Source organism: Vigna unguiculata, chromosome 3, assembly GCF_037176805.1.
Source record: "Vigna unguiculata cultivar grain cowpea cultivar isolate G323 ecotype 2 chromosome 3, ASM3717680v1, whole genome shotgun sequence".
Lineage (NCBI taxonomy): Eukaryota > Viridiplantae > Streptophyta > Magnoliopsida > Fabales > Fabaceae > Vigna > Vigna unguiculata.
Window position 1 is genome coordinate 69,270,775 of NC_140794.1, and position 131,513 is coordinate 69,402,287.

Sequence of the window (131,513 nt, forward strand, 5' to 3'; positions counted from 1 at the left end):
AAATCACTATAGATGAAGGTAGAAGAATATGACATGATATCCTGTCCTGGTCACTCTGTCCCTTATGAATGAGAAAAAATTTCTTAATAAAAGAGAGAGAATTTTGCAAGAAGACCATACCTCAACCTCATTGATTTTTATATACAATCCTGAAAGCCCTTCAATTCATTGAAGATGGTGCCCTCCACATATTAAAGAAAAAAATAAAAAAGCAACCAAACTCCAGTTTAGGCCGTTATCCGCAGATTGCTTACAGAGTTTTGCAAATTGACATTCTTTTCTGTTTCTCTCTGTGGTATGTATACTTCTGAGAGTTTCTGCCCCAACCGTTAGAATAGAATAGATGAGTAGGTGAAGTTAACTAAAGTCTAAAAGTGTTGCAGATGCAGAATACTCTCACTGACTAACACCAGGCTTCAGATTTTTCTGCCTCATCTGCAGTTCCTGACACATGTAACACAAACCGAACAGCATGAAAATTTGGTAACCCTTGTTGGAAGATAATCTTGTAACTCATACGGATATACGATACTGTGCATACAGTTTTTGTACCAAGGTATAAAATAATAGAAGAGAAACAAGGGAGCTGAAATTGGGAAAGTGGTACTTATAATTAGTATTAATTTTGTTAAAACGTTGACTCGTGTCATGATAATCCTTGCATGACTTCATCCCTAGCTAATATCTTTAAATTTGTGGCATAGAAAGACTAAAAAAAACTGTAAAAAGTAGAATGGAGCCAATAGCATATGTTTTGGGTACTGAATACTGAAGCAACCCCACACAAGTTGATAATAATAGCAAATGAAGAAAGAAGCAGCAGCACGGCAGAAAATGCACTGAGCATGCATAAACATACATGATTACCTTGGCGGTTGGGTCTTGGCTAGAGAAAGGATAGTGGTAAAGCATGTTTATGCAATGTTTGGAAGTTGGGAATTAAGTGTTAGGTGAGCCAACATTAATGATTAGAGCTTTTATACAGTGCTCTCAAAAGTGTAGTAAATCCAAAACAGATATGCACTAATACACACCCCATTGCCAATCTCTTTAGAAGATACACTTTTGATTAATTCCATGTATATAAAGATACGTGGCTTTGTTCAGACAATGATATGAAAATCGGAGAGAAAGTGATGCACCGAGCTAAAAACTATTGTTACCAAAAGCTTCCTAACCGAAGGCAAATAATTTCTTGTGTGGCTACTTTCTTAAGTCACTTTCGTCGTGTCTCAAGAGAATTTTCATATATTAACTGATGTACTCTTTTTCTTTCTTTCTTTCTTTTTTTTTCAGTTTAAACTTAGCATAGGCCAGAGTGGTCCACTGCTATGGTCATCTCAATTATCTTATTCCCCACTAAGCATATAGGAATCAAGAAAGGTGGAAGCCAACCTTTTCTCCTTTCTTCAATTTGTTTCTCTTTTATTCTCAATTTTGGCCAGGAATCACTGAGATAGTACACTATAGCTTTATTAAAAAAAGCTCAGCAGCAGTTTTAGTCTTTTTAATCCTTTAAATTTCAATTGCACACAAATCAAGTTCTTCTAGTTTTCTTTCATTTAATAATGAACAAAATTACATAATGACAAACTAAGCATGACATAGTAGTGAGTAAATACAATGTAGCAGTTGAAAAGCACATCTTCAAACTTCAATGATTTAAAAAGAAAAGCCTTTCCCTTTTGAGCAAATTAAGAAGTCATTTATAATTAATGCGCTAGATGTAAGATGAAACCGGTTAGGATTGAGAGAATGACATAATTGTAAATGAAAGAAGAAAACTTGAGAGATTCAAACACCACAATTAGAAGATGAGATAAAAATTGAATAATCTTGAGGGATTAAAAATAAGGCAGTGGAAATCTAAAATTAATTTTGATAAAGGATGTGTTATTAGAGCTAGGCTCTCCCTCCCCACTGTAGCATGGTCTGTGCTTTGACAGACAAATGGTGGTAAAGCAAAAAGTAAAAACCAGTGTTTGTGGCATGGCACTTATTGCCTTCACCCACACAGAAAATGAAAAACCAACCATTCTTGTTTTTTCTTCCATTTAAGATGCATAGCACCTTTTCCATATAGGCAATTCCCACAGATCCCAATTCCATGAACACTACAATTCAGAAATGTGTGTGTGTGTGTGTGCATGGTTAAAACCAGCTATATGCTGAAGCAATGTGATCTATTTTTATGTTCTTTGATGGCATTCAATTAGGTGTTTAGCCAATTATGTGGACATTCTCTTCTTCTGGAATTGACAAACTCTCTGCCAGTTACCCACTGTCACCCCCACTAGAAGGTTTATATCATTTACTTTTGTCACTTTTCTTTTGGAATTTTTTAAGCACAAGTTCCTTTTTCATAAAATTCTATTATCCTCTGACAAAAGTATTCTTCATCTTTAAAACAAAAACGAAAAAGCAACTTTCAGCTTTTAATTGGTTAAGGAGTGAGAAGTCAAAACCTTAATGCTTTTATAACAAAATAATAACTTTCACTGTGTCACACATATTTATCTCTCTATAGTTCATATCAGAACAAAAAAAAAGACTATAGAATTTGGAAGAGAAAAGCAAGAAGAGAACATACCTGTTGCTATATTATTGGTGCAACTGATTTAATCTTAGGAAGCAGAAAAAGCTTTAGTACTGAAAAGGCTGCATGGTTTAGAAGTAGGTGTAGTGTAGAAATTGAAGAAATTATGTGAAACAGCATGAGTAACGAAACTGAAGGAAGCAGCAGCATAGATATGAAGATGAGAAGCTGTAAGATGAGTGCTTTAGTAGTAGTGTTATGCAAGTAATCCTCAGAGAGAGAAAGAGGGAGAGAGAGAGTGAGGAATAGGGTGTGTCTGTAACATATGCTTCGGTTAGAAACAGCCAGGGAGACACCAACTAAAGAAAAATGAGTACCACAATGTCTCCTAAGCAAGGAGAGAGAAGGAGTGGTTCGTTGGGATTAGTCAACATGGTAATGTATCAAAAGCATGCCATGATAAATCCATTGAATAGTAAATAGAATGGAATAGAAGAGAGGGAAAAGAAGACATGGGAAAAAAAATGAAAAGAAAAGGAGGAAGCAGTGTCTTTTCCTTCTTCACCCAACAGCTTCAAAATTGGTGCTCAGTGATTGAATTACAAAAAGCATGCATTGCAAGTGGGCTATGACTTTGGAGTGCTCCTATATACTTATTCAAAAGAAGCTTGTGTGGGGCCAATTCTCTGCATAGATAAAAGATCCTCTCTGCATTCCTCATCATGCTTCCCCCCACTAAACCTCACAAGGATATTCTTATGCTTTTTTTTAAAAGGGTATCTCAAACTTCTTCAAAAATACTGATATCAGTTTAAAAATCTGATTTTTTTCTTTTTAACTGCATGTATATATAAACTGAACTCCTGATTCAACACCTAAAGTTTAGTTATTTATCATACCATGTTATATATATATATATATATATATATATATATATATATATATATATATATATATATATAAATAAATATATTTGAATATGTTGTATGTATCTGAGTGGAATGGATTATCTGCATGTGAGCCACGTGTCCTGCCCTATGCCGTTGGTTATATCTTGGTGATGGGATTGGTCTGACTTGAGTGTTGGTTGTTTTGGAGGCCAAACACAGACAAACACTTCTCTTTATCCTGCGTGTCACCTTCCATTTTGCTTAATACTTCATGCGTGTGCCCTTCTTCTCTATGATCCTGTTCATTCACTCGTGCGTTAACCCTTTGGGGGACCCACATGATTCTCTGTCACCCATCCACTCTATCCTTTCGCTTCAACCCAACATCTCTTAACTATTGATTTAATACCCTCAAAGAATAAGCTGCTACCAAGATAAAAACAATGGATTTGGTATTGGTGTCGATCTTAGAGACCTACAACCAGATGAACATAACATCTATATCTGTGTAAATAAGCTCAAAGCAAAGCAAAGCAATTTCCTCAATGGTCCTACACAAATGATGCCTTGACAAGGAGATGACGATGGCCATCATGAGCATCATCATCTCAATAACATGATCATGATCATACACACCTTTATCATCATTTTCTTAATTAGATTTTGTATTTGTTTTGATCATTAAAGCTAATCTTTGAAAAAGGTGAAAAAAAGATGAAGCCGACCATGTGCCTTTACGTGAAGATAATCGTCTCCTCATCACAGTCTGATGCCAATACATTTTGTTCATTCTGTGTGCAGCAGTGAACTTTTGCTCCTTAACCTTGTATTTCCCCTAGCTAGCATCATCATAAAAAGGTTATATCAGATGAAACTTTATCAATATATTTTACTTTTATATATATATATATATATATGGATTAATGTTTGAGTCATGCTGTGGATATACTTTGCATTGCTTTTAATTAAATTTCAAAGGGATGAAAGAAACTGTGCAACTTTTTGATGTAAAACTCACTCACACTTTTTCAAGTTAATACTCTATCGACTAGCTGTCTCACATTATTCACTTTTTTCTTGGTTAGATTTCTTAATTCATGCCGGGAAGATCTTCCAACCCGCAGGTTTTCAATTCGTTGATTACCTTATCATGTCTTTCGGAAAGGGAAACTTCCAACTTTTTGTTACATCAACTCATGCCATGCTCTAGTTAAATATATCAAGATACAGATCAGGAATAATTAATTAACATTTCATTTCTAATGAAACTGGAAACCAAAACCAGCAATGAAACATATTTATGATAAATGTTAATATATATATTTCTCAAAAATAAAAAAGAATGTACAGAAAAGATTCCGATTAAGATTGTGCAGGTATATTTGGAAGTGACTTATAGAAAGAAGGTAGAAGTTATTGAAGTAGGGCAAAGGAAATGACTGGGCACCATTATTTCTTAACATGTTGCTAATATAAAAGGTAACAGGTCACTGCACCTAACTTACTTTTTTTGAAGATACCAGAGGCTCTCTAACCCACCAATACCGTTGTTTTCAAATTGGAGTAAAACTTGGAATCGTAAAGATGCAATGGTGAAGATGTTATTTAGACGTAAATTATTGGGTTTGATAAGAATGAAGAGAGAAGTGTGTTTTTATCGTAAGAAGGAAAAATATTGTTGTAAAAGCAGTTAATCGGTTATGATTATGTCTGGTTTAGTGAAGTGGGAGTTGAAAACTTGAGATTTAAGAAAGCAGGCCTTGACGTATGAATCATGGTGATGTGTCGCTTTTGAGGAATTTGAAGACATGGAACGGAACACAAATTGGTGTAGACATGATGAATAATTGTGTGAGTATTTGTGAACGAATCGAATGGTACTTGGTAATGAGTGTGGGTTGGAAATGGTTGCTGGAAAATGGGCGTAGTCAATTCACACTCTATCACATTGGACCTACTAATACTACCCAGTTAGGGTTCCCAAATAAATTTACTACATTTTCCTTCTATTGTTTGACTAATGGCCTTCATTCAATGCTTTGGTCCTCTCTGGTTCCCTTGTCCAAGAATCTTATTGCAAATCCTGCGTTTACAACTTTGTCAGATATTGTGTATTATTTTGCAAACAAGGACAAAATTATATTTCATATCATATACTTATTCCCTTGCCTTCCTATTTATATAAAGTTAAGCACGTTTTGTTCTTGGTTTCAAATCACTTTTCGTGACATCCATTCCCATGTATTTCAACACACTCTCAGCCATCTATGATCAATCATAAGTGCTTTCATAGACAAAAATAAATAGAAATATTGATGTAGTTCTTTGCAGAGTTGAGGTATTGTTTATTTTGGAAAGTGTTTTTTTTTATATTTTATTATACACATGTTATAGTTATTAAGAGACTGTGATTCTATATATATGACATTATAGTATTATATATATAAGACATTTGATATCGCTTTTAACCCAAAACCTTAAGATAATGAGTTATGTTATTGGTCTTTCATTTTATATAATGTTTAACTTTGTTTTTTTTACCTAATGTAAAACTTTAACTCACATTTGTATATTATTCTCGACAAGTTCTATCATGATTTTGTCATTCAAAGACACCTCAAAAAGGAAAAGAGAGGGTATTTAAACTCCTACTCTAAACTTTAACTTCTAAACGACGTAGAACTATTGGGTAGTAACATAAAGTTGGTTTTTTGTTATAGCTAGCTTATTATTTTAAATATTAATTAAATATTTTTTAACAAAAATAAAAATTACAATAAATAAAACAATATTATAATATCTAATTTTGAAAAATATACATTTCCTTTTTTATTGTAAAATATAAAAAAATATAATAATATAAATATCAAATAATATTTGAATAAATATAAAATAATTATATAAAAAGAATAAAAATATTAAATGTATCTTAAAAGTAAATTAGAAAACAATAACAAATGAAAAGTATTACAAGTTTATTATATTATATAATAAATTAAAAGTGTTTTAATTTAAAACAGACAAGACGAATATATAAATTTTATAATCTTAACAGATAAAATTAGTCTCACAAATCTCTACATTTTAATTATTTAATTTGTTAAAGCATAACTTATCATATCATATAATATTCCAAATTATTTAATTATTATCTAAAACTTCTTCATCAAAACACATAATATTAATATGTATTTATTTATTCAATTTTGTAATAAAGTATTATGATTGATTAATTATATATATATATATATATATATATATATATATATATATATATATATATATATATATATATATATATTATTTTAATTCTTTGTGCTTCTTGTTGGGAGCTCATGTGATAATAGTGAGACAGTGGAATATCCTGAATCGTACCATAGACATCCCTAAAGTTAAAAAATAAAATATTTGTTTAGTAATTTTCACACTATTTAAGATCAATTTGTGTAATTTTAGAAGAAAGAAGCTAAATTTACATAATGTGACAGGTAACACGTACCATTAATATTTTGCTAAAAGAAAATGTCTATATAATTATATAGAATTGGTCTAATTATTAAAATGAAAGATAATAGGATATGTTTACATGATATATAACCATCTTTTATTAAATAATTTAGTTTGTTTTAATGTTAATATTTTATTATTAAAAAGAGTAAGTTATTTTCTAATATGAAATGTTCTTTTAAAAAGGCTCCCTTTTAACATTTGTGGAATTATCTTTTATTTTTGATCCAGGTATTAAAAAAAGTGTCAATAACATGAAAACATAAGTTTCTCTACTTTTTTTTTTATTTCCAGTGCAGTGACTATTCTACAAATTACTTATACAATACATACAAAATTATCTCTAATGACAATTATTTTCTTACAGAAAATATTCTTAATGGGTATAATAAATAACAAATTATTATGGTAGATTTGAATGATTTTAATTTTAATTTAAAAAAGTAAATATGACTAATTATTTTTTGTCACTAAATTTGGTAATTATTTCACGTATTTCCTTATATTATATTATGACTTTATAAATCAAATACTTCATTGATAAGTATTGATAAAATATCTTAAAGTATCAGATACGATACGTGTCAGACACTAATACTTTATCCAAATTGAAGTATTAGTGCATCATAGCTTGTCAATAAAAGATAATAGATATTATAGTAATTTTGGTAATATCTTATTTTCTTATTATGTAATAGATTAGTCAATATACAATTTTTTTTTGTTTTTTTCCTTTTATAATTAGTCAGTACACAATTAATTTTCTAATAAAAAGGTTTACCAGATTATTTTTTTCAATAAACAAGTTTAATCGGTATTTAGAATGGAAAAATGTATGGCCTATTAGTTCAGTTGATTAGAGCGTCGTGCTAATAATGCGAAAGTCACAGGTTCGAAGATAATAAAGTAAAAAAATATAAATTATTGTCTAATGTTAGTTACCAATTTATAAATCAATTCATAATAGAAACTATTTTAATTATCAATTTAGAGACTAATTATAATTTTTTTGAATTATTTTAGTTGTCAATAATTTGTAGTTTTTAAATTGGTACCTAAATTGGACATTATACAGTGACTAATTATCTTTTGTCACTAAACTTGATCATTATTCAAAGATTTTCTTGTAGTATACTACGACTTTATAAATTAGATACTTTATTGATAAGTATCGTAAAATATCCTAAAGTATCAGATACGGATACGTGAGTTAAGTTAAATTATCAATGCATTATAGTTTAAGATCAATTTCAATAAATTAAAAAATAGTTTTATTTTATTTTATTTAATTCCAACCAATTGTATGATATTAAAAAAAATAACTTTAATATATTTTTGAAACCGTTTTAATTCAAACATAATGTGTTTAAATCAGTTTTATCATGGTGATCAAATAACAGATAAAATTACTTTATTTTTATTCAACTGTAAATATATATATATATATATATACATTTATATATATATATATATATTTATATTATAAAGATATTTCTCCCTGATATTTATTCAAATTAAAAACATGCATGTATTTTCTTTAACTCAACATGATTGTACTTTGTAGTTAAGAAAATGAATAACATGTAGCTTGAACCTATCATTATATATTCTCATTGACAATGCATGCAAATATTATAAAACCAAAATTACATAACACATTGCATCCTGTCTAAATAAATGCCAATGAAGATTACTGTATTCTAAGTTCTGAGATAAAAATATAATTAAATAAATAAAAATTGCATAAAAATGTTTTGATTTAGGAATGGATTCCTTATCTGATTATGAACAGTATGATTGTGCATTTGACTTTGCTTTTCTCAATAAGTTTTTCAATAAAAGAACAGAAAATAACACAACTGAAAACAACATAGTTCAGGATTCAGTAGTTGCAAGTAATGAATCTGGTAGCAATACATTAAATGTAGTGAAAGATTTTGAGCATGATCCTAAGGGTGAAACACCAAGATGGATTAGAAGAAGAAGGTTTAAAAAGGGTACTGAAGAGTATATTACATGGAGAAGAGAAATTAGGCTCAAAAATAGAATTTCAGCTAGAAAATCTATTGAAAAGAAACAGGTTTGTGCAAAAACTCACCCAATCCTAAAACAAAAGATCATTTTTATATTATTGTCAAACTTTTATTTATATATATATATATATATATATATATATATATATATTAAAGCACCAAAATTACATATATTTAGAATACTGAAAGATCATTTTATTAATTTAAAAATATAATAACTAAAATATAATTTAATTGAGAGGACAGAAATTAAACTTACATCTTTAACTAAACAAGACACATCCCACAAAATAAGAATTTGTGTATTTTCAAATGCATTAAAACATCAATTAATGACTTTTTCTAAGAAATTTTAACCTTTTATAGTTTTGAGAAATACTTTTGATAATGCAGGCTCATATCCGTGAGCTTGAAGAAAAAATGGTAAAGCTAAAGAGAGAAATAGAATTGAGGAAAAAAGTTATACAGGTGATCATTGTTTCTAGTCCTTTTTATATATAGTTTTTTTGTTACCAATTTTAAATATAAAGTTATTCATGAGGAAAAAAGATATTTTTAAGTGATACAAAATATTCACAAAAGTCTTACTGAACTAAAATTGAATTAATCAAATGTTCAGTTAGTGTTTGGATATCACTTTCTCTTTTCCAAAATGTGTCAACTTTTTTGTTGTCCACCTAAATATATGGTAAGTTTAGTTAAAAAATGGAAAGACCAGTGATGAAGATATGATTAATATGGGACTTTTGAAAAATAGGAAAGAATAAAAAGAGAGAAAGAAATTTTAAAAATGGTGAATTTATTGGACCTTTTTTCACCTATTTTTATTTATTTGTTTATCGTCTATTATCTATTTATATTAACCAAATATCTTTCAACTTCTATTTTATTTATTATTTATTTTTATACTATCAATTTATTTTCATCCTACCTACTTCTCTCTTATCCACCGAACAAAATGATAATGATTTATAGCTTTGGATTTATTAGCATCACTCATAGCTTCAATTTATTTTACTATTTGTATATTATGTGTGTTTATATGTTTTAGTTAAAGTTGTTAGAGTTTTAAAGTACTTTATTTTCAAAAATATTTTTTTTACTCATTAAATTTCGTTATATCGTGGTTTGAAATTTGTAGAAGTATTTCCAATTTTTAATCTAAACATAATTTTAATCGATTGAGATTCATGGTTGCAGATCAAATAAATTTAACTCAATTTTTAATCTAAACATTATTAAAAACATTTTCTTCATATATAATAATTTACACTATAATATACGTGTATATGTACATTATTTTTCTCTTTTGACATTATTTTGTCGAAAGATATTTTATGCCTTTATTTGATTTCAATTTTCACTCTTTTTTTTTTTTTTATAGATTTTTTCAAATTCTAAACCTGCCGGAAAGTTGAGCAGACTGAGAAGGGTTTTTTCTGCATCTGATTTCTATTCTCCAACTCAGGTGGAATACTAAGTAGTTTTAATACAAATTTGCTTCTAAGATAAAAAGTTTATGTGCACATAACCCTTAATTATTTCAAACTTACTTTTAATTACCAAAATCAATTCTATAAACATTCACCCACCAAACATACACAAATTGTCACCATGATTCTATTGGATCTTGCAGGTTGACACTGAACATGGAAACACAACTTGGGAGAACCACTTGAGGTGGATAGTTACTTATTCCAACCATGAAATACTTTTTTAGTATCTCCTCAATTTTCATATACATCATTCATATTTACACTTAAATAAGATTTTTATCATATATCACCTATTTTTAATTTGAGACGAGACAGTAAAAAATTAAAATTATCTTAGGCACATAAATCAAATAGAAAATTCATGAAGCATGCAGTAAATGATTTTGTTCATTAAAGGACTAATAGAAAGTTGCATGAATATGCAGTTACTGTTGCCAAGGTTGAGACTGATTGTGATGCTTATTGCTATGTCTTTGTTACATAGTCTTTTACTTGGTCCTGAGCAAGAAAATTTACGCCACACAGAAGTACATACTTATTCTCTGTGTTCTATAACAAAATTTGCAAGGCATGGTTAAGAAAAACACATTTTTTCTAAGCTGATGCGCGTGATTCATAATTGCGACTGTGTTTCTGAAAACAGTTTACTAGGGAAAGTGAAAAAAAATATATACTCGAGCACCAGAATATTATAGCAGTCAAACTATTTCTTACAATCACTGACTAATTATTTTGTCACCTATACTTTGGAAGCAAACAACAGTAACCATGACACATGATAGATGCCAAGTTATCATCTAAATAGTGACATTTCACAGCAAACCAAATTTTGAACTGTTGTCACCTATACTTTGGAAGCAAACAACAGTAACCATGACACATGATAGATGCCAAGTTATCATCTAAATAGTGACATTTCACAGCAAACCAAATTTTGAACTGGTAGCAACCGCTGATGCAATCTGAGTATGTTTCGCAGAGTCTAATTAGCCATTTCCGACAAACCAGTTAGTAATATCTCCCAACAGTAGTCTGGTATGAAGAACAAATTTTGGTAGCAAATCAGCATCATTTTCTAAAGCCATCATATATCCTAGTTCAAGCCGAAGAATGGAGAAATATTTTTTCTGAAAGGAGCGTGTAGTCTGATAGTTTGGTTTTATTAATTGGTGAAACACTGGGCAATCCGAAGTTTTGTTGAATGATATTCAAGGTTATTATTATTCCAAGAAAATCATAGAATGTGCGGAGGAACTGTTTTTTCTTGGAAGAAATGTTAAGGATTGCCCAGAATCATATATACAAGAATCTATATTGTAATGGTGCTGTGAGAATATCAGTTACCTTTCCTAATTGTAAGAGGTTAAATTCCATGTGAAGATTCATTCGTTATTTAGCCAAAAACTCCTTCTCAACTAGACTGAATGTCACCTTTATGCGTTCTTGCAGATTTTTTAGGATGTTCTTTGAAATCCTTTTCTGATGTTTTGTACTTTTCAGCCATTCAGTTCCAAACAATACCTGTACTTTACATGCCTTTGGAGTCAATTCCTCAATTTGATAGCGAATGTGCAACTGTAGAGCATTGTTAGAAGACAAAAACAGTGAGAAGACAAAAACATCATAGAAAGTTGAAGAAGCTAAATCTGGCTTGCTTACATTGAAATAATCACCAAGGGGAACTCCATGGAAGTTCATAACCTCTTGCAACAGCCAACCCTTTCCTCCTTCCAAAGTAGATTTCTGCTGAGTGCTCGTTACTTCAACTCTATAACGTGAAATACGCTTCTCAAACTTATAATACACTGCCCTCTCATATACATCATTGTTTTCAGATACCCAAGGGGTATAAGAATAATTAGCACAGCCAGATTTTTCCATGAACATTCGGTCCAACTCACCCCCACTAAATAGCTCCATCAGAAAACTGGCCTAAATTAATTAAAAAATAAGAAACTGTAATGAAACACAAGCATTGGTTAAGTTGTACAAAAAAGTGAATAATGAACCAATAATTTTTTGAGGGGAAGAGAGAGATTACAGGAACAGAAAGTGCACCAGAATGAGCCTCGGACATGCTGACATCACCAAGACCGATGAATGACCCATTCTCATCATTTCTAAGGCTTTTAGTTTCAGATTCTTCTTCTACTAACTGAACCTTCTGCTCAGGACTCAAGGATCTGGCCTTCCAGAGAGCCATGATAGTCCTATACCAGCACAGAACAGTTTTTAAAGTTCTAAAATAGGATATCTTTTATAATATAGTTTGTCACCATTAATTTCACAGCTAATTTCTTGAAATCATCTATTGACAAGTTGGATGACCACGCCTCCTAAAACATGGGCCTTTTTTCAGGTGGTCAAAAAAATGTAGTTGGAACAGTGGCTAGTTGGAAAACAACTACATTAGTCTACAAAAATATAATCAAACACAATTGGAAGATAATATTATCAGATATCTAATACAACAAATAACTACGGAACCATAGCTTGATCAACATCAAACAAAAAACACAAATTAGCATACTTTTCCTTCATCATCCATTAGCAACTTGATATTGTATGACTGGTTAATCAAAGAAATGCAGACACTTTAAGAAAATCACTTCCGCACTTTACTTTTCTAGTTCCACACTTTGTTAAGAAAATCAATCTAGTTACCAACTAAAGTAGGGCAATGCAATTTACAACAAATGAAAAACAATAGAAGTTAAGGGGGTTTTTCAGAGCATCAGGATAGGAATTGATCAAAAGAATTGCAACTGTGAATTGTTGATATTGATATTTTTAATGTCTAACATAAATTCACGATCAAAATTGTTGAATTTAAAGGGGGTGAGGAGACAAACGGAACCAAATGTTTTAAGAGGAAATTCAGAATAAAAATGCTTTCTTATTCTAGAGTTTATATACATATATTCATGTGGCATTCATACATACAGGCTCTTAACAGACTTAGTAGACACTATTTCCTATGATAACATTCATTCAGCCTAGCTTCCTAAATACTAATTGTCATGAGCACTAAATTCATTTTATCATATGATATACTATTTCTTATATGCCTTAAATCAAGGTCAAAACTCAAAGTGATACTGGTGTCGTTGTAGACCTAAAAGTAAGCAGGGTTGGTAAAACAAAATTATAGTAGTTGCAGTGGTGTTGCAGATAAGCATATAGAAGATGCAAGCTTGTACAATAAAATAAAATATCCCCAGTCTACCTGTTTGCAACATTGAAAGACACAAAGGATTGGAACCGGAACTTCAGTCTGCCATCTTCATCTTGTGTTTTTGCACCATGCTTTGCATCCACACCTCTTCCTGGCCAAAGAGTTACGACAATTATTGGACTTCCCATCGATGAAAATGTAGGAGGAATAACCTGAATGTCTTCAATGTCCTCCCAGAGCAAGAAGAATTTTGTCTTGTGTCCAAACAAATTTGCATGGAAACCAATTATTCTTGCTGAAACAAACAGTCGACCCTGAAGAAAACAAACAATTGACAACAACATAGTGAGATAATACGAAAGAAAACACGAGTCCATTAAAATAAAAATAGAATTTACAATGTCTTTCAACACCACATTACAAACCAACCACACCTGTAGGGGCATTTTTCTTTTCAAATGACAGGTGAAGTCATTGATGAGAAATTCCTCAGGTGGAAGCCCAAAGAGTTTCTGAAAGGCTGAATTTGTTTGAGGAGACCGCAAATTAATCTACAATTTTGTAAATAGGAAAAGAAAAAAAGGGTAGAAAAGGGTGATAAAACAGAAGTGCAAAATAATTAATAAGAAAAACAAACGCCTGACAACATAGAAGGATCCTTACCTTCTTCCCCACCTCTTTCTCCATTTTACTTATATAGTGTTTTACAACATCCCCGCGTCTAGTGTTGTTCAAGAAAATTCTTAAGTGCAATTTAGACTGACTTGCCTGAGCCAACTTTCCTTCAAGGGAAACCCATATATCAGCAAGATCTGAGATGTTTGTTTTAAGAAAATTGATTTCAACATGTCCTAGAGATGTAACTTCATCAAAAGGTCCATCAAAATCATAAACATCCACATCCAGCACGGAAGGAGGATCATCCATTGCATCAAATTCAAATATTTCTGCAAAGACAGACAATTATTTTAACAAAGAATACTTAATCATATAATAACCTAAACCACATGTAGACGAAAATTAGACTCTTATGTTAGATCACTGGAGGTGCACATTAATGATAAACTATCAGATGTCAATATATTCACCATTCCATAAAGGACTAGATTTCTTGAACTTGATTGAGCTGGTTCTTGTTTTTCCGTTGCAAGTAAACACCACATATGGATCACAAAATGCCTTGGATTCAGCAGTAGCTAAATTGCTTCCTTCTATTATGGCCACAGTTAGCATCCATCCTTCTCCATTTGCTTTAATGCCATGATCACTACCTAATATTGTAGTACCCCATAAAAACTATATCAGGAAAGGCATATAACCACCAAAGAAAGTAAACAAGGGCTAATAATCAAGAAAGAAGGGAGAATAAATCCCTGGCCACCCCGTGAAAAGAATAAGCATGTCAGGTGTCAGAAAAAGCAAAAAGTTCAACGAATGAAATTTCCAGGTCCATACTACATTAGCATTTGTCAAGCTCATACTGTTTCCTCCATACAAATAAAAAAGATACAAGTTCAACGATAAAAAAGAGAGGCTGAAATATGTGTTTAATTATTAATATCTATAAAATGAGTGTTTCAATTTTGATGCTTGTAAAAAGAAATATATGTTTTTCATCTCATAAAATTCAAAATCATTGCTTTGTTTAGCCTTGGTATTGATTCGAATTATTCATCATTAGATGCAATAACTAACATTGTCAGAGACGTTGAGTGCACAGAGATGTCTAGGATGTCTACCTTAGTCCTACTATTTTGATTAATAATACTTTATATAACTCGGAACTTTATAAAACAAACACTCTTAAGAAAATCCAGAGCAGTGTCTGAGCAAAACATGAAATACATTCTTCACCTTTAGGTTTGACTCTTTCTGGCAAGAAAGCTCATTTTCAATAATAAGTACAAGGCTTTCAATTCTGTACGTATCAATTATTTATTTGATTGTGGACAGAGTATTAATTTGGCTATTTTAACCAGTAATCTACTGTTTTGCATCTATTATTGGAGTAAAAGTTCCCTAACACATTTCAGTTTATGGTTTTCCCAAAATGCCGCGTAGGAGGTAGAAATTTCTTCTGAGCTAAGTATATATTACTCTTTGCTGCAATTCGGCTTGCCATTCTTTCCCTGTTTTTCTTAGGACCACATGTTGTTTCCCACCTTGGAATTTTGTTTTTCTATCTTAAGGCACTATTCTTTGACCAACATAAAAAAAAAAAAAAAATTCATTTGCGCATATATACACCCAATCTGATGGGTGTTTAAAATCAAGCAAATTCTCAAGTTAAAGGATCATTAAAAAAGTGAAGGAAATAAAGGGATTACCCTTTCGTGCTCTGGCTTGCACGAAGCGTGAGATTAGACCGATTACTTTTTCACCTTGAAGAACCAAGATAACACATACAACAAATTCCCCAATAGAATCTGGTAGGTCAAGCCAAACAAATTCAAGCCCATGAATTAGCCTAGGAGATGCCAGCCACATATGCGCAAACACGGACATGACCATTAAGAATACTAAGAAGACTTGGAAGTTAGCTAAATACTGCAGTGCCAGCCTCCAGTCTGACTGAGGTTCTGGTCGTAATGTTGCCAAAGCCTGTTCCTTACTAGAACCAAGGTCCTTTGAGACAACAGCCTTTACAGTCTGACATAACAAAATAGCATACTGATCAAAGCTTTCCCTCATACCTTGCCGAGCTCCGCTTTCTATCATTCCTTTCATCATGGTGCTCTGTACAAAGTTCATTCGCCAAGATATCACCAGACGTGAACACTGTTCCCCTGATGGCAACTCCGGTCCAGTTGTGATTACATAAAGTAATTCTACCTTAAAGGTGCTTCCGTACATAACATCTGGAGTGCTGACAATGCAGAAAACGGCAAAGTTCTTCCCATCAGCCTTTAAATATGTCTGGTCCTCGTAGCCTTTCACAGCCTTGATTAATTTAGTGGGTGCCTTTAGGTAAGAAAGCGATCTTTTTGGGGTCTCCCCACAATTCTCAATCTTCCAAGGACCAACTTGCAGTTCTGTAGTACCCTGTATCTCTGCCAGTGTCTTGGGAAAAGTAGAATCAGGTGAAAATAGTAATGTATTCAAGTCTCCTGGTGCAACTATGTATAATTGATCAATAAGAACTCCTCCTGATAAATTGGTAGGAATTTCACTTCCTTGATCTGCAGACTGTATTTTTTTCATAATTTCTTCGAAAGTCTCAACTGGGGGTTGATCCTCTTCAATCTTGATTTCACCACCAACTTCAACTTTGCCTATTTCGGATTGGTCTGAGTCAATACTTCTGCTGGGTGACATTGAAGCCACATCAGTGCCTTTGTTAAAAATTTGAGCAATTCGGCCAGCAAACGATTTTTGATGCAGACAAGTTTTGTCCTCCTTAGAACTGGAAGATGCGGTTTCTTCCCTTACAGGAGAAGACAAGTTTGAAAAGCTGGCAGAAGACAATGAAGGAGAATTGGTCATTGCATCAGGACATTTTCTTGGAGGTACCAACTGATCACCGATGTCATTAGACTCCCCAGATCCATTTTGGGAAATGAATATACTCAAATGAATCTCACCTGTCCAGAAAATGAAAGCAATTGTCACAATTTAAGTTCAATAGCATGATCCTCGTACGAGCACAATATTTTCCAAAAGGACTTTGATGCAGATGACCCTTGAAACTCGACAAAATGCCATTTACATTCCGAGATCAGTCGTCTACATTAGCATGAAAGCAATATAACAACAGCAGGAAATCATGAATTTCACATAATAAAACAAACAACCAAGCAAACTGAGAAGGGTGGGGGATGTAAAAAAAATGCCCTAAACAATTGGATAAGGTTGAGGGGAGTTCAGTTGAACAGTACAATATACCAAATGGCTTGTTCTTGCACTTCTTGTTTTTGGATTTCAATGAATACCAAGCAGTGCCAAGGGATTTAATTTCCTCTTCAAAAACAAGTGAGATAGGCACCTTAAGCCGTCCCACGTAGTCATAATTAAAGAACTTGTCCTCATCCATCACAGAGACAATAAGCGAATCTTTAAGGTCGTCGACCCAAAATGTAAATTGTTCATCCCACATTGGGTTCAAACTTTTCACCACTTTGGTCTTGAACTTCTGTTTCCCCAACTGTAACCGCACGTACAGATCATTCAACCCATTGGCATCCGTCAATGCCAAGTTTTTTGCCTCAATCACACGAACCACGAGTTTCATTTTGTTCTTATACCAACAATCTTTGGGCAAAAAAGTCAACTTTTTTCTTTCAGCAGACCGCGACCCAGAAAATCCTTTCAAAAGGGAAATGCAGTGCATGCAGAAGGAGAAGGTTATTCATAATCAAGCACCAAAAGCAACAAATTGGATTGGAAAACCCCAGAACCGAATTGATCAAACGCATGACCAGCGGGAAAATCAACCCAACAATCTGACAGAAACATGTATAAACAATATTGATTCTGCCAGGGAAAAAAGAAAAAGACAACTCAGAATTCACAATCCAATCCAATTCAATCTTTTCGTGACATGCTCATTGCTGACGGTTTGTAAAAATGAAAATAAGTGCAGAAAGTCTGGGCCATCACCCGTCAGCATGGCAAGAAAAAAAATGTAAATGGAAAAAAAGATGAGAATTTTAAGAGCGGGTGATCCGAGAGACAAACCCTAAAAAGACACAAACGAATTGAAGGGTCAGAAATGAATGGAAAATTTGAATATCAAAATTAGAAAAGGAGGGAGACGCGGAATGGTGGGTTGAGAAGTTAATAACAGACACTCTCTCCCTTTCCCCTTTTCCTGTGTTTTTCTTGCTTTCCCATTTTATACAGATGCTATTTCTTTGACCTTGCAATCATCAAAACTACTATGTTATCTCATTGCTATGCTATGTACCAACATCTCATTTTTTTTGTTTTTCTTCCACTTCATTCTCTTAATATATGCTAAACAAAGAAATCCTATGCAGCAAAATACTATCTCTTTTTTCTTTACCTTAGTTGCATACTGAAAGTGGTCGTCAAAGAACAGATAATTCAGAAAAAAGGCAAAAGAGAATTCAACAGAATCTCGTGGTTATGAGATTGAGGGTGGATACCTATGCCATCTCACCCTTTCCTTACCTTTCCTTAGAAACGACATTTTCAAAGTAACAACAACTTGTTTTCTCTACAGCCATATAAAATAGTAAAATAGCCGTTACTTTACATGGGCCAATAAAACAAAACAAGATTTTAATTAAAGTAATAATTTAGTATTTAGTAAGCTGATTAACTATTTTATTACATTACATTTTTTTTATTAGTTGTCTGTAACTTTTAAAAATTACTTTTAGATCATTTTGATTTAGATTAAAAATAATCTTAGTCTCCAAATTTGAATATAAAATTTAAATTTCTCTTTATCTCAAACTTTAATATTTCAAAGTTTATAAATAAAAAAATTTAACTATATTTATTTATTTTTAATTCAAGATAATGATATTTGTTGAATCATAAAATTGAAATAAATCTTTCAATACTTTTTTCTTAAAACCACTCTTTCAATACTTTTTCTTAAAAATGTTTTAGGTTAAAAATTATTATGATATACTAGTGTAAACACAGGCGCTATCGCGCCTGCGTGTACACATTTTTCGAATTATATTTATAATTGATGATATTGTAATGTTATTAAGTTAATGAACAAAATAAAAGTATATTTATAAAAATTAAAGTGAAATGTATGGAGAAAATATGAAAAAAATAATTGTTGATGAATAGTATGAGAAAAAAGAAAAAGGAGATAAATAAATAGTTTTATAAAAACTTGTAAAATTAACCGTTAATTTTTAAAAATTTAATAAATAATTAAATTGTAAAGGGTAAAATTGGAATTATGAAATGTGGACACAAAAGAGGGAATCCCCTTTATATATAGTTATAGATAAATTTAGTTTTTAGATTTAACTTTAATTTAGTTTTTGTTTAGTTTTTATGTAGTATTTTTTTTACTTCCTTTTCTCCAAATTTAAAATCACTTTTTTAATATTCATTCTATGATATATAAATAAGATTTATCTTAAAATTTTAATGTTTTAAAAACATGTTATTTCTGTACATTATACTGCAAATAATAAAAATGTATTTCACAAAACAAACTATAAATTAACCTATAATTGATATATCAATTAATGGTTGTTATGATCAAGTTTACAAGTTTTAAATTCACAAGTTAGGTTATTACATCAATAGGTATTCTGAACATAATTTTATAAAATTAATAAGATAAGTAATAGGCGAATTGAACCTATAACTTCTCTTACACTCTTTTTCAATTTTTGTTATTAATTTTATAATTTCTAAATATTAGTAGACACTAGATTATTTAACTAATTTATGATTATGAACTAATTTAATATTTAAAAGTATTTGGTAAAGTATCTCAAAAGAAAAATTACGTTAATGTATGTTTTAATAAACTAACTTACTAACAAATAATTATTAGTAGTTAATTAGGTCTCTCTCGTCAAATTAACAAATAAGTAATTAGTAGTTAATATTGTATTTTTTAGATAAAAATATATTATAATATAATAATTATAAATTTTTCAAAAATAATTAAATTCTTAAACTTTTTAGTATTTATACTTATTCTATAAAAGTGCATAATTTGTTTCTATCTTCGCAAGTCTTATGTGAATGAGTTGATCTAATGAGTATAAATCATTTTTTTTTTACTTTAAACAATTGTTTCATTTGATTTGTTATTTTATAATTTTCATTGTGTATAATTTTTATTAACATCATGAAATATTAGTTACTGTATAAATAATTATTTTTTCTTTAAACAATTGTTACATTAGATTTCTTTTCGTTTTTATAATTTTCACTGCATATAACTTTTGTATAGCATGTAATGAAATATTAGTTACTTCAGTTATAAAATAAGATCTTTCTAATTTGAACTGCATAAAACTTGAGCTTGAGAAGTAACTCAACATATACTAAAAATTGTGTAAGAATTAATTATCGTTTTTAGTTGTTCAAACGTAAAATAAATAAACGATTTCTATATTTTAAAGCTTTTATTTGAAATAATTTCAAAAGACTTTTTTGTTAAGGCGTGAAATGATTTCAATATTTCAAATAAAAAGTGAAATAGTTTAATTCAATAGGGACATTTTATTTATTTATATCCGGTGCTGTTATTATGCATTTTTTAATATATACGTGTTGTTATATTAATAAATTAATAAATGATGATAATATAATATTATTAAGTTAATATATAAAATAAAATTATATTTATAAAGTTAAAAAAAATTATATCAGAAAAAATAACATTTTGATAAATAAAACAACAAAAATAAATAATTTTATAAAAAATTTATAAAAATAACAATCAATTTTTAAAAATTTAATAAATAATTATATTTTAAAAAATAAAATTAATATTTTAAAATATAAATACAAAAAATCTCTTTATATATATATACATATATATATATATATATGAATAATTTAACTGAGTGAAGGTCAATAAATTATATTTTAATATAATATAAAAGTATTATTGATATAATTTTTAAAATATAAGCATCTTATGTTAAAACAAGTCAAAAAATTTTAAATAAAAAATTTATTTAAAAAAAATTAATAATTTAAAAATTTATTTATTAATTTTCAGTAATAATTATAAAACAATTAAAAGAATCACATGATACATACAGCACTCAGTTATCTCAAATGGGACCCCATAAAACCATACCAAAGGATGACATAAACTAAAGAATCTTCACCAACATCAGAAGCATTGAGGTGTGTGTTACTGGGCAAGGAACCCTATTTCTAAATTTAATCCCAACATAAACCCCTTCTCCCTCAAATCTCTGGTTTTACATTTTGTTTCAACCCTGTCATCATCTTGGAACCTTCCAAAACCCAACCCTCTTTACTACCAATGAGGCTTTAGGTGTCAATCTCCTGCTGGCTAAGTGGTTGACATAAATACTAGGATGGTACATGTTTAAATTTAAAATAAATCAAGATACAATGCTTTTAAAAATCAAAACATTAATTTTCATGAAAATACTGAACTAGTACTGTTTTTGAAAATTTCTATCTGCAAAAGAAATTACAATTCCATGGGCGGTAACAATTTTCCTTTAGACCATTGCTAAAGACGAATGACAAAGAAAAAAGGAAGAAAAAACAGTAAACTGCTTCAAATATGCAAACAAGGATAACTAGAATTAAGTATTAACCTGAGTTATGCAACTGCACATGACAAAGCTAAATAAGCACTTTATACCACTTCAATGATCTATATATATGAAAGCTAAGCTAATTATCATTATCATTTGATAACTGATAAAGTCTTGCACTAGTTCTGTATAATCATATACCATCGTCGAAAGGTATGCCTAAGGCGCTGAAAAAGGGACGAAAAAAATGTCAACTCATTCTTGACACCTTAGCACTATCGGGTTTCCAAACATAGAATTACTATCAAGGATTTTTATATATATGATTCTATGATAACATTTGTGATCATCCAATCCAGGTATTCCAATTCCTAATATCAATTTAATATGATAAAATATCCAATTTAGACATATTGCACGAAACTTCATACAACTTCTACCATTTACTCATCAGATTTATAATGAAGACAGACCGTGTGTACCTTAAGAAATGCCAGTGTAATGCCTATCAGACTGAGACAAAACGTGCTGATAGCTAAAATGGACTGACATTTGTATATCATTTTACATGTTAAATTTAATATGATAAAGTATCAAATATAGACATATTGCATTAAACTTCATACAACTTGCTTCCACCATTTTCTCACCAGCTTTATATTCAAGACAGACTATATAACCTAAGAAATGTCTGTGTACATGCCTAACTGACCGAGACAAAAAGTTGCTGATAGCTAAAGTATACTGGTATTGTAAAACATTTTACATGTTAATGAGTTAAAAAATTTCGGATGAGTTACTCTACGAGGTGCGCTGGAACAAGACTGCAGCAGTCATGCATAAGCTGAGATAATGGCACCAACAATAGAACTGAAACTAACCCAAACTGTAGCAACAGTTGACAAATGTTAGTATCCATTCAATCTTCACTTTGACATCAGCTGAACAAATGTGCAGAAACTGTTTTAAGTCTTAAGGAAAAACAAAAACATTATTCAAACAACTGACGGCCTGGATAAATCAAGAAACACAATCAGAAAATGCAACCACTGTAGCATAAGAAAGCAAATATCAAGTCAGATGACAAATTTAATTAAATATCCTTATCTAAAAACTATCAATCCTGTTAGAAATAATTTATAAGCAGAATAGTAGTAGCTCTAGCTAAACAGAATACAAGCAAGGACAGCGATACCAGAATAGAAGGACTGCTGTAAACAAATTTTATACAGGATCATATAACCATAATAAGCAGATAATGCTGCTAATATCTCACTGCAAAATGTTCATTACCCCAACCAGAAAATTTCACATTACCTGCAATGTTGATGTCTTCTAAAGAAATGGCTACCTCAAAAAAAAAATTCTCTAATGCGCAAAAACAGTGTCATTTCGTCTAGGTGGTCTGTCAGGAATCGATCCTGGCTTGAATTTCGAAGCTTCGTGCCTTGCCAATTCAGGTGGAACAGGACTGTTACTTTGAACGAGCATCTGCTTGAGGTCATAAAATACATCACTGTCCTGAAGAGTCAAGAATGTCGTAGCCACACCCGTCTTTCCTGCACGACCAGTACGCCCAATACGGTGAGTGTATGTTTCAATATTCCCAGGCATATCATAGTTGATAACATGAGCGACATCAGGTATGTCAATCCCACGTCCGGCAACATCAGTGGCAACAAGAACATTGTATCTCTTGGTCCTAAACCCTTCAAGACTAATCTCTCTCTGCTCCTGCGACTTCCCTCCATGCAAAGTGGTCACGCGATACCCTTCCTTATCCAAATTCTTGGCAACCATATCCGCATTCTTCTTGGTGTTGACAAACACGATCGCAGTCTTGTCGTTAAGCTCGTCAAGCAATCTCTGAAGCTTGTAAAATTTCTCAGACTCCTTCATCATGATCACATGCTGGCTGATCAAGTCGGTTGCCTTTCCAGCAGTGCCGATGGTGACCACAACAGGGTTCCTCAAATACTTCCTAGCAAGCCTCTCCACAGCAGGGGGCATGGTGGCGCTGAACATATAAGTGGTCCGGTAAATCTTCTTCTCATCAAGCTCCTCATCTTCATTCTCCGGTTTGAGATTGCTGGAAGGCATGGCATCAAGCACACCCATCACCTGGGGCTCAAACCCCATGTCAATCATGCGATCGGCCTCATCAAGAACAACATAATTGCACTGATTGAGAACAGCATAGCGCCGCTCCAAGCAATCAATCAAACGTCCAGGAGTGGCAATGACAATCTCACAGCCCTGTCTGATCTTAAACCCTTGCTCCTCAATGGACTGTCCACCAACAATGGACACCACCTTGATGCCCAAATACTGCGCAAACTTCACAGTCTCATCCTCAATCTGCTGCGCGAGCTCGCGAGTGGGGGCCATGACAACAGCATAGGGACCCTCAGCCTCGTTGTCCTCACTCATGGGAGGAAGCCTGGTGATGTAGCTCAACATGGGAAGCACAAACGCCGCGGTTTTTCCGGAACCAGTCTCAGCAATGCCAATGACATCACGCTGCTGCAAGCCAAGGGGAATGGCTGCCATCTGAATAGGAGAAGGGGTTTTATAGCCAGCCTTCTCCACAGCTTTCAAGAGCTCCTGGCTCAACTTGCTCTCGATCCAGCTCCTCATGGGGCGAGGAATCTTCGAACCCTTATAGGAGATGTTGTAGTCCTCTCTGAAGATGCGCCAATCCCTCTCAGTCATCTCTTCGAGCTTCTTCTCGCTCCAGTGGCGGTCCACGCGCATGTCGAAGGTGTCGTAGAGATCGGCGGCGGCCTCCTTGCGGCGCTGGGCGTCAGCCTCCTCGGGCTTCTCCTCGAGGCCGTCCTTCTTGCGGATTTGCTCGCGCATCTCCTTCTCGTTCTTGGCGGCGAGCTTCTTCTGCTCACGGCGATCCATTCCGGCGCGGAAGCCGCGCCCGAAGAGGAGCTGAGCCTCGTGGGGGTTCTGGTAAAGAGAGTTCATGTCGCGCGAGGTGTCCTCCGTGTTCTCCCAGTCGAAGGAGAACCGGAACTTCTCGCTGGGCTTGATCACGCGCTTCTTGGGCTTCTTTGAGCCCAGGTACTGCTCCTTGATGGACTCAAGTTCCTTCTCGCGCTCGCGCTCCGCGAGTTTCTCCAAGCGAGCTCGCTCGCGTGCCCGGGTCTCCTCTTCACGCTCCCTCTCTCTGTTGCGGCGTTCGGCCTCGCGGTCCCGGTCACGTGCCCTCTCGCGCTCCGCGAGTTTCTCCGACCGAGCTCGCTCACGGGCCCGGTTATCCTCTTCGCGCTCCCTATCTCTGTTGCGGCGTTCGGGTTCGCGGTCCCGGTCCCGGTCACGTGCCCTATCGCGGTCTCTGTCCCTGTCTCTGTCGCGGTCGCGCTCCCTGTTGTCGCGGTCTCTGTCCCTTTCTCTGTCTCTGTCTCTATCGCGGTCGGAGGAGGGTTTGGGATCGGAGGAGTGGTTGTGGGAAAGGAGCTGCTCCTGGCGGCGCTTCTGCTCCGCGACTTCTTCCTGGCGACGTTGGAGGGCCAATTGCTCGCGTTGGGCTTTGGTTAGGAACGTTGGCTTCACCGTTGAGGGGTTCGTGACGTCGTCGTTTAGGCGCTTCATGATGGCAATGGTTCTGAAATAGTGATGGAGATAGAGAAAGAGAGTGAAAGAGAGAGAGATCGCTTGGGTAATTGCAGGAGGGGAGGGGTGAGGAGTGAGGGCACAAACAGCAAAACCAAACCACCTCGGATCGGATTCCAGACACTTCTTCTGTGGATCCTCCCCTATTTTTCTCCTCCTCTTTTCTTTAGCTTCCACACCACAATACCTTTATTTTTATTTATTATTTCTCTTTTCAAAATTCAGGGAAGAAGACCAGGCCCAATTTTCTTCCATATTTGGGCTACCCAAGGCCCAACCTATTTATATTTCAAAATTCATTTCCGTACTTATATTTTTTTTCTTGTGATAAAGATCACTTTCTTTTCTTTTTCATTACTTTAGTTTTTTATTGACAGAAAAAATAAGTGAAAAAATCATTTCTTCTTTTAAAAAAATCTTTGTAGTTATTTTTCCTTTTTTTTAAAAGGTGTCATTGTTTTTTGGTTCAAATAAGAAAGATTTTTTTTTTCCTTAGTCAAATTTAAGCTATTGGCTATTATGTGTTCTCTTCTCTTTATTTCCCATGAAAGTATCTTATACATGACATTGGGGAGTTTCAGATATTGGTAAGGATCAAATTTTTGGACGAAATTCAGATATGACGTTAAACAACAAAAGCCTAATATTGGGGAGTTTCAGATGTTTTTTTACCTATTTTAATATTTACAATTAACGTGGACTATAGTGGAACCAAAATTATAGAATTCACAATGGCTAGAAAGTGAATTAACCAAAAAGACTATATATTAATAAAAAAAAAACTTAAAACGTATATAGAAGATAAAAGATATATAAGTCCTCATTATAATTTATTCATTTTTGTTATCATATTAAGACTCATACTTCTAATTCTTAAATTCTTAGCTGTACTCGTAAATCATGATATGCTTTGTTAAATACGTTGTGGAGATTATACCAATAGCTCTTCCGCTATATTCTTAGTTTATGTTAATTGGGGCTTTGCCCTTTGTTCTCAAAAAAGAAAACATTAAAACATAAAAATCCAACGGAAGTACTTCATACATCAACTTCAAGTAAATAAAACAATCCAACATCCATGAACTACTCTGAGTATATATGTATAGCAAAATTTTTGCATGCACATCTATCATTCCTCATGCGTGTATATGATTATATATTGTTAACTACACAAATTTTATATTCATATATTGATATATCGACGGAAGCAAGATCATTCCTAACTACTTAAATAACCATATCCAACTCAACATAAAAAGCTTAAGTGGGAAAAATTCACGGAATTCATTTATTGAAGTTCCATTGTCGGTGGAGGAGCGTGGTGAGGTGCACTCACTCATCTGGTCTATCACTTCTATTCCTTCGCATATGATTTTTACATCACAACTTTCCTGTGCGTAATTTAGTACCTTGCCCGCTATGCCACTATTCCTTCCAGATACACATTTTCTACCAATCCAAATAATCAAACAATCACAAAATGCTGTTAATTCATATGAATTTAGTTAATTAGACACGGTACCTTAAATTAGATCCAGAAATTCCGACAACCAGTCTTCTTATGTTAAGATTTCGAACATGGTCCATGATAGCTTTAGCAACATCGTCTCCCTCAATCAGCATCATCTCCACCTTAACCTGTGTAGTACATAACAGCATCATCAAAGTGTAAGAAACCATGTTTTGTGTTACGTTTTTCCAAGCAAAGGATTCATTTATTTACCTTAGAATGAACGCAGAGGTCAATGAACTTTTGAAGGAGCAATTTCCTCTTGGCTCTCTCTTGTGCCAAGTGCATGTTAGTATACTCTTCATTAACTTGACTCCTTGGAATTTTTCCTACTGTTGTTAAACAAGATATCTGGTTATAAAGTTACAAAGCAACAAATCATAACAACTCTTGGAATTCACGCGTAAACCCTTGTTATACGGGGAAAGGGACTTATTTGACTATATGAACACGTAGCATGGAAAAAAGAGGAGGTAGAGACTTAATTACATGGACTTGGAATGAGCTTGACTTGAGGGAAAACGTGTAGAAGACGAACGACGGTGGCAGAGGGTGTCACGGCGTGCTTCAAGGCCCATGAAAGAGCTTCCATGCTTGGACTCGAATGTTCATCGTTGTTGCTTACTGCTACATAAACAACATCATCGTCGTCTTCATCATCGTCGTATTCATCATCGTTATCATTGCAGTTGTGGATATCAAGAGAAAACACAGTGCTCTCGCAGTCTTCTCTTATGGTATCCAAAACCAAAGGCTCCTTCAGATTGATCTCAAACAGCTCCTCCGAAAAATCTGAATCTTCGATCTCGCTGCGGCTGAGACTGCAATCTATGACTTGGTTTCTCTTGAGCCCTAAAAAACGACGTCTGAAGCAACCGGAGCTTTCTTCTTCCTGCTCCCTTTCCCATGACCTTCCTGAACCCATCATCCTCACCTCTCTCCAATTTCTCAACTAATTGCTTTGGTTTGTGATGATGGATTAATTAATATATAGTTGACTATATATATAATTAATTTGGACAAATATAATGAAAGAGATATAGGCCAAATTTTTATTTCACAAAATAAAGTACACGTGGCTATGATGTAACATGTAGGACACATTTCTTTGTTCAATTAAGACTTAGGAGAAAAATATATTTTGATAAAGTTTTTATTGATAAATAATTATTTTTGATAAAAAAAATTAAAACTTTATTATTTTATTTTTTTAACTTTCATAAAAAAAGGAAAAAATTATTCTACTTAATAATTTTTTCAACCAAATATTTGTCAAAATATTATTTTTATTACTTGAATGTTATAGGAGGTTTCAACGATATCAGAAGAGCTCATAGTTTGAGATTCTTACTTTCTCCTCACATCTTCGTAGACTAATTTTTTTATTTAATAGTTCACTTTAAATTTATTATATTAATTTAATATTTTATTATTAAGCATAGATGTCGAAGTACTTATTATGAACAAGATAAAATGAAATTTACAACAAATATTAATAATTAAGTTTGTTATTTTTAAATCTCTAATAAATTTAGAATTTTTTTTTTAATAAATTTCTAGTAAATTTTTGTGTAAGTACTCAATATAAATTTATAATTTTATAATTATACAATTTTCTATTTTTATTATTTTAATTAAAAATTGTATAAATACAAAATTATGGTTTTATTATTTGAAGAAAAATTAAAAATATATCATAATTTTATAAAAATTTTCATGCATAAAAATATCATATAATTAATAAAATTTTCAATAAAATTAATAAATTATCTTTTATATCCATAAAAATTATAACTTTCAATAGTACTTTTATTTAACAAAATAATTTTTTAGTTGTAATGGATTAAAACTTTTATTTTAACTATAAATTTTAATTGTATGATTCGGTTCTAATACGAATTTCTTATAACCAATAAAATATAGACAAATCTAAATATATATTTTAAAAATCATTAAAAGCCGTATCACTCGAATAACACTCGATTAACAAAAGAAGTTAACAATAACGAAGCAAAAATTCATTCGAAAGAATTAAATTTTTTAATCATTCAATAAACCATAAAAATTTAATAAGAACTCAATTAAAAAATCTCAAATCTATTACAAACTTCAAACATAATTAAGTCACTAAAAATTATATGAAAACATTATATATACTATCTTTAAATGTCAATTCATCTTTTTGAAATAAATAAATACCAAATTTACAAGTCTTAATTCAAAGTTCTTTAACTTCAAAGTTTAAACACTAATTAACCATAAGTTTGAATAAGAAATTTAATAAGTTATACCCCATTTCATTTTGTTAAACAATTTACATTTATTCAAATTTATTTTTTTTAAATAAAATATTCCAATTATTATAAAAGATAAAAAATATTTAATTATCAAACAAATTATTAATAATTAAAATATATTAATATTGATGATTTTTTAATTGATTTCAAAGGATATTAATCTTTGGTCAAAATATATCAAATTTTTGTCAGTTATCTCGATTACTTGATGTTAATTAATATTGATTGAAAATTTTCAATTTAGAACAAAATATTCAGTTCATATATACCAAAAAATAATCTCTTTTGTATTTACCAGTAAAAACGTAATGTGTTATTTTTTTATGATAAAAAAAATTATTAATATTATAATTATAAAAAAAATGTAAATAATTTTTACAATTTTAATATAAAAATGTCAAACAAAAAATATCAATCGTAAGAAACAAATATTTAAAGAATAAAATTGAAAAAAAATAATTATTTTAATTTAAAAAATATATATTTAAAGAATAAAAATAACAAACAAATGTGTACTCCAAAATAGAAAACCCTCTTATATAATAATATAGATAGTGTAAATATTGTAGAATATAATAATTAGTTATTATATTATTTATTTAATTCGTTACGTCTTTATTATATTACTTTATTTATTTTATTAGACAATATTACTAAATAGATTCTTTATATTAGTCTAAAATACATCTTTTACATTGATTTATTTGTTGGATTAAATTAAATAACATATAATGTAATTACTATTTTATTTACAGTTTAAATATTTAAGGAAAAAATGTAATCATTTTAAAAAAATCACATTAATCATATAATTGAGAAAAATATTGGTATAATCACATTAATCATATAATTGAGATAAATCACATTTTAGTCATTAATCACGTAAAAATGACTAAAATGATACTTTTATATGCATAGTACCAATTATATCGATGTAAAAGTTAATATATAAAAAATGTTGCATTTACTTTTATTTTCTTTTTTGTTATTAAGAGATAAACACATTAACATTCTTCCATTCATAACTTATTAAATTAGGGATGGTTGGCAATGGTGTGGGACAGATATAGGTATCATGATGTTATCTTTATCCTCGTAATTAAAATTTATTCTCATTCCATCTTTAAAAATATAATATATATATATATATATATATATATATATATATAATATACATATAATATATATACATAATAATATAACATATATACGTATAATATAATATACATATAATATATATAATATTTATTATATGCCTGTATATATTTCGTTAGGCAATATACAAAATAGACATTATATTATTAAAAAACATATTATATAAATATTATTTTTTTAATTGGTTGATTAATAATAATTTACGAGAAAATAAAATATAATGAATGAACTAATTTGGGTTATTTTGTTAAGAAATTAATATTAGAATAAGTTAAAGAGTTGATTGGAATTTATCAAATTAAATTTGTTTGAGTAATTTACATGATACACAATCTTAAAGAACTCAATTCTAATATATTTTATATATTATTTTATATCGTTATCCTTTTGATTTTATCTTTATATTTTTTTCTAATATTTCTCATATTTTTTATTTTTTATATTTTATTTTTTCTTATTTAAAGGAAATGTATTCGATCCAAGTAAACCATCACTCCCCTTCAAGAGTTTCATTGTAAACTCAACTATCTCCTTCCAAGAGTTCCATTGAACACACAATCATTTACCTATAGAAATTTATTCATTTCTATAAACAATGGAGGTAGAAACTACAATTTTTCAAAGATCATCACCAACTACTTGTAAGTATTGGATGAGTGGTGATTGTTCAAAAGGTGGAGAATGTCCAAATTTGCATTGGTGGGTTGACACCAACAACTTTAAAGTGAGTTCTCTTAATTTTTTTAGCCTTTTTTTCCATTAATATGGCAATGCATATCAATTATATAAACTTTTTCTATACTTTTTTTTTATGCTTAATTATTTTTTGAGCTCATGTGAGAACATTCAATTGAGTCCTTAATTAAATTTTATGATTGATTAAATCTTCGATATTTTAAGATTTTTCAATCGAGTCCCTGCAGTTAAATATTTTTATTAATGTTATTATGTGACAGTTATTTTGTAATATCATCCTCTTTAAATATTGTCTCATGTGGCCACATGATATTTTTTAGATAGATCATGGCGATATCTTTTCCAAATATTTACTATATTTAACAAAAATTGTTTTTACTTTAATTAACATTATAAATTTCAAAATAAAAAAAATTAAATTATAAAAACATGAAATATATAACTATAAATTATAAAAAACTCAAAATTAAAAAAATTACAATTTGATAATTTTGTATTTTCATAATTTCACAATTTTATAATTTCATAGTTTTATAATTATATATTTTATAATTTCTTAATTTTGAAATTATATATTTTTATAACTTTGTAATTTGTTCATTTTGTAATTTCATATATTATAGTTTTTTAATTTTAAAATCTTGTATTTCATAATTTTATAATTACATATTTTATATTTTTATAATTTCAATTTTTTAAATTTTTAAATTTTAATTAAATTTAAAAAAAAATTCGTTAAATACAGTAAATATTTGAGAAAGATCTTGTCATGATCTTTTGTAATAAAATATTATGGGACGACATTCAAGAAGTGACAATGCAAGATAATTGTCACATCACAAAGTTAACAAACAGTTTACTGTTGAGACTCAATTGAAATGTTCTCAAATTTTAAGGACTCAAGAAATCACACAAATTTATTATGGACTCAATTCAAAGTTTTTAAATTTATCATGTCTCAAAACATAATTAATATTTTTTTTATAAAAAAAAACATATTACATCAAGAAAACGATTAGATTTAAGATTAATTACTTGTGTGTTCACAAATTTTGACGATGATGTTTATATGATAATATTAACAAATAAATGAGAGTTTTTATTTTTTACATTTTCTTCAAATTGTAAATTAAATGATGTATTCATTAATAATAATTAAGCACTTTGAAGTTTAAATTGTGGTAATTTTTAATTGTGTCCTCCATGTGTTGCCCCATTTTTTTCGTGAAGAAAACATTGGTTTGAAACATGCTTCTCTTATCATTTTTCATTAATATAAAATTATTTTCTATTATTATAATAATAATTATTACTACTATTTTATTTTTATTTTTAGTGATATGATAAAAATTTGTATGTTTATTTATTTTTTACACTATTATATTTTATAATTTACTCATCAACTTTTATAAATAATTTTTGTTTTCAGAGAGGTAATTCAAGTGTTGCAAGATTAGTTTGTTGGATTCCACCTCCAAAGGGTTTTATAAAGGTTAATTGTGATGGAGCTTACACGTATGATGGAAAAAAAGCGGCTGCAGGAGGTGTTATTAGAGATTCAGAGGGTGAATTTCTTTTTGCCTTCTCTAGTGTTTTAAGGGTCGACTCAGCAGCAGAGGCCGAACTATTTGCCATTAAGTTAGGAATGGAAATAGCTATATCAATGGGATACAATAATATTGTTGTTGAGAGTGATTCTCTAACGGCTGTACAACTTATTAACCGGGGAGTCCTTCAACAAAGACATCCACTTTATGCTTTAGTCTCTTCAATAATTCAGATGGGTGCAAAGGTGGATTACATTAGTTGGAATCAAGTGTTTAGAGAAACCAACTCTGTAGCAGATAGTCTTGCCAAGTATGGACTATCATTATCTTCGAACTCACCTGTAATTCTTTTTAAGTTTCCTCCCACTTTTCTTCTCTTTTCCTTATGTATGGATAAAATTGGAAAAATGTACTCTTGTTGAATGCATTTTTTTCATGAATAAAAGAAATTATTTTAATTTCTCTTACATAAAAAAATGTGTAGACCATGAAAGAGAATATTCTTTACATAATAGTATCAATTGTATGGAAGTATAAATTATAAATAATTATTTTAATTTTAAAAAACAATTAAATTTAAATAAATATTGATTTAAAATGATAAAATAATAAAATAGTTATTTTAATTTTAAAAATAATTAAATTTAAATTAATAGTCATTTAATGGATAAAAATAGAAATGTAATTATTTTTATTTAAAATAACGTTTATTTACAACCTAAAAGAAAATGTGTACACAATATAAATCCCTCTATATATAAGTACAAATATTAATTACAACAACAATTTTAATTAATAAAATAAAATAAATAAATCATATTAACACCAATAAAAAAACACTAGTCATCATAAATATCCCAATGATAATACATTGATTTTAGTAAAGTTGATGATATTCTAAACAAAATTAAGTTAAAGGTATAATACAAAGATAAGACATGTCAATTAAAAATACGAAGAATTTTAAATCCTTATTTTTATAAATCTAGTATGTTATGGTGCAAACCACCTAACTACTCCAATGTTGTTTTCTTGTCTCCATAAAGATTGGATGCACCGTGTTATATTATCCATTCTCTTACATACCTTTGATATAAATTTAAAGTACCAATCGAGTGTGTGATAAAATTATTGACACAAATAATAATTTTATAGTTATTAACTTTCTATATCTCTAGAGTAGTATATAATCATTGACTTTGGTGTCAATTGGTTTTGCTTTAACATTGTAATGACCTATCCCTATTAATATATCAATGACCAATTTAGATACTAATTCTTTGATAGCAAAAACCTTGGTAGTTAATGTTAGTGGCCAGTTTAGAGTCTAATTAGTTACTAATTATAATTTTTATTCATAATAATAACCATTTTAGAGACTAATAATTTTTAGTTTATAAATTAGCCTCTAAAATTGATTGCTATTTAAGGATTTTCTTGTAGTGATACTTGCATCGATTGTTGATTAGTTACGAGATATTGCATCTTCATTGGCAATTCTTTGGTTTCTTAAAAAACTAAGAAACAACACGAGGTATCTAGATCTTCTTTCAAAGTCGAGTATAGAACACGAACCTTCACTACATGTGAGTTACAATAACTCATCCCTTTACTATTTGATCTAAGAAGTCCATGTTCAAACTAACATTTATGCTTTGTTCACATTCGAGGATGAATTTGGGAGAGAGTAAATGTAAGGATGTGAGGGGATAAAGAGGGAATGTAGTGTTGTTTACTCTGAGGAAATTAGAGGTGAAGGTGAGAAAATTTGTGAAAGTTTGTGAAAAAATTGATGGATGTGATGAATAAAAGAAGTTATAATAGATCGATAAAATTAAAAGATTACGCATTTGGTCTTGTGGTTAAAAGTAATATAAAATAAAGAATTGTTAGACTAAAGTTAATTTAAAAGAAGATGTTATCCTAAAATCTCCTCGTCATAGTACAAATACTTATTTCAAAAATCATGGCTACTATTCAATAATAAATATGTGAAAGTAAACAAAAGGGTCACTCACAAACCACTCTCCTTAAATAGTAAAATCCTCTATGTGAACAAATTGTGGAAGTATTCCTTTGAGATGATATATTTGAATTAGAGTGAGAGGATGAATTTGAACAGATTTGGAGATAAAATTTGTATTTTTTCTTTTGAAAAAATTGAAAATGAAAGTGAGAGAATTTGAGAGTCAATTTGTAAATCATTTAATTGATTATAATAAAAATTATTTTTTTAATTATTATTATGATTAATATTATATATATATATATATATATATATATATATATATATATATATATATATATATATATATATATATATATATATATATATATATATATATATATATATATATATATATATATATAAAAGAATCAGTTACCTAATTGGTTTCCTCCCATTTTAATAAATACATATCAATGCCATGGACAAAAATATAAATACCCACAAATATTCTCAAGATATTACAAGGTATATCATAAATCTCTTCTTTCAAATCAACTCAACTCAATGCATAAGAACAAAATCCACACCTGCAAATCAATCTCACCAAATCCATGCATACAATATATCAACTCAATCGAACACAGACTTTAGTATTCAATGAGCAAAGCATTAGGAAATTAATTCCCATCTCCTCCTTAAGAAAGCTCAATGATTGGTATCCCTTTCTTCTTCAGCTTAATCAGTTTAATGTCTTCTAGATAGTCTTACCAGTATATTTTTAGCAATATTTCTCTATTTCTTTATTTGTTTTTTGTTATTTCTCTTGTCCTTGCTAGTACTTATCTTGTATATATTATTCACGTATTGGATAATCAATACTATTATATTATCGTTTAATTTTATCTTTACATCTTTGTCTTTTTCTCTTTTAACGTTTATGCACCAAAAAGAGAAGTTGGGTTTGCAGTTGCACACCTATTACAAGGGTCTTATTAATTTCTTGAACACATTTTGTGAAGAGAGCTTTCTACTTCATCTTCCAGCAATTTCATATTATTGGCTTCCACTAGTGTTTATATTAACTTAGCATATTATAAACCTTCTTCAATGTGACGTGATTAGCTTAGCAAAACTTATAAGCAATGAAATCAACCAAAAGTTGATCTCAAACATCACATTATGGACCCATTTTCAGGATTCCAAAACGTGAGAACCTAATAAACACATCTGTGCGGAAATTTCTGAAGTTGTTTGAGATGAATTCGTCAATGTTGACTTGGTCGTTTCTAAATTATTAGAGTTGACTATTAAAGTCGTGTATATTCATGCGTATGTTGTGTTAAATACACAGGTGAGAAGCATGAAGGAATATGCCTTTTGTGGTGAGGTAACCAAGAACCTCAAATAAAGTCAAATCAAATGCTTGTTTCATATTATGTGGATTCATTCGCTATCATATACGTGACACTAAACAATATTTTAACAATAATAGAAATTTCCGTTCATCTTCTCACAAACTGGGATCACAGAATGAACTACAAAGTAATTGAATGATTCAAAGTAATGAAACAGGGTAATCATTTGAACTTGGGTATGAAACAAATGCATGAAACTGAATCATGATTATCTTCTTTGTTTTGGGTAGTCATGGAAGTATGGTTAGGGGGTGAAATCATCATCTGCTCATTTACTTCCTTCCCTTCACATATAATTCTCACCTTGCAACTTTCTGGTGAATTCCGCAGTATCTCATCAGCAACACTGTTATTCCCTTTCCTTGATTTTGATTTTCTGTTGGTCCAAATCAAATAATGCTGAAATATTAACCAATAATTAGCATGCATATGGTTTAATAATTAGTGGTGTACCTTAGATGGAATTTGTTGGCTCCAATGACTAGAGTTTTTATCTGAAGAATCGGAATGAGGTCGAGGATAGGCTTTGCAACTGTGTCACTTTCAATCAGGATGGTGTCTACCTTAACCTGTTCTGGAGAATTTGTTCATTTGTCTCTTGTTTTCATTGGAATTTTGAATCAGGATTTGGTTCCATTGGATTTAATTATAGAATTATAGTACCTTGGAAGAAGAGCATGATTGTAGGAACTTCTGAAGGAGCTCTCTCCTTTTGCTTCTTTCTTGCTCAACATAACTCTCCACCTGCTCAACACTCACTTCATTCCTTGGAACCATTCCTATTCCCACTGTCATCACAATCACATTCACACAAACAAAAACATTGAGAGGGCTATAAAATAGACGGAGAAAGCAATAAAGAGAGAGATGGGACTTACGTGGATTTGGAATGTGTTTGATCTGAGGAAACACATGAATGAGATAAATGGTGGTAGATTGAGTAACCATGTTGTTAAGTGTCCATGAGAGAGCGTGCATGCTTGTGTTGCTCTTACCCACTGCAACGTAAACACAGTCTTGTTCTTCTTTGTCTTCTTCTTCTTTCTTCTGAAGAGTGGGTTTGTGGTCCTCTTCCTCCTCTATCTCACACACGCTGCTGCTGCTTCTGTAGCAGTAGTTTTCTGGGTACTCCATCTCCATCAACCACACACCTTTACTGGGATCGTGTAATTTAACATCCCCATGTGTTAATAATATATAATAATTGAAGGACAAGTCAGTGGTTGGGTTTGGAACAAGAGTAATAATTATCACATGGTTCAATTGTTAAGGTAATAAACAGCGTACAAAAATAATATATGACAGTTTTATTCCAGTATGAAAGAGATTGCTTATGTTTTGTTTTTGTTTAAATAAATCTATCTTAAACCTAAACAAATCCCATGGAAACATATGTTATATATGCAAGACAAACTATTTCCATGCATTTAACAATTTAACAATAACATTGTAGGTTTGAAGGGATGTTAGTATATGTTTATGTTTTAGACTGTGCACCAGAATCTTTATAGAAACGAAGAGATAGATTAGGTAGGTGATTTGTACCCAACATACTAAATTTATAAAAGTAAGGATTGTTGTTGTTATAATTAATATTTGTACAAGGAATTTATTTTATGCACACATTTTCTTTTAGGTTGTAAATAAATGTTATTTTAAATTAAAACAATTACATTTTTACTTTTACCGTTTAAATGATTGTTAATTTAAATTTCATTAATTTTTAAAATAAAATTACTGTGTTATTATTTTATCCTTTTAAATCAATATTTATTTAAGGCTTAAACACATTTTTGGTCCTCATTTTCGTTTTTCGTTATTTGTTGCGGATGATCCTCATTTTGGCAGAATGTTTAAAATGGTCTTCATTTTTACTGAATGTTTAAAATGGTCTTCATTCTCGCAATTCGTGTTTTATTTGGTCCTTTTTCTGTAACGTCGTTTAAATCATTAACGGAACATTTTACAAGTGACACAGTTTGTATTAAGGTGTGTTACGTGTACTTTATATAAATGTTGATGAGTAGATTATAAAATATAATAGTGTAAAAAACAAAATAAACATATAAATTTTTAACATAACACTAAAATAAAAATAAAATAATAATACTAATAACATGGTAGTAATAATAATAATTATAATAATAGAAAATAATTTTATATTAATGAAAAATTATAAGAGAATCATGCTGAAAGCATTGCCTTCTTCATTATAAAAATGGGGCATCATACTAAGGATACAATTAAAAATTACTACAATTCAAACTTCAAAGTGCTTATTTGTTATTAATGAATACATCATTTGATTTGTAATTTGAAGAAAATGAAAAAAAAAAATTGTGTCTCACTCGAGTTCTTAAAATTTAAAAACTTTTCAATAGAGTCCCAAAAATAAAATGTTGATGTTAATTTTGTAATGTGACAATTGTTTTGTATTATCACTCCCTTGAATGTCATCACATAATATAATATATTTTTTGAAAGAGATCGCAATGACGAACTCTTTTTCAAATATTTACTATATTTAACAAAAAAATATTTTTAAATTTAATTAAAATTAAAAAATTAAAAAAAATACAAAAATACAAAATTATAAAATATATGAAATATGTAATTATTAAATTATAAAATACAAATTAATAAAATAAAAAGACTAAAAAATAAAAATTACAAAATATATAATTTCATAATTAAGAAATTATAAAATATATAATTATATAAGGTGTAATTACTGATTTAGTCTCCTAATTTTTTGGTTTAGTTCAATTTGGTACCCATATTCAAATCACCACACCTAAATATTCAAATTATTTTATTTTTTTACAAGTGTAAAAAATTATAAAGGTAAAAATGTAAAAAATAAAATAATTTGAGTATTTAGGTGAAGTGATTTGATGTATATATTAAAAAAAATTATTGTAACATGTATATATAAGTTGTAATTAAGTTTATTTACTAATTTGGTCTCAAGTTGAAAAAGACAAAATTAAATCATTTTAAATAATAAGGTTACTAAATTGAACCAAAAATTAAAAATAGAGGACTAAATTGAAAACAAGTTTTATCACTGCCACATGTCATGATTGTAAATTATCACGTGACACGACAATAATCTGACACGTGACATATTATAATTTTTAGAGAAAAAAAATACAAATTAAAAGCATGAAGTATGATGCCAACATTTTATGCAATGTGTTTGTATTTAAAAGGATTCAATTTGATCATCTTCGTTACAAATAAATCATGGGACCAACCAAGTAATTAAGGTAATTCTACTGTCAATCTAGCTCAAGTTAGAGAGCTCTCGCTCAGGCGACAGGAGCCTCTCGTTCAAACTAAAAGTTCTCGCTTCGAGATTGCAAACAGGGAGCATTGTAGGTTTTTGCGAATTCTCGCTTAAGCGAGATTACTCATTGCTCAAAGCAAAAGCTCGTCGAGGGTGACTCGCTTGGACGAAAACAACAGGATCTCTCCTACTCACGCATGCAAACCAGAAAATCAACACAAATCACAACCAACCTCATTCTTATACAATCACAGTCATCAGACATGCATCTTAAACATAAAACAGAGCCAAAACATACAAGATACTTCAAGAAAACGTGAAAACTCTAGCTTCTCTTACTTGGATAGATGCTAGCCAATCAACACATACACTCCAAGAAGAGCACCACAACTCACAAGACGAACTAAAGAGTTGTAAAGTACGAACATAAGGGCGAGAATAAGTCTCTAGAAACAAACCCAAGACAGAACCAAGGCAGCTGAGCTGGAAAAGGAAAAAAACGAAAGGTCGAACTTAACTTACATGGAAGAAGCACGTTCTGCTAGTTTGGGGAGGAAGAAGCTTATGTCCTAGCTAGAGATGGCAAATAAACCCGTGTCCGTGGGTATCACTCGAACCCGTCCCCGTTTTGACGGAGAATCCCCGCTTTGACTGAGTATGGGTATGGGTATGGGTAATACCCGAAATTTTCAACTGGGGATGGGGATGGGGATGGGGATATATATATACCCGCCCAAATACCCGTCCCCGCTTAAATTACTAAACTATTTATAATTTATTAAATAATCTAAAAAATATATATAAATAAATAATATATTTACACATAAAATATAATATAATATAATATAATATAGTATATATACATATAAATAAAATATACTTTTATATATATATATATATATATATATATATATATATATATATATATATATATATATATATATATATATATATATATATATATATATTTACACATATACATGTAATATAATATAATATAATATAATATACATATAATATATATACATAATAATATAATATAATATATATAATATATACGTATAAAACAAATTAATCATTTAACTAGTGAGATCTTTTATAAACAAATTTATAACATTACAAATTTATAAAAATTTAAAAGAAATATATATATATATATATATATATATATATATATATATATATATATATATATATATATAAAAGCATAAAATATCTACGCATATACATATAATATATATACATAATAATATAATATATATTATTATATTTATATTATTATATAATATAATATAATATATACTTAAAATAAATATATATCTATAAATATATATATATATATATATATATTATATATATATATATATATATATAAACATAAGATATCCACACATATAATATATATACATAGTAATAATAATATAATATATAATATAATATAATATATATAAATAATTATATATATATATATAAACATAAGATATCCACACATATAATATATATACATAGTAATATAATATATAATATAATATAATATAATATAATATAATATATATATATATATATAACATATTTCTCATTCTCTTTGTTTTTTGTTATACACTTTGTTTACTCTCTCAATTGTCTGGTTTGTTTTTCAAGATTTAATTTTGAAGGTAATTTTTCTTCTTCTTATTACATAATTTTTACTCTCTGTACATGGTTATGTTCAAATAGGTGTTCCTCAATTTCATTCTATGAAATAATTTTTAGGTTACACATTTGATTATCTTTATTTATTTATTTATTTTCATGAAAATGTTTGACTCTTATTTTGTAGCTCTTCTTTTTGTTACTTTGGTTATACACTTTTTTACTCTCTTTTAATTGTTTGGCTTGTTCTTTAAGGTTTAAGCAGATTTTCAAGGTACTTTTCCTTTTATCATAATCTTAATTATACATTTTTTTTCCTTTATGTTATGTTCAAATGGATATTCTCAAATTTGGGTCACACATTTAATTATCTTTACACCTTTATGATAATGAATCTGATGAAGAAGGTACATTATATTCTAGTAATTAAAATTTTCAATTTCAATTATTATATCATATCTAATTTTTCATTTTTTTTCTATGTGTAGGTGGATCGAATGCAAATGAAACCACTGATCATTTGTAAAATTAATAAATATTTTGGTTATTATAAAATTTTAGTAATGTGTAATTTTTTAGCTTTTATATAATTATTTGAATTTTATTTAGTTATTTGATACTTTAATTTGAGATTTATACTATTATAATATTTTTCTTAATATTTGACATCATGAAAATCAAAAAGAGTATGTTATTTTAATATTGAATATTTTGATAGTATCATGATTCCGTTGGTGTGATTTTTAAATTTTTTTATAAAAAATATTTAATTGATATATGGAACAATAAAAAAATGGGTATGGGTATGGGTATAAGAAAATACCCGTTACCCGGTGGGGATGGGGATGGGTCAAAAGTTGTATACCCGTTGGGTTTGGGGATGGGGATGAGGATGAATTTTTATTATGGGGATGGGGATGGGATCATGATATCCGTACCCGCCCCGCCCCGTTGCCATCCCTAGTCCTAGCAAAGCTTTTGCTTCAGAACTATAAGTGAGAGGGAAAACTGTTTTTGAAAAAATGAGACTGAATGAGAGTGAGTGACTAGGAAGGATTCTGGAGTACTAAGGTGGACTAACTATAGCAGTGGCGGATCTTGGCCAAAATTTCTGGGGGAGCCAAAATAATATACTCAACTTATATATTTAAGATTTTTGTCACTAATTCAGGAAAAATTAATACATAATTTAATATAGCTATAATTATAACAGAAAATACATATATCTAAATAATATTGTCATCATTTGTTTTTTCATATTCTTGAACTTATCAAATAATTGAATCATAACTACATTTTTTAGCTTTTTTTTTTCAATGTAAATAACCATATTATCTGCAAAATATTGATTTTCCATTTTACTAATATGCATATATCGATTCAAAAGTCATCACAAGATTTTGTTCTCATCTTCACTTCTTTTTTATCAATTTTAAAAAAATAAATTTATTCTTTAATTCTTTTTATCAATATACCTGTCCATAAAACAAATTTAAGACTAAAAAAATAATTTATTATAATTTAATCAAAAATTGAGAGATATAATTACTAAAAGTAATTATGATAATCAAGTTACACTTAAAAATCCTCTATAAAAAATCACATAATACATTATTTGCTATTCTCTTTTCATAAAAAATGAATATACAAAAGGGTAATGAGACAAAAAAAAATAGGGCTAAATATTAAACAAATATTGCACGAGTGAGACAAGAGAAATTTTTTTTCCTTTAAGAATAAGAGAAGATATGAAAAAGATGAGGACAAAAATAATGAGTTTCTGTTTAATTTTTCTTTTCAATAACAAAAGAAATAAGGTAAAAGTAAGAAAGGAATACAACATATAAAAAAACATAAAAAATAATGTGAAAAAAAAATAAAAAATGATCTTAACAATTTTTTTCTTTATTATATTTAATTTTATATTGTACTATTTATTAAAATTAAATGATTTACTTTATAAAAAAAATACCTAATTTATTTTTTATTAATTTTTAGTATATTACTATCTAATTTAAAATATACACATAATTTAAAAAAAATTAAAAATATATAATTTAAATTTTTTTAAATACATAAAACTTGAACAAAAAATTTAAAAAGTTGGGAGACCGTGGCCCTGCACGCTCTTATGTGGCTCCGCCAGTGGACTATGGGACCTTAATTATTAAAGTTGAGTTCATTTATTTAAAATAAAAATTGGTCTTACTGTACGTATTTTAATTTCTTATTTAAACTTTTCTATTTTTTTTATTTTAAAAATATAAATACATATATATAATTAAAACATGAGAATGCATAATTATCTTCGTTTCACAACTAAAAAAAAAGATTAGCTTGCAAAAAATGGATGAGTTAATAGTCTAACATATATACAGTGGGGTTGGTGGATCAACTACTACTTTTATAACCTCTTTTTTGCTGTTATAAATGAGTGCAGAAAACCAATAATATATATCACACCTATAAATTTTCAAGCTAATTTTAATTCTCAAACATCTCATCATAAATCTCCTCATAGATAAAATAAACTATCTTCATTCATTTTGTTTCAATAAAATATTAATAATAACTAATACATCATATATCATAATTACTTAAAGATAAATAAATTACCAATGGGTTGACGACCCATCCATCGTTCTATCTTCAGTTTGCATTTATAATACTACGAACACAAAGACGTGACAGTAATTGTATATTTATATTTTTTAATTTTCAAGAAAGTTAAGATCAACAATAAATATATAATTTTTAAAATAATTATTAAAATAATGTGGACACAAAGAAATTCTTTTATTGTTATAGATTATGATTTGTTGGTTTTATCGTTTATGTTATTTATTTTTTTCCGCTTTTATTGAAAACCCTAAAACATTGCCTTTACACTTAAATTTATGCATTCTTTTTCTTTACAACATAGATCGTATTTAAATAATTAAACTAAACAAATAAGAAGACGGTAGAAGAATATTAAATTACTAAAATTTTAATATATAAGACAATAAAATGTAATATACGGTTTAGGAATGGATTGACCATCGAAAATATAGATAAAAAAATCAAAGATGAAAGTAATTATATAAATTAAAAAATATTAGAAAATTATATATCTCCTAAACACTGCGCCAATATCCCTTCAGCATTTCACATTGCTTTTATCTTTTATTCTAATGTCATTAGTTACTGTACCTTAAATATTTCACTTTGGACAACGATGAAACTCTTGCAGTGATCTATTTACATAAATTTTCAAAGTTGTTGTGCGATCATTAATTAATTTTTAGTTTTAACTGATCAAGTTCATAAGTAACATCTATTTAAAACATACTAAATATGAATATAATTTAATTACTATAGTGTTAATTGTACACTAAAAAAGAAAAATTTTAATCAAATTAATGTGCAGTTGCAATTGAGGTTGCTGAACAAAAAGTAAGTTAAAATCTTCGTTGATTCATATTTTGGTTCAAAAATTTTAAATAGGTCATAAGATATTTTTTAGTCTCAATTAGGTTCATATTTTTTTAAATGTGTAACAATTATGTTCATTCCGTTAATATGGTGTTAAATGTGTTAATGTTGTACCATGTGTCAGTTCCTTTTTTTTTTAATTTTCTTAATTTTTTATAGAAAATTATTCATGCTATATGTCACATCAATATTGTGCCACATGCCAAGTCAATAAGGTGACAGGTGTCAAGTCATGGTCTGAATCTTAATTTGGTCCATATATTTGTTAGTTTGATTATTTTTCAGTCCATTTTTTTTAAAATTTTTAATTTCATCATCTCCAAATTGATACCAAATTTAACTTTTATATAAATTTTATAATGACATTTTTATTAAACATTTTAATAATATTAAGTTTATTTAAATTTATATTTTACATTAAACTTTACTTATATTTTGTTTTAAAATTTTAAAATATTTATTTTAACTTGTTACAAAATTGTTTTAAATAATTTATATACAAATGTTAGAGTTGATTTAAAAATAACAATTTTATAAATTTAAATATACAATTTTTTTAAAAATTTGTAAAATGTTAAAATAAATATATTTAATTTTTTTAAATGGACTGAAATGTAATTAAAATAACAAATATATGGACCAATTTGAGATTTAGACAATGACTTGACACGTGTCACCTTACTGACTTGACACGTAGCACAATATTGACGTGACATGTGGCATGAATGATTTTCAAAAAAAAGTTAAGAAATTTAATTTTTTTTTTAAATTAAAAAAGTTTAAAAAAAATTCAAAAAAATGAACATGACACATCCTTAACACTGTTAATACCATATTAACAGAATGAACCTAATTGTTAAAATATGGACCTAATTGAAATTAAAAAAATCTTAGAACCTATTTGAGATTTTTGAAAAAAACGTGGATTAAAGGAATATTTTAACCTAAAAAGTATATTCTATATAAAACTATAAATGAAAGTAATAGTTGGTATAAAATAAAATATTTTGCATCTTCTCATGTGTAATTTTCTATAGAGGCATGTTACATGACATGGGTTTTGCTGTATAGTTTTTCTTGCATCAGTTTGTTGAATGATGAATCAAGTTGTGCATAACTAATTGGAAAAAGCTATGAAAAGTCAAAACGTAATGCATTCAAATTCCTCCATCGTTCATTCTAAATTCTCATCCACACCTATTTCCTTCTATCATTCCTTTCCATTACAAAATAATAACACTCTCAACTAATTCCACACTAAAAAAGTCTATGGTCGTACTCCTTGTATTGTACCTTACACCAACAAAATTAAAATAACAAGAAAATAAAAAAACAACATGAAAATAAAATGTTGTTCGGTTAAAAATTACCTATATTAATTTACACCGAATATAATTTACATGTGTCCAAATCCTCTGTTATTTGACTTCCTTTTTCTCTGACTCAGTCGTCATGGCACTGCTGTTTCAACACATCGTATATAACACGACCTCATTCAACATATTAATAATATCAAGTAATTCTATAAAACGTGGAGCTATATTATTAAATTTGTAATTGGTAATAAATGGCAAGCATTTCTTTGAACATCATTAAAATAGTACAAAAGCTGACCACGTTATCGTGTGGTAGAGCCATAGGTAGCCACAACTTGAAAAAGACCCGGCGATGATAACGATATAGAAAGATCGTATCTTGAGTACTAAATTTTTATAATTTGTAATGATATTTTTTAATTGATTTTGAAATATTGAAAATGAGAAATTAAAAAATAAAAATTTATTTAAAAAATGATACATAAAATTATGAAAGAAAATTGTTAAAATTTAATAATTAAAAAATCATTTTCCTAAAGATTAGAATATTGTGCGTGTTCTTTAGTTTGAGATTCTGAAGTTTCACATAAAATGAAATTTCACATAGAATATAAATGAGAAAAATAATATTATTTAAAGTAAAGATTCATAAATTTATTATTTTTAAATTTTAGATCAAGAATGATATCAATACTTTATATGATTAAATTAAAATTTTTATTGATATTGTGTTCTTTGATAAATCTTTTCCACCTGTAAGAAAGAGATAGAGAAAAACCAATGTGTTTGATTTTTATTTATCTTTACATGAAAGATGATTTATAAAGAAAGCATTATCTTTGGCGACCAAAAAAGAGAGTTTTCCGTAAAAATAAAGGCAGTGTTATGGTGTAGAGCTATCTAATAACTTTTTTTCTTTTTTAGGGGCATGCTTTCTATAACCCTTTTTCTTTTGTTTTCTTTTTCGCACCTTGTGTGTGTTGTTAACTTCACAATCGTGCACTGAAGCAGTTGTTGGGGCCTCGTCATGCAATCGCTTCTTCTTTACTACCCATTGTTGGAGCCATGTCCACCAACCATCCAATTTTTCTGCTATTTTTTATCTCCTGAAAATGACGTCTTAAATCTTTAAATTCAATATAAAAATAATACTTTAAAAGACTTCAACATCAGAAAAAAAGTAAATGACAATAAGTTCATAACTAACAATCAAATATATATATATTTTAAAGATTTGTTTTTAAATACTGTTTAAATTTTAAAAAATAAAGTATAAAAATACTTGTGAATATCATGTTGTTCTTAAATATAAAAGAATCTTGTGTAGATAGATGGTTAATAAATAAATGAGATGAATTATTTCAAATAAAGCAGGTAGTTATCTTACCCAACCTAATCTGTTGCTATTATTAAATAAAGGAGGTTAAGATTTAAAAGGTTAAATAATAATCAGTTTCATGTTGGATCAAAAAGTTAAATGTTAATCATAATATTGAAATACTGAGATTAAAATCTGACGGTTGGAAACAGATCGCGTTGCATTGACTCGTCAATAATCACAGAAGAGTTATTATTATAACTAACTAACTAATATAAAAACGTTTTACCAAAAACAGACAAATGGCATAAAAAAATAATAAATAGTTTTACTGTTTGAAAAGTGTAAGTTTGGTATCTCCTCTTTCAAATTCTCATCAAATCCTGAACTGTGAAGCTTCCATTTTTACCTTTTTCATTTTAATTTATAATAAAGCACTCCTTTTCTTTTACCAAATAATATTGTTTTGCTATCTGATATGCTAATAAAAAATAAAAACCGATGGAATTTAATTTAATATAAATAATAAATAAGAGAAAGAAAATTTAGAAGGAGGGAGTGGAATTTTTTGTAGTTGGGAAGAACTTCTTGATGATAGGCCCGTCTTTGTTGAATACTCTTAGTTCTTCGTCTTCTTTGTTGAATATTTATATGGTTGAACCTTCTCTTTCTTCATCTTCCTTTTGCTTGAAGGTGTGTGTGTATTCTGTTGTATTGTAGTAAAACTAGAAAGAAAGAAAGAAAAGTGAAGTTCAGAGTTGCAGAACAACAACACCAAGAAATGGGGGTTGGTTCCCAGGATGCCATTAAGCAGTTCCAGGCATTCATTGAACAAGGTCTCTCTCTCTTTCTTTCTCTCTCTGTACTCTTAATCTTTTCTCTTTTTACTGTTTTTTCTCACTTTTTTTTTGTTTCTTGTTTTGAATTTCCAACAATGGTAGTTGAGGAGCCTTTGCGAGGAACGTTTCAGGTTAGCATTTTCGTTGATCTCATTACATCTCGTCTCAAACACGTTTCAATCTCTCTCCTGCATTTCACCGCTTTGATCTGCGTCAATTCCCTTCTATTCTTCTATTATTTGGTTCGTGTATGTGAGGGTAGGTAGGGTTATGGCTTGGGATGCCTTGTCGGGAACCTCCAATGTGTTCCTCTCACGTTTCAATGGCCTTTTTTGGTACTGTGGCCGTTGAAATAACCTTCAACTTTCTCCTGACTTCTGTTTCTGAACCTTTGACTCATTTTATGGACTCCGCACTTCTAATGTTTCGGGATTTTTACACGTAGTGTCTCCCATGGAGATCTGATTTTATTTCTTTTTATCAAATTGCTTGAACTGTATAATCTTTCTTGAGTTTCACGCTTTCACCTATTTTGTAAACTAGCATCTCAGCACAATCGTGGTGATAAGTTCTTTCTGTTTCTGGGAATGCTACTAAATTTAATCACTAAAGATAATTGTTCGACCGTTTATATGAGGCTTGATGAAAACTATGGAGTTTTTGGTAATCAGTTAAGAGTAGTTAACTACAAAAGTTAATAAATGTTCTTCCCTAAACTCTAAATACTTAATTTATGTCGCATTCTGTTTCCCTAAAACTGATATCTTTTTTCTCCTTCGGCTTCAATTGGCAGAATGTTCATCAAGGATATGTCACCGAAACTTTAATGCGGTTTCTTAAAGCAAGGGACTGGGATCCTTCTAAGGCCTATAAAATGGTAAAGTGGCCTTTTTTGTTGGATTTTGCTCGCGAATATTTCACTGTTGCAACGTAATGTAACTGACGTCTGTATTATGTTTCAGTTGGTTGACTGTTTAAATTGGAGAGTGCAAAATGAGATTGACCATATATTATCTGTGAGTTTTTATTATACCCATCCTTTGCAAGATTTCTTTGTCAATACATTTTTTTATGTTTGGTTCTTGTCTATAATCTAAGAGAGTTGCACCTTTTGAGATTTGTTATTTTAAAAATAATGGCAACATATTGTATCTTATCAAATATGTCTGTTTGGTGATCTGTTTTTCAGAAACCAATTGTTCCTGCTGATTTATATAGAGCAGTGCGTGATTCACAGCTCATAGGTTTGTCTGGTTACTCCAAAGAGGTGCTCATTCTCAGACATAGTATTCTCCTCATTCCATTTCATTGTAGTTGTGCATGATAAGAATTTGTTTATCAGGAAATGCAACTGCATTTTTAATTATATTGCTTAGAATGATAGCGCTTAGATGCTTTTTTTCCTTTTTATCTTTTTATATTTTTAAGTCTATTCTTCTTGTTCTGTCATCCTTCCAGGGTCTGCCTGTCTTTGCAATCGGTGCTGGGCTTAGCACATTTGACAAAGCATCTGTAAGTTTAATTATTGGAAAAAAAGGAAAAAGGAATGTTGTCTCTTTGGATCACCATCTGTCTCTTTTTCTTAAAGCTATGTACTCTGACATCCTTCTTACATTTTTGTTTGTTTTTATGATTGCAGGTCCATTATTACGTGCAGTCTCACATTCAAATTAATGAATATCGTGACCGTATAATATTGGTGAGTATTAGCCTTTAGAGTCTTCTTCATCGATTGAACGTTTTTGTTCATTTATTTTGACACCTATATATCTGTAGCCTTCTGCATCAAAGAAGCATAAGCGGACTATTACCACTTGTATAAAGGTTTTGGACATGACCGGTCTGAAGTTATCAGCCTTGAATCAGATTAAGGTACTTTTTAATTCATTGTGCTATTTGATCCAGAAGCATTGTCATTCCTATGATTAATTCATGAAACCAAACTTAAAAGCGGAAGATGTTCAGTTCTTTCCCATCTGCTTCATATATATTCTATATCATTAACTTGCTCCTACTGATGCAGTTGTTAACTATTATATCCTCCATTGATGACCTGAATTACCCTGAGAAGACAAATACTTATTACATTACAAATGCTCCATACATATTTTCAGCTTGTTGGAAGGTGAGATTTTCTGCCATAAAATAAAGATATTGTATGACATATTTATTTAATATAGCAGTTTCTGTTGAGTTCGTATTGAGACCTCAGCATGATGTTTAAACACTCAGCATTAGCAGGTTGTGAAACCACTTTTACAAGAGAGGACAAGAAGAAAAGTACAGGTTTTACCTGGTTGTGGTCGAGATGAGCTGTTGAATGTAAGTTCTTTTGTTTGGTTCAGTCCTCATTTCTTTGAACAAGATTGCTGGAGTGCATATGCCCATCAACTTAAATTATGCCATGATGAAGAAAAAAAAAGGCCAATTATCATTATAGCAATCGTGGTAGCTAGCATATATTCTAGAACAACTAATTTAATAAGAGGGAGAGTTGCAAAAGTAGACAATGGCTTTTCTTTTTAAAGGTAACACTAATCAAATGTAATACACAATTACGGACAGAAAAAATGCATTAGGAAAAAAACCCAGGTGGTTGTTTATCAGACAAGAGACCCATCTACAAAGAACATTAGCAGAACAGCGCAGATATGCCATGTAGGCATATTTTTGCTGTGCCATAAACTTATTTTTGAAATTCTGGCATTTCTTTCTACCACATGCATGCACTTTTCATTGCAGAAAACCCCTACCCTCCTTACATATTTCAAACTTCCTTCCAATCTCTTGAAACACCAACAGCAATTAAAAAATATAGAAATAAATTCATTGCACATGCAGAATTGGAAGTCATAGCAGAAAATTAGGGAAGAATTCTGTATTAGTCTCAATTTGTCTGTCTTTATATAAATCAATCTCTCTAAGAAATAATATTTTATAGTAAGATTTTTTAACACGATCTACGCTTTGATTTAAATTTACAAGCATTATTTGCATAATATCTGTTATACTTCAATTGATGGATTTAATAAAAATCATTTTCTTTATGAGTAACCACTTTTATTATGTTCGTGATTTTGAAATTTGAAGGCTTACTCTTTTTACTTTGTATTAATGAATTTAAAACTAATTAAATTTGGTGTGCAGGTCATGGATTACTCGTCGCTACCTCATTTTTGCAGAAGAGAAGGCTCCGGATCATCCAGACATTCAGAAACTGGAAGTGAAAATTGCTATTCTTTGGATCATCCCTTCCATCAAGAGCTCTACAACCACATCAAGCAGCAAGCCAGACTCCGTGAAGCTGTTGAACCCATCAAACACGGCTCGTTTCATGTGGATTTTCCAGAACCTCCTGATGATGAAGTAGAGATTGCCAAGAATATAGAGTCAGAGTTACACATGTTTGAGAACGGCAATGGTGTCTAATACGTCAATACTTTCTTTTAGATTACTGTTGAGACCTCTAAATCAGAGATCTTTTGCCTGTACAACAAATGTAGAAGTACTCCACATCAGAATTACTTCTATCAGGAATCGGCCTACTTAGCATTGTTTACGTATGTTTAGAGAAATTAAGTGGTAGTTGATTAAATGCTAATCCCAGCTTTACATCGTGTCATAGTACAAGAGATCAATATCAGATGTAATATTTTATCCTCATGTTTCTTTTAAATTTATGGCCTTCATATTTTTTATTTTATTTTTCTTTCCCAGCTCAAATATACAATACTAATTCATAATCAAAGCATTATTGAGCGGCATAAGTGAAACACCGTATGATTTATGTCCCGCACTTCAAAACGTTGTCCAGCTTTGCATTATTATGCATAAAGAAAAGCTTCTTAGTTTTTCCTTGGAATGTATAGGAGCCACAAAGCTGTTTATTAAGGGCCCTAAGGACCAGAAAAATAAAACAGTAAGAAATTGCATTTGCACATCCAATTTCTCTTCGGAAGATGGAGACATCTACGCAGTTTCCGGCGTACTGAATAGTTGATAATACATAAGTGATGGCCCATCTTCCGAGATATAACTAGAAAGGCAACACAATAACGAAGTTACTTCCTTTCCCATCTACTTGTCCAAGATTTTGACTTCTATTCTGTGGTCAAAGAGACTGGTGTTAAAGAATGCTCCAATTTCTGAGAAGCATCATCGGATACAACTTTTTGTTGTTGTTGTTGTTGTTGACGCGATCTCTTCAGTTCAGTCTCAATTGCCACCTTAGATGATTCTGCCAACTCTGCACTCCACAGGGCCGCCTCTGTAGCAGCCTTTGTGTCTTCAATGGCTTTTACATTAGTTTCCACCTTTCTGTCCACTTCATTCTTTCTTGCATAGATTTGGTGAAGCTCTTCCATCGCATTTTCCTCTTTCTTTTCAACCAAAGCCTCACACTCCTTGGCCTTTGTTCTCATTGCCTCAAACTCTTCATTTGGAATCTTGATCTTACCACTGAATTTTGAGCTCGGAACTTTACTAACTTCAGATAAAATCTTGATCTCCTTAACGGCTCTTTGTTGTGCAGCTTTTGCCTCTCTAGCCTCCACCAGAACTAGCTCAAGTCTTTGCTCTGCTTCTTCAGCCACTGCCCGGGACTTTTCAGCTTCTACCTTCAGCTCTTGAGCTTTTCTCCTCATCTCTTCAGCTTCTCTTCTTGCACCTTCCGTCTCCGATTGTAGCTTCTGAATTTTCTTACTCTGTACATAGAAGATATCAGCTTCTAACTCCTCTACAGTGCTTGGTGCAGGTTTTGCCTCTCCCATTCTCCCTTGCAGTTCATCAGTGAGGTTTGCAGCGAGAACTCCCGCTGCATGTTCCTTCTCCTTCACTCCATCTTGTTCACTCCTCACTTGCTTCAATTCCATTCTGAGGAAAAACACCAGTTTGTTAAGGGAGTTCTTTTCTTCGGCAATGTCCTGGAGTGTCTTTGTGGCTTCTTTGAGCTCTGAAGTCAGAAGCCTCACAGAGTCCATCTTAGCAGCATGCAGCTTCTTAATATGTTCTTGAAGAGCCTCAATCTCAGCACTCGTTTCAGCAAGTTTGGCATCTAGATTTTCCACAAGTTCTGGATCATATTCTTTCTTCAAGGACTCCAAATTCTTTTGTACTTCTTCCTTCGCATTTGTGTAGTAACTCATAAGTTGGGCTTCCCTTTCTTCATGGGATTGTTCAGCCGCCAATTTCAATTGTTCAATCGACGCTTTCATGGTCGCAATTTCATTCGAGAGTTCACTGATTCTTTCTGAGTTTAATTTTGCCGAACGTTGAGCCTCTCCTGCTGCTTGCAACGCTGCCAGCTTTGCCCCCATAACCGCATCAAAATCCTGCTTTATCTTTGTGAGTTCTTGCTTGGAAGAATCCAATTCATTTATAGTGGTGATGTACTCCTTTCTTGCATGATCTAGTTCTCTTTTCCAGGCTTCATATCCCACGGCTTTTAGAGATAGCGTCTTCTCAAATCGCTTGGTCTGGCTTTTCACGGCTTCAGCAGCTTCCATTGCAGATTGCTTGGATTCTCTTACGTAGGCAAGCCTGGTTGTCAAAATCTGAAGTATCTCCTTGGCGCTCTCAAGATCAGAAAGTGCTTTGGCTTTCACGGCTTCAGCATTATCCACATGTTTCTTCACCTTGTCTAGTTCCTTCTGGGCCAAGATAAGCTGCGTCTCCTTTTCAAACACATTCTGCAAATTTTCAACAAAAAACATGAAAACCATTTTCTCCGACAAACATGCAAACATGTCTCATGCAATGCAATGCAATTCCATTGACATCTTATTTTCCTACGATCGAAGATATAAAAAATTAACGTTGGATTGGATGCATACCTCCGATGATCTTCTCTTGATAGAAAATCTGTCCCTTGGAATGGCTACCTCACCGAATAAACTAACAGCAGCTTTCACAGATTGGAATGGTGCCCGTGTGTCGATTTCTCCAACCTCTCCCCTTGGAGAATTCACCTTCTTGACGCCAGTCATTTTCTTTAGATCGTTTCTGCAACACAGATTGCAATGAGATCGAATTTGTATGCTAAACCGAATAAAAATTATATCTTTTTTCTGATACAAAAACGGGGAGGAATTTTTGTTACGTGACAGAAAGAAAGATGAAGCAAGAGGAGCCCCTGTGTGTTTATGAGTGGATCAGGTAGAAGTCATATAACAATAATGTTTGAAAGGAAAGGTGTTGGAACTCAGAAGAACCCTAATGAAACCAAAGGTTCCCTGAGTCCAACTTTTTCCATTTCAAAAAGTGTGGCCCTTTGAAAACAACATCCGGGATAATGGTCGGTTAAATCTGCTGGATTTAGAATCAGTTTCGCTATTTTAGGTAGAGACAGAGAAGTTTCTGGTGGGGCTCACAGCATACACCATTCGAATTACCAACCAAACATACAAAAAGGACTTTTTCCTCTGTAACATTATTCGATCATGTTTTCTTAGATGTTCGTTAGTTAGTTATTGCTGCCTCTGTATGTATCTCACATTCTAGGATTTTCTTCAACAGTAGTAAATGTTATCAACCACTTATATAGTATTTTTGCACCAGTTTTTCTCTTTAAGAAAAAATTAAAATCAAATTAACTTGTATAAATTGATTTGTGAAAATTATTTCGTATAATTTCTTTAAATCATTTTAATATTTTTGGAAATTTTGCTCAAATAGATCCTTCTGTTAAAGGAAGGTTTGGTCGTGGTTGAAGACGTCAAAGTTTTGTTAGTAGTTTATCTTATTTTCATCTCATCTTATTTCATTTGGTAAAAGTATTTATTCATTTACTCTTATAAATGTTAATTAAATAACTTTATAAAAAATAAAACCACAACAAGAGAAACATATAATTCAATTCAATTTTTTTTCAATGTCAAAAATTTATAATTATATAGTGTCTCAAATAACAATTGTACACAAGGTCAAATAATTACATCAAAAAATAAAAATGATCAATTACACTCTAAAAATAATTTACAGGATCAAATAAAAGTTAATACAAGTTTTTTTTATCTAATAAACTAAAGATATTTAGGAATTTAAAAGGGAAACACATAAAAAACTGTATTCGATCAATACAAGAATTGTTAACAAAGATTAATACAGTTTGTCATCCCTACTTCTACTTTGATTTAGAAAATTATAACTTTTAATATAATTTTATTTTATCCATACTTTAATTATTGGTATTATTTTATTAATATTAATTAATTCATGATTTCACCAATAAACTTTTAAACTAATTTTCAAACCGTAAAGATATAGTAAATGGTAATAAAAATGCTAACAATTATTGTATGTTACAAAAAAGATAAAAATATTGAATAATTTATTTCTATAATTAAAACTAAAACTATCTTTCTTTAAAGATAAAAATAAATAAAATGAAATTAAAAAAAAATCAACAGAATGTTGGCCAAACATATTTTATTTTGAAATTTACATTTAAAAAACAAAAAAACTGAAAACTTACGTAACTCTATAAAAGCCCTTAAAACTATTAATGAAGATTTTACAAACATTTAAATGACGAAGCCATCATATCAATAAAGCTGAGAGTTGTATTGTTTTTATTTAAATTATTGTGTACTTAAATATATATATATATATATATATATATATATATATATATATATATATATTCTGTTATATTAATAAATATCGATATTATAATATCATTAAATTAATATATAAAATAAATTTATATTTATTAAAAATAAAGTGAAATAAAAATATATTAATAAATGAATAAAAACATGATAGAATAGTTTTGTAGTAAATATATAAAGATAACTGTTAATTTTAAAAAATAATAATTAGATTTTAAAAAATAAATTAAAAATAAATAAATAATTATGAATAGAAAATAGAAAATACTCTTTTTGTATACTTACTTTTATATATATATATATATATATATATATATATATAATTACATATATATATATATATATATATATATATATATATATATAGTTATAGATCGGAAAGATATCTGTAGTCATAATCATGAGGATGCATTAACTGAACACCACCTTAAAATTATTTTTTTATTAAAATTAACATGATAACTGCAAACAGTTACACTGAAACCGTTTCTTCCATTGACCAAACTTATTACATATTTTGTAATTTTCAAGAGAAAATAGTTGTATTGGTGTTGCAAAGTAATAAGATGCAAGGAGATCGTTGTCATAATAAAGAACGTCCCACAGCAACTGGCCTGCAAAATTGGAGAAACCTCAAAAAAATATTTGGTTAGAACATTTTAAGCTTCAATGAGATAAGGTAGACATCCCCAGAAAAGAATCTGATAACTACACTGTAAAGTATCAGAGAACTGAACTATGGCTAACCAAATTGAAAATGCTTACATGAGCTCAAGGACAAGAGCAGATGCTCCTCCTCCCCCATTGCAGATGGCGGCAACACCATACTTCCCTCTCTTCTGCCTCAATACCTGAAATACAAATGAGTGATATAAAATTAAGTTTAAGTTCTTAGTTCTTCTACTCTTATCTTTGTTTGATAACAGGTGACAAGGGTGAAAGAAAATTATAAGTAACCAAGGTCACAATTTACCCCTAATAATGTGACTAAGATTCGAGCTCCACTGCAACCCAAGGGATGACCCAATGATACAGCTCCACCATGTGCATTAACTTTTTCCTGCATTTGATAGGAAGTACATGAATTATCTATTATTAAGCCATTGTTCTATGACAGGATGGAGGAATAAAAATGAAGAAGCAGCAAGATGGTCACAAAATGATTTTATTAAATAAAAAGAGCCAAGGAACTGAGGCACTTGAACACTCACAGGATTAAGACCAAGAAGCTTCTGATTTACAAGAGCCACCACCTGCATATCAGAAGTTAAGGTATCATTGGCATGTTCATTTCAATGAGTAAAATATGTGCCATATTCCTTACAGAAAAAGCTTCATTTATTTCATAATAATCTATTTGAGAAGCCTCAAGACCAGCATTTGATATGGCTTTTGGTATTGCGAGGGCAGGAGCAGTTGTAAATAGTTCGGGTTCCTGCAAAAACACTCATTCTTTAACCCTAAATATGCTCAGATTAATCAAGACCAAAGCAGGTTAACACTAACTTGTTACAGCACCTTAGCTGCATCCCCATATCCTTTTATCTTTGCAATTACGTGCAATCCAAGCTCACGTGCCTTCTCTCCACTCACTAGCACTAATGCAGCAGCACCATCACTGGAAAAATCAACAAACCAATCTATTATCAACAGACTATGCAGTTTTAGAACCTTATGATTACGGTACCAATTTTTTAGGAAAAAATGATTTTTTGACTACTAAATTTTAACAACTTTTTCTTACAATCTTAGGTGTCATTTTTTAAGTGGTTTTTCATTCTTTCTTTCTCTCATTCTCGATATTCAAAAACCACTTAGAAGATGACACCTCATGTTATAAGAGAAAGTTATCCAAATTTAATAATCAAAATATCATTGTTCATTTTTTAGTATGACACAGATATCAATTTTGTAGCAATCTTCTTGCAATGAAAGAAGGGGCATGAACAACCCTCTTAGAATTCAGGTATCAAGGAGCACATGGGAAGGGAGGAACCTTATGATAGAAGCATTGCCAGCAGTCACAGAACCCCCAACCTGTTTAAAGCTCGGTCGAAGCTTCCTTAATTTTGCAGCATCAAACTGACAAAACAAACACAAATATTGAGAAAATGTAGGAATTTCCTCTATAATACAAATGAAGAATGAAAATTTCATGTAAGATTTCGGTTACAAACTTTCAAAATGACAAAAGTTATTTGTATGTATTAACGTTTTGTATTCAACATGACAAGAACTATGGCAGTAATGGAATGCTAAATCAGTGGTTGACACTAAGACCAATAAACAAACACTCCCTGTCTTCAACTAGAGAACAAAAGAAATACAAAAGCTTGTGTATACAGATTCAATCTATCTCCTAACCAATTTCTGTATCTCTATTCGAGCACAGCAGTAGCCAAAAAATGTGATAGGAGAACCTTATAAAAATTGTAATTAGTAATTCAGGTCCATTTACTATTGGCATACGCATACCCAGTCCCACTCACACAGAATAACAACTTAAACCCAAAAATCTCCCAATATGCACCACTGACCACATGATCCATTTCGATTACTTAACATATTCGTAAATTAGTCTATTTACCTTTCCCAAACCTTCATCTGTATCAACAAGCGTGGAAGGCTTGCCTCTTCCACTGGAAACCTCAACCTGAATGTACAAAAATAATTAATTGAAAAATCAAACCAACATCACTACATAAGTTATCAACTGATTTAGATATAGGCAGGAATTCTTATGACACCGGAACTATCTCCCAGGCAAAATGACCAGCCTTCTGTGCAGATATTCCTCTCTCAAAGCTTTGAATAGCATAAGAGTCCTGGAAAATAAAACATTTTCAGGCTTCAGCTCCACAAAAATGTTCAATGAGGAGCAATAATGTTATGGGAAAAGAAGGTACAATTTTCAAATCAAAATTAGAAAAGATCAGAACTACAGGATTCTTGTTTTCCTAGAACAATCAAAAGGAGGACAGAGGTGCGAAGGAACATGGGCCCCTCCCACCTTCATGGAACAGATGTCACGATTAAGTACGGTAATTGAAGAATTTAAAGGACATTGAAGCCATCAACAAGAATGAAATGCATTACAAAATTTTGATAGGTTGTTTAACTAGAAACATTACCTGCTCATCTCTTGTTATGACATGTTGATCTGCACATAGTTCGGCACAGGCTCCCATGCCAAAGTCATTATAGACATCCCAAAGGCCATCTTTGACCATACCATCAATGACAGTATCGTGTCCATACCGAGATCCTTTCCTGTTTAGACAAACATATGCAGAATATGGAGACACAGCGTCAATAACTATCCAAAAAACTGTAATGGTGGTCCGACTTCATCCAATGTTTAAGCACTTAAGAAACTAAAGTTAGGTGGCATAGACTATTTAATGAAGCACCACAACACAAGAATATTGATTTCAAGGAAGCTAAAGTAAAACTATTCTTCCATCATACGAGCTGATTTCATCAGATTTCAAAATTATCATCTTTTATATGATAATAACCTCAACTTTATCAACATTTGATTAAAGAAAGGAAACCTGGCTGCTGCAAGGTACTTAGGTGAATTTGACATGCTTTCCATACCACCAGACACAACAATATCGTTGAGACCCTGTTGTATGGTCAGTGCTGCAAGCATGGTAGCTGCAATGAAAAAGACGAGACCATGATTTCACCGTAATCCACATGAAAAAAAAAAAATCCTATATTTAAGGTGGAATACCCTTCCAAATGAACCAACAAGAAACCATACCTTTCATCCCCGATGCGCACACCTTGTTAATAGTGGTGCAGACTACAGATGTAGGTATTCCTGCACCTAATGCAGCCTGTCTTGCAGGAGCCTGCCCTAAATTTGCACTAAGAACATTCCCAAAGAACACCTCTTGCACAAGCGATGGATCAACATTTGCTCTCTTGAGAGCATCTGCATATTCGTATATCAACTTAAAACATAACACAGGAGTAGGAGCAAGAACTTGCATATATATTTGCTGACTTCTCCTCCTATTAATTGAAAGTGGCAAGGGTAGTGACCAAGAATTGAAAAAGGGGTAAAGTAAAGGAAAATGGCATGGTGATTTACTCTTAATAACAATTGAGCCTAACTCTGTAGCAGAAAGAGACGATAGGGAGCCAAGCAAACCGCCCATTGGCGTCCGAGCAACGCCAACAATACAAACATCTGTACCAACAAATTCACACAGATGACCAAAGTTAAATGCATTCTTATCAATTCTGTTTCCATCAAAGGTTGTCCATCGTCACACTACATGATGAATACATAAAATCAGTATGCCGAGGACATAAAAAGAAGCACGCAAGTTGTGATTTTAAGAGAAGCCGTGAATTGATAAATGATGATTGAAAACAAGCTTCAAAGTTGCAGCTAAAAAAACCTCGGGATTTTACAGAAGACATGGGCAGCGTCGAAATTGTGGAAGAAACAGGAAAGATAGCCTTTTGATCTGAACAAAAAAAAAAAAATTAATTATATGATAAGAAAAATGATGACGCAGTTAGTTTTATATAACAAAATACAAAGAGAAAGAGGTGAAAGTACGGATCACAATGGAATACGCAACTCACATAACAGTGACAACAGAGTATTGTGAAGTAAGTAAATTAACAGCCATAATCATACACATTTACCACTATTTCATTTATACCTATTAAACACTTTCTTTTCTTTTCTTTCTGATCTCCTCTTATCACATCCTATATCTCATAAATCCAAAAATTTCTATATGAAGTGTTGATGAACAGAATGCGCATCAATCATTTTCCAACTAAGAAACAAGAAACGAAAAAACAAGTTCTGGTTTTGCTGGAAAATTTAGGTCCTAACAGAGGGCCCACTTCCCATGCATCCTCATCCTCGCCACCTATCTCTATCTATCTACATTTTAGGATTAGGATTAGGGTATGGTGCGCTTGGATTATTTAAATGATATTAACTTAATATGAATATGCTTACTTAATTATATGTTTCAATAAATCAATATTATCTTAAAGTTCTACTATTTTTGTATGGTTATCTTTATGAATTTGTAAAATAAATATAATATATTATTAAAGAAAAAATAATTTTATTGCATGCATTTTATCATCAATAAAAGAAATAAAAGATATAATTAAATTTCAAATACTCATAAATTTGATATTTTTAAATAAATTCTTATTGATTTAGTTTTAATTTTTTAGTGCCTATATTCTCACACCTTTTAATTAAATAATTATTGTTTAATTTTTTCATTAATTATTAGGTTATGTGATTATTATTTTACTATGTATGTCATTTTGGTTACTTTTTCTTACATGTTATGTGGAATGTAAGATTATGGTAAATAATAAATTACATTTAATGTAAAATAATTGGTAATATTTTATTAAAAATATATTTAACAATTAAATCAGTGATAATTCAGGACCCATTATATCTTTACTATAATAAGATTATCATGTTATTCAATACCTTCACATTATCACTTACAATGATCAAAAGGTGATCCTCGTCACAAATAATAAAATCGTCATTATTATGTAACATATTTTTAATAAAAACAATATAAATTAATCATCTATATAGATAATAAAAACAATAAAAATTACATCTACATTAACCATTGTATCACTTTATATTTTTAATACGTTTTAATAGCAACAAACACGTTATCTCAAAAGATAAACTTAAATAAAAACATTTGTATGAAAAATTATTTGTTGACAAATTTTTCTTACAAACTTAATAAAGTTTTATAAGTAGAATTAAATAAATAAATTTTTATCTTTTAATCAAAACAAAGTAATAAAATAGTATTCTTTTTACTTAAAAAATTACTTTATCAAAATATTATTATCTTATTTGTATTTTTTTAGTTAAAATAAAAAAAAAATGAATAATCGTGTTTCTAGAAAGTGTGTGAAGATTGAGAGAGGTTGAATAAAAAGCTTGACTGAGTTCAGAGATTCAATAAATTTTACCTTAAATTTTAATTTTCATCATATGTTGAATTAATGTTTTAAAAGAAAACATTTTAAATGAAACAATTAGAAGTCGTTAAATTTTAGTATTAAAATCTAATTTTAATATTCGTAGATATTATTAACATGGCTATTTTTTCATAAGTTAGTTATCTGTTAACATTTAAAAGTAATTTTCATAAGGTAACACTTATAGTTTTTATTTTATGATAAAATAGCATAACTAATTAAATAGATAAGTGAAATGAATTGTGAAATATAAAATTAAAAACCCGTGAGTGTTGCATTTGTTCAAATAAATTAGGCTCAATCGGATAGTCCGTTATTCACTAAAAACCATGGATTAATTTGTCTACTTATTTTATTGGTCTTATTTATTTGGGTTTGAAAAAAGTCAAAATATGATAAATAAAAAGTTGAAATTGGACCGAAAAGAATCAAAATATGAACAAATTTATTAAATAAAGTTAATCTGAAAAGTCAAGTCTTAAAACATGCAAAAATGTTAATTATAATTTTAACTTCAATATATATAACTATTGAAAAAAAATCTATTAAAATATGATCATATAACGTGATAAAAATTTTAATTTTAAGACTTAATATTAATATTAATAAAATAATATTTTATTATATTGTTGTAAATTTATTTTATTTTTAGTTGATGTAAATTTTTAACATTTAAATTTATATTACATTTACAAATTTAGAATAAATAATATTTTATTATAACAATTAATCTTTTAAATTATAAAAAATATGAATAAAATTTACAAAAATAATTTTATCATTTAAATAAAAATTACAACAAAAAATATCTTAATGCTATCAAATAAAAGATGGACAAAAGAGTATTTCCTATTTGACCCGCAACCATAGTATTCACGAATAGACCCTTAACCCACTCTGCTCCCAAATAATGTTTAGACCTACATTCATTAAGTTGGATATATCAACACTAAAATTGACAATTTATTTATAATATTAATTTTAAAAATGGATTTGAATTCAATGTTAAGTCACACGTGGTCAAAACTTATGTTACATTATTATGAAACTTTAAATGAGTTTTGTATAAGATTTCTACTAACTAAAGTAAACTTTGATCAACTGAATAATCACTTTCAAATAATTTCATAATTTCTAAATTAATTTAATTTTGTAAACATATTTATGTATGGGATAAATTTCCACAATTGAAATGAAAAAAGAAAATCACAGTTAAACTTGTGTTATAAATAGTTTTTTTGTTGAAAAGAAATATTTATAATTTTAATAAGTCAAAGGATAATGTTGTTTTCATTCTAGAATTATTATTTTTTACATCATTTCACATTGTTCTTCATTATTTTTATTTTTTTTAGAAATACAATAATTAATTTTTGTTCAGACTACTTTTCTCTTATAAAGGTTGTTAAATCACAGTGTGAAAGAATTTTTTTCTAGGTCAAAGAAACAAATGTATAATATATAAATTTGTAAAAGATAAACACATTCACATTGGTCCAACCATCATATCTCATAATAACAATAGAATTTTTCCAAGATTTTACTTCTGTACGTAAATTATTTGACTTATAAACTTGTTAAATTTACATTTCTGTTCCATTAAGTACAAATCACCAAAATCAGAAATGTGAAAGAGGTGTTGTTCATGGCTAATATAAGAAGGGTGAAGTAACTAGCTTTTCATCCACTAATCTGTGATCCAATACAAGGGAATGCAAACAATTTCATTTGAATATGCAGCTTCAAAACTAAACTATGCTGCAATGGAATGCAAGCAATTTAATTTGAATATGAAGAGTTGATCAAAAGAGTAAAAAAAGTTGCAATATACATTAATTTGAGGAAGTGATCAACTTGATGGTCAATTGTAGCTCCCCAGACTCAACCCCACGAAGCCTTAACCAAACATTTTGTACCACTTCACCATTAACACAACTGATACTGCTTTCACGAGCAAGACAATTTTCAGTGTCAGGTGTCACCTTCCTCAATGTTGTCTCACCAGAGGCAGAGGACACCTTTAAAATATCTCTTAGTCTTGATGCAGACATCAATGGTTGAAGATTCAGATAACTATTCCCCATCTTGTCATCAGCCTTCAGAAAATCTTTGTCAAACACTTCCTGTGCAAAAACCAGCACTCACACAACATCAGTAACTAAGACATAATCAGTAACCTCACACAAGAAGTTTGAACAATAGATCCAGTGCAAACTATCCAGGTCTCTTACCACTGCCCACCACATTACAAGCTGCAAATCAATAAACCCTTAATTCTATACTCTTTTACTTCTCTTTTTAGGTCATCTCAAGATTTTTCTTCCTTTCAATCAACTGAAGAGAACTGAATTTTAAATCTCACATTTTTTTTTGGATTTTCAAATCTCAAAGTGAATGAGGAAACTCACCAAATTCAGAAGTCCAAAAGGTTCGGTCAGAGTGAAACTCAGCTCTTCATTCCAAACAGGATTCAAGGAACAATGGATGACCCTGGTCTTTGCTGTCTGATTCATGATAATGAATCATTTACAGTGTTCTAACGTGTAAGGCTTTTGATATGAAAAGTAGACATAAGGTAAAATTGAAATGTATATCCAAGTTACCTGATTCCCCAGCTTGACAACAACATAAGGGTCACTGCTCTTGAAATCCCGGATCACTAATCTTTTCCCTTGCACAACAATGACTTTTAGCAACCTCAATTGTTCATCCATTTACTCCTAAAAAAGTGACAAATATCTATTAATCAACTCCGCCACAACAACAAAAAGCATGCAGTGAACTGAGATAGAGAATACAGAGAAGCAACAAATTGAACTAAATTAGCATGCCCACATACCCAACAATAGCGTAAACTAAAACTATACGAAAGAAAGTTCGAGATTGTTGGTGTTCGTCTCACTCAAATTTAATGCCAGAGGAATGTCCTCGTCCACCCACTGCTGCAGGTAAATACAAAGCCACAACAATACGAAACGCCAGGTGCCGGTCAATTGTTGTCGTAGGATTGACCGTTGACCAGACTTGATGGTGGTTTGAACAAATGAATGCTCGCTGTATCTGACAAATTTCCTTTCTTGTTGCTTTTTACCATTCGTATTCAGAAATCTTTCTTTAATAATGAACAAAGTTTACAAATGTTTGAAATTTTGGTCTTCTATTTATAATTTCACCCACTCAAACTAATTTATTACTAAAACTTTACTTCAAAAAAGAAAAAGAAACTTGTGAATGAACAGGAAAGACCCTCACTGTGACCATTCTTGTTTGAAAGAGTTTAATTTTCAGACCAGCTATTATGAGGTTGGTAAAACCAAAACATTATGTCTACAAACCGATTTAAGCATCTTACTCTTCCTACCCATGTACTTGACCACATCAATCCAATAATGGAATCCTCTTTATATTTTTTATATATTTCCTTCCATTAATTTTAGCCATCGAATAACATTTTAATTAAGAAGAAAAGTTAAAGTAAGATATGTTAAATTGATCGTACACGTTTGCACCTCATTTGTAAGGTTAAAACTCGGCGAGAGCAGAATGCTCAATATTACGTGAAGAATGTTCCATGATTTTCATTGGTCTCTCCACTTTAAATCTCACAACTTACTCACCAAAAACATGCCAAAATTAATCATTATAAAATAAAAAATTGTACTAAATTAAAAATGGTTTGATTGCATCTATTACAGGCCTGGGATAATTTACTCAATTCTCCTCATTAAAGATGGTATCTAATCTGATACACTGGTTGATTTGCTTTAACTCCATGTACTCGTCGTTCAGTTTGGTGCAACTGGTTTAATATATAAATTAAGGAGAGAATGATAAGGTCACCTTTTTCAATTGTATGTGGCGAAGTACAAATATGCTGAAGTCCTAAAGATACAGATGCAATTATCCCCAAGTATAGCTGTACACATTGTTGATTGACCGAATCAATTATATCAATTGTGTTGGAAGGATGAACGGCACCTAGATAAATCATATTCATAATCCTATCCCCTAAACTAATAATTGAAGGTAATTTAGCAGAAACATAGCCCTAAAGAAACCAAAAGTGTCACCATTTTTTCTTTATAAACATGGGGATGACTGCTGTTATTTTATGCTCTACAGGGTGGCTACAAGACTTGCTAAGCATATTTATTAATGTTAATAACTAAAAGATCTCCAATTTGGCAGTGCAGTCATCATTCAAGCTAAAAACCTGTACTTGTACAACAGCATCAACTCCGCTGCAATCTTCACAGACAAAAATCGCAACAGCTAAACTGCTCATTGTTCTTTCCTCGAGCTTTTCTTACCCATCCTACGCTTCCATTTACTCTGCATCAATCAACATCAAATTATGAGCTTAGAAAACACTAAAATAACATGAGTGCTGCAATAGCAGAGTTATTTACCAGAGGCACGTCATCAGAAATCTCTGCTTTTGTGTCATGCTCATCATCATAACGACTCTTTGAAGGCTCTATATGTGATCTAGCCATTTCTCTAGGACTACTTCCAGCATCGCTATCATCTTCACGCCTTTCAGAATCTAATTCTTCTCCATTAATATTTTCCCTCAAGGCTCCATTTGATTTATCCAATTCTCTCTCTTCGGAACTATCTTGTGGGACACTCTCTCTATCTTCAGAAACCATCTCATTATAATCCTGCCTCTCTTCATTCGATTCTTCGGTATAGCGAAAATTCTTCTCTTTCCGTAGCCTTTTTCCTCTGGAACCTGATTTTGTACCTTTGATAGACTTCTCCTTTCTCGTGATTTCCTCAAACCCTCCAGTCAATTCCTCTTCTGAATCACCTTGAAAAAAAATTTCTCTTAAGAAAATGATGAAAAAAAAAATGAAGCACAAGTCGTAACCAAGCTAGTTGAATCGCGATAGGAAGTATGCATCCTAAAGGCTATTTTTGAAACGTGAAAAATAAGATTCGTGATCAATAACTAAAAACATATCTTTAGAATCATTTTAACACAAGGTAACACGAAATATGAAAACAAATATATATTGACATAATTTTACGTCTAGGCTATCCTTCCAAAAAAAACAGACTCTAAACTGTTTGTTGGCCCTTTAAGTTAAAGTTGCAGCCCAATTAACTATTTATAATACACAAAATAAATAAACACATGAGTTTATAAAAATTACCCCATAATTTATTCCGGATGACCTAATCCAGAATTAAAGAAACATGTTTCTTGTAGAATAACAAAATATGTTTATTCTGGATTATTTAATTTGGAATAAGAAAAACATGTTCCAGAATGTGGCAGGGGAGCACTTTTTCCAGAAAGTTCAATCCGTAGCTGTTAATCCCATAACCACAGGTAGCATTATAACTAGAGATTGTTCTATCCGAAACACAATTTGTTGCTTTATGGAAAGTCTAATCCGGAAAATAATAGAAAAAAAGGACACTATTGTCTTTTTCTTTAAATCCAGTTTGAAGGCAGCAAAGACCCATACCCAAAACGCGGCTTTCTTTCCTTATCTTTTCTTTGTTCCTAAACCCTTAGTGATGTCTTCTATCCCTCACCCACTGACTGGATTCAATGTTTGCAAACTCATCGGAACATCCTTGACAAGGATGCAAGCCTACGACACAGTTCAAACCTACAATGCATTAGTAGAAATGGCAAATAAACCCATCCCGTGGATATTGTTCGAAATCGTCCCCGTTTTGACAGAAATCCCATATTAACGGGTAATATCCAACTTTTTCGATTAGGTATGAAAATAGGGATGTACATATCCGTCCCATCACCCTCATGTCGAATCCTCATTTCCATTTAAATTATTAAACTTAAAGTAAATAGACATTTAAAATAATTTATAATTTGAATATTTATTTTCCTTTTATGTATTTTTTTAAATACTTTTAAATTTTACCAACTAGGTTTAATTAATGTTTACAAATTTAATAAATGTTTTGGTTATCATGAAATCTTATTTGGTATTCTAATTTGAAATGTATATAATTATAATATAATTTATTTCTAAATATTTGATATTAAAGAACAACATTCCTTTTAAAATTTGAATATTTAATAATATTATCTTTCCTTTACTGTTTTTTTTATTATTTTATAAAAAATAATTAATTGATATTAAAACAGTAAAAGAATGGGTATGGATATACCCGTTACCATGTAGTGATGAGAATGGAACAAAAACTTATACTCGTTAGATTTGGGTATGGAGATGGATGAATTTTTTCTCTAGGGATGGGTATTGTGATTGCTTCCATCGCAGACCTAATCTGGAATTTAAAGAAAAAGGATGTTTCAGAAATTATGGAGGGTGCACTTTTTCCGGACAGATTGCATTATCCAGAATACAATTGTGCTTTCTTGAAGCCTATTCCGGAAAATAATACAAAAAAATATAAACAAGGACACTGGTCATTTTTTAAATTATGGGAGTGTCACGAGAAAGTATGGGGGTGGAGGAAGACAACCATGTTTGAAGGCAAGACCCATACCTAAGGTCCACGCCTGACCTGGTTTTCTTTCCTTATCTTGTTTTTGTTCCTAAAACCTTAATCACTGACTTCTATCTCTTACCCACTAGCTGGATTCAACATTTGCAAACTCATGGAAATACCCTTGACGAGGATGCAAGCCTAGGATGCAGTTCAAACCTACAACGATATGGCAGCTACGATTGCCTGCATCACCTACTTCACAACGTCATTGGAGACTCAACAACATTGTCGTGGCATATCGCTTGTGTTTCCAATGAAATCCACACGGCATGTTAGCACCACTCTGCTAGAATTGTGGGATTCACTTGGAGATCATGATTCATGTGATACATACTTGAGACCACCATGGTCTTAACACAGTGAGGAACCAAAGTCACCGCAGTTGATATATTTTACGTATAATATTCATTTCCAAAGTAAATTTAACGTTCAGCTATATAATGTCTTTTAAGATATATTTACCTGAGTACATTTCATTGGCTTTAGGGGCTGCCGTTTCTTTAGGATTTGACATCTCCGAAGTCTCTTTGGCATCCTCATGATGCAAATTATTTTTTGATGCACGGTTTACAGGTTTGCTAGAAGGCTGATTACCGTTGATTCTACAAGGAAAAAGTATACAAGCCGATAAAAAGAATGAAACAAGCATACAAATTGTAATAAATAGAACATATAACAAAATCACATATGTGCAATAGTGATGCCTAACACAAGTTTAAAAAAAAAAATGTGCAATAAGGATCTCTGGTTCCACTTACATTTTTTTCGCTTTTTTACGTGATGAGCCACTTGAACCTTTGTGCTTTTGCCCAGAACTACAAAGTATGAAAGTATCACAAAAATGAGTGCATAAAATGGAGACCACAGGGTACAGGTCTATAAGACCATGTAATAAGCTAGGTAGTATATACAAATTTTAACAATTCCCTTAAAGTAGACAACATGTATTCAATTAACTTTATTATCTTAATTTTAAAATTTAATAACCATTTTATGACTATGTATTTTGGAAAACCAACTAAATAAAAATCAATATGCCAAGCGGATACTTACGCTTCAAGTGAGGAGAGCTTTATCTTCTGGCCAGAAATTTAAAAAAGAAATACATCAGTTATTTAGACTTATTTAATGGTGACTAATATATTTTACTGGAAATAGAAAATAAATAAATACTTCAAAGAAAGGAAGAGCGAAGTAAAGAAAAACCAGATACCTTAGTAGATTTGCGGCCCTTGTCAACAAGCTCCCAGCGCTCCTTTTCCAATCGGAGTATTTCTACATCTCCATCTTCATATAATATCTTCCACATGACATGACAGAGTAACATTGTTTCATGATTGTAAGTAATAGTTAACATACAGCCGGGAGAAAAACAGTGTACCAAATCCTAAGGGCAAGTTCAGCATCAGCTTACCACATGCTTCCTTTTCAAAGGATCATAGGACTTAATGGTGCCTCCATAAAATCTACAGAACATCAAAGGCGCCAACATGAGAACAAATAGAGATTATGTGAAGAAAATGAGTAAAATAATTTTAGAGGACGTGAAGAGCCAGAAAAATGTCACATAAGTTAATGCAAACAGATTCAGAATGAAGACTAAGAAATATAAGAAAGCAGTATCCAGTAGAAGCACCTGAATTTGCAAGCAATTTATATTAAAAAATGTGCTAAAACAACTCAAAACCAAGGCCCTATTTAGCTAAAATTGCCCACAAATACATTATAGAAGAAAATAAGAATTAAAAACTGAAATAAGTTTCTCCCGTAAGTGAAAATTAACTTAAAATTCAACTTCTAGAGAAGCTAAATAAAATAAATTCTACAAACTAATTTATGCATACTCTAATTGTAACTTATGGAAGAAGATTATTTCATTTTTCATTCCTATTCTCCTTTGATGTAAGTGCTTGTAGAGAAGTTTATTCAAATAAAGCTTTGAATATTCTTCATGTGCTTCCTAATGGCCAAAAGTAATTTATTTTTTATTCGGTAACTGGTCCCTATAAAATTTATCATTAGCACTTACTTCTTATCCATAGGCCACCAAACTTTAATTTTGCAACCGATTAGATCTTCGATATCAATTTCACCTCCCTTTGTTGTGCACTGCATATGGTAAATAAACTCAAATTATCAAACTGTGTATTCCAAGATATTTGCATGACCACAAATTATAAAATAGATAAGGTGGGTAGGGAAAGGGGGTTTGGGGGAAAGCGTAAAAGATCCACACATATGATTAAGAAGAAGGCTAGTAATAGAGCTTACCTTAGCCATTCCTGCAATACTTTTTCTTTTCCCCTTTTTAGTGGACCCCGTGGAAGACTTGTTAATGTTACTAACAGTCTTATCACTTAGTTGTACACGATCAAGACTCTGTAACAGAGGTCAAAGAATAATAAGCAGAAGTGTACAGCATTAATCTATTAGATCTCACACCAGCATAAATATACTTGACAGTAAGATTGTACCATCATGTCATGCTCATCAGGTTTGTTCAACTCATCATTATGATAGCCATCAGAAACGTTAACCTTTTGTTTTAATGAGGATAATAACAAATCTTTTTCACTGCCTTTGACCATTTTTTTCTGGATAGCTTTGCCATCTGCATCAGGGTTAACTTCTTCATCCAGTAAAAGTTTGGGTTGAGGGGATTCTTCTCCTGAAACTCTTCGGGATGTCTTTGATATACTAGTTGATAATGTCAATTTTCCATGAGTAGATGAAGACCGCCTACGTTTTGGCACTGGAACAGGTGTTGTTTCTTTAGCTTGTCTTTTTTTACCTGCTGCAGAATCTAGATCCTTCAGGGCCTTCTTACTCAAAGAATGTCCGTGGCCATTACTTGCTTCCACATTAGAAGAGGTCCCTAAGTTATCCCCATTAATTTGTCTGGCCATATTTACAGTGTCAAAATCACTTTCTGCCTTTTTTGTTTCAGCTGGCACAGACTTATTCCTTTTCCCCTTTTTGCCACTGGTTCCCTTGGATTTTATGTGCTTTAACATCTTTCGCAGAGGCATCTCATTTCCGTCCTTTTCATCATCCTTTGAAGCTTCATTCTCCGCTGATTGGGAATGAACCTGACACAAAAGAAATCATGTTTCAAGATTTATAAACAATGATAATTGTCACGTCACTTTCACACTGAATTTCACATACCATATCTAGTTCAAGAGATTCAAAGTGAGCCAAGGCATTTTCATCAGCCAACCAGCTTTTAACTTCAGTTACCTGACAATATTTCAAAGGCATTAATTAGCACTATATTTTTATTAAAAGTATTCCAAGATCTATTATAAATGTTAAAAATAATAATACTTTTATTCAATGAAAAGACAACTTGGCTAATTGATATTTGCTTTTAGGTTACTCAGTATAGATTTTACTCGAAGAAGAGGTAGTGTCATTAAAGTGTAAATAAATATTCATGAATGAACCCAACTTCATTGCCTGTTAAGGAAAGAACCTACACAAAACAACCCTAATCACACCCATCAATAACATGATGTTTGATTGGTAGGCAATGTTTCCCTGTCACAAAATCACCCAATGTATGCAGCAGAACTCAAGCATCATGCAAACTTTATTAATTAAAAACCAAATGTTGAGTTAAAGTATCAAGTCTACAACTTCAGTACATACATTTTAAAACGATTTAATAAAATTAAAAATCAGTATATGACGTTAATATGATGCGAGCAACTCCGCTGCTACAAAACTGTCTTAGTTGGATGGCCCTTTGCACATTATGAACAAGAATAAATAGCATATTGGAAGGAACTACAAAATTTGACCAAAAATAAGGAGCATACCCCAGTGTCATCTCCTTCCTTCTCGGATGCTTTGTATAGCATTGGAGGTAGAGAAACCAAATGTGACAATCCTAGCAAATCAACATCCTTCTGCACTAAGCGTCTGGTTATTGTTAAACCGAGGTCACATAATGCATGAGAATTCTGGACATCCATTGATAAAAGATGTAAGAGTTCAGTCTCTAGTCACTTTGACTTTAGCAATTTTGAACATATAATGGAAAAGATAATTTAATTTCAACCTTTGACTTTGATGTGTCAACTACATCTTCAGAATGCTTGATACTCAGAAAGATACAAGTGATAGTAGATATAATTTCCTTCTCTTTGTCAGTAGTTACTTCTGACTTGACATCTTCATCTCTTTGCAGTAGCATCGAAAGTATTAAGTGAAACTGCCTGAAAATTCATAACATATAAATTCAGAAACAATGAGCATTTCAACCTATCACATTTTGATGTCTGATAAATTTGTAGGCAATAAGCCCAGTTGCATTTGTCGTTCATATTTCACATCAGAATCATAAGCACATACGAAAAATATAAAAATCTGTCAAAGAGACACAAGTAGGCATCAACCTATAAGCTTACCACAGTATGTGAAATAATGCAATGCAATTTGGTATAGGCATAAAGGCAAACTTTTTAGAAGGCCGCAACATAATGACCATGCGGTATTCTTCATATCTTTCAAATTTAAGTCAAATACTAACATTTCATACATTAATATGTCATAAAATAATTAGAAATAGCACTAACATTTATGAATTACCAAAAGTAAACCAAATTTCCTCTATCCCTTCTTTTCTAGATCTCTCTTTTAAATCTTTTCACAACCATTTTTAGTAAACAACGAAGTTATTAAGAGGAATACACAAATGTAAGAGGACAACAAAAGCGCAAGAATGAAAGAAATCACACAGAAGAAAAAAAAAAACAAAGAAATAAATATGCACATCACATAAATCTCTCCACAGATATGCAAAAGACAAACTCCTAAAAGGACCATTAACCAAACACCAAAAGGAAGCTAGAAGAACTGCTGCCTAGAGAAGATTCTATTATCTCCTTTCATAAACTATTAAAAGAGTACTCAAATACTGCATCCAGAAAACCATGTCTAGTGTGGGTAAGAACTGATACCGGTATATATCATCATATGCTCCAAACTCCTTGCAATCATCAACATCAGGACATGAATTGTGAGCAAGTGTATGAACTAGGTACGGAAGAATGTACTCAGGGTAAGTGGCCAAGGAATTTGCATCTGATTGTGAAGAAAGTTGTCGTGCCTTCAACTGGTGGTGCATTTGAATAATGTCGGCCAGGTTCTGTTTATCCTGAATTAACACAAAGAGGTAATAACAAAAACTCAAAATTGAAGTTAAAGCAAAGAAAATTTTCAATTTTGAAAAAGACAATGAATCAGCAACTTACCTCTGCAAACTTGTTTGGTTTGGATCCAAATATGTTCAATAAGAAAGCACATGCATATTTGGCATCCAAAAGGCGGTCTTTGATATAATGGTGAATTTTACCCAATAGTATCTTCCTAACTTGAGGGAAACTATCCTACAAAACTCGAAAAGATGACCATGATAAGCAGTTATTCCCCCCATTTAATTGAAAATTTTAACAAATTAATAACCCCCTTTAAATATGCACAGAAGTAGCCTTTTATCTTGATAATAATGCAATGAAAACAAATTAATAGTCTAGAAGAAATTTGGCAAACAGAAGACTCAGCCCACCTCGGACACCCTTAAAGTTAAGTGGAAAAGATCAACAGGTATCTTGTGATCCCAAAGTCTTGACAACCGAAGAACTGCTTTTGCAGAAGCTAGCTTCAAATGGGCCTTATCAACTGAACTGCAAGTAAGCATAAATGAGTACATAGTATTTAAACCCATTGTCTAATTTAAAAATTTATTTAATCTATAAAAAGTATAATCTGAAGCTGATATATATACCTTGATTTTAGATCCTTTGATACTTCACCATATAGTAAAATATTCCTGAGTATATCAAGAATCCTGTCAATATCTGGACGAACATGAGCATCTTTGACTGGCAAGTAGCTCTTTACAAATGTTTTAATGCCATATATCTGCAGTGAAGAAAGAAAAACAAGAAAGATCAGTGAGAAATAGAGAGAACAAGATTCCAAAAATGAAGCCAGCTTATAAGCATATTCTTATGTATCAAATCACAGAACAAAAACAATAACCTAAAGTATTTTAAACAGAGTTGACAGTTCATCATACTAACCTTCAGCTTACAAAGATCGCTTTCACCATCCCAAGATGTTTTCGGGTTATCTTCTTGCTGAAACAGAAAAACACATTTAGATGAAAATCAACAATCATGCTTATTCCATAAACAAGCACACCATTATAAAGAGATTTGAAACATTACACTATCACTTTTCAGAATCTTCTTTAGTATAAATTCTTCAATTTCCTTCTCTCTGGTTACATAGACAGACATTGCTGTCTGTGCAATACACCCCAGAGACTGAAGTACTGCAGGCAGATGTGTTTTATCTTCCAGCATATCTACAAGTTTCTGCACATAAGGCAACCAGAAGAATCAGAATGAAGGCAACAAATTGAACAAGGCTTCCATCTTGTGGGCTTGGATAGGGTAGATGTATCCAGTCTTATCACTGAAAGCAGAGAGGATGTCTCCAGTATTTGAACTTGAGACCACCAGTCCACACAAGGCACCAACATTACCGTCATGCCAAGGCTCACCTCTAACGAAAATCAGAGTAATAAAATGAATAAACTAAATGAAACCTTGTATAGAACAGAGAGAGACTTCAGGCCATCATCCTTTGTAATTGCAGCCAGTGCATGGACAGCATACTTTGCCTGCCTCCGACTGCCTTCTAAACATAGTTTCTCCAATATAAGATCTACAGAACTGCATGGAACAAGGAGATGGTAAGAAAACTATCAAGGAAATGCATTTAAATGCTAACAGTGACAACAGTAGTACCTTGATGTGACTGCAAGTTGTTCACGAATAGTAGCACCAGCCTTAGCCACAGCATTTAGAACACCTTCCTTGATTGTATCATCATTATCTTTCAGTAAATTCACCAGCTCCTCCTCACTTCCACGAAGGAGCAATGGACTGAAGCGAGCAATTATCTGCAATTTGAAGTATACCAAGAAGATAAAAATATTGCTCTAGTAATTCTTAATTATCATGTCCAAAGTGACTTGGGCCATACAGCTGCTTCACAGCAGAGTTAAATACCATTAAATTATTGCATATGATATTGAAAAATGAAAACCATCCTAACTCATGTGACACTTATGAAAACCATTCTCGGGCTCTCTTTTATCAGCTCAAACAATTAGGATGAACTGATTGATTGAATCATACCAATGCCTCTCCAAGGCCAAGAGTTCAATTCATAACACCTCCATTCTAAAATTCAGTTAAATTTCACCTCCACTGAAGATGCAGATTTGAGTTTTTTCCACTTGAAAATTGTTCACAATTCCTCGGCCTTCCCAAACAACTTAAGCTCGTAGAATAAGTTGGCACTTGACAGACACAATACTTTTAGCTCACTAATTAGAATCAACCAGCATCCAGCAAAGACAAATTCTTACTTTGCTTTGCAGTCATTACAAGCAAAAGCTGTGAAGTATTTGCTTATAATTCATAGACAAATGTTAAATGTTAAATAACAGTGCAAAAAGAACAAAGCCAAATGGCATATTCTTACCACCAATATATTCATGCAAGATTGTGTATGCTGAGCATTTTCTGCAGATTTTTGAGCTGTTGTTTCTAGGAGAATTGTTTTTACATGCTCCTTGTTAAAAAGCAAATAAGAGCATTTCACAGAGAAGGTATTCAAAAACTCATAGAGTCGATGTTTTTCTCCAAGTATTTTAAGCAAATCATCCTGCAAACAAAAAAAAAAGCTAAAATCAGTAAAGAACAAACTACAAGGTACAGCTTCTTTCTTTCTTTCAGGAAAATAAAAATAAGACAATTTTGTCAGAGTTATAAGAATGAGATTATATTTTAAATGTTGAAACTTGTAATATTGCTCCACATCATAGACCTCCTCCTAAAAGTAAATACTGTTTGGAATTATGGCACTGAACGTATGCAGTTTGCTGTTATTGGCACATATAACACATGTTCATAATGGCTTAAGGAGAAAAGACACATAGACAAACAAATGACATATCAACATCAACTTCTGAACCTCGTTAAACTGTTTTGTGTTGAAGTGTAGTTTAGTAGATGCTAAAAGAGCAATTATATTGGTTGTGCAGAAGATTAGACTAAATAGAGAATGCATTACATAATAAGGTTAACACTAGATTACTATGTTGACAAGGGCTAGTAAAAGTCGAATCCACAGGCAGGTTAAATGAACAATTAATCAGATTCACAGCCAAAAAAGGTAAAAACACATAAAGGGCATAGTCTATTGGCAGTACAATCTATGGTAGCAACTATTGACAGGGCCAGAAAAAAATCAGACATATACATGGAGAAAATTGTGACCTGAATTCAGGGGGAGTAGGTAAGTGATATATATCAAAGGATTAGTTCTCGTATTTTTGAAGACTAATGCACACAATTTGAAACCATGGTTTCCCAAATAAATACCGCCAACATATCTATCGGCTATTGGTTATTTTACCCGGTGGGCACGAGCTTGATGGAGGCTAGTATTTGGATCAACAAGATTTGTCAAAATCTTCCAGATATTAGCATCTTTTAATTGATCCAGAATTAGGAAACTCTCTTCAGCTTTTACAGGGTCAGCAAACGAACGAGACATTACTCTGAAACAGAAAAGAATCTTCTTTTGCACCTCGGGAATATCTTTATCCTGCATTTAAATGAGAATCAATTCCTTTTCCTTGAAAGATTTCGTTTGATAATATCATTCCAATCTCCAATATCAAATACCTGACTCAACTGCCTCAAAGACAGATACTTCTGCATCTCTTGCTGTAACCTGTACCAAACAGGTATAGTTAAAAGGGAAAACTTGTATTGCTCACTGATGTTGAGACACTGAAGTTTTATAAGCCATCTGCTCATCACAGAAATAAATCAAGCTTACCGTTGTTTCTGCTCCAGTATTTTCTCAAGAGCTTTTACCTCCACTCTATCAAATCCAGAGAAAACTCCAATCCAATGTTTAGCAATAACACTGACTGAAAATTCTACAGGAAACAGTGATCCACACAGAACAGACTCAATTATATCAGATCTGCAAAAGAATATGAAAAAGAGAAACATCCGTGATTAGAACTCTAACACTACAAAAAACACAAAGAAACCGATTTTGCACTTTAAAAAGTTATGCAGTAGAGTATTGACAAAAAAAACCAACACAACAAACTACAGCGAGGAAATCACTGGCCTTATGTAACACAAATAGATAGCCAAAGACACTTGTGCCCTCCTAGTAGTACAGCACAGATTTTAAGAATCACGAGATCTTTTTTTCTTGAAAGGCATAAACTTTTTACTGAAAATAAAAAAAACTAAATAAAACAAAATCCATATTATAATCAATATGAAAATACAGAATATATACTAAAGATTCATTTTAATCCACTGTTCTATCCGTTTTTCTACACTATCCAATCATGCATAGCCAAACCATTATAGAAGTTTGATTTTCATAAATCACTACTACTAAAATGGGGGTCATACTCTTCTAAGGATTGACCAATTCTTACACTCATAGTACTAAAATACATTTCAAACATATATCTGACCTTAAAATATAGATATTTGTGGTTGATGATTATTCAAAATGTTACCTATTCTCTCAGCTTATTCAAAATAAAAATTTACTTACGTAGAAAAAAATGGATCCATAAATAATACTAAAATAGACATATCGTATTGTGTAATAATTGATGGGCACTCATCTCAAGTGACTACTCAATATTCTACTAGAGTCTGAGGTAATCAAACCTTGTTACATAGCATTAGTTGGATTAAACAAATATTTTACTTTATTTAATATAAATAATTCATTTTAATAGAAAAAAAAAATAGTTCAAATCAATTTGCTAAACAAAGTGTTTCCATTAGGCTTCTAAAATAAAGTTTCAAGGAAAGGGGCCAGTCATTACTTTATTGTTAACACAAAAAACTGTACTAAAGAATAAGATGATGATGATGATGATGATGATAATGATGGAATGCAGTCCAAATAAGTGCTAAGGCGGTAAAGAATATAGCACTAGTATTTCACCGGAAATCTTTGTCATAGAAACATCTAAGAATCCTCCCAGGAATCCAGTTGTATTCATTAGGATTGACAGTATCACTGCTCTTTTCACAAACAACTCTATACACTTCAGCTAATCTTTCCATTGTATACTTTTTAACAAGTAGCTGCAAATGCAAAGGTAAATGATGAATTGGATACTGTAGTTAAAATAATCAAACAGTTAATTGTGATGTAGAAACAAAAAAAAAAAACATTTAAGAGTATACATACAGATTTATCACGGAGCCGTTCTGAAACAAGTTTCACAGTTTCAAGTGGAACCGCATTTAGGGCATGACATGTCACATCACAGATAACAGCCACAACTTGTTTTCGAACATTTTCATCAAAGTCCAGCAGCCGTTCACAAAGGGCAGCTAAGATTGATTCAATTAAAATCAGCAGATATAGGACAACAATAAAAGGAAACAAATAAAAGACTGAATGTATGAACATGTATTTGATGCACTCACATATTATTAGAGGAGCTTCAGCTCTGAAAGGATTCAACAGCAGACATTTCTTTACATGCTCAAGGACAGACATGCGGACATCAACAACTCTATCAGTCAACCTCTTCAAAAATTCTGAAAATATGGGCTGAAATGCTTCAGAAATGGAAGATCCAGGAAGAGAAATTATGTCGCCAACCAAGTTCATAGCTTTCAAACGGGTTTCCAGCTGGTCAGACTACAAATTCCAAATTACAAGTGAGAATCCCAACAATTTTGCTAAAGCCATTGACAAAATATACGAGAAATAAAAATAACTATGACTTTAACAGTACAACTTCATACTTTACAAAACTCAGAACCTTCACAACATATAACGCATAAATTAATCCCAAAAATTTTTGTTTATTAACATAGCAACAAGGCTACTATATCAGAAATAAATGGCACTGTTCAAAAAGACATGGGCAGTCCATGTTAGCATCCAGTCCCCAACTAGGAAGGAGTACGGCAGGACTAATAAGGATGGGCACAGTTAGCTGGGCATTGTCAGTATATTTGTTAATATAACACAGCTGCTGTGACGGCATCATGTCATAATGTGGCTGGAAGCAGCAATAAGCCAGTGTTTAATTTTCACAAAGTGGCTGTCAAACCAGCTTTCACATGACCCAGCCCAATTTTATGAATCCTTCATTCACGTCCTACCCTTGTGGCCTCTCACTCACCGCATTCTCAAATCCTCCCACCCCCTCCTCTCCTTGTTCCTTCTTACTACTCAAAGCCTCCTTTTTGCAAATACTGACATTGGGGATCTCCCTACTCTCTGGCTTCTCTTTGCACATTCTGAATTCTGACTTTGGCCATGCACCTCTGCCTTGTGAGCTGAGTTCAGCAATCTGTGACTGCATTCTGGTCCCTGGTCATCTGCATCTATGCCTTGTTTGCTGATTTTGGCCTTCTGTAACTGAATTCTGATCTCTTCCTTGGTTCTGATTTCAGCCGATTGCATCTATTCCTCAAGTTTTGATTTCAACTATAGAGGTTATCACATCTCTATCACTCTGTTCTCTGTTTTATGTCCTTATGATTTATCGGTGATATGTGTATGAAACTTCAATTTAAGTGTAGCTAAATTTTGTGATTCATAAGTTATTAATGTTGTGTGTTTGTTTAGTATATATGTAATGTATCTTCAAGTATAATTCTGTATTTTCAATGATAACACAATCCATGTTAGAAATACCAACCCTACTTCCTCCAATTTTCCAACTCCCTCTTGATCTTAGGTAGGACCTCAATTTTGACAGCATTGACTCTACATCTGTCACACCATTAGTCGTGACATGGGATAATGTCAAAATTGAAGGCTGTCTATCAAACTTTTAGGGATAATGTCAAAATTGATCTCCCTTTTTATCATTAGACAGTGTGAAACCCTTCTAAAGAAGCTAAATCACACACTTCTCTCACAGATCTCTCCTCTGTTTACAGTGGGTGCATTTCCAACTAACTCACAACTAAAGCACTCCTGCTCACTGTTCTGTGATTACTATTCTGTTTATGTCCTTTGCTCCGTTCTGCTCACATGAGAAAGGAGTTTCTTGCTATGTTATTTTCATTCTTTTATATTAACTGACTCTGGTTACTTATTTCTATTTCTATGATAGGTTTAACATTATGAGTTTCAGGTATCAATGATGAATGGCTTTACCTTTAGATAATTTTTTATTTGAACATTATAAATATGTATTATCAATGATCTAATTTACATCTATAAATTTCATAATGATGGTCATCCTGTTATAGTAATAAGTTAATTAATTAGGCTGTTATAGAGAGACAGAAAAGAAGGCAGCTAGTTGGTTTTCGTGTTGTGGAGAGAAACTAGGCTCTAAAATCGCCATAATTTTCAGCCAAAAAGTTTACTTTGTACTATGGGTTTCCGTCATCCAGAGGAGTCTGTTGAATAAAAATCTTATTTTCTTTTGTTAATCCCAATTCTTTGAACCAGTTTCTATCACTTTAACATCAGCCAGGAAAGAAAACTAAATTACTATTTACCAGTAGCTCTCCAGTCACATAGGGGAGAACTCCAGACAAGATCTGAGGAGCACAGCAATATAGATCATAGATAACTCCATGGTATTCCACTTGATTGTTCACCGGCTTGCTATCTCCAGACATTAGTGATAGCAAAAATTGTTTAATGCTGGGTTCAAGTTTTCCTACACATTGCTGTATGACATTCATAGCAAGCCTCCTTGCAGCCATATTAACAGCCTGGAATTAAATATTGACATCACCAAGTTTTTTAATAATATTAGAGCAATACGAGAATCAGCTATCTTCCTTTAACAGGAAATTGATTTATGAAAGAAATACTTACTTTTTTTTCACGGCCTAATTTAGACAGCAGAATAGATAAAAGATCTTCACGCACATCCTCACTCTCTTCTAAGAGAACCACCATTATAGTTTGCATAGAAGACAGAACACTTTCTGGATGATCATCTCTAAGCATAAAAAAAAAATATACATATAGGCATCGTTAACAATACTAAGACGGATAAACAAAGAAAAACTGACATACAATAAAATGGCTAAGTCATTTAAAGTTTCAACAACAACAACAATCAAGCCTTGTCCAACTAGGTAGACAGTTTATATAGCAGGACATCACTTCCCTAACCAAAGATTCAAATTCCAAGGACACAAAAAGATGTATGATTTGTCAAATTATCTTTACTCCATTTCTCATTATTTTATGATTGGCAAAGAGAAAAAATGATCCAGAAAAAAATAAAATACTACAAATTATCTATTCTGTAATCTTGGAAGTGAATTGCAGAAACTTGCAGGAGTAAACCTGCATTTGTTGCCCTTAAATTGGCCCACATCTCATAATTCAATAAAGACTATGATAAACAAACCTGGCAACTGCAAAGAAAATACTGAACATTTCATTCACCAGATCATTGCATTCAAGATCCAACATCACAACACATGATCTATATTTGGCGAGAGTCTCCAATATAACAACTCTCCGGCCAAAGGACGCACCGTTGGTATCACTTAGACCTCTAAAAGTACCCACAAACAAGTGGAAGATATCCTGCAAGGAGGTTCAACAAAGATCAGGAAAAAGGATAATCGCTAATTGTGTTCCCAACTTTTTTTGTGGCTGAAACAGAAAGTGAAATCATTTTAGCAGTAAAATAGAAGACAAACAATAATTAGACAATCTAAGTACATGAAAGGAACCTTTAGAATGTCATCACTGTAGGGAGCTTCAGGTGCAGTGATCCGAGTTATCTCACAAACACATGTTGCAACTAGAAGCTTGACATCCCTATCTTGGTGCTTCAGCAGTTCTGGCTTAACAATTGCATTAAAAAAAGGCTTCATTGACTCCAATGTTGACGTTGAAGGTGACTGGTCCAATTCAGCAAGACATGGGGTTGCTTGCTGCATGTGGAACAAATATTGAGGGCCAAGGGGGATTAGCAATTACCAAAACCAAAGGCCCGGTAGCTTTATAACAACCTACTTTCTCAAGACTACATCCATATGAGCAACTTAACAATCCAGTCCATCATTAAAAATCACAGTCTGATATACGTCCTCTCTTCATATTTTTATTCTATTAAAAGACTTTATAGTTGATCTAGTAATCGAACTCGAGTGAGCAACTCCTTCAATCTCAAATGCAAATAAACATGAATGTTGCAAAATAGGAAGAAAGAATTGTAAATGACAATTTAGTTCTTATCAGTATCATCACTATCCAAAACATAGGCAACTTGTTAAGAATAAATTACAGCACAAGAAAAGTAAACGCCCTGGTTAACAACTTCTCATATGTTAGCGCACGGATTCAAAATTACCCTAACTCGAAAGATTCTCATCCAAATCATCATAAATATCTCCACCGAGCATATTAAATCTGCAAATTGTTCTTCTCAATCAAATAAGACATTAAAGCAGTAAATTCGGCGGAACAAAGGCCCGCCAAATTGAATGCGTCGAAGCTAAAACCAATCCTATTTCCTAAAAAGAAATCGCCAAATAAGAAAAATCGTGAGTGTAGTTTCCTATTATTTTGAAACAGAAAGCAACGGATATAAGGAAGAGATAAGAGAGAAGAAAGTCCTGAATTGGAAAAGGTAAAATTAATGGAGGTTTTGAGAGGTGGCGAAGAGAGAGAATTGGGGAATTGAAAGGAAAAATGCAAACCTTCAAGAGCTTGACGATAGCGTCTTTGGAGGAAGGAAGAGTCTCGAGCTTGGATCCCAGCTCCTTGAGTTGCAGGTGAGGCTTCTGAGCCATAATTCCTCTATTGACTAAACGCTGTCGTTTCAGTGCTCTTTCATGGACTTGGAGGGAAGAGGAGAGAAAGAGAAAAGAAAGAGGGTTTTGGTTTTGGTTTTGGCTCCGATGTTTATGTTTTGTTCTGTCCACACCCCATTCACTCGCCTTCTGATTTTCGAACACCCAACTCAACTTTTTTATTTCACATGCAGTAATTGTAATTAATTAACTTAATTAATTAATTAATTAACTTAACACCGTCGCTTTTTTTTTTCTCTAAATAATAAATATATCTTTTGTGTTGGCGTCAATCTTTTTAGGATATTTTCGGATCTTTCCTTTATTGTTTTACTCTTTTAACCTTTTCTTGCACTCGCAGCCAGAGAGCAATTACTAAACATAAATTATAATTTTTTAGGTTATAAATACTTATAAATATCACATTTGTTTTTTGTGTCAGCCTTTCAAAGAAATAGATACAAAATAGACTTTTGGTTAGTTTAAAAGGAAAATAATTAATGAAATTGTTTATTTCCATAAATCAAGAATTAATATTTATATAGAATAAATTAAACATGTCTTAATATAACACGGTATCACATGTGGACACTTGTTAAATTGCCTTTTAAAATTATAAATGGATACTAAATTTAAATAAAATTACTATATATGATAAATAATAATTTAATTCCAAAGTTTTGAACTAATTTTAATAGTTATTTATTTATTTATTTCCATTTATATGAACTTGAATCATTACGCTATCAATTAAAAAAAACTTATATGAATTTAGTGTGTGAAATCTATTCCATCCCATCAATAAAAAATATACTATAATTACTGTTGAAATAACCATGCTATTGTTGTTCCAATATTCTCACTTTTGGTTTATGTTTTTGTGGTTTGCTTTGGCTGTTTTGACATGCATGAAAGGCAACCAATTGCTAGTCATATGCTTACCGAACAAAAAAAAAACAATAAATTAAAAAAAAATTTGAAAGTGCTAAAATAAAAAACTTAATTTTTCGTACAGATTTATAAATTGTGTCCTTTGTTCTCATTTATAAACTGTCATATGTAAAAATCAGGGATTGAACTTGAAATTTAGGATCAAAGAAATTTTATTACAAATTTTGTATGGTTAATTGCATGGTTGTTAAGGCATGACGGCTCAACAGTTTGAAAGGTTTACAGTGTAAAAAATAGGTCTTTTATTTAAAATTTATTTTTTGAGTTATTTTTTGTTTGTAAAATTATTATAATTAATTTCATTTAACATTTCTTTTTTGATAGATAGTAGGACTAATCTGTTTAATCTTTATTGAGACATTGTTAATTTTAAATAAATTTTTATTATCTTTAGCTTTGAAAAACTATTTTCAACTAAAATTGGCACTAAAATTGTTAACATTATTCTATGAGTTATATGTGCATTTGAAAAATAATTTATTCTTTTTATATAATTAAGAATGTCAAATAATTTATCATTTTCCAAACTTATAATTTTTCTTAAAATATTTAATTATGAAATTAAATCAAATCCATCAATATTTAACGAATTATCATGTTTTAAAGATTTTTCAAGATTTTAGCATTTTTATTTCAAAAATGAAATATCTACACACTGTAATACACAAAACATTTTCTCTTTTTTGTTCATAGTTTATTTTTGTTATGCAATTAAAGTCTCAATTCTTCCTTTCTTTTGAATTTTTGAATACACTGATTCAAATGTTCTAGTTGGCATATTTATATATTTTTATATGAAATAAAAAATGATAACATATAAAACACTACTAAAGATAAATATATAAAACGAATGAATTAAAACAATAAAATATGTTTTGGTTGTCAAGAAAATAAACTCGGTATTAGTAATAGTAGTAGTAGATTTGCAGTATCTTGAAGTCTAAAGTCTTTTGTTCGTTTTTAAGTTTCAACTCTTTTTTACAAACTTGCAAAGTTATTTATTTTAAGATTAATCATTAAAAAAATAATTTAAAAAATACTACTCTTCTAAACTCGATAATAAATTTATTTTTTATAAACTTGAATTATTTTTTTACATAAAACTCAACTTTTTTAAAATATAATTTTATAATTAATTTAATAAAAAAATATTGGAACCTTCTTATCTTTGAAGCTTAAAACGAGTGCTTTAATGGCATTACCCTTGACCATGAGTTAAAGTTTTTATAATTAGTACAACAAGCAAGTCTATTTTAGTATTTGATATGGGTTTAAATAAATTTTCTTGGAAAATCCAATCAATCACCCGATGATTAAAGTAGAATGTTAATGAGTTAGTGGTGTAAGAATTTAATTTTATTTATTTGCACCGTGTTCTTGCATATATTTACTATTTATGTGGAATACCAACTGTGGATTTGTGATGTTTTATACATTTCTTATTTTTTAAAATTTTATATACATAACATAATTTTATTTATTAATTTCAAAACAACAATAGAATCAATTCGTTTAATTATTAATATAGTGATTCAACTACTTTAAATACCTCAACATTTATAATTTTAAGTTTATTAAAATGTATAAATTACATTACATAAATTTTTTATTTAATATATATATATATATATATACTATTAAAACCATTGGTCCATTACTATTTTAAAAATAAATTTTACACATAACATAATTTTATTTATCCATATTCCATACTATAATTTTCATATAAAATATGTAATATTTAAATATAAATAAATGTAAGGATAGTAAAGATAATATATTTTGTATACAACTAGCAAAAATACATGTGCAACCGCAGCACCTGTGTATTCGCATTTTTTTATTTTTATAAGAATTTGAGTTAATATCAATGATATTTACTTTTGAAATACACATAATAAATTTTAAAATAGTTATTAAATAGAATAATTGTTAAAAATAAGTTTTTTCGAATAACGGTCAAAATAAAAGAGATTTAAAAAATGGTTAAAGATAAACTAATTATAAAATAATTAAATTTTCAAATAATAATTAAGGATAAAATTAGAAAACAAAGAGTGGACACAAAAAAGACAATCTTCTTCATATATTGAATGGGACACAAAAGTCGGTCAAAACTAATTATATTTCTCCATGTATACACAATGTTCCCTTAAAATAATGTAATATTTAGATTTTTTTTCAGTGTATATAAATTATTTTCTTGACAGATTTAAATATATAAGGCACAAATCATACTTTAATTTACAAAAATTATAATTTAATAGAAAAAAAATTGATGCATGTGTTTGAATTTTTTTTTCATACTTTTAAATCAATATCAATTTGAATTGTGGAAATATGTGAAATAAAAAAATATAAGTTATAAAAAAATAAATATTAAAGTAAAAAAAGTAAACTATTTATAATAAAAATTAAATATCAAAGTAAAAAAATAATAAAATTAAACAGTATTGTTTTATCATTTATTTTTAAAAAACTGAACTTCTATTGGTTAACTGTTAACTAATTGAATTATGTATTTTATTTTCTCATTTTTATTCAATGGTCTCTTATCATAAACACCGCGCACACTCCATTCTTTAATTCAATCACCACCATTGAGACAATGACCGTGAGTTTCTCATCTCTGTCACTACTATATAAGGTCATGTTGCATTGTTCTCGTCATCCCACCTTACCACCTTCCCTGCAATTCTAACACCTCACACCCCACCCAAGTGACATGTTTTTGTTTGAACCTTAACTCTAACTAACATTTTATCATTCTCTTACATGTCTTTTACATTTTTATCATTTTCTTATACTCGTTGTTTCACTACTTCCATTTCACTTTTTTTTCATCGTCTTATAATATTTTTCTTAAATATTTAGGCTTTTACCAATTTCGGAACTCTATGTTCTCCACTTTGACAAAATAGTTATTTGTGTGAAAGGTGAATACAAACCAATTTAAGCTTGTCATTTGAATGTTTTTTTATTGAAAGTATACAATTTGTTTATGTTATTGTTTATACACTTGTTATATCTAATTTGAGGAAAAACATTATGTTTCAATTGTTTAAGAGGAAACTCACGATTGTGGTGTTGGTGTTTAAAAAACTTTTGGGTGAGACATTTTTACGCACATTACAAAAGCGACTCTTCTTTTGCTCTATATTAATTAATTATGAAAGTGTAAAAATTTCCCTTAAATTTCCTCCTCCTTTTCTGAAGGTGTTATAAAATTCAGCAAAACTAAAGAGTATTTCAGTTCAGTTCTGTTCAATTCGGTTCGATTAGGTTTAGTTCAGCTCGGTTCAATTCGGTTCGGTTCGGTTCAATTCGGTTTAGTCCAGTTCGGTTTGGATCAAAGTTGTTCGGTTCGGTTCAGTTCAATAAAGAATATATAATGAATTCTTAAAATAGTTGTTAAATATAAAATTAGAAAAATAAAATATGTACATAAGAGAAGTTCTTAAAACAACTATTGAAGACAGAAGAGGTTTTTAGGCTAACAGTTAAAAGTAAACTATTTATAAAATAATTAGTTTTAAAAATAATAATTAAAGGTAAAATTAGAATAACGAAATATGGACACAAAAGAAAATATCCTCTTTATATATTGTTATAGATGAAAAAAATTAGTCTAACTAAACTTAACTATGATTATCTGTATTATATTAAAGTAAAAAAAAAAACTAAATTATTTATAATAAAAATTAAATATTAAAGTAAAAAAATTATTATTTTTTCATTATCTTATAATATTTTTCTTAAATATTTAGGCTTTTACCAATTTCGGAACTCTATGTTCTCCACTGTGACAAAATAGTTATTTCCGTGAGAGGTGAATACAAACATTTTTAAGTTTGTCTTGTTTTTATTGAAAGTATACAGTTTGTTTATGTTATTGTTTATACACTTGCTATATTTAATTTGGGGAAAAATATTATGTTTCAATTATTTAAGAGGGACATTTTTTACGCACATTACAAAACGAATTTCCTTTGTTCTATGTTAATTAATTATGAAAGTGTAAAATTTTTCCTTAGATTTTCTCCTATTTTTTTGAAGGTGTTTTGAAATTCAGCAAAAGTAAAGTATTTATGTTCAGTTTGGTTCAATTCGGTTCAATTTGGTTCGATTCGGTTCGATTCAATTTTGTTTGATTCAATCTGGTTCGGTTCAGTTCAGTGTGGTTAGGTTCGGTTTAGTGTGGTTCGGTTTGGTTTAGTGGGTTTGGTTCAATTTAATGCGGTTTAGTTTGATCTGGTCTAGTTCAGTTTGGTTTGGTTCGGTTAGGTTTAGTTCAATGCGGTTCTGTCGGTTCAGTCTAGTGTAGTTTGGTTCTGTTCAATTCGTTTCGGTTCAGTTCAGTGCGGTTCAGTTTGCTCCAGTCTGGTTCTGTTCGGTTTAGTGCAGTTCGGTTCGGTTCGGTCCAATCCGGTTTGGTCTGATTCAGTTTGATCCAGTTCGGTTCAGTTCAATTCGATTTGGTTCGGTTTACTTTGGTTCGGTTTAGTGTGGGTTAGTTCGTTTCATTATGGTTCGGTTTGGTTCAGTGCAGTTCGGCTCGACCCGGTCTGGTTCGATTCGGTTCAGCCTGGTTCGATTTGGTTCAATTCGGTTCCATTCGGTTCGATGCGGTTTAATTCGGTCTGGATCGATTCGGTTCGGTTCAATTTGATTCGGTTTGGTTCAATTTAGTTCAACAAAGAATATATAATGAATTTTTAAAATAGTTGTTAGATGTAAAATTAAAAAAATAAAATATGTATAAAAGAGAAGTTTTTGAAATAACTGTTGAAGATAAAAGAAGTTTTTAGACTAACAGTACAAAGTAAACTATGGTCCCTTATCCAAACTTTTGACCAATATATTGTTTTTAAGCGAAATTTGGAATTAGTCCCTTATCCAAACTTTTGACCAATTTAGTCCTTCATTTTTAAAACGGTATGAATTTAGTCATTTTAACAAAATTTTGTTAAGTTTATCTGACATTTGAAGCGCATTTCATGATAGTATTTGAGTTATTTACACAGTTTGATACATTTTTGCTTCAATGTTAACTCAAATATTATCATAAAATGTGTTTAAAGTGTCAAATAAACTTAATAAAATTTGGTAAGAATGACTAAATCCATGCATTTCTAAAGATGAAGGACTAAATTGATACAAAGTTTCGAAGAGGGACTAATTTCAAAATTCACTGAAACTTGAGGAACCAAAAACATATTTAACCCTTAAATTAATTATAAAATTATGTTTAAACAACATTTTTGATTATTTTTTTACTAATATATTTTTTATTAAATTGATTATAAAATTATGCTTAAAAGAAAATCTCAAAAAAATATTTTATTATTAATATAACTATTATTAATATTTCGGTATTTTTATTTACAAGTTTCTAAAGTTTTTTTTTATATATCTGGATGAAGAACCGTAAAATTTTTATAAAATTATTAATTGAATTAGGGTTTAGTCTTCTTGTGGATAATAGATCAATCGGAGTATAATTCAAAGTTTGATATTTTTGTAAAAAGATAATTTAAGTTTAAGAAAAAAAAAATATTATCAAGTTGAGAAGAACAGTAATATTTTTTTAAAATTATTTTTATTAATGATTAATCTTAAAATAAACTCTACATGGTTGTGAAAAAGTTGAGACTTTAAAAAAGTAAAACACTTTAAATTTTAAGATTCAACAAATCTACTATTGATTTTACTTCTCTCACAACCAGAACCAGACTTTATTATTTTAACACATTTATTTTATATACTTATCTTTACTAGTTTTTTATATTATAATATTTTATTTCATATAAAAATATATAAACATATCAATTAGAAAATTTTAATCCCGCTATTCAAAAATTCAAAAAAAGAGAAAAATTGAGGTTTTAATTGCATCACAAAAATGACCTATGAATAAATTCATAGAAATTTATACGAAAAATGAATTAGAAAATACAGGTGGGTCAGTCATGTCTAGGGATGGCAAAAATATTCATGCTCGTGGGTGCCCGTCGATAAAATTCGTGACAAATAGTTGGTACCCGCAGGTATTTGTTGTCTGCGGGTAGTAGATATTTTAATACCCGCTTATAAACGGGTCGGGTGCGGATATCATACTATCCATACCCGCAGATACCTGTTACCCGTAAAAAATTAAAATTATATTTTATTAGGTTAAATTGAATTATAATTAAAATTTAATTTATATTTTATTAGATTAAATTAAATTTAATTAAAATTTAATTTAATTTATATTTTGTTTTACATTTTTTTTGTAATTTTATTTAAATTTAATGTTAAATATTTATAAAATATATTTTTTAAATATTTATGGGTATCCACGAGTATCCGCGGATTTTAAAATATTCGCGGATATTTTTTAAACAGTACCCGCACGGGTGCCGGGATAGGTAGCGGACAAATTTTTTGTTGTGGGTAAGCACTATCCGTGTCTAATCCGACCTGTTGTCATCCTTAACCATGTCATAAGAAAGATTAAATAAATTAGGGTTAAATATGTTTCTGGTCCCTCAAGTTTAAGCGAAATTTTGAATTAGTTCCTCATCAAAACTTTCGACTAATTTAGTCCTTCATCTTTAAAAATATATGAATTTAGTCCTTTTAACAAAATTTTGTTTAGTTTATCTGACGTTTGAAGCGAATTTCATGATAGTATTTGAGTTATTTACATCGTTTGATACATTTTTGCTTCAATGTTAACTCAAATATTATCATAAAATGTGTTTAAAATGTCAAAAAAATTTAATAAAATTTGATAAAAATGATTAAATCTACGCATTTCTAAAGATGAAGTACTAAATGGTACAAAGTTTTGAAGAAAGACTAATTTCAAAATTCACTGAAACTTGAGAGACCAAAAACATATTTAACCCAATAAATTAACCTTATTATCTATTTTATCTATTGAAAAATAAATATTAAATAAAATTAATTATAATAATTTAATAAATAATTTTGTATAAAAAAACTTAAAAAATAAATTTAAAATAAAAGATTTCATTTTTTAAATTTGTTTTAAGTCTTCCAAACTCTTGAATATGAATGCAATCGATCCATTTTAACATGATAAAGATTCCAACCTTGGTGATTCATGTTTTGAAACAATTTTTTTCATGAGTTTGTGTATTTTTGAGCATGCATATCTTCTCCATGTCCCCAAAGCTTAAATGTTATGAAGCATGTTAGCGAATGAAATTGGATGCAGGAGAAGTGTGGTTGAAAGTTATATGCATGCAGATGCAGTAAATGGAAGATGCAATTCCCCTGCTGCACGTTAAGAGAATGGGAAGAGAAATGTTGTGTACTGTTTGACTGCAAGATCAGTGACATTAAACTGCTGCTTCGGTTCCACGCATTAATTAATTAATTAATTAGCTACAAAAGAAGAGACTCCAACGAATTTCAAGAATTTATTTCATTTCCTAAGTCAACTCACTGCTCAATCTCATCAACCACCTGACACAATAGTAATGTCACACCACACGCTACTCAACCATCTCACACATTACTCACATTAATTATTTCAACCCAAAATCAATGCCCCCACTCATATTTTATGTTTTCTAACTTAACAATCTTTTATAGAAAATAGTTATCGAATTTCTAAAAGCTTTTCCAAAACCACCTCGTTCAATGCTTCCATAGCATAGTGGTAGTGCGTTCGCTTCGTAAGCGAAAGGTCGCGAGTTCGATCCTCGCTGGGAGCTTTTTCTTTTTCAAAAATCGTTTTATTTATTTATTTATTTATTCATGTTATACGTTAATGACAGTACTATCTAACAAGTATCTCATTTTTAGTGGCTGAAACAGTGGCAACTTTAAGGGAACAACAGACAAACCACATTAAAAAACATCAGAATATCCAACACACAAGAGAAGTTATTGCATAGATTAACATAGACATAATTAGGATTAGGAATATCACAACTCCTTAATCCCATCCATTATAAAAGTTTACTACCAACGGTACTTTAATTACCGAGAGTTAAGCTAGTTAATTAAAGTCGTTGTCTTCATCTTCTTCTTCTTCTCTTGACTCATACTCAGAACTACTCAACACTCGTCACCATCATTAATTCACATGGAGCGAGAATTCGGTTCAGTACTTGGCATTCCATGGTGATGAGAGGACGCAGCGTTGGGTGGCGCAACGTAAGTCCCCATTGCAGCACCATAGTATCCATTGGGGTGAAACTGTGGAGGCACAAAAGCAGTGGGAACCCCAACACCCATAGGGGCGTATTCAATGGTCCTCTTCCCCAGCGATTCACCTCTCATGGAGGTTCGGTCACCCTCAAGCTCACGATACCTGTGAAGGTACATGGTCAGTGGTTCCATGTAGTCATCAAATCCAAGCTTGCTCATGGCCCAAAGCACATCCTCAGCAGTTATGGTCTTGCGCTGTTCCCTCTGGCAACGCTCGTTTGCCTCTCCGGTGATGAAGCTGATGTACTCAGACACACACTCTTGAATTGTCTCTTTGGCATCATCAGAGATCTTGGCATGTGGGGGGAGAATCTTCCGCATGATCCTAATCACATTTGCGATTGGCATGAAACGGTCTTGCTCCCTCACGGTGCATTCGTTGGTCTCATCAGCAGAGTGGTTGTTGTTGTTGCTGCTGTTCTCTCCTGATGCCTGCTGCCTCACGTTCATGTCTGGCACTGACGGCTTCAACCCTGTGAATACGTGAAGGTTAAGGTTATGCATATATAATAGTTTTTGGTTCATTTTATGTTACCGAAAAAACTACCTGAAAATGAATCGGTGGTGGATAGAAAAAGTTAGGGGATACACGTCAGGTTTTAACGAAGGTGATATGACCGAAAACCGAAAAGGAGTAAAAGGAGTGAGAGACTCACTTGAGAGCTTCAAACTGTGCTTTCTTGAGAAGAGGAATATGGGGAAAAGGACAAAAAACAGCTCTCAAGTCATAAGATTAATATTAAAGGGGACAGAGGATTCAAATAAACGGTCCTCTTTTTCACGGCTTTATTTTTGTTTTCATGCATTCGTCAGTGTGAAACGCATTTCAAAGACAAGGGGCTGGCTGCATCTGCATGCAACGCACCAGGATGGTCCACACTCGTTTTTTCTTTCAAACTTTTCTTTCAAGGAGAAAAATCAAAACAGTTCATTCACACCATTAGAGAGAAAACTATAGTGTTCAAAATAATGTATTTATAAAAAAAAAACAAAAAACAGAAGGGTTAGGGCTTGTTCAAAAATATTTATGGTTGGATTGGAATCTGCATAATGTATGTAGATATATTTGTCCGGCGAACACAGCATTGTCTTGGCCGGGAAGGAGGGTAAAAAAGAAGAGTTGTGGTGAGAGACAGATCCTTGTATTCTGATATATGATACTGCAGAATGCATGAATGCCACTTGTAACAAGCAAGTCAGAAACTGCATGCATGCATGCGTGCCACTTGTTCTATTCTAAAATGTAAAGCCATAACCCACTATTGTCATCATCTTCATTTCACCTTGTTGCTTTACAGAAACCAAACCACTCGCAGGCGCGCACTCAGATTAGGGAAACCGATGAAGAAAAAAATAAAAATAAAAATCAACCGCGCAGCTTCTAAGTTCAAAGTGACACACACACACACATATATCTATATATAGGATACGCAGATTTTGCGAAAAAGAAAGAGATCAGGAAATTAAATGCTGGAAATTAATGAAAGAACTGAATCCACTAAATGGCATCACGGGTCAGTGGATTTGGCAAGAAAATTAGGTGAAGACTGAAAAGAGAAATAGGTTACATGCATGGAAGAATCACCAAGACAGCTACTGCAGATTAAATATACATAGATATATTTCAGAAGTATATTAATATATACTACTGCTGGAGTCACATATACATATATGAAGTTAAAAAATTGATTAGAAATGAAAAGAAAGATGAAAATGACTGCAATAGAGAGAGAGAGAGAATAAAAATATTGGTAGTGTTATTCCACATAAATATTTGAATGGTTTACCAGCAGAGTTGGTGGTGTTGGGGAGCTTGCGGTAGCCATGAAAGCCTCCATTTTCCATGGTGACAGTGAAGTGATTGAAAAATGAAAATGAGAATGAAAGGGTTGGGTTGAGAGATAGCGTTGGAGTACTTGGCAAGTGTCGAGATTTATAGTGCTGAGTTTGGAACAACGTGTCGTTGAAGGCGATGCAAACGAGGAACGCGGCAATAGGCAATAGCCGGTCACAGACAATAAGACATCCCGTTATAAGGAACGGTCCTTTCGGATTGGAGACAGTGACGAGACCGACACCCGTAGGTTTTGTTTCCCTCCACATCGCATTAATGTAATGTTTGTTCTAAGTAAAAAGTGAACTGGTTTTGTTGATGGTTTCGAAAAATTAACATTAAAATATATTTATTATTAAAATTAATGAGTACTTAACTTTTTCATTTTCAAAAATAATTTCATATAATTATTATCATTACTTTGTCATTAAAATATATTTCCTCCTCTGTTTTTTTATTTGTTATGATGACAAATGTTTCACACTGTGTTCGTTTTCTGGAAAGTCATTAAAGGTCAATGGTTTAATAATAGCTTTCTTAGGAAACATGCACAGGTAGAGAAGAGTTAATAGATTTATGAAGGCAATACTTTCTCAGTTACCTGTGTGTTACGCTTTGTAGGTGGATTTGAAAGAGTAAATTTGATAGAAGAGAAAGTGAATGTAGAATTATTTGAATTAATGATTTATATGGAGTGAAATACACTCAATGTACACTTTGAAGAGTAAATAAAATGAGAAAATAAATGTGGAAATGAAAAAAATTATTTTATTTTAACTTTTTCTTTTTGATATAGAAGACATTTGTAAAGTGTAATAATTTTATCTTTAAATAAATTTAATTTTAAAAATAAATAATAATATGGTTAAATATGTTTTTTATTCTTTAATTTTTATTTAAAATTGGAATTGGTCCCTCTTAAAAATCTTGAATCAATTTAATTTTTTATATTTATAAATACGTGGATTTAGTCTTTTAAACCAAATTTTGTTAAGTTTATTTGAGGATTTGACATTTCAAACACATTTCATAGTATTTTAATTTGTTTACCTCGTTTGACACATGTTCACTTTAATATTAGTTGAAAAATTTAATAAAATTTGGTTAAAATGACTAAATACACATATTTACAGAGTTAAGAAATCAAATTGGTTCAAAATTCTCAGAAATTCTAATTTTAATTAAAAGTTGAAAGAGAAAAAACATATTTAACCCATAATAATAATAATGAATATATAATAATAATTTTGTATTTTTATTAATTAAAATGATTTTTTAATTTACTAATTTTAACACATAATTTTCTAACTTTTATAAACTCACGTCAAATCTCTTTGTTTCTCATCATATCTCCATTAATTCAAACAACCACAATTTCACCTCATTTTTTCTCTTAATTTTACTTCCCTAAATTTATATTCAAATAAGGAAAAGACTTAGAACCAAAGGAATTTGAGATAAAGTTTATAAAGTCGGTTAGTAATGTCATAGGTTTGATAAATTAAAAAATATTTTAATTGATAAAAATAAAAGAGTATCATATTGTCTTTGATCATACAAAATTAAATTAAATATAATTAATGTTAATTAATTAAAATGAAATGTGAGTTGTTATTTAAAGTAAAAAAAATAAAAATGATTAATTATTTAAAATAAAAAGGGATTTGTAGAAATAAAGATAATTAAATTTTGTTAAGTAATAATTAGATGTCAATAAATATTTAAAAGTATTATTATGAATATTAATACTATCATTATAATAATTAATAATAATATTAGTATAATTTTTAATATTATTATTTTTAACATTATTATAAGCGGATAGTTTTTTCTTCTAATTATTACTAATCTTCTCACAATAATAAGAAAATTATTTAGAATTTTGTGTGGATTGCGCATTTTGGCTCATTTGCAATGGAAGAAATCCATGTGTTAACATGCAAGGTACAGTCAACACAAGATTATACTTGAGCTATGGCAACAAACCTCAACTCGATGATTTTTTTTTTTCATATTCCATATTTTTTTTTAGTTTTATAAGCCTCATACATGACGATTAGACATTTGATTTTGTTTTCGTAAACAACTAAACTTGGTATGGAAAGTTATTTATTAACAAAGAGAATTAACGTGTGCAAACCACTATCAAGAAGAACAACCCACCTGAAAATCGACTCTCATTTATAACATGAGTGAGGAGAATTGATTCAGCTTATATATGAGAAGAGTATTGATTATTGGGTATAGAGGACGAGAAGAAAATCGATTCTTGGTGTTTTAGATGAGACAAAATTGATCCTCATATATGTTATAATATAAGAGAATCGATTTTCGTGTGACAGAGGTTCAATTTTTTTTCACAACTCGTCTTTTCTCCCAAAGTCGATTATGCTTCAGTTAGGAAAGAGAATAATTAATTATCCTATTGTATTTTTGAACAATTAAACGTGAGAGAATCAATTATCTCGTTCTCATAATTGATTCTCAACCTTCATGTTTGTTTGTTTTCTCCTTACCAATTCCTCCATCACTTCGCTCGTGAATAGTCCATTAAAATCACAGGGGCATATCTAGTATTTCGTTCAGGCCTCCGTGGTTTTCTTTTAAAATATTCTCATTTGTATGAAGGAATTTTGGTGAGTGTTACTCGCAAATCAACACTCGCATTTCCCTTCAAATTGGTCGAGCCAAACAAGCTTCCTACTCACTCCTCCTCGCTCGTGAACAGGAAACCCATCAAAGTAAACACATTGTTAATAAAATATCTTTCCAACTTTTATGTTTGGTTTAAGAGAATAATATTTAGATTTGAGATCTTTGATATAATATGAAGGGGAAACAAAGAAATAAAGTATTTAAAATAACAACTTCTTGAAAAGGATTGTTACATAAATGATGAATGGAATATGAACACACTTTAAACACTTAGAAATTTACACTACACACTTAAGAATTTCCTTAATTACCGATGGATTATTATCGACGATAATCAATATGCTGGTAAACTTAAATGTATTGACAACTTTTTTCAATAAATTTCACAAATTAATTTACCAACTAATATTTTTGTTGGTAACTTATCATTATAGTTACTAACGGTTAAAGCCATTGACATTATCCGTCGATAAATTATATTTTTGTCAATAATTTATCACTACAATTACTAACAATTAAAGATGTTTGCATAGTTTGTTGATAAATTTCAATTCTTATTACCGATGTATATATTTGTTGGTAAATTATCATTACAACTACAAAGAGTCTTATTTTGTTGGTAAATTTGTCACAAGTTTGGGTGACAATTTTTTTGCTCAATCAAATAATTTTTTTTTTTTTTGTATATAAAGGGAATATCGGTGAGAAGAAAAAGAGAACAAGAGAAGAAGAAAGGAGAACAATGGAACAAGAGAAGAGAATGAAAAGAGAACAAAAAGAGGAAGATGAGACAGAGGAGGTGGAAGTGACTCGACGATGACCCAGTGGTGACACTGCAAAGGGTGGGCGTTGACATAGAGTCGTGCCGGTGACGAGGAGGCATGCCAGTGACGAGGAGGTGTGACAATGATGTGGATGAATGTTAGTGATCCAATAATGACATAGAGGTAGAGGACGATAGTGATGGTGGTTGCCAAAGTTAAAGAAAGAGGTGGAGGAGGAGGAAGTGGAAGAAGAAAAAGATAAAAAAGGAAGACAAATAAGAGGATGAGTTGGAGTTGGTGGTGGTGACGGTGGTGGCACAACGATGGCGAGGAGGATAGGAGGAAGAGGATGACAAAATAAAGGAAAGAGAAAAGGAAGAAAAAGACTTAGTTGTATATTTCACCAACAACTTAAATTTGTCGGTAATTACCAACAAATATTTAGCGACGAGTACTTATAGACAAATTCATGGTCGTATGTAATTACATACAAATTTCTTTATCTATTAGCAAAGTTTATCGATAATCACTTTACTGACAAATTTTTAATTGTAAGGAATTCGTTGATAAACATGATTTACCAACAAATTTTTGCTATTATTGACTGATTACGTTTGTCAATAATATGTAAATTTCTTAGTGGGCTAACATTTATTTTACATTTATTTGAGAATTAAAGATTGATAATATCTTTTGAACATGAATAGTACTTACAAACGCTATACAATAACAATTAACTTCAATCTTGGCGACAAATATTCCATCTTCTATATTTATAATTTTTTTCTATTATTTTTTTTCATCATTAGAATTTCAACATTCTTTCAATAGTAAGTACATGAGTCAAGACTTGGGAGGTATGTAAGTGTGTATTCGTTTTGCCATTCGAGAGCTGAAACATGAGTTACAATCTCTTGAAAACTAAACCCATTTATTTGGTAAATAACATTTATGTTTCATGGAATGTAAAAATATCTTAAACGGCTGTTACAATCAAAGGAAAAACATACATGCTTTTATGTTTGCGTTGCATTCAAAAAGACCAACCTTGTGCAATAAAATTCCAAACATACACCAAATTTTTTAAAAAAAGATTGTTTAAAGTTTGTGCCTACACATGAATAAAGATATGCGAGGTATATAAATCTTAAAGAAAGATATCAAGAATTGTCATAATTTAATTTTACAATGGTATCTATTTTATGATATAACTTGTTTTAAATATGTGATTACACATGAGTTGATTTTTATTTGTATGCTTATTAAAAGAAATTTAGAAGTTGAGAAAATAAATTATAATTATTTTAAATTTTATAGTTTAATTTTTAAATAAAAAAAATCTGAAAAATGATTTATAAATTTAAAAAATCAATATATTTTGGAATTAAGTTTTAAAAGAATTTTAATTTAAATACTAATATTCAATTATCACTTCCGTCACTCGAAAATAATGTAACCTACTATGGTAAAATCACAAATATATTAAAAAATGTGTTTCGATGAGAGAAGGAAGTAAAGTAAACCAGGAATATATTTGCAGCACGTGTGTTGTGTTTTCAATTCAAAAATTGCGTGGTGGGTGTGGGCTTTCTCTTAATCATATCTCATACTTTCACATTTTTGGTTAGTCTAATTGAGACTCATTCAGGTTATTGACATGGATTGTTAGCATAGCAGGGCAAGCCAAAACAATCTCCTCTGACCGAACATTCAACGGTATTAACAAAACAACCTCAAACTATTTGCATTTCTGAATTTCTTTTGTCTGTTGGGTTTCTCGTATAAGTGTACTTGTTGAATCATTTCTTCATTGTTGATGTTCCTTCTATACCCTGTCACGTCGAGCACGAAATCAAATGCAAATTCTTTTGCTTTTCCGATCAATTTTTTATTGTTTTCAGCCTTTCTCAGCTTTATATCAACACTTCTGTTCTGCCCTTTGTGCAAGTCTTCACTTTTGTTTCGCAATTTTACCTACTTTAGTTAACAGTCATTTTAACCCCTTTTTCGGGTCTGTGTCTTTCCACAACAAGAACCCACATGTCAATCAGTTTATTTGTCACATCCCTTGTCAAGTAAAAAAGAAAACCCTCTTTTTTAATTATTGATAGAAGCATCTTTATAGTCTTCCCAAAGTTTTAAATTGCAGTCTGGGAACTCGAGAACAATACCAGTTAATGTAGCCAAAATTGATGTTGCAGATATTGAAAAACCCTTGACATTTTTTCTAATGTGTAGCATTTGGGTGGTAAACCGTTTTCTAAAACCTTGGTCTTTTTGAAATTGAGTTGAAAGTTGAAACAAATAATTCATGCTTCTATATAAGTGTGACAGACTACTGAAAATTGGTTTCAATGTTTTCCGTTCAATCAGGAAAATGGGCTGCGGAGACTGACCCTTTGTTTTCACTCTGGGTGGTGTTCCCTTTTTATAGGGAATTCAAGCTTAATAGTTTTATTCCCTTGGCAGTTAACATCAGAGAGCGGCAACCCTTGTTCCTGTTCCATCCATGTCAACCTCGATAGATTCATCCCTTACAGAAGCACAGATGACTGCAGAAGATCAAGTTCCAAAGATTGAACTGCTAACATGGACCAATGATGAGTATGATGGTGTTATTGTGGAAATGGACAAGCCTATGGATTCTGCAACCTTTTTGTCTATCCTCAGAGCTTCAATTTCACACTGGAAACAGCTGGTAGTCTCTCATACGGGTTCTTCATAGTTAACGATATCTTCCTGCTGATTTTATTCATTGGTCGGATACATACTGGGACATCTGCAAACCAGGCACAAGGCTTTTTCCATTTTAAAAATTGCATGTATATATACGTATTATATGTACTCCAGTTGTATGCAAAGAGGGAAACAAAACAAGCACTAAAATTGAGTTCTAGGTGATTGCATCACTGGCCTTCTTATCTTTCATTGCTCATATAGACTAGTTTCTTCTTTTTCATTAACTGTCGTTGATTATGCATGTGTATATTCTCTTTCATTCTGGTAATACTTGAATTCACCCAAAAATATCATTACTTCTGCTGACCCTCTCTATACAACAATGAAGTTATCTGCATAAACAACCTTCATTTCAATCTGCGTCGGCCTTAATTGACTTTATCCATAAGCAATGAAGTTTTCATAAAGTCCATTGTGTTTGAAATTAGCTTCAATTTTCATAAAACTAAATGTATTTGTCATAATGTGCAACTTGATTGACTCAAACTCACAATAGGGACGATTCAGAATATGAAAAATATTGGTTAGTATCGGGTATACAGTTTATCTTGACTACTTCTACTGGGAATCTAGAATCTTTCACCATCTTTATTTATTTGAGTCATTGACTTGACACTTTCTTGTAGGGCAAGAAGGGTGTTTGGATAAAATTGCCTATTTATCTGGCCAGTCTAGTTGAAGCTCTAGTTCAGGTATCTCTTTTTCTTATCTCGTTAATGATTGTTACACTTCTGAGGTTTGGTTAATAGTTGATGAAAAAATGAATTCAATATTATTCACCAACTTTTTTGTATTAATGTGGCACACTTTCTGTGCAGGAAGGATTTTGGTATCACCATGCAGAACGAAAATATTTAATGCTTGTATATTGGATTCCTGATTCTCCAGATACTATTCCAGCAAATGCCACACATCGCGTGGGTGTCGGATCATTTGTTGTAAATGAAAAACAAGAGGTATTTCCGTGATCACAAAGTAGTGCAACCACATGATCAGGATGTTGGATGTGCTAAATCCTATCTCCATACCCTAATGCTTGAGTTGAAATCAAATCTATTGGCATTTAGTTAAATGTTTCATTTCCGAACTATTCATGATCTTAGGTCCTAGTGGTTCAAGAAAAGACTGGACATTTTCAAGGAACTGGAGTCTGGAAATTCCCTACTGGCGTTGTTGATGAGGTAAATGTGTTGAATCTCTTGGAATTCTAGTGTAGGAAGTAAGTTACTTTTTTGTATATATTCTACTTATTCTACTTATACAGGGAGAAGATATTTGTGCAGCAGCAGTGAGAGAGGTCAAAGAAGAAACAGGAGTTAGTAATCTCTGTTATCTCAGTCATGAAATTGGATACATTTTAAAATTACCATTCTGATCTAAACCTTATGATTTTGTATTCTTGCAATTTTCAGGTTGATGCTGAATTTCTGGAAGTATTGGCATTCAGGTAGCATGTTTATATACAGATATTTCATTTTGTACATTTGAAAAGGAAGTTCCAATGGTTGAATATGGAGATTTGAGGAAATAGGGATTATTGAAAGGAAAATAAACGTCAATACATATTGTCCACCAAATACTAAACAATAGAAGAAATGTTCACAAACTACGAGCTTCTTCTTGGCCTAAACGTGGTCAGGTTAAAGTTTAAAGTTGTCAGTGTTGCTATATGCAGTAATAGAGTTACCATGGTTTATAGGCGAGAATGTGTTGACAATTCTATATATATTGCACATTCAATGTTGCTGGAAAAACTTATTATTGTTGACTCTACAATTAGATAACTGGAGTTCCTTTGTTCTTTCATCTGAATATCTGATCAACAGACAAAGTCACATGTCATTTTTTGAGAAGTCAGATCTGTTCTTTGTGTGCTTGCTGCGCCCTCTTTCTCCTGACATTCAAATACAGGAGCTAGAGATAGAGGCTGCAAAGGTACGAATGTTCTCTGTTTTCTGGGTAAAATGTTACATGTTTATGGATCATAATACCATAATTTCTGTCATTCCTTTCATTACTGCACATCTGGAGTATCTTTTTCAGAGATCATTTTACTTTAATCCATGCAAGTTTGGCAATAATTTGAATTTCTTCCATAAAGAACTTGAGTAAATGTAAATTCATCATAGCCAAAGACACATTGAATATTGGCTTTTATTCTTTGATGCAGTGGATGCCATTTGATGAATACGCAGCCCAGCCAATTATGGAAAAGTATGAGCTTATGAAGTACATCAATAATATATACTTAGCAAAGATTGATGGGCAATATTCTGGATTTACTCCTGTATCTACTGCGCCAAACTTCTCTAAGAAAAATATCTATCTTTATTTGAATGCTGGTGGCCTGAAGAAGAGCAATTCTTGACAAAGATTTATGCAATTACAAAGGATTAAATCTCAACAACTCATTATTGTTTGATTTATTGTGTGAACAACAATGTAGATCTACATTAGGAAATTATGTTTACATTAGTTGAATAAGACTGTAAGAGTAAAAGAATGAGCCAGAAACAAGTTTATTTAAGCCTGATTCAGCAAGCCTTTAATTCAAGAAACAATTGATGTGATAATGAAATTGAAGATGGTTTAAGAAAAATACTGATTTATGCTGAGTTTCATAAAATCTACTTAAGTTACTTTAGATTGTTGACAGTGATACAAGATGCATAATGTTAATGCACCTTTCCATTTGGTAAAGCAGAAAGAAAACAGTACCCGAAACATATTGAACTACACATGAACCGTATACTGAAGAATTTGAAAATAACTTCTCTCCTTCACTGCATTCTGGACAAAAGGCCTGTAAATACTAAACTACAGACAACACGAAACTACCAGAATATAGATATCATTCTATTGAAGAGCTTTTAAATGCTTCAAGTACGTAAGATATGTGACTGAAATATTTATATTTATACTACCATATAAAATCTAATTTGCTTTTGTCCATACTTTTGATGACAAGAAACTGTATTCTAATATAATTCTCTTACCACTGATTTTTTGCTTTTATTTTTCTCAATTATATTACTCCTTTTATTTCATGATTATTTATTCACGCTCGATTTATTTCTTAATTGTAAAAGATGTTGCATAACATTCACGAAAAAAATATTGTAAAAAGGTGTCATGGGAATAAAATTATCCATTCGTTACCTCGTATAATAAGGGTTTAAGTTTTGATCCTCTGAACTTGTAGTTCAGTTTACCATTACATTCATTCCTATCAGTTAAAGATTGACATATTTAAAACATTCATGTCTCTTCAAAGTATTTCAAAGTCCTTCCAGTTTTTTACTTATAAGCTCAGCCATAACCTAATCTGCAATACTCCATATCTGTAAATCATTTTACACTGCGGTACCATGTTTTTGACCAATCTTCACACAATATATAGCTGAAATTTTTAATTTACAATAAAGAGTTAATAGCACTCAAATTATATATGTCATATAAGATTAATATGATAGTATTGGATTGTTCTTTTTCTGAAGTAAAGGTAAAGCAGTAACTACAAACAGTACTTGTCAAAGCAACGCAGAGGATGTCTATCAAGTCACCTACTGGAAATGGAAAAACTAGAAAACTTTTGGAAATATTTGCAGCTTAAATATTTCACCCTCTTTCATTATTTAAACCTCAAATGCAAACCACTTAGAAATTGGAATGTATACATAGTATATTGCAATTGAAACAAGCCTAACAATTCCTACTCTTAGTTCCTGTCCCTGCAGCAAACTAAGATGAAAAGGAATATGATAAAGATCCTAAATCCCTATAAGCATCCATAAGTATTACCTATATTCACAATAACAGCAGAAATAGAAACAACAAACTTTTTTATATGATGATCATGAATATATGATCACAGTGGATTTGCATAAAGGCCATGGTGCTTCCCAATCATAGCAGTTTTTTCCCCTTCCATCTCCCTGTACTTGTGCAGATAAGCTTTGAGGGGCTCTGCATAATCTTCAAAGCCAAGTGAGGCCATGGCCCACAGAAGATCATCACCGTTGATGGTTTTTCTTTTCTCTTTCTGACACTTATCAGAAGCCTCTCCTGTTACAAAACTGATGAACTCTGACACACACTCTTGCATGGTTTCTTTTGATTCTTTGGAAATCTTAGCGTTGCCCGGTAACACCTTCTTCATGATCCTTCCCACGTTGGCTATGGGAAGGAGCCTGTCTTGCTCTCTGCAAATTGAAGATTCATTCTTTCCTCCTCCTGACTCGTTATCAGATTCAGCCATCATACTATCACTATGCAAACACTCACTCACCCACCAAACACAACCTTATTACTTACATACACATACATATATACGTCTTATTTCTCTTTATATCCGTGTTTAACATAATTATATATACTATTTAAGATGGTTTCAACTAGAACAATCTTGTAATATGTGCATTTATATCCATTTTCGTTATCATAAAGAAAAATATATTTTAACAACTAAATTTTAACGACGTTTTTCTTATTATTTCAGATAACATCTTTAAGTGATTTTTTATTTTCTTATATTAAAAATCATTTAAAAATATATCACTTCAAATTGTAAATTAAAAAATATCATGGTAGGGTATGTGTACTATTATGAAATGTGGTGTATAGGTGAATAGTGAGGTAAATTAATTGATTAGTTTAAAGAAGAAGTTAGGTGTTTAGAGGGAGAAAAGTTAATAAGGTTGGTTGGGTTATTTGAATAGAGACATATAAAATGTCATTTTTTTAGGTTGGATAAGAGGATTGAGTTAACAAGGAAGCTTACTTAAACTATCATAATGTTTATATTATTTGAGGTTTTATTTTGTTTCATTCTGTTGACCATTATTGTTGTGCCATGTGAATGGTTTTAGGCCGTTGATGGAGGAGATAGCTCCTTCACGTGTAAGTTTAACAAACCTTTTGCAGCTCTGGGTCCTGTTAATAATAATAAAATAAAAAAAAAAAAAAAACTTGTGGGTTTTCTTGAATTAAAACATATTTTATTTTATTTACATTGAAAGACAGAAATCAGAAAAGGCGCACATTTTTTGGTGACTCAGCATCTAATGGCAACATCTATCCTGTTATGTTTGAAAATGTAAATACCATGAATTACTGATTTTAATAATAAAATATTATATTTCACTAATAAAAATAAATATAAACAGAATAACTATAATGGGTAAGAAAAATGAAATAAAAAACATCTCAATCAATTACACAATAATTATAGTTTATATTAAATTTGAACAAAACTAAACAATACCCTATTTCAATTTTATGTTTAGTTTGTGTGACTATTTAGTAAAAAAGATTAACTAAATCAATTTAACACTCCTTATTATCAAGAGCTATAAAAATAATGGTTAACTTTTCATGATATATTAAAGAAAAAATGAATCTTTTTTATTAAAAATGTAATTCTATGTTTCACATTTCTTTAATAGAAGCTTAGAGTGTGTTCATTTGATGTTGAGTGGTAAAGCGAAGACGGATTAGGTAATATTTTATGTGTTCGTTTGGCAAGTTTTTAGAGGAAAGCAATGTGGTGATTAGCCAGATATAGTAGGAATATAATCTCGTCTAATATGCAATGATTTGAGTAGATTCACTTAGTTAATGTCAATTTTATCCTCTTTTTTCACATGCATGTTGGTAAGGTAGCATGGTCTGTAATGAAAGATTTGTGGGGGTTTGTTTGTGAGAGATCTGATCCCCATTGTAATGGAACAGATATGTGGGGACTTAGTTGGGATCCGATCTCCATGTCATGGAATGAGTTAAAAAAATTTTCTTTCATAATTTTTTGTTTCAATTTTAGTGGTTAAAAAATTATGAAAATAGATTTATTCATACAAATATCAATTTATACTACTTATTAAGTGAAAGACAAAATGGTAATCTCACTTATACTTCTATTAAAACATATTTTTTAATTTATAACATCAATCAAATCTCTCACAAACTTTCACAAAAATTACTTCTAAATTTACTTACAATCATCTCTAAATCCCTTAAATAACACATAATTCACTCTTAAATCCACTCAAACCCATTCACTCACGCCCTCTCAGATACTTTCCCTCAAGTGAACACACTACCGTATCTTTACACGCTAAAAGCTCACAAATAATTAAGTAAAAAGAAAAATGATTATTAATTAAATAATATATGGAGAAACACATAAGAATATATCATATTACATCACATACCATATAAAAATTCCGTACTATTTTACTACATACTATATAATTATGTTATTTTAATAAATGTATTTTTACGTATTCTTTAAATAGACACTAGATCATAAAAAATATGGTGAATTTTCACAGTACAAATTATATGGATTCACATTCCTATTTTTAAAATATTTGTCTAAATTTAAAATAGAGAGAATTATACTTTAAGTTGTGTTAAAAATTCTTCCTACATTTGCTTTATTATAGTAGATCTATATATCAAATTTCTTTTATCAAACAAAAGCTGTATATGAGTATCAGATTTAGCAGCTCCATATCTTTTTTCTGCACTTTTATATGCGTAACAAGTGTTCAAATTAATTATTCATATATATATATATATATATATATATATATATATATATATTTAAAATATTATATGTTGTATAATTAATAATTCTATTTTAAATTATAATTTGAAATTATATATATAAATATATATATATATATATATATATATATATATATATATATATATATATTGTTGAATCTTTTGATGGAAGATCACAGAAAAATACAACACAACATGACTCTAACCCGCTAATAAAAAATTGTCATCACTCTTAATAAAAAATTTCAAGACAATAAATTTATGGGTCTTTATTCTTTATATGTTGCTCAACTTTGTCATACTTATTCAATGTGAGACTTAAACTCACACTTGAATTCTCAACCTATATATTTTAATTATAAATTTAAAAAATATTACAAATTATATAATTTAAAATATATTCAAAAACATATTTTAAATTACAAAATTTATAATCTAGATTATAAAATTTATATTACGTTTTTAAATTCTGTAATTCAAAAATACATTTTGAATTTTAAAATCCAACAAATATGTTAGAAATACATAATAGATTATAAATCAGGATTACACTTTTGAATTTTATAAAATTTACAGGCGCATTCCAAAATTTAAAAGAGAATGTGATTTTGTTAGTTGATCAAAATTTTTACTTCAAAATATCTACAAAAATAAATCTTTTTGAGTTATATCTTTTTAGTGGTGTTTGGTATGAATGTGTTTTGTCTCTAAATAACACAAGTAAACATCATTTCAACGTTAATAATAGAGACAATAAAAAGAAGTGCACCATGCATATGTCTGTGATAAAATCTACCACGAATATTAAATAAGTACTTTTAATGGATAAGTATGAATAATGTGTGAAAATATTTTTGTTATCGGCTTATTATTAGTTAATGAAAACGAATACTTGATTCATAGAAATCTAATTTATGGATATCACCTATTAAGGATAATAAATAAAATTATATTTATAAGAATTATATGAATACTTTGTATTGACAGAGATATTCATGAATAAATAAAAAATATTCATTATATTTATAAATACACACGAATATAAAAAAATTATAAACATTTTTCTAACAATACTAAACAAGTAACAAAATAAATAAAGGAACAAATACTAAGTAAAACGATGGATAGCTTATAACTACTACTCGTCGCCTCTCAACCATTAACTTATTATATTAAATGCACGTGTATATTTAATAAATACAACACATAATATTATTGTGGTTGTTAAATACATATATTGAATTCGTTATTAAGTGTAATATTAATTAATTATTTAATAAATAAAATGAATAACATTTTTAATGATTACATGCATATACTGTATTTTGTAATAATTAATTTATATTTAATAACAGATTTTGAATAAATATATAATAAAGGATGTATTATTTTTTAAATATTAATATTCTTAAAAAGTTTTATATATATATATATATATAATGTGAATTTGTTTTATGAATTTAAAAAGTTTTATATATATATATATAATGTGAATTTGTTTTATGAATTTAACTTCCTTAGCACCAATAATGACAATCAATACTAAATTTAGACTATATTATTAATATGATATAAAAAATTTCACAAATATATCGATTAATTTTATATAATGAAATTCAAATTTTTAAAAAATATTTAAGAATTTGACCCACTAACGCACCTCTAACCTAATGGGATCTTTCAACCTGAAGGATATAATACCAATAAGGTATGAGTCTGACCCGTACACAAAGAATTGACACTCTATAATCGGTTTGTGTTTTTTCTTTTTTTATCTTATATGTTATTAAATTTTATCATTTTGAGTCGTAATTTACTAATGCAGTTTTGACTTTTAACTCGGGTGATATGATTTGGTTTTAGAGCAAATGACACATAAAAACGCAGTGACAATTTTGTAAATTTTATAGACTCGATCGTTGACGTAACTGAAGCATATTCTACTATAACCTTTAGTTGTTAAGGAACAGAAGCCTATAAATTTACAAAAATTTCAAAATTGCCACTCTTTTTTTAATTAGTTTATTTTATTTTATGATTTAAAAAATGACACAAATATATTGATTTGTATTAATTTTATATAATAAAAAATTGAACTTTTTAAAAATATTTAACAATCTAACAATCTAACCCACTAACATTTGAGAATCTAAGTGTGAGTCTAAATTTCATATTGAATAAAAATGAGTATCAAATAAAAGTTGAGCACCATATAAGAATGAAGATCTATAAATCCATCGTCTTAAGGTTTTGGATTAAGAGTGGTGTCAATCCCTTATGTGTGGGTTGAGCTCATATCTCATTGATGTTGTATCTATTTGGTTATCCTCTCTCGAAAGATCAACACTAACACACCTCTAACCTAATGAGTCTTTCAACTAGAAAGATACAAACCAATGAAACATGAGTTCGACCCGTACATAAGGAATTGACCCTCTACAATGGGTTTATGGGTCTTTTATTTTATATATTGTTTAACTTTCTCAGATTGACATCACCTTCGATCTTTTACATTATATTATTATTCAACTTTCTTATTTTTAATCAAGTATTAAATTTCCAACTTAATCCATTTTCAGTTTTGTTTTTGAAATACATGTTTCAAACATTAAATATTTAATAGCAAAATCCAAGTATTATTTTAAGGAAAATTATCTCTTGACAAACAAAATTTTGACAAAGTTAACAAAGTTTCTAAAAATAGAATTAAATTTGATTAAATTTTTATTTTTTAATTAAAATAAAATAATAAAATAATATTTTTTTACCTAAATAAGAAAGTTTATCAAAACCTTGTTAAAATATTTTGTTAACATATCATAACTCTTTTATTTTAATACCTTATGCTTCATCATTTCTATCGTGTCATATTTTTTTATCAATAGATTATGTTCCTGAGAGTTAATACTAGTTATTGCTTTTAAATTAGCTATAGCCGTACACCATAATTGTTGACCTGCAATGTGTAGTTGAAACAGGCTTGAAAAAAAATATATGGTCAAAGTTATGCCACCAACATTATCTATATGCCTGTCATTCGTGGATGTTATTCAAATCCATTGGTAGGATGACTAATAATATTTGATTTTTTAAATTAAATGACGTTGAGAATGAGTATAAATATATTTTTATTCCATTTTTATACACGTTTTAATTTTTATTTTTATTTTTATATTTATCTTTATTTTAAATTATAAATATATTTATTTTGTTAGGAAATTTTTTGATAAATTTTTATTTGCTTTTTAGTTTTGTAATTTATTCCTAAGATACATATTTTATATTTTATTTAATTATCATTTTATACTTTTTTATTTTATATTTATATAATTATAATTTTTTTAATATTTAACATTGAAAAAAGTATATGTATATCTTTTTTATTTTTTTCAAAAAATTATTTAATTAATATTTGGAATGAGTAAATATATAACCGTTATTTAATTGAAATAAAGATAAAAATGAGAGAAAAAAAATTACATTTATGCGTATTGGCATCCGTAGTTCACTCTTAAACTAATTTTATTAACAGAAGAAATAATTAAATTCAGAATATATACGTAGCAGTAGACGATAATATATAGTAGGCCACCAACCTCATACCTCATACCTTATAACTTCCTTTTCTAACTTCCAACTTCTTTCTTCTCTTATTCGCATTCCTTTTCTCCAACCTAATTTTTCTATCTTTATACCAATGTTAATCCCTTTAACATCAAGCATTAAAGAAACTCATTACACATTACTATAATTTATTATGCTCCATGAAATTAACCAGTGATGTTTCAAAGGGAAATATTAGTAAAGTATTTATTACACCGAAAATGATATTTTGACTACTAAATTTTGACAACTTTCTCTTAGAACATAAGATGATAATTTTTAAGTGATTTTGAAATATCGAGAATGAAAAAATAAAAAAAATGGAAAACCATTTAAAAAATGACACATAATGTAATAAGAGAAAGTTGTCAAAATTTAATAGTAAAAAAAATATTTTCCTTATTACACCACCGTTATCTCTCTTTTTATTTTCAACCAATAAATTTGGTTTTGACACATTAAGACGTAATATTTGATTAATTAATAAATGGGATAGGTTAACTAAACATCAAAGTCAAACCTACAGGGGCAGTTTGGGAAATTTGAGAAGGCAATGGAATCACACAGAGGCTTATATATAAATGCAAAGGAAGTAGCACCTCATAATTTGTATTGTGTTGTCTCTGGAGAGGATTCAAAATATATATATGTTTCTTAAAGTAGCCAAAGTTGATAAACAAATGAACACAAAGATGATGAGCTACTCATGCGGCTGCCACACCCTTGTCATGCTACTTTTCATCTTCGTGCTTGCATCTCTGGCCGCTGGAGAGGACAACCCTTTGTTAGAGTTATTATCAAACAGAGATGAAGTGGTGCACATTGCAGGCTATGGAGAGGAGAAGCTATCCACAGTCCTCATCACAGGTTCAGTTACTTGTCAGGCACCACACCAACCTCATGCATGGCCACTGCAAGGTACCTGGATTTCCAAACCTACATATCTTCAACTTTAGTTAGTACATGTTATGTCAGATTTTATATCGATTATATCAATTACAGATAAAACAATTTTATATTATAAGTCGATTTCATATTATTGAGTTACATTTAAGATTTACTCAGAATTATATATATAAGTTTGTAGCATGCAAATATGAGTTACATTAAATGGCATGTTAATAGGTAATTAGGAACTTGCATGTTCCAAGTTTATATGTCAAACTAAGAAGATATATATTCAGACGCATGTCAGATGAGAAGAAATGCGTGTTTGGGGGAGTGGTGTGTTTTGTGTGGAGCAGGTTGAAAGTAAAGGAAGAAGCAGATGTTTCTAATAATATTACACAATGAGTTAATGGATTTGGTATCTCCATTATCAATGTTTTCCTATGACTAAATGGTTTTGGTAGAGAGAAGAATCGATTATAATGTTTTTCCAAAATACTATAAAAGTATTGTCTGAAAACAAATTGTAATGCTGCACAACTGAAGATCTGCAGTTGGTGTTGCATTGTTTTGGTGGCAAGCGAAGGCTTGTTTGGTAGAATTTCTGCTTCGGAAAACAACACAAGTTTTGATTATAATTCACTAAATCTCTTTGGTCATTATTGATCAGCTGTCTGTGTTTGATTGTAACATAAATGAAAAAGCAAATTAATGGATGGCAGGCATAAAATACAATGACAACGAGTCCCAACCTTTCATGTCAAATAGTAGATGAAGGAAAATTCTTTTCCACCCCACCAATGGAAAAATATAAACAAACACTATTCTTGATTATACATACGATGATAAATGAATAATTTTTTTCTCATTGGGGTGGTTAAATTATGATTTGATGCAGGAGCTTGGGTTGGTTTGAAGTGTGACAGCCATGGGAGAAAGTGGAAGGGGAAAGGGTCAGTGGTAGCAAGAGGTGTAACTGATGAATTTGGAGAGTTCATAGTTGATCTCCCTTCTCACCTTCATGCTATTCCTAACTTGGAAAAGGTATGTTCAGTAAAAATCCATCGGATTCCAAAGCGATCATTTTGTCGAGCAGTTGGTGTGAAGAAACAGAAGGAACTCAGCCTCTCTTCCTTTGGCAATGGCATTCGCACTTACAATGCTGGAAACATAAGGATCCAGCATGCCACTTAATTAACTTCCAATCCACTGCACTCACACCACGCAAACATGAATCTTCAACCATGCCTCATTAGGATGGCGCTTAAAGTCACCGTATTGGGTTGCATGCGTTGCTTTTAAAACTGTCTTTGTGCATAATTACATTCTCTTTCACTTTTGTAAAAGACCAGTGTTTGGTGATGTAGTTGAGAAGTTCATAGGAATTGTTCCTTCATACTATTTTTCAAACCAGTTGTGCCCACTTGCAATATCCACCACGGGGACCTTGAAATTTTGTGTCTACTCTCTCAACCTTAATTTAGCTCAACTAACATTCATTTTGCAAGATATTGTTCAAGAGATGTGGAGTCTCAAGTCTTTCTGAAAACCTGCTGTTGCAGGTAACATATACATTAACACATCTCATGATTAGATTAGTCAAATACATAATTTCCAAATATAAAAAAGGTTTATTTACGCCAAATATCTTCTAAATGAGTCAAATCATTACAAACTATTTTTTTATTTTACTTTTAATATTTTAATGTTATAATATGATTTCACAACCAAAAACATTAACGTAAAAAATAAAATTGGAAATATAGAAAAGCAATATATATATATATATATATATATATATATATATATATATAAAATAAAAAAAGTGACTCAATTAAAACAATAATGACCTACACTACAATTAATCTATGAATGTTTAGACTATTAAGTTTATAGTCAGATCAAGATAGCAAATAGATCAAAGAGACAAATAGAGAATCATGCTATCTTTCTTCTTTTCCCTCTTTCAAACACTCAATATATACTTTCAAAATAATCCAAACTATAAGGAAATATTTTATGGCAATATGTTTTGCATAGAAAAAAGCCTTAAGTGCCATTAATAAGGGCATATTTTACTGTATATTCATTTTAGGAAATTATTTTTTTTCAAACATTATATATATATATATATATATATATATATAATTTTACTTGAGATTATTTAATCCAAAGTTGCACTAAAAGAAAATAAATACATTTTATAAACAAAACTTAACTATTCGACAAAGATTCTAGCTCAACACAAGACCAGACATAGATAGTTGAGGTTCCAAATGTCTTTTACACTTTATCTCTTGTCCATCAAGATATCAATGTTGAATTCTTGTCTTCTAGTAATTTAGTCAAATGACCTAAGATATATAAGCTTGTAAAATATTAAAAATGAAAAGGGAAATTTTTGGTGACACGTCACGAACTAAAACTTGAGTTGAATTAAACAGTATAATGAGAGAAGTAAAATGTAGCCTAAGATTCCCCTTAAAAAAGAAGTTCGGTATTTGAGTATATTTTTTAATTTTAAACACTTTTGTCTTTTGCAAATTTATTAATTTGTAATTTAATTAACATTGTCTCTTTGATTTTATTTAATTTTAGATTTTATTGACTTGGAAAAAAACTCATGTCAAGTGTCAAGAGAAGTGTTATTGAGAACTTTGTAAACCCACAGGCAAGAGTACTGAAGATTCTAAATTATGAACAGGTCTCAACCTTAAAAAGACCTTGTTTAATATAATCAAGAATATGATTACTAGGGGCATAAAAAAGTTTGTCCCTTACACATGCTTTCTGCGGGCAATAAGGTTTTAGTTGATAAATCAAGGGAAACAATTAACTCTCAACATGAACTTTCGAAACGAAGAATTTCTTCTTAAGAAGGAACAAGACAGAGAATGTACACTATAATTTTCGTAAGATATAAGATGAATGCGACTTGAAATTAAAAGTATGAGAAAAATGTCATACATATGTCTAAGTTCAATACTATAAAATGATAATGATAGGGGATGTCACAATTGAGATTGCTAAAATGGAGAGAGACGTTTAGGGTTATTTGTGAGAGCAAAATACCTACCAAACTCAAACAAATTTTAATATATTGCTATATTTTCTTTATGGTAGAGGATGTTGAGATTAGAAAGACAGGAAAAATGGTTGGAGTGACAAAAATGAGAATATTAAGATGGATGCGTGACATAAAAGAATATATGAAATGATTTTGAATAGGAGAAGATAATGGTGTAGTCATCGTTTTGGAGACCCCAACAAGGAAGAGGAGTGTTTAGAAGGTTTATATCCTGTGAAAAGAAGGACTTTGGAAGAAGTAATCAAGAGGGGTCTCATGATAAATAACATGCTTCAAACTTTGTTCTTTAATTGAATAAATGGCCAACAAAACTTGGGTGCTGCCTGATATCAAGAATTCTATTACATTTGTTCAAGAAAAACAAGAATAGATGTTTTTGATTTCTTTGAAGGATTTATCTCCCAAAGTTCAGCACAGAACTCCTGTGGGATATAAAACCAATGGTACAGATGAATCTAGAATGTCATGTGACATAGCATTAAGCTATGTTGGCATAGTCACCAGAAATTACTATGAACAAGAACAAAACCAGGAACCCAAAACTAAGGTCTGAGAAGTCAGAACCAATTGGCAGGTAAAACGGTATTGGCAAAAGTTCAAAGAATGTAATGCAACAGTAGAAAACTAAAAGGAGGAGGCAAAACAATGAAATGGGCACTCACGAAGTGACTGGGTTCTGTCTATATGTCGACAAGTGGGAATGGTCGGCTACGTGTTCGATGTTTTGCCTCAAAGACTCGAATCGAAGGCCTCTCGCACGTTGAAAGTTGAAAAACCCTTTCTCGCTGTCCTCATCTGTGACTCATTTCTTAAACTACCACAGTGATGAATGAATCGGTGGAGCGATGAAAAAAAGGACGGTTATGGTTTTGCACATAGCCGAATATAGCATGAACCATCATGGCGGGGACCCAGTGGAGTGGGCCCGTGGGTAGTGGATCCAGCATGGGCCCTGTATCAGTATGTGTAGCCATCAATCTTGTCTGGGCTAAGAAAGTCAAAAGGAAATGGTGGTGTCACTGAAACACTAGATTGATGAATCAGTTCTGCATACCTTTCTGCTTCCAAGCTTTTGTTTCTTTCTCTTTTCAAGCTCACGCCAATTCCTCCAATAACTATCGTTTGTCTATTTCCAAAACCAGTTCTCCGTAGCAACTCATTTCTCTCTCGGGAAAAATCTCAAATATAACGTTTCCAACAATTATTCATTTATTTCTATTTATTCTTGTAAGCTTTTGATTTAGTATTCAAGGGGTGGCAAACGGACAGAACGGGCGTTTTGGCTGGTCCGACCTGTTTTTGATCGTTTTATTTTTAGTTTGTCAAAAATAGATTAAATTAGTCTGATCCGTCATTAGTATATATAAATATATATATATATATATATATATATATATATATATATATTTGTTTATATAATATTGAAATTTTTATTTTTTATTTTTAAACATAAAAAAATTAAAAAAAAAACGAGTTGATACATTTCTTATATTTTAGCAATAACTATTTTTTTTTATATAAACATAGGAAACAAGAAATAGAAACTCAAAAAATCCTAAATATTTATAAATTTGTTTAAAGGTAATAGTAGCTTTAAAGATAAATTTTAATTTATTGGTTTAATTACTCAGAAATTACCTACTTTAGTAGAGGTGTGTCAATTAACAGTTTTTTAAAAAGTGTCAATTACATCTCAACTTTTGTAAAAAATGTTTCAATAACGTCCCTTTCAAACAGAAATCATTAACGTCATACCACATGTCAATCTATGGTTTTTTTTTTTTTGCAAAAAAAAAATACCATGTATCAAGTCTCTAGTGTGACATGTGACATGTGACACGTGATAATGCAATGTCACATGTTAGTGTGAGTATCAAATTTCATTGTGTTGATCTTAAAATAGTCATCATGTATGTCTTTCTGATTTAGTATAGTCTCCATGTATCTGAATCAATTTTATCTCAAATTTTTTAATAATTAATATATTTTTGTAACCCAATTTTTAATAAAATAAAAACTAATTAAGTATAACTATTTTTAAAAAAATAAGTATTGATATTTATATCGTTTCTATCTCATTTCAGACCAAATTTATTATTTGTATAAATATTATACTAATATTTTTTATTAAAAATGACTTTTTAACATATTACTTTATTAATTATTTTTTATTAAGTACTCACGTTTTATTGATTATTACTTTTTTTTTTCAAAATAGAAAATTATTGTATTTCACTAATTTTAAACCAATATTTTTATTTGTATGAATTTATACTAATATTTTTTATTAAAAATGACTTAATAAAATGAATTTTACCAAAAAATTTTAATATAAATATCAATACTTAATTTTTGAAAAAATATTTATACTTATTAGTTTTAATCTCATAAAAATAGATTTTAATTATTAAAAAAAAATTAGGTCAAAATTGAATTTGTGAGATATAAGTAGGGACTAAATTGAGTAATTGAAACTTATATGGGAGTTAATTTGATATCAAGATAATGACATTAACACGTGACATTTTTTTTTTGTTGCAAAAATTAAAAAAATTAAAAAAAAATTAAAAAATCACATATTAACATGTGGCATGCCATTAACTGTGTTAGACATTTCCATATGAAAGAGACCTAATTGAAGATTTTTTAAAAAATTGGAATACAATTGACACTTTTTAAAAAACGGATACAAGATTGACACACCCCTATTAAAATAGTTACCATCTAAGTAATTAAACCTACTTTATTTTATTAATAAAATGTTAAAATATGATTTTCTATGCACATTATGTGTATGTGTGGTGTAAGCCCTCTTTAAAATATTTTAAATTTCCTTTTTATATTCCGTCGAAATTTATTCAATAGTACACTATATATGTTAATTTATTTTATTAATAAAATGTTAAAATTATAAGTAGAACTTTTATTAATAAAGTTTCATTTTTTTAAATAACTAATAATAAAATTTAATTTCTATATCAGTTATGAGAATAATTATAATAAAAAATCACACATTTTATATCAATTTAGGGCATAATCGACAATAAAAATATAATTTTTTATGCGTATTGTGTGTATGTGTGGTGTAAGTTCTCTTTAAAATATTTTAAATTTTCTTTTGTACCGCCGAAATTTATTCAATAGTACGGTATATATGTTAATTTATTTTATTAATAAAATGTTAAAATTATAAATAGAACTTTTATTAATCAAGTTTTATTTTTTAAAATAGTTAATAATAAAATTTAATTTTTATATCAGTTATGATAATAATTGTAATAGAAAATTACATCCAGAGCATAATCGACAATAAAAATATAATTTTTTATGCGCATTGTATGTATGTGTGGTGTAAGTCCTCTTTAAAATATTTTAAAATTCCTTTTTATATTTTGCCATTTCCTTTTTATGTTTCGCCGAAATTTATTCAATAGTACACTGTATATGTTGTGTAAATATACATGTTTATCCGTTTGCTTTAGGTTAATAATCAAATGAAATGGCAGAATTAATAGTCTTAATACTATTTTTTTAGGTAATTACACATACAAACTTTCGATGTTAGGAAAAGTTACACACAGGGGACAAATCAATAATTCCTATCAATAAAATTTATAATCACAAATTTTATTTTATAACCATATCGATAAAAGTTAATGTTCAATTTATAATATATATATATATATATTATAAATTAATTTTATATATTAATTTATATGTTGAGATAGACTTAAAATTTATTTTTAAAATTTGTTTATTTAGTATGGTATGAAAAATTATTACTAGAGTTTATCATGAAAAAAGTTTGGTGAATATATTATTGTACCTCCTAGACGACCCATTAAACTTTATAATTATTATAATATATAATATCACTATTGTTTAATTTATTAAATTGCGGTGAATATGATTAAATATTTAATTGTCACGTACGAGGATTGACAACATAAGCGTGAGACTGGGCATTTGATTATTTTTAGTATACAAGCATTAATATATTAATACCGAGTCTTGACATTTTTGTCATATTGTTTTAATTTTTAAATATAGTTTTTTTTATTTATAGTTCATTAGTAAGTGAAAATTGATCAAACAATCAATAAATTACATTTATCCTTAAAGTAACTCTTATAGAATCGGAGTGGTTTGATTTTTTCTATAGTCCCATTAATCAGAGTCATAGATTAATTATAGAATTTAAAAACTTATTTTACAGTATAAAAAGGTTTTAAATTTCTTAGCCGGTCCATTTGACGGCACTTTTAATATTTTTTAAGGATGTTCTGGAAATTTTAGTTTTTAAGAATGACACACTTAGTTTTTGTTTATAAAGGTGGTTAAGTAACGAAGGATCTTAAAGAAAAGAAAGAAATGAGGAGGTGGTGATGCTGTTGCAGGGTGTTGCTCCGCCCTCCAAACACATCGGCGAATTTTCTTTTCTTCTTCTTCTTTCTTTTATTCTTTAAGTTGCAGTTTTTTCGCTTTCACTGGTTATTCTTCCTTTGAGTTGAGAATGGGTAATGTGAACGTGCGTGGTTCTGAAGAAGAAGCAGAAGAAGCTTCTGCTGATGGGAACGCGATGCCTCACTCTCCTCCCACCATCTCTCCCTTCGTATTCACTCCTCAGGTACTTCCACTCTCTAAGTAATATCCGAAATTAGCAGAAGTCATTTTCATTCAATTTCTTGTTGCTTCTCTTCTGCTTCTAATTTACATGTGTTTTGGTACTTCCTCTTTACTAAGATCAATTCTCAATTTCGTTCTCTTGTTAATGGATTCGATGTGGCCCTTTTCCTACCTGTTTTGTATACTGCTCTTCCGTGGACTCTCTGTTTTCATCAATTCTCCAGAATTCCCTTTCCCTTGTGTAGCTTCCTGAGGTTCCGCTACAAACATCTGAGGAGATGCATGTCCCCAGTTATTCCTCGGTGGAGACAACTTCAGGGTATGAAGATATGTTCAGTGAACCGGGAATTCCAACTATGATTACTTGGAGTTATGGTGGAAAGGAAGTAGCTGTGGAGGGATCGTGGGATAATTGGAAAGCAAGGTTTAAAAACTTTAACATCTTCTTTACTTGTCTTCAATGGCTTCTTTGCCTGTTTCTTGGATTCTCATATTCCTTGTTTTTCAGAATGCCCCTGCAGAGATCAGGGAAAGACTTTGCAATAATGAAGGTATTGCCATCTGGGGTTTACCAGTTCAGATTTATTGTGGATGGACTGAAGAGGTATACTCCAGACTCGCCTTGGGCCCGTGATGATGCCGGGAATGCTTACAACATCTTGGACTTACAGGTATTATTTCATATATATTGACATGTTTTGCACTCGAACAAACTTGAAATTTTAAGGTCAATATATTATATATGTAGTTTTGAGATAATAAGTATGTTTATGTTCAGAATCATTAATTTAACAGGATGAACTCGTGCAAAATTATAAATCCACTGAAATTAAATTGTAAAGGCAAGTTTCAGTAATTTGAATGCATTTTTCTCTTCTTTGTTATTGTGAAACCTTTGTTCATTTTCACTTTTCCTTGGAGCTAGTGCCGCGGTTTTGGTCTACATATAACCCTACGATTAAGTTTTTCCTGAAGGTTTTTATTTTCTTCCTTTTTACAGTCTTCGATTGCACCACGTTTCTTAACTTGCAAGAATTTTGTTTCGGATAAATATGATCCATAACTCATATCAGGAATATGTTTTGTCAATGTCTTATGGTCCCGGGTGAATATTTTCCGTTCATTGAGTTGTGAAGGGAAGTGAGCAGGGCTTCTGAGATGATAACTTGGTGTTTTTCTATTCCTTTTCGATGGTAACAGTTCTTGATGATGGCACAAAGTTTTGAATCCCATTTCTAGCAAAAACATACTACTGGAGTCATCAGTGTTTAATTACTTTTTGGATAAGTACTAAGCCAAATTTTGTAAAGCTTTAAATTCAGTATGCTTGTTTATTTTTATATTAACACATAATGATCACTTTATTGACACGGAATCCACTTGAAATGGGCTTCTGATCAATCTTGGTTCAAGTGAAGTGCAGTAGAGAGTGAATGGGTCATAGTCTTCGGGGTAGTAACATAAAAAAGCTTTGAGAAAAGAAAGGGGATAGGGTAATAAAAGAAAACTAAATACTGATTTTTGCGTCATTCTCCTGCTAGAATAAAAGTCGAATTGGTTAATTATCTACTAATAACGAATATGTTTGCTAATCAAAGTAGTTAATAAGGCTGGAAAGCACACTTCTTAGTATAGAAAGGCTTTAAAGTTGGAAGAAGAAATTGTGAAATATTTAACCATTTTCCCTTTATTAACAATGTAAACCACTCAAACATAACGTTCATTGTAAATATTCAAGATTTTGATGGTCAATTTACAATGCCTGCGTTACTTGCTGGTAAGAGTCCGTAGTCTGCCAAGGGCTATTTTGACTATTTTGAATCAACCTTTTTTGACTATTTTAGCACCCCAACCACCACCTCAAAAACACAAAAAATATTTGTGTTGGTTGTTAGGACACAAAAAATAGTTGTTCATTTCAATTCAATCAACGAAATTTTGTTTTTTTCTATCTCTATTTTTGTCTTCTAACAATTTAAGTTAGATTAGGTGGGTGGTATTTCAAAGTCTTTTCTTTATTATTATTATACAAAAAAGCTGCACCTGAGGGGTCAAGACGCATCGACCCCTTCTACTTCTAGCCTATTGGTACTTTTGTTTCACTTGGTAACTAGGTAACTGTGGCAATCTTCTTTGATTATAGTATAGCGGACTTTGATGTGCATGAATTGATTTTTGTGATGGCTGTTGTAGAGTAGTTTTCCATATCAAGTGTTTTGATATGTCATTTTTGCGATGGCTGTTGTAGAGTAGTTTTCCATATCAAGTGTTTTGATATGTCATTTTTGCATAGCTAGTTATTTTTCAAATTCTCTCATGGGACTGAATTAACACATGAACAGTAGCCAGTAATTAATCTTGTAGAGTATCCTGTATGAGTAAAATTGAGTGTTAGCATCCTTTTACTGCTAGAAGGTGGCTAAATTGAGAATAACAAAGTTATGTAATATATATGTGTAGGATTATGTTCCTGAAGATATTGGAAGCATTTCTAGTTTTGAGCCTCCTCAATCACCAGAGTCGAGCTATGATAACTTACAGCTTAGTTCTGAAGATTATGCTAAGGAGCCACCGTTGGTTCCTCCACTCTTGCAAATGACACTGCTAAATGTGGCTGAAACAAATATGGAAATCCAACCTCCTTTGTCAAGACCTCAACATGGAGTGCTGAATCATCTTTACACGCAGAAAGGAAAGAGCAGTCCTACAGTTGTTGGTCTTGGTACAACTCATCGGTTTCTAGCCAAATATGTCACTGTGGTGCTGTACAAGTCCTTGTAAGGTAAACCATATACATAAATCATATGGAACACACTTTTAGCGCTTTCTATTATTTTATAGAGAATTTTGTTTAGGCATAGTTACAAGAGAGAAATGAAAAGCAACATAAGGATCACCACAGTCAAGATTGTATTATATATAATGCAACTGCTTGATGCTCAATCATCAAACAATTAAGTTTCAACTCTTAATTATTTGCTGCTGCTGTTCTCTAGGAATTTTGGTTGAGTGATTAAGAAGATAAAAATTTTATAAGAGGTTCTCATCACACGTTCATTTTCCGTTCCCAATTTTTATTTTCTAATTTTGCGTACTCTGATGGTTGAAATTGGTGCTCTATTATTCCGAGTGTGAAAATTTTTTAAGGGTATTTGCGATTCGTGTCCTTCTTTTTTGTCAGATGATCGCTTACTTTGAACTTGCTTCTGGTGGTATAACTGAGCTTCTTTTTTCTCCTTATCATGCTCGAGATAGAGTTCTTTAATATGTTGGGCACGTAGTTTTACACGTGCATTCATGTTTGCCTATAATGTCATGTTTTTATGGGATAGCGTTTATTGAAAGCTTAAATACGAATAAAACAGGATGCTCGCTACTTACTTTTCAATCTAAGAATTACTGGAAAGCTGTTTTGGAATTTGCTTGTTTGTGCTTGATATTTCATATTTTTGGAAAATAGTTTGCCACTGGAAATTGTAAAAAATGAATGAAGCCCATGGAAACTTCAAATGTGATTTCCAGATATGGATCCTCTCCTCTTCTAGATAGATGCAAGTTATTCTAATATTCAGACCTTTTTGTTTCAATTTTTTTTATTTGGGAGTTGAGATATTACTAAGGACAGGCAAAGTTGAATGATAATGGTCAAATCAAATCGAGTGGATTGAGTTACTAAGGGAAGGAAACAAAGCTAGCAAGCTAGCTAGTATTTAAAAGAGGGAATGAAATCTCTCCAACAATGGAATGAGTTACAACACCGCCACGACATCTTAATTGATGAGATTACAAGCATCTTGTTTTCTCTTTGGAATTGGATTCCAAGCCACTACTAAGCACGTCTCTCTTTCTTCTAAGCCCACAAAATTGCAACTCCATACATAAGGGTTTCTGAAGTGTGGAAAGATAGGTGCAGGTGAATTTTTTCAAGCCTTCAAAAGGCATTTGAACTCATACTTCGTTCCATTATCAAAAAAACCTCATCTATTATGAGACATATATAACAACACTGGTTAAGAACCTTAAACCCTCCACAATGATAACCATGTACAGAATTTTGCTAAGCAATTGGTTATTCCTTTCGCTTTCACCCTATATAGGTTATAGCTGAACTAAAAGCCTAGCTTTGTCCCCACCCCAAACAAACATAAAAGAAAAAAACTAAACTCATTGTTGTTGTTCTCTATTAGAATACTGGACACCCATCAACCACAATTCCTGGTGCAGTTGGGCAAGTGGCCAAGGGGCAATGGTCCATTTCACTTCCCCACCATTTGAGATTATGGCCAGCATTTTGCAGGGCAAAGAATATTAAAACACCCATGAAAGCTGTGCCTGCATCTAGTGCTGCAGATAGTACATAGTTGTACTTCTGCCACCAACGTTTGTTGTAGCGGAACACGAAGTAATTGAAGATCATTCCGGTCAATAGCCAACTTGCAATATTGGCAGGAGTTGCAGGTGGCATTCCAGCAAAACCATAGGATATGACAGGTATGTTTATGAGTGGTATCCATTTCTTGTCAGGGTAGATTTTGCTCAACACCCAAATAGGAACTGGCAACACTGCTCCAATCAGGAATAACCACACAAGGTTCCTGTATAGTCCACCAGGTCCAAAGAGTCGTTTTGGTCCAATTAGACCCCATATAACAGATGCATCAAAGGTCACTCTGTATTTGGGGCATGTCCAAGGACTGTCATGGTGAAGTTTATCATCGAGGCATATGTCCTTAATGCTATCCAACATCCACCAAGCCACTGCAAGATTCACTACTCCAGCAACCAGAGTTCCCACCAGCTGTTTGGAAGTTATAAGCCAAAAATGAATTAAGTAACTAGAAAATAAGAAAAAAAAATCTAGTATGATAGGAGTTGTTGGGTTAGGAGATTTGAAGGTGCACATACCTGAGCGGTATACATGCATCTTGGAGGAATTTTCATGTAGTGGCCTAGTTTGAGATCTGACAAGAAAGAGAGAGCATGCACGGTGCTGATTCTCCCGTAAATCTTGAAGAGCAAGTTTGCAATCGGTTTTCCTGGAAGGATATACCCAATAAAGAACTGTGCTATAATGTCATATCCAGGTTGCTGCCACATGATTCAGAAAACAAAGTAATGTTAAATCTCTATTGCTTCCAACTTTGCAATAGTGGAGGGGACAGAAATATTGGAGATAGTACCTGGTTGGTAGTTGCTTGAATGACACCAATTGGGAGGGTTACAACAAAAGCCAAACCAAAAGCAAGGAGCATACCCCACCATGGCAGTTGCACATCAGTTTTCCACACAAAGGCCATTAGCAGGGATAGTGCCATGCTCCCAAACAATATACTGAGGAACCACCATTCAGGTACTCGCTTATAAGCTTGCATAAGTCTACCATGGACATCCAATTTCGCACCACTCATCGCAGATTTACTCTGTCTCCAAATATCTCTGGCAAAAGGATACTATTTCAGTCTCAAACTATTCTACATGTTACCTTAAATAGAGAATATATGGATGAAAATTAAGAAGGATTAATAGTACTCAGAGCCTTCTGATTCATTTCCATATCTAACATGTACAAATATTAGAACATCATTCATTCATATATACAACTACCACTCAGAAGTGATTTAAAAGTGATCTGATATGGAAGTCACTTCATGCAATCAAGTTAGAAACAAATTCATGTTAAAAGCTTTGAAAGTAACCTACCTGCCATAAAACAGTGCCACGTGAGTGAGGGTAGCCGTAAATCTTGCAAAACCCGATCCAATTGATAATGCAAACAGAGGACTGAGGTATAACTTGCCGTATTTGTTGTATGCATCAATGTTAAGATCATACTCCTTGGTTAAGATCTTGGTAGTGTCATATTTATGTCCAGTGGTCGTGAACAACTGGTTAGAAAATATAGGAAACTTGCGGGCATCAAAAGTGTTGAACTTCCAGTAACACACAGGTACAATGATGTATATGAACATGATAAATCCGACTCCCACGTTAACAATGGAAGACCATGGTGAAACAAGAGGGCTCCCATGATAAGCTGAAATCCCTGCCCAATCAACTGTGAAGGCACCAATCCCAAGTCCATGATAACCTGATCCAACTTGCTGTGCAGTGATGCTATTCGGCCATGCCCAACAAACCCACGAGAAAAAGGTTAAGACCGTGAACAGATAGCCAGGGAGTGCATAATACAAGAAGCTTGCACCCATGGCAATGAGGAAAAACTGCATCCTCGTAAAACCTTTTGATTTCTCCTCCTTTTCGTGGAGTGCCCTGTAGCATAAGGTTATTGATGTAATCAAAGTAACATTAGGATATAATAAACGACTAATAGAAGAATCTTTGATAAAAAAAATGGTTCTGCTGTTGCGTAAGCTCTTTTGGAGAAGATACTCAATAATTGGCAATAGGTCAATTCTACAGTAGCCAATGCAACATTGACAACAACCTAGTGTTAATATATATTCTACTTTACCTTTTCAATTTCAATGTCATGCTCACTTGCAAAGGGAATATTACAACAATTTTGGTATTTTGGTTGTGCGCACTCCTTCATTCCAATTACAGGCTAGGAATTACTACTCGTTTATTCAATCAAATTACGAGTCAGTCAATTTAGTCAACGACAGACTTGATTCGATTTATCTTTACTGAGGTATAAATTCTTATGCAGCAAGACCACCACCCTTGTGTTTTACAGAATAAGAATATAAGTAAAATTCTGCATCTATTTTCCCTTCATTTGGTTGGACTGAACTTTTTAGTCACAAAATTTGTGTAAACGAACGGTTAAATAGTTCAATGGAAGGTTCCAATTGTGTAGTTAGCCTAGCATGGCACTTAGCACCAGGAAAAATGAAACATCACACATAATTAAACGGTTTAGTAAAACATAACATTGAAGAAAAGAAGAAAAAGAAGAAGAATGAACCTAAAGAGCGACACTTGAGCAAGGTTTGCAGGCCACCACATTTCAACGGGATCAACCAGATACCTCCTCAGAATCCCAGCCCATCCATACCCCAACATCTGCAACTCAATCATTCACAATAATAGTAAGTTTTAAAAGCAAATTTCAACAAACAGATTGAACAGAATATATGCTTCAAAGAAAAGAAAAACATATCAGAAGAAACAGATTTTAATATTAAAAATAAAGCATACCATGAGAGAAACCTTCAATCTTACAGATCTCAAAGACAGACTTCATTTTAATCTTTTAATAAATATACATTCAGAATGAATTATTTGTGTCCCATCCACCCATCACCCACAACCCACAACCCACAAATCTCTTTTTCAAAGAGAAGAGAAAAATAATAGTTGTCTTTAAAAGTTCTCTTAAGAAATAAATAAAAAAATTACCAAACCAAACACTTTCTAAAAGTTCCATCCTTCACTCAAAAGTAATGAATAAAAAGCAAAGATACAAAATTTGAAAGAGGTAAGCGAACCTGAGTGGTTAAGACGATGAAAAGGGCGCACAGAAAGCTCAAACTCTGTTTATAATAAGCTTTCATGACAGTAATGGCGCCAATGGAGTAAGCGTCACCCCCTCCAAAGGACACGCCACAGTTTGCAAAGATGGTGATGATGACGTGCTCCTTCATGTTGAAGGGCCCAGGGTTCAAGGTGAAGCGCCACCCCAGAAAGTTGTACTCTTTGGTGGGAAGCGTGGACGCCATGAACCTTCCTACGGGAAGAACGGCGATTTGCATGAGAATGGCAGAGATGGTGAGTGGCTGAGTCCTGAAAGTAAAGAACGTGTTCAGGAAGATTAAGAGCACGCATGATGCCAATCCCAGAAACCATGCCCGGAAAGTCATCACCGGAATCGATGGGTCGTCGGTTTCGGGCACCACCAGAGCCACCTCCTCCACCGGACAACGGTCCGGTGGAGAATCTCCGTTTTCGGCCTTCTCAGAGTCCATCGTTGTGGTCTTGGACGCCGCCATTGAGTGAAGGTTGGAAGGGAATGGGAGATGGATAGAGTGTAAGAAAAAACAGAGTGCTCTGTTTATCTGAGAGTGAGAGCTGCTCTGTTTGACAAAATGTCACTCTAGGCACCTCTTATAAAGGGATGTGAGATTTTATGTGATATTCCCAAAGTGTCCCCATTGTAATGCAGTAATTTTATGTTTTTTTTTTCAGAACAACCTATTTTAATAATTAAGGAAATGTATCTTTTCTAAACCCTTGATAATTAATGTTTTCTTAAACCATCATAATTGATTTTTATCATACACAGAAAATAATCCTTTAACGCCTAAAAATAACTACTTCATAATCTCTCGTCTTAAAAGTATAAGTTTATTGGATATAAACATATAATTGTTAACTATATACCTAAGGAAAAAAAAAATTCTTACTCAAGTATTGTTCATGCATAGATAGTTATGCTAATATTTGACGGCTAAAATAACAATAATAATTTTGGGAAGACACGATTACAAAATTTTTGGGCAGGTAGTTACTTTACATTTTTTATCTATTGATATTTTAATTTCAAAATTTATTGACATATCATAATATTTTAATAAATAATCTTATAATTCATTTATGACTTCAGCAGCTCCTGAATTCCCACCGTTTCTATATTTATGCATTTCCCGAGAAGACTGTTTGACCTATGCAGACTTGTTTGCCATGCAAAACTGACATCTATTCTTATTTATTTTAGTCAAACCTAAAAAAAACTTTCGTAAATTTCGCATTCTAAGTTGAACAGTGGCTTGGAAAAAAAATTACGTTATCAATTAATTAAAAATTAATTCTGAAATAATGCTAAGATATTATTAATTATATGGTTAGAAATGAAACTAATGATAAATACAAACGTATTTCAAGCTCTCTCTCTTCCTTGCCTGCTCCAGCGTGTGAAAGACACGTTCCTAGAAGAGCGTCACACGCTTACTTTCCAATCTCCAGCCTAACGAAAACTACCACGTGAAGCGAGTAGGGCCCACGTGGCAGAGTAGGCGCCAACTCAGACGACAGGTGAAACGCCACGTCAGAAAAACGGTGGAAACCTCGTGCTGGTCTCATACTCTACACATGAAAGACGACGTTAAGGTTAGTGGAATCCACCTACCTGTTACGCATACATAAATAAATAAAATCAAAGTACTCTCTGTTTATTAATTTTTAATTTAATTAAGTTAACACTTTTTTAATTCTTGAAAAGGCAAAAATAATATTTATTAAAGAACCCAGGTGTTGGAAAGAACCCTTACATGAAAGCTATTAATGTGATTTGGGTTGACTCAAATATATTATGATATGAGGACTACGTACGGCTTATAAATACAAATACTATAAAGTTGTATTTATTTATTATTCTCTTGCATTTACATTTGGTCACTCTTTTGCATTTTATTTTAATTTATTGTTATAATAGGCTCATGATAAGGATTTGGGTTAGTGATAACTTTTTCTTAATTCCTGATTTTTATTATTTAAAATTATTTGGGGATGGCGAGGAAGTTTTCAAAATGGTTGCTTGTTTTTCGTGAACTTGTTTGTAAGAGTTACAAGTGTATGGTCATAAAACATAAAGTTTATAATGTTCCAATGATATGCTTTATATGTGCGGTGCCCTTCGACCTCTTCGTTTCGTCAAAAAGGTTATTGATATGATCATCTATTAAATTTATAAAAAATATTATTACACACGACATCACAAAAATAAAAATTTTAATGGTATGGTAGAAAATTTATTATGTGAAACCATTTTTATTATAATTCTTCAATTTAAGCACTATTAACTATCATATATCACAATAACTTTTATTTATAATAAGATATTGTTGGGATATTTTACTAAAAAATTTATATCAATAAATTACTTAAGAATTATACATATATTAAAACAATAATTTTATAATTTTTTTTATTTTTATTTTTACTCAATATTATATTTAAAATTTCATTGATCTGGATTTGGATTTATTAGAAGTTCAACATTGATTGAAGATATATATAAGTGAGTGCAAACCAATATGATTACGTAATATATAAGTGGATGTAAATATCACATTATAAGCCAATTTCGTGAAATTAAGTTAGGCTTAAAATTCACTTCTCAGTATAGTATGAGAGTCACGAGTTAAAGTTTTTTCTAGTGATATTTGTTATTTGTTAGACATATTGTTTCATCCGTTATTAGGCTTTCTTAACATGATATAAGAGTCATTAGTTAGAGTCTATTTTAGCGATATTTGTTATTTGTTGAACATATTGTTCCACACACTATTAGGTCATTATCGAACCATCTGTTAATGTTTAGTCTCACGGAACAAGTTTCACTATCTCATACTCATCTCCAGAGAAAAAATTCACCCCGACACATACAATTGGACCATATATTAATAATATTTAGTCTCACGGGACGAGAATGAATTTCGTTATCCCATACACATTTCTAGAAAAAAATTCAACCCCATATATAAAATCAACTGGATATCAAATTTGTGTCTCATCCTCGTACCCACCTTCTTATTGTTACGGTATTAATTAAATAATTTTTATAAAATAATAGAAAAATTACGATGAAAATAATAATATTATCAAATATTGAATATTAAAATAAGAGTTTTTTTCTCAACATCAAATATTTAAAAATAAATTATAATTATATTCATTTCAAATTAAAAAACCAAATAAATTTTCATTAGAATAAAAAACATTTATTAAATTTTCAAACATTAAAGAAACATAATTGATAAAATTTAAAAATACTTAAAAAAATAGAAAAAAACAAATATTTTAAATAGAAAATATTTTAAATATTTTTTTATTTCAATTTTTTAAATTTTAATGAAATCTCCTTTTTTTTCTATACACAAATAAAAGTTATAATAAATTTATTTATACACCTTAACCTTGTGTTTGCATAAAAAATTTCAACAGTTTATTTATTATATAATCAAATTACTTTCAATTGAATTTTTTAAAATTTTTAAATAATTCATTTAAATGAAATAATTAAAATATTTTAAATAAAAAATTGTTTGATAAAATGATTTAATTTTTATTTTATCACGACCCTACCTTCGAGTCTAGCTTATTATAACTTCACCTTCAATTATGTATCGCTTCATAATTAGGACTGGGCATAATTTACTAAACTATACTAAACTATAGTTAATTGTACTATATTAAACTAAAATATACTAAATTATTCATAATAATAATTGAATTGTATTATAAAATAGTTCAGTTTTAAAAAACTAAACTTATGTTAAGATAACTAAGTTAACTATTGAACTATAGTAGGTTGAAAGAGCAAAATACCTCAAATAAAATATTGGTATTAGGATAAGAATTGGACTTATGTGTTTTATGTCTTACGTTTTATTCTTTCTCTTTCATATTAAAATATTTATTTTATTTTGTCTTAATTTTTTTCTTTATTCTTTCTTTGAGAAAAATATAAAATATTTATAATTAATTTATTAAAAAATTATAAATTAATTCAATATCTTATTTTATTTTGAATGAATTTTACTATATAATGTTATTTTTATGTTATGATTTTACAGAAGTTATTTTTAAAAAATAAATTTTGTGACAACTAACATTTTTATAATTTTTTATTTATATTAATTTTTTTTATAACTTAAATATTGAAATTTGTATAATAAATATAAATATTGGTACTAACATATTTTTTATTTCAAAATCTTATGTAATATTATTTTTTAGTTTTAAAATATTTATTACGTGGCATCAACTTTTTTAAAGAGAATTTATTTTAAAAAATTCTTAAAATATTAATTTTAAAACTTCATAAAATTTCTAGAAAATTTTTCACACAAATATTAATGAATACAAATATTAAAAAAATATTAATTTTGAGAATTTTCTAAAATAAATCCTTTTAAAAAATTTTACGCAACATAATAAACATAGTAAAACTAAAAAGTAATGTTAAAACAGATCTGTCCAATACTCTTAACCACAAAGGGATCTGTGTTGATAAAAGAGTTTCTCACTTGTTTAATGTGAATCTTGAAGGAGTCTTTAAGGTTTAAAGCTTAGTTAATCAATCACACAGTTCTGGATTAATGGACTGTTTTAAGACAATCAAGAAGAATTAAAAGAGATAAGAGAATCAAAACACACAATTTATACTGGTTCGATTCAAAAAGAATCTACATCCAGTCTTCTCCTAAGTAACACACTTAGGAGGATTCCACTAAACAGAAATGTTCCAAGAATTACAAGCACACCTATGTAATTCTAACCCCAAAACCCAAGAACTTGATTCAACAATCAAGAACTTCCCCTAGGAGCAATGCATCCACACAATTGCACCTAGGTCCACACTTCAAACACTGAAGCTACTGTAATCAGAAATACAGAAAACAAAACAAGAAACGAAAACACCTAAGTTGTGCAGATGTGACTTGTTGCTCCTTGAATCAAGCAAGATCCAACATGGTAGAGTCAACCATCAATCAATCTTGGATCTGTGCTTGGGTTATCTCAGAATCTTCTGAAGCTCTTCTGTCTCTCAAATTGCTCTTTTCCAGATGAAGACTGCGTGATCTATCTCAAAAATCCAGACCCAAAACAGATTACAAAACAGCTTTTATACAAAGGTTTTTGCTGTCACTAATTCAATTAGCCATTTATCTAATCGATTATCGTGAGTACATTTTCACTCACTTTATGCCAGACTTCACAGCTAATCAATTAGTT

At 30.7% G+C, this 131,513-nt stretch overlaps 16 protein-coding genes, 1 long non-coding RNA gene and 1 other non-coding gene across 42 annotated transcripts in view; 5 read left to right on the forward strand and 13 right to left on the reverse strand.

The window, feature by feature from the left end:
* Window positions 1–3,137, reverse strand: part of LOC114178225 (BTB/POZ domain-containing protein At5g47800-like) — a 5,859-nt gene extending 2,722 nt beyond the window's left edge. Inside the window, exons 1-2 of one of the 4 annotated variants that reach the window (XM_085671479.1) lie at window positions 2,591–3,137; window positions 121–435 (exon numbers count right to left, since the gene is read on the reverse strand). The gene's annotated coding sequence lies outside the window, so the exon portion shown is untranslated. Of the gene's footprint in view, window positions 1–120; window positions 445–867; window positions 1,242–2,590 lie in introns of those variants that run through there. The other 3 variants (XM_028064010.2, XM_028064013.2, XM_028064011.2) reach the window with 3 other exon arrangements.
* Window positions 3,138–11,119: 7,982 nt separating this feature from the next.
* On the reverse strand, window positions 11,120–18,786 carry LOC114178889 (C2 and GRAM domain-containing protein At1g03370-like). Of its 6 annotated transcripts, none has more exons than XM_028065026.2 (10): window positions 18,312–18,615; window positions 17,520–18,107; window positions 15,965–17,218; window positions 14,726–14,908; window positions 14,301–14,584; window positions 14,072–14,188; window positions 13,689–13,951; window positions 12,504–12,672; window positions 12,122–12,394; window positions 11,120–12,037 (listed from the first exon to the last, which is right to left on the reverse strand). In XM_028065026.2, exons 2-10 carry the CDS (start codon window positions 17,962–17,964, stop codon window positions 11,852–11,854), a joined length of 3,174 nt encoding a protein of 1,057 aa, XP_027920827.1. In that variant the 5' UTR covers window positions 17,965–18,107; window positions 18,312–18,615; the 3' UTR covers window positions 11,120–11,851. The 6 variants fall into 6 exon arrangements, with proteins under 6 accessions (XP_027920827.1, XP_027920829.1, XP_027920833.1 ...); XM_028065028.2 differs by having other exon boundaries at window positions 11,120–11,494; window positions 11,807–12,037; window positions 17,520–18,615; XM_028065032.2 differs by lacking the exons at window positions 17,520–18,107; window positions 18,312–18,615 and adding an exon at window positions 18,640–18,786.
* A 3,594-nt stretch (window positions 18,787–22,380) lies between these two features.
* On the reverse strand, window positions 22,381–25,639 carry LOC114175945 (P-loop containing nucleoside triphosphate hydrolases superfamily protein). Of its 3 annotated transcripts, none has more exons than XM_028060802.2 (2): window positions 23,147–25,639; window positions 22,381–22,715 (listed from the first exon to the last, which is right to left on the reverse strand). In XM_028060802.2, exon 1 carries the CDS (start codon window positions 25,427–25,429, stop codon window positions 23,198–23,200), a length of 2,232 nt encoding a protein of 743 aa, XP_027916603.1. In that variant the 5' UTR covers window positions 25,430–25,639; the 3' UTR covers window positions 22,381–22,715; window positions 23,147–23,197. The 3 variants fall into 3 exon arrangements, with proteins under 3 accessions (XP_027916603.1, XP_027916600.1, XP_027916599.1); XM_028060799.2 differs by having other exon boundaries at window positions 22,381–22,800; XM_028060798.2 differs by having other exon boundaries at window positions 22,381–22,840.
* Window positions 25,640–26,460: 821 nt separating this feature from the next.
* Window positions 26,461–27,933, reverse strand: LOC114175946 (U-box domain-containing protein 35-like). The gene is made up of 4 exons (XM_028060803.2): window positions 27,450–27,933; window positions 27,174–27,292; window positions 26,973–27,088; window positions 26,461–26,899 (listed from the first exon to the last, which is right to left on the reverse strand). The coding sequence occupies exons 1-4, from the start codon at window positions 27,886–27,888 to the stop codon at window positions 26,674–26,676; spliced, it is 900 nt and encodes a 299-aa protein (XP_027916604.1). The 5' UTR covers window positions 27,889–27,933; the 3' UTR covers window positions 26,461–26,673.
* Window positions 27,934–36,008: 8,075 nt separating this feature from the next.
* Window positions 36,009–37,446, reverse strand: LOC114179138 (U-box domain-containing protein 35-like). Of its 2 annotated transcripts, XM_028065366.2 has the most exons (4): window positions 36,897–37,433; window positions 36,682–36,806; window positions 36,472–36,587; window positions 36,009–36,394 (listed from the first exon to the last, which is right to left on the reverse strand). In XM_028065366.2, exons 1-4 carry the CDS (start codon window positions 37,156–37,158, stop codon window positions 36,181–36,183), a joined length of 717 nt encoding a protein of 238 aa, XP_027921167.1. In that variant the 5' UTR covers window positions 37,159–37,433; the 3' UTR covers window positions 36,009–36,180. The 2 variants fall into 2 exon arrangements, with proteins under 2 accessions (XP_027921167.1, XP_027921168.1); XM_028065367.2 differs by lacking the exon at window positions 36,472–36,587 and having other exon boundaries at window positions 36,009–36,417; window positions 36,897–37,446.
* Window positions 37,447–47,611: 10,165 nt separating this feature from the next.
* LOC114175814 (phosphatidylinositol/phosphatidylcholine transfer protein SFH2-like) lies at window positions 47,612–51,589 on the forward strand. Its single transcript, XM_028060626.2, has 11 exons — window positions 47,612–47,883; window positions 47,989–48,017; window positions 48,680–48,763; window positions 48,849–48,902; window positions 49,076–49,153; window positions 49,345–49,398; window positions 49,526–49,585; window positions 49,663–49,758; window positions 49,910–50,011; window positions 50,128–50,208; window positions 51,034–51,589. The coding sequence occupies exons 1-11, from the start codon at window positions 47,829–47,831 to the stop codon at window positions 51,313–51,315; spliced, it is 975 nt and encodes a 324-aa protein (XP_027916427.1). The 5' UTR covers window positions 47,612–47,828; the 3' UTR covers window positions 51,316–51,589.
* A 163-nt stretch (window positions 51,590–51,752) lies between these two features.
* On the reverse strand, window positions 51,753–54,172 carry LOC114175811 (WEB family protein At1g12150-like). Of its 2 annotated transcripts, XM_028060620.2 has the most exons (3): window positions 53,984–54,172; window positions 53,718–53,886; window positions 51,753–53,573 (listed from the first exon to the last, which is right to left on the reverse strand). In XM_028060620.2, the coding sequence occupies exons 2-3, from the start codon at window positions 53,868–53,870 to the stop codon at window positions 51,987–51,989; spliced, it is 1,740 nt and encodes a 579-aa protein (XP_027916421.1). In that variant the 5' UTR covers window positions 53,871–53,886; window positions 53,984–54,172; the 3' UTR covers window positions 51,753–51,986. The 2 variants fall into 2 exon arrangements, with proteins under 2 accessions (XP_027916421.1, XP_027916422.1); XM_028060621.2 differs by lacking the exon at window positions 53,984–54,172 and having other exon boundaries at window positions 53,718–53,977.
* Window positions 54,173–55,909: 1,737 nt separating this feature from the next.
* LOC114175812 (acetyl-CoA acetyltransferase 2-like) lies at window positions 55,910–60,401 on the reverse strand. 3 transcript variants are annotated; one of them, XM_028060622.2, is made up of 15 exons: window positions 60,179–60,401; window positions 59,909–59,977; window positions 59,596–59,694; window positions 59,263–59,436; window positions 59,048–59,153; window positions 58,625–58,763; window positions 58,241–58,318; window positions 58,081–58,146; window positions 57,490–57,575; window positions 57,012–57,111; window positions 56,818–56,928; window positions 56,705–56,746; window positions 56,467–56,553; window positions 56,259–56,344; window positions 55,910–56,107 (listed from the first exon to the last, which is right to left on the reverse strand). In XM_028060622.2, exons 2-15 carry the CDS (start codon window positions 59,928–59,930, stop codon window positions 56,077–56,079), a joined length of 1,227 nt encoding a protein of 408 aa, XP_027916423.1. In that variant the 5' UTR covers window positions 59,931–59,977; window positions 60,179–60,401; the 3' UTR covers window positions 55,910–56,076. The 3 variants fall into 3 exon arrangements, with proteins under 3 accessions (XP_027916423.1, XP_027916426.1, XP_027916425.1); XM_028060625.2 differs by having other exon boundaries at window positions 59,596–59,778; window positions 60,179–60,253; XM_028060624.2 differs by lacking the exon at window positions 60,179–60,401 and adding an exon at window positions 60,099–60,143.
* Window positions 60,402–63,166: 2,765 nt separating this feature from the next.
* Window positions 63,167–65,169, reverse strand: LOC114178678 (protein C2-DOMAIN ABA-RELATED 11-like). Of its 4 annotated transcripts, none has more exons than XM_028064725.2 (4): window positions 64,405–65,169; window positions 64,106–64,222; window positions 63,911–64,006; window positions 63,167–63,625 (listed from the first exon to the last, which is right to left on the reverse strand). In XM_028064725.2, the coding sequence occupies exons 2-4, from the start codon at window positions 64,214–64,216 to the stop codon at window positions 63,335–63,337; spliced, it is 498 nt and encodes a 165-aa protein (XP_027920526.1). In that variant the 5' UTR covers window positions 64,217–64,222; window positions 64,405–65,169; the 3' UTR covers window positions 63,167–63,334. The 4 variants fall into 4 exon arrangements, with proteins under 4 accessions (XP_027920526.1, XP_027920525.1, XP_085527133.1 ...); XM_028064724.2 differs by having other exon boundaries at window positions 64,342–65,169; XM_085671007.1 differs by lacking the exon at window positions 63,911–64,006 and having other exon boundaries at window positions 64,342–65,169.
* A 149-nt stretch (window positions 65,170–65,318) lies between these two features.
* On the reverse strand, window positions 65,319–83,030 carry LOC114178677 (sister chromatid cohesion protein PDS5 homolog A-like). 3 transcript variants are annotated; one of them, XM_028064721.2, is made up of 33 exons: window positions 82,781–83,030; window positions 81,809–82,012; window positions 81,478–81,659; window positions 80,934–81,060; window positions 80,609–80,827; window positions 78,566–78,782; window positions 78,324–78,469; window positions 78,075–78,217; window positions 76,926–77,075; window positions 76,769–76,817; window positions 76,497–76,688; window positions 75,561–75,743; window positions 74,819–74,973; window positions 74,617–74,743; window positions 74,234–74,383; window positions 74,087–74,143; window positions 73,789–73,925; window positions 73,570–73,687; window positions 73,256–73,390; window positions 72,962–73,158; window positions 72,061–72,217; window positions 71,819–71,962; window positions 71,166–71,237; window positions 70,472–71,086; window positions 70,269–70,376; window positions 70,027–70,106; window positions 69,412–69,463; window positions 69,211–69,297; window positions 69,051–69,073; window positions 68,756–68,812; window positions 68,460–68,599; window positions 65,912–66,315; window positions 65,319–65,834 (listed from the first exon to the last, which is right to left on the reverse strand). In XM_028064721.2, exons 1-33 carry the CDS (start codon window positions 82,871–82,873, stop codon window positions 65,784–65,786), a joined length of 4,971 nt encoding a protein of 1,656 aa, XP_027920522.1. In that variant the 5' UTR covers window positions 82,874–83,030; the 3' UTR covers window positions 65,319–65,783. The 3 variants fall into 3 exon arrangements, with proteins under 3 accessions (XP_027920522.1, XP_027920523.1, XP_027920521.1); XM_028064722.2 differs by having other exon boundaries at window positions 65,912–66,306; window positions 69,051–69,076; XM_028064720.2 differs by having other exon boundaries at window positions 69,051–69,076.
* Window positions 83,031–91,479: 8,449 nt separating this feature from the next.
* On the forward strand, window positions 91,480–91,551 carry TRNAT-CGU (transfer RNA threonine (anticodon CGU)). The gene has a single exon. It is a non-coding gene; the product is annotated as a tRNA-Thr (tRNA).
* Window positions 91,552–91,705: 154 nt separating this feature from the next.
* LOC114177147 (nuclear transcription factor Y subunit B-1-like) lies at window positions 91,706–93,992 on the reverse strand. 2 transcript variants are annotated; one of them, XM_028062401.2, is made up of 2 exons: window positions 93,838–93,992; window positions 91,706–92,523 (listed from the first exon to the last, which is right to left on the reverse strand). In XM_028062401.2, the coding sequence occupies exons 1-2, from the start codon at window positions 93,893–93,895 to the stop codon at window positions 91,922–91,924; spliced, it is 660 nt and encodes a 219-aa protein (XP_027918202.1). In that variant the 5' UTR covers window positions 93,896–93,992; the 3' UTR covers window positions 91,706–91,921. The 2 variants fall into 2 exon arrangements, with proteins under 2 accessions (XP_027918202.1, XP_027918203.1); XM_028062402.2 differs by lacking the exon at window positions 93,838–93,992 and adding an exon at window positions 92,598–92,919.
* Window positions 93,993–98,859: 4,867 nt separating this feature from the next.
* Window positions 98,860–102,641, forward strand: LOC114175916 (nudix hydrolase 2-like). Of its 4 annotated transcripts, none has more exons than XM_028060760.2 (9): window positions 98,860–99,019; window positions 99,677–100,001; window positions 100,669–100,734; window positions 100,861–100,998; window positions 101,146–101,223; window positions 101,307–101,357; window positions 101,455–101,489; window positions 101,869–101,977; window positions 102,213–102,641. In XM_028060760.2, exons 2-9 carry the CDS (start codon window positions 99,813–99,815, stop codon window positions 102,408–102,410), a joined length of 864 nt encoding a protein of 287 aa, XP_027916561.1. In that variant the 5' UTR covers window positions 98,860–99,019; window positions 99,677–99,812; the 3' UTR covers window positions 102,411–102,641. The 4 variants fall into 4 exon arrangements, with proteins under 4 accessions (XP_027916561.1, XP_027916562.1, XP_085527428.1 ...); XM_028060761.2 differs by having other exon boundaries at window positions 98,864–99,019; window positions 99,773–100,001; XM_085671302.1 differs by lacking the exon at window positions 98,860–99,019 and adding an exon at window positions 99,170–99,551.
* A 1,002-nt stretch (window positions 102,642–103,643) lies between these two features.
* On the reverse strand, window positions 103,644–104,395 carry LOC114176807 (nuclear transcription factor Y subunit B-3-like). Its single transcript, XM_028061970.2, has one exon. It carries the CDS (start codon window positions 104,301–104,303, stop codon window positions 103,911–103,913), a length of 393 nt encoding a protein of 130 aa, XP_027917771.1. The 5' UTR covers window positions 104,304–104,395; the 3' UTR covers window positions 103,644–103,910.
* Window positions 104,396–110,760: 6,365 nt separating this feature from the next.
* LOC146888038 (uncharacterized) lies at window positions 110,761–115,367 on the reverse strand. The gene is made up of 3 exons (XR_014993575.1): window positions 115,243–115,367; window positions 114,851–115,140; window positions 110,761–111,148 (listed from the first exon to the last, which is right to left on the reverse strand). It is a non-coding gene; the product is annotated as an uncharacterized LOC146888038 (long non-coding RNA).
* LOC114176964 (uncharacterized) lies at window positions 110,860–112,553 on the forward strand. Its single transcript, XM_028062166.2, has 2 exons — window positions 110,860–111,130; window positions 111,999–112,553. The coding sequence occupies exons 1-2, from the start codon at window positions 110,860–110,862 to the stop codon at window positions 112,292–112,294; spliced, it is 567 nt and encodes a 188-aa protein (XP_027917967.1). The 3' UTR covers window positions 112,295–112,553.
* A 3,112-nt stretch (window positions 115,368–118,479) lies between the features above and the next one.
* LOC114176873 (SNF1-related protein kinase regulatory subunit beta-2-like) lies at window positions 118,480–121,786 on the forward strand. Of its 2 annotated transcripts, none has more exons than XM_028062056.2 (4): window positions 118,480–118,815; window positions 119,060–119,238; window positions 119,323–119,485; window positions 121,275–121,786. In XM_028062056.2, exons 1-4 carry the CDS (start codon window positions 118,702–118,704, stop codon window positions 121,593–121,595), a joined length of 777 nt encoding a protein of 258 aa, XP_027917857.1. In that variant the 5' UTR covers window positions 118,480–118,701; the 3' UTR covers window positions 121,596–121,786. The 2 variants fall into 2 exon arrangements, with proteins under 2 accessions (XP_027917857.1, XP_027917858.1); XM_028062057.2 differs by having other exon boundaries at window positions 118,484–118,815; window positions 119,039–119,238.
* Window positions 121,787–122,777: 991 nt separating this feature from the next.
* Window positions 122,778–126,865, reverse strand: OPT3 (oligopeptide transporter). Its single transcript, XM_028063494.2, has 6 exons — window positions 126,266–126,865; window positions 125,743–125,840; window positions 124,515–125,084; window positions 123,995–124,250; window positions 123,720–123,902; window positions 122,778–123,612 (listed from the first exon to the last, which is right to left on the reverse strand). The coding sequence occupies exons 1-6, from the start codon at window positions 126,764–126,766 to the stop codon at window positions 122,998–123,000; spliced, it is 2,223 nt and encodes a 740-aa protein (XP_027919295.1). The 5' UTR covers window positions 126,767–126,865; the 3' UTR covers window positions 122,778–122,997.
* Window positions 126,866–131,513: the final 4,648 nt, after the last annotated feature.

Coding starts and splice junctions, on each gene's coding strand:
- LOC114178889 (XM_028065026.2), bottom strand. CDS start 17,964: ATGCACTGCATTTCCCTTTTGAAAGGATTTTCTGGGTCGCGGTCTGCT. Junction 12,673..13,688: donor TCTTTCAATGTTGCAAACAG/GTAGACTGGGGA, acceptor GTGCTGGTATAG/GACTATCATGGCTCTCTGGA. Junction 12,395..12,503: donor CTGGTGCACTTTCTGTTCCT/GTAATCTCTCTC, acceptor TAATTAATTTAG/GCCAGTTTTCTGATGGAGCT.
- LOC114175945 (XM_028060802.2), bottom strand. CDS start 25,429: ATGAAGCGCCTAAACGACGACGTCACGAACCCCTCAACGGTGAAGCCA.
- LOC114175946 (XM_028060803.2), bottom strand. CDS start 27,888: ATGATGGGTTCAGGAAGGTCATGGGAAAGGGAGCAGGAAGAAGAAAGC. Junction 27,089..27,173: donor ACCTCTGCGTTCATTCTAAG/GTAAATAAATGA, acceptor TGTACTACACAG/GTTAAGGTGGAGATGATGCT. Junction 26,900..26,972: donor ATTTCTGGATCTAATTTAAG/GTACCGTGTCTA, acceptor TTGGATTGGTAG/AAAATGTGTATCTGGAAGGA.
- LOC114179138 (XM_028065366.2), bottom strand. CDS start 37,158: ATGGAGATGGAGTACCCAGAAAACTACTGCTACAGAAGCAGCAGCAGC. Junction 36,807..36,896: donor CAAACACATTCCAAATCCAC/GTAAGTCCCATC, acceptor TTGTGATGACAG/TGGGAATAGGAATGGTTCCA. Junction 36,395..36,471: donor GCCAACAAATTCCATCTAAG/GTACACCACTAA, acceptor TTGGACCAACAG/AAAATCAAAATCAAGGAAAG.
- LOC114175814 (XM_028060626.2), top strand. CDS start 47,829: ATGGGGGTTGGTTCCCAGGATGCCATTAAGCAGTTCCAGGCATTCATT. Junction 50,012..50,127: donor TATTTTCAGCTTGTTGGAAG/GTGAGATTTTCT, acceptor CAGCATTAGCAG/GTTGTGAAACCACTTTTACA. Junction 50,209..51,033: donor GTCGAGATGAGCTGTTGAAT/GTAAGTTCTTTT, acceptor TTTGGTGTGCAG/GTCATGGATTACTCGTCGCT.
- LOC114175811 (XM_028060620.2), bottom strand. CDS start 53,870: ATGACTGGCGTCAAGAAGGTGAATTCTCCAAGGGGAGAGGTTGGAGAA. Junction 53,574..53,717: donor TCAAGAGAAGATCATCGGAG/GTATGCATCCAA, acceptor GAAAATTTGCAG/AATGTGTTTGAAAAGGAGAC.
- LOC114175812 (XM_028060622.2), bottom strand. CDS start 59,930: ATGTCTTCTGTAAAATCCCGAG. Junction 59,695..59,908: donor GTCTTCTGTAAAATCCCGAG/GTTTTTTTAGCT, acceptor TTGTTGGTACAG/ATGTTTGTATTGTTGGCGTT. Junction 57,576..58,080: donor CAGATGAAGGTTTGGGAAAG/GTAAATAGACTA, acceptor TTGTTTTGTCAG/TTTGATGCTGCAAAATTAAG.
- LOC114178678 (XM_028064725.2), bottom strand. CDS start 64,216: ATGGATGAACAATTGAGGTTGCTAAAAGTCATTGTTGTGCAAGGGAAA. Junction 64,007..64,105: donor TTGTCAAGCTGGGGAATCAG/GTAACTTGGATA, acceptor ATCATGAATCAG/ACAGCAAAGACCAGGGTCAT. Junction 63,626..63,910: donor CTTTTGGACTTCTGAATTTG/GTGAGTTTCCTC, acceptor GTTTTTGCACAG/GAAGTGTTTGACAAAGATTT.
- LOC114178677 (XM_028064720.2), bottom strand. CDS start 82,873: ATGGCTCAGAAGCCTCACCTGCAACTCAAGGAGCTGGGATCCAAGCTC. Junction 76,818..76,925: donor ATACTGGAGCAGAAACAACG/GTAAGCTTGATT, acceptor TGTTTGGTACAG/GTTACAGCAAGAGATGCAGA. Junction 71,238..71,818: donor AGGAAGGAGATGACACTGGG/GTATGCTCCTTA, acceptor AAATATTGTCAG/GTAACTGAAGTTAAAAGCTG.
- LOC114177147 (XM_028062401.2), bottom strand. CDS start 93,895: ATGGAAAATGGAGGCTTTCATGGCTACCGCAAGCTCCCCAACACCACC. Junction 92,524..93,837: donor CAACACCACCAACTCTGCTG/GTAAACCATTCA, acceptor ACGTATTCACAG/GGTTGAAGCCGTCAGTGCCA.
- LOC114175916 (XM_028060760.2), top strand. CDS start 99,813: ATGTCAACCTCGATAGATTCATCCCTTACAGAAGCACAGATGACTGCA. Junction 100,735..100,860: donor TAGTTGAAGCTCTAGTTCAG/GTATCTCTTTTT, acceptor CTTTCTGTGCAG/GAAGGATTTTGGTATCACCA. Junction 101,978..102,212: donor TAGAGATAGAGGCTGCAAAG/GTACGAATGTTC, acceptor TCTTTGATGCAG/TGGATGCCATTTGATGAATA.
- LOC114176807 (XM_028061970.2), bottom strand. CDS start 104,303: ATGATGGCTGAATCTGATAACGAGTCAGGAGGAGGAAAGAATGAATCT.
- LOC114176964 (XM_028062166.2), top strand. CDS start 110,860: ATGTTTCTTAAAGTAGCCAAAGTTGATAAACAAATGAACACAAAGATG. Junction 111,131..111,998: donor TCATGCATGGCCACTGCAAG/GTACCTGGATTT, acceptor GATTTGATGCAG/GAGCTTGGGTTGGTTTGAAG.
- LOC114176873 (XM_028062056.2), top strand. CDS start 118,702: ATGGGTAATGTGAACGTGCGTGGTTCTGAAGAAGAAGCAGAAGAAGCT. Junction 119,239..119,322: donor TGGGATAATTGGAAAGCAAG/GTTTAAAAACTT, acceptor CTTGTTTTTCAG/AATGCCCCTGCAGAGATCAG. Junction 119,486..121,274: donor ACAACATCTTGGACTTACAG/GTATTATTTCAT, acceptor ATATATGTGTAG/GATTATGTTCCTGAAGATAT.
- OPT3 (XM_028063494.2), bottom strand. CDS start 126,766: ATGGCGGCGTCCAAGACCACAACGATGGACTCTGAGAAGGCCGAAAAC. Junction 125,085..125,742: donor GCTCAAGTGTCGCTCTTTAG/GTTCATTCTTCT, acceptor CTTATGCTACAG/GGCACTCCACGAAAAGGAGG. Junction 123,903..123,994: donor TTCAAGCAACTACCAACCAG/GTACTATCTCCA, acceptor ATCATGTGGCAG/CAACCTGGATATGACATTAT.